The sequence below is a fragment of the Dermacentor andersoni genome, chromosome 8 (genome assembly GCF_023375885.2).
Source record: "Dermacentor andersoni chromosome 8, qqDerAnde1_hic_scaffold, whole genome shotgun sequence".
NCBI classification, from domain to species: Eukaryota; Metazoa; Arthropoda; class Arachnida; order Ixodida; family Ixodidae; genus Dermacentor; species Dermacentor andersoni.
The window spans coordinates 147,855,141-147,999,319 of NC_092821.1; the positions used below are offsets into that span (position 1 = coordinate 147,855,141).

General features: G+C 47.8%; 4 protein-coding genes across 12 annotated transcripts; 3 read left to right on the plus strand and 1 right to left on the minus strand.

Moving 5' to 3' along the window:
* Positions 1-4,666: 4,666 nt before the first annotated feature.
* On the plus strand, positions 4,667-8,479 carry LOC126529409 (uncharacterized). The gene is made up of 2 exons (XM_072290035.1): positions 4,667-6,522; positions 7,916-8,479. Exons 1-2 carry the CDS (start codon positions 4,682-4,684, stop codon positions 8,223-8,225), a joined length of 2,151 nt encoding a protein of 716 aa, XP_072146136.1. The 5' UTR covers positions 4,667-4,681; the 3' UTR covers positions 8,226-8,479.
* Positions 8,480-17,759: 9,280 nt separating this feature from the next.
* Positions 17,760-63,371, minus strand: LOC126528975 (uncharacterized). 8 transcript variants are annotated; one of them, XM_050176572.3, is made up of 5 exons: positions 62,519-63,371; positions 23,514-23,689; positions 21,098-21,205; positions 19,787-19,922; positions 17,760-18,142 (listed from the first exon to the last, which is right to left on the minus strand). In XM_050176572.3, the coding sequence occupies exons 1-5, from the start codon at positions 63,354-63,356 to the stop codon at positions 18,105-18,107; spliced, it is 1,296 nt and encodes a 431-aa protein (XP_050032529.2). In that variant the 5' UTR covers positions 63,357-63,371; the 3' UTR covers positions 17,760-18,104. The 8 variants fall into 8 exon arrangements, with proteins under 8 accessions (XP_050032529.2, XP_050032533.2, XP_050032530.2 ...); XM_050176576.3 differs by lacking the exon at positions 62,519-63,371 and adding an exon at positions 47,779-48,263; XM_050176573.3 differs by lacking the exon at positions 62,519-63,371 and adding an exon at positions 45,636-46,805.
* Positions 47,131-98,795, plus strand: TyrRS-m (Tyrosine--tRNA ligase, mitochondrial). 2 transcript variants are annotated; one of them, XM_055069526.2, is made up of 13 exons: positions 47,131-47,562; positions 65,281-65,394; positions 65,927-66,071; positions 66,915-67,099; positions 68,465-68,566; positions 69,256-69,370; positions 71,479-71,557; positions 74,812-74,921; positions 82,879-82,977; positions 85,490-85,556; positions 87,849-88,043; positions 91,898-92,023; positions 97,285-98,795. In XM_055069526.2, exons 1-13 carry the CDS (start codon positions 47,516-47,518, stop codon positions 97,320-97,322), a joined length of 1,422 nt encoding a protein of 473 aa, XP_054925501.2. In that variant the 5' UTR covers positions 47,131-47,515; the 3' UTR covers positions 97,323-98,795. The 2 variants fall into 2 exon arrangements, with proteins under 2 accessions (XP_054925501.2, XP_050032528.2); XM_050176571.3 differs by lacking the exon at positions 47,131-47,562 and adding an exon at positions 64,454-64,587.
* A 13,730-nt stretch (positions 98,796-112,525) lies between these two features.
* On the plus strand, positions 112,526-118,178 carry LOC129384215 (uncharacterized). The gene is made up of 2 exons (XM_055069436.2): positions 112,526-114,255; positions 116,660-118,178. Exons 1-2 carry the CDS (start codon positions 112,852-112,854, stop codon positions 116,882-116,884), a joined length of 1,629 nt encoding a protein of 542 aa, XP_054925411.2. The 5' UTR covers positions 112,526-112,851; the 3' UTR covers positions 116,885-118,178.
* Positions 118,179-144,179: the final 26,001 nt, after the last annotated feature.

Sequence of the window (144,179 nt, forward strand, 5' to 3'; positions counted from 1 at the left end):
CCACTCGACTAGACGACGCTTTTCTGTGCGTTGTATGCGTGATTACAATGTATACGCACTGTACGCCTCACTTTGCCGAGGGCTTGTAGCGTCTGCCTTACGAGAGGGATAAGACACTGTATTTTTTTGCTTGCTTAGGGGAGTATGAGCCATTGCTGAGGATGACAGGCTTTCTACCATTACACCGGACGACGCGTTCTATTCAAGCTCATCGTGGGTATGAACCAATTAATGCTTCCACCTTAAAAGAGAGTTTTAGAATAGGGTCCCCAAACGTTTGGGGCCCCAAAGAAATAGCGTCGAAGGCAGTACACATGCTCGAGACTCAAACTGCGTTTGGCTTTCGCGTCGGGCACGTTATTTCACTGATTTAGCTGAAGCCCCAAAAGCTGCCCCAAAGGCTTTCCGTCAACAAACGTGGTGGCACCCACCGAAGGGACGGCACCTAGCACCAAACTGGGCTCGATCCGTGGTAACGCGTGAAGTTCGCAAGCTAGGAGCAATGACTGCGGTTATCGCTTTCTCTCAACTAGCGTATCTTATGAAGACTTATTCATTATAGTCAGATACAACTTTAAAAAACAGCAGTTGGCAACCGAGGCACACGAACCGCGCGGCGTTGTGTTACTCAGCTAACCAATCACAGGAGCAAACAAAGTCGTCGTCATGTGACGTTTTCAAAATGGCGTCGTACTTGATACCCCCAGAGGGTCTGCTGTTCTTGAATAGTCTTTTCATCGGCGGAAGCGGTGAGCTGTGCTACAGACATCGACAAAGTGTGTGGAGTCTGAGCATTTTACTCTTCTAAAGTCCGGGGTACAATTAATTTCACTACTTGAGCCCGTTTTACTCATGAACCTTCAATGCCAACTGAACTGAAACTCCAGTTGGCATTGACTTCTGTTTATAGACGGCGTTGATGTTCAATTCAATTTCATGGTCATGGCTCGTAGGCCTTACACGGCTCAACTTGGCTGGTGAAGGCACGTAAACTTGGTTACTCAATACTATGCGCAACTAATTGCTTGCTGCTAATGCAATAACCTCTGAATTGGAATTAAATGCAGAAACACGAATGCTCAAAGTTACTCTTACAATAAAATGGTATATTTAATTATTTATAATAGCTTTTCTTTGACGCCGTAGTGGCACTGAAAGCGCAAGACGTTATTCTCTAGCGCAAAGCTACAGTGTACTATAGTCGGATACAATTTAAGTACAGTGAAGCCCCGCCCACGCCCTCATAACCGCCAGCCACTGTTCCTCGGCGAGACTGCAAATAGTTCGTGTTTCAAACTTTCCCCATTGCATAAATAAGGCGCTAGCCACAAAAATATATCAGCGCGTGAATTTGTACGTTTTCATTCGTGTAGTATAGTGGAACGGGTGAAAGCCTAATTCTTTACTGAAAAGAAATAAAACGTATGCTTTGCTGCAAGTATTCTCAAGTTTCACTTCAGTTGGCAGTGCAGTTTAATGAGCAAAACGGGGTCAGCAGTGAAATGAAACGCACCGCAGACTTTTGAAGATTAAAATGGTCAGACTCCATGCACTTTGTCCATGTCTGTTGCACACCTCCTCGCTTGCACCGATGAAAACTTTTCAATAGCAGACGCTCCAGAGGTTTCGAGTGCGACGCCATTTTGAAATGGTCTCATGACGATTTTATCTGCTTCTGTGATTGGCCAGATGCTGGAGCCGATCGGATAACGACTAGCCGATGCGCTGAGGCCACTCTGCTCGCATGTTCTGCTGCAGAGGGATACGATGCCGCAGCTTGACATGTCGCCACTCGCTTGATCTGCAGTCCACAACGTAGCCAGCAAAAACGTGCTCGAGAAAAAAAAAAGCTCGAAGTCAACATTGACCGGCGCAGCTCACGTCAACACGGAGAACGCTGTAACACAAGCAGACGACACTTGCTGCGTGCCGCAAGTGTTCGAGTGTAGCGATTAATTGTCGTTGTGTATGCTCTTTCTGTGACATTTTATAGAAAATGTTTACAAGCATTGCAACTATTACGAAGAATATTCGTTGATCGTAAAGCTGGAAAAATTATCGGTGACGCCACCTAGGGAGCCAATCGGGTAGCTCCCCAAACCAATGCTTTCCCTGAAGTGACATCAACTGGGCTGAAAACTCAGGAGAGTGGCATCGCTGCGATCGGTAGTGATTCACTTCTTTAAAACCTCATAATAAATTACACGCTTTACGCGGACTGTTTAAATGCGTTCCTTAATGATCAGAAGGACCTACCCTAATCACTCAGAACCATTGTCCAATATCGTCGACATCGTTCCAGGGTCCTTATAATTTTATTTTCATCAGCATTTGTTCTACTCTTGTCACTAATTATTTCAATTTTCTTATGCTTCGACTTTGTTAATAGACCGGTCTTCTATGCTTTGTTCTTTTATTGTCTATTCAATACCTTGGATTAAGTTTGTCTCACTTCTCAGTTATGCATTATTAGTGCATTTCTTGACGTCTCTATAACTGAATCGAGCCTTTTTTCTTTCATGTTGATCAGTCTTAGATCTCGCTTTATGTATCTGGAGTAGCCTACCACAGATTCGGCTAGCTTCCAACGCACGATAGTTATTCTGCCTCTTTACACCTCCCGCAAACAGGTTCTTCATCATTATCACCATCACTGCAACCATCATCATCATAATCATCACCATAGCACTTAATAAGCCAACATGCGTCTCCCCGCAGGCCGGCTGGATCCGAAGAATAGATGCTCTAACGTCACACTAGATTTTTTCTTCCCTACGTTGTCCCCAGAATTATGCGTTTATCATAAGTGTGATCCCTATGACGCTGCGAAGTACCTGGCGCGTCACGTGGGCATAAGAACATGGCCAGGCGTGCTTGATGAGAGATCGGGACGATCACACAAGAATTGAGATCTACGAGGAATTTGCGAATAGTTGAGATCAGCTCAGATGAGCGGGTCAACGTAAGTGCGCGAACCGCCCCTGCGTGTTTCAAAGTAAACACTTTACTCAAACCAAGAACATCTGAGATCACCACAAGAATCCTGTGGAGGGGTGACAAATGCGGCAGTGAAAGTCCGTCGTTCGAAAGTGGTTGGAGACCGAAAGAATCGCACTGTGACGATCCACAAATTCCTGAATACGTGTATTTGTCATCAGAAAACGCTAAAAGTAAAAATTATACTGTATAATGTTGTTCGTTAGTTTATTTTCGGATTTCATCCTCGTCGTCGCTGTAGTGATCATCAGAATACGTGAAGCTATACCAATGGAAATCCACGCGGTTTCCTCGGGCAGACAGCCTCGCTGTGAGCGAAAAAAAAATTGCTTTAGCGTGGAGATGGAATCCACGGCACCACCGCGTTTTTTTTAGGATAGTTGCACACTCTTTTCTCATCTGTACTTTCACGATTTAGGCTTCGTAACACTATTGATGCAGAAAATGAAAACAAGAGGCACGATTACTGATTCTCGTGCTAAGGTCGACGAAGAAGAAGTAATCCACAGGGTGTCGGTGGTGGAGTCTGAGCGTCAAGAACAACAACCACGTCAGAAGCGAGAACAAGACTCAACAAGTGCAAGAGTAAGCTAGAAACATCGGCTGGCGTCTCTGGTGAGTGCCAGGTCTGTGTGTGTTCGCGAAAGGCTCGAACCGCAGAACAAGGGGGAATGGCGAGTGTAAGCTAAATCCGATGGCATCTTCGGATGGTCTCTGTGATCCCCGCGAATGCGAGCCGGCCGATTTCTGAGGCCACTATGCCACCAAGTCTAGATCTCTTGCGTCAACCGAGCTGCGAGCTCATTTGCCTCACGTCACGAGGCAAATTAAACGTAAATTCTGAGCACTTGCACTAACAAGGCATATCATTTGACTTATGACATTCTACCTTATGGCACATTCGAATGCTCCATTTTCGGGCACTCCTGCGAACAATCAGTGGTAATTTAAAAATGGAAGTAAGCTTTATCGTAGCAATAATACTATCATGGCGCGTTACGATAGTGTTAACAAGTCCGGAGTAATGTGACTATAAAGTCATTTGTGTCCGTAGTTGAGCTTCATTGTCATTTTACGCGACCATGGAAACGCTTTGGAAGCGCCCTCAAAGGTCTGGTCTAATCTGCCATTAATGTGCACAATTGTCTGCTATACCCGTTTGCTGGCTGGTCGCAACGTCGTTTTAACAGCCGCACAAAAAGCTTACGCTATTCTTTCGCTCTGGGGGATCGCGTGGTGGCCATCGGAACCGAAACAAAGCAGAAGCTCTGAGCGCCCAGCTCTGTGTCCCCATTGTAACGCCAGCTACCCGCGGTGCAATCTGCAGTGAATCCCTGCCGATAGCCGGAGTACAACGCACGATGCAAGAGCGTAGAGTGAACGATGGCGAAATTGCATGGACCGCGATCTGGACGGGAATACGTGATGCGTACGTGAGAGCGTGAGGGAGAGAATGCTTGACGTCACGTTCAAACACCGCTTCCAAACAGCCTTTGCGGCTGTGACAAGCCGGACGGCTCAATAAGAAAATCTGGGGAACGATCCAGTTAATGCACCACTTTAAGGGCAAATAGTTGGTATTGCTTACATTTAATGCGTCAGCACGCATGATCGCTTTCGGAAGAGCTACCCATCTGTCCTTCCAGGTTCAATGGCAAGCGGTGAAGCCCCAAGAAACTTTCCCATGACAACTGGTCGGTCAGATTCGTTGAATCTTTGCGACGTCGGCTTGGCAGACATCGAAGGAATAAAAGGCTTCTTCTCGGGCCATGCCGTTGACCATGCGTCACCTTGCACTGCGACCGAGGACCGAGCGTGCCATATCGTTCGACATCTCACAGTGTGGAACGAAGTGCTTTCCCAGGCCAAGCTAGAACTGAGAGAAACCCCGCGAACGCGCAGCGGGCTGACCGTAGCGAGCATCGACTGCCCGTACATGAGGGACCACTCGCTGGACACACTCCACCGGGTCGCCACGCTGCTGCACTGCCTCGTCAAGAAGCATCACTGCGTGACGCATGTGGACGTCACGATGGGAAGGCTCAACGTGTACGACGAGCTCCTGTGCGACGCCCTCCGTGGAAACCAATTCGTCGAGTCGCTCAAGTTGCGAGACTCGTTCAGCCGGGGTCTCGGCCCCCACAGTAACTTCTGCGCGGTCGTCCCGACCCTGCCAAACTTGAAGCACTTCGAGTGCACCAGTGATGCGGAGTGCCGGCGATGTTTTCTGGACGCGCTGACGTCCCTCCTGTTGACGACAAGGTCGCTTACGTCTCTCCATGTTCCCAATGTAATCATGAAATTCAGGGCTGCAAAGGCGTTCTTGACGGCGATCATGGCGTGCTCAACCCTAAGGGAGCTATCGATAAACTTTGTATTCGAGTTCTACGCCGAGGAAGAAATTTGTGCTACTTTCGCGGAGTACCTGAAGAGTTCGACTGCCTTAACGATGCTGACATTTGTGGGAGCCTACCTTCACAGCACTTCTATGCAGTTGATACTACGAGGACTTGAGAAAAACAGGACGATCACCAGACTAGACTTCAGGGAAGCGTTAGTGTCGGAGGAATGTGGGGAAGCTGTAGCTAACATTTTTGCAAGAAATACGACGCTGCGCAGTATTCACATTACGGCCAGCCGTCAGAGGGGTGCCTTCATTTGGGATGTCTGGTTGACATCCATCACGGAGAATGAGACGCTTCAAGAACTTACACTACCATTCAAGATCTGGAGGCCACAGACGTGGGCTCTGTTCTTTAGAGCGCTTTCGACGAAGCACAGTCTAAAGCACGTGATCATAGACGGGGTCGCCACGAACGCCATCGCTTTGCAACAAGTCTGCGAGGCCCTACGAGAAAGTGGCGCAGAGGAGAAGGTCGTTTTTGGACCAGAGTTGGGGGCTTGCTTCTATCGGCACGATTTGCATTTACTCAGGTACCATTGTTTCCGCGACGTCATCGCCTCACAGGCTGATGACGGAGCCGATGCTCCGCCGCTTGGAAGTCTTCTGCACCAGCTGTGTTCGCTGAACCACGTGACATCGCTAACTGTGATTATTGATCCTGGTACGTACAGGGAGGACCTGTCGTCTGCTCTGGCAGACTATGTTGGAACCACCACCACACTCAAGAAACTGCGGCTGATCTCGGTGTCTGTTGCCGACCCGGCGAATGAAACTGACCTAGCTTGGACGGCCGTGGTTGAGTCGTTTTCAAGGAACAGCAGCTTAGCAGAGCTGTTCGTCAGCGCGACATGCATGCCTGGGGACGACTCTGAGCGCATGGCTGATTTCGTCAAGCGCAGTGAGAACATACGAAGGGTCTCCGTTTCGGTACAAAACAGCTGGCACTCGGCGTGGTTCGTGAGTCGCTTGTCCGACGGCATATTTCGCAACTACAGCCTCCTAAAGGTCGAATTTCCTGGCTACATGAACAAGGACTCATTTGCCATCTGGGACACGGCGCGGAGGAACTCCCGCCTGGTGGCCAGTGCTTCGCAATTCCTAGCAGGAGCTAATCCTGACAAGTAAGTACGAATAGTGAAACTGCAGCACTTCGACACAAATACTAGCAAGACTCGTGTCGGGAAGAATAACGCGTGCTGTTATTGGTTTGTTGAATCTTGATCATTTCTTTTAGACCTGCCGTTTAACCCTGCCATTGAGATGTCCGAATAATCCCGCCGTTCTTATTAAGACTGCTCGTTCGCTTATCCACTGTCGCTTATCATCATCATCATCAGCCTGGTTACGCCCACTGCAGGGCAAAGGCCTCTCCCATACTTCTCCAACTACCCGGGTCATGTACTAATTGTGGCCATGTTGTCCGTGCAAACTTCTTTATCTCATCCGCCCACCTAACTTTCTGCCGCCCCCTGCTACGCTTCCTTTCCCTTGGAATCCAGTCCGTAACCCTTAGTGACAATCGGATATCTTCCCTCCTCATTACATGTCCTGCCCATGCCCATTTTTTTTTCTTGATTTCAACTAAGATGTCATTAACTCGCGTGTGTTCCCTCACCCAATCTGCTCTTTTCTTATCCCTTAACGTTACACCCATCATTCTTCTTTCCATAGCCCGTTGCGTCGTCCTCAATTTAAGTAGAACCCCTTTCCTAAGTCTCCAAGTTTCTGCCCCGTACGTGAGTACTGGTACGAAACAGCTGTTATACATACACTTTTTTTCTTGGGGGATAATGGTAACCTGCTGTTCATGATTTGAGAATGCCTGCCAAACGCACCCCAGCCCATTCTTATTCTTCTGATTATTTCAGTCTCATGATCCTGATCCGCGGTCACTACCTGCCCTAAGTAGATGTATTCCCTTACCACTTCCAGTGTCTCGCTGCCTATCGTAAACTATTGTTCTCTTCCGAGACTGTTAAACATTACTTTAGTTTTCTGCAGATTAATTTTTAGATCCACCTTTCTGCTTTGCCTCTCCAGGTCAGTGAACATGCATCGTAACTGGTCCGCTTATAGCAATTGTCACTTATAGCATTCGCTATTACCCGGCGGAACAGCTGCTTAGAAACAAATGTGGACAACCTCTTGAAACAGCCCTAACGAGGTCGCCACCTAATCCTCGATTGGGCCAAAGGGAGCCGAGCGTAGCTAAGAAAGTGAAGTGCTTCAGGAAGTGATGAGTTTGCTCCTTTTTGAAACATAACGCCTCAATGTATCCACTAGACGAGGACACATACTTTTCTTTCGATTTTGAATTCTCTTTCTTATCCTGAGCACAGCATTTCATTACGAACCTTACAGAGGAGCTAGTCCAACAACTTCCTTCGTATGACTGCATCGGCTCGACCACGCTATAACACCTGTTATCACTGCTATTGTATCGCGGTGAAATCTTGAGTTTAGCGACATCGACATGATGTAAAACTGTCCCGGCACGTATCGCGTTTTCGACAGGACCACTGTGGCGGCGCTGGAGCGGGTCTTGCGGCACCGTGCTCTGCTGGCGGAACTTGCCGAAGTCCAGTCCATCAGCGAGGGCGAGGCAGCGGCCGCTCTCCGAGACGAAGTCAGGTCCTTCGAAGGCATGCACGAGTTCATGCGACTCGCAGGGGTCGTGAAGGAAAGGGTCACGTGTCATCGACGGGAAGACGGGTGCGTGCAGCTCGACGACCTCAACGAGTACTGCTGGATCGCGATCCGGCGCTGCCTCGCGCTTGATGACGTCGTGGACGAATGCTCCCAATCAGAGCCGAACCGCGTGTGACGTACGCGCGATGCTGTCCTTTGTTGTATTTTGTCTCACAGACACGCCATCTGCCCAGACGGACAGTCGAGAAAAAAAAAATAAGAAATCGCACATACTACGCGTGTTCGTCGTTACTTGCAGGAGCCATCCACCGCGAAATTCCGTAACCCAAAAGCAACAAAAAGAAAGCAGCCAAAAGGGAAGTTCATGATAGCAATTTAACAAAACACGTGAGCATGCGCTATTGTCGTTCTGGAACACTATTCTGGACATTCCGCCATTTTCTTCGATGCGTAACGTAGACGCGACGCGAATAAAATGGCGCTGATGGCCCCATTTTGCTTTCGTAACGTGACGCCAACTTGACGTTTTGCCTAAGAAACTGGAACGAAGGCACTGCACGTAAGGTTCTCGGTCAAGCAAAGCAGTTTTCCTCCGCAATAAAAATAAAGCAGCTAGCTCAAAGCGCATGATTATTCCGTCGAAAACGCTTCTCGCGTCCGTCGTCTGCTGCGTACAAGCCGTCGTCTGCTTCATTAGCTAGGATGCGTGTCCCCGGGAAATGAAATGAGTCGTATGTTAGCACCAACGCGCTTGTTTTCTTCCCTGAGAGAACATACGCGACCTACCAGTGGTGATGCGCGCACGTTCTAGGCCACGTTATCACTATCTCGTGAAACATGACTCGCGCTCTGCTTGCAAGCTCCACGGACCGCGTACGACAGCGTAACTTGGCCGAGATGTTCACAACAGCGTATGCTACCCGCGGACTACGTTATTTCACCAAGCCCGAGGGGCGGATCAGGGTCCCTTTAAGCGCACTGGTCATGCGACACTGGAGTTCGGCTATATATGTATGCGTGCGTGTGTGTGTGTGTGTGTGTGTGTGTGCGTGTGTGTGTAAACATGTCAGAATATTTCGGAGCACGGAAAATGAGCATAAGTGAAAATGCGTGTTTTGTGCTCCGACTATCGGGAGGCATTCACCGCAGTGTGAAATGTGTGTCAGGAATGCGATGATTGTACGACGAAGTATCAACGGTACCTTTCGGTTGAAGGACTTCTGCGTTTAGGCTGCGATGAAATTTAGATTTTACTCCGATCCCGTGCTCCGAAAGGCGCAAGTAGTTACCGCCAAAAGTGGTGGGTGCTTCGGCGGCAGACGCACACTGCATGTATTGATGCGCAGTCATAATATTGTGCCCCTATCACAAAAGGCACTGCTGAAAGACGATCTCGGTGCTAACAATGTAGGCAAACCACCGACAGGAATACCGGAAGGAAAAGAAATCACTGTGCGATTAGCCAAAACACGACCATCATAGAGTTTTTCGCTGCGACATTCTGATAGCATTTCATCAAGTCATTTCTCAAGCGGCGCAGAAGGGACAAAAGACACGGGAAAAAGCGATCAGTGCGGGGCGCGCGGACTGACAAAGTGACATTTTTATTAGAAAAAAACTGCGAATGGAAGCAAAAAGTTCGGCAGTATGTTACACTCCTGTAACATGCGACAGCGAAGGCCTGCTGCACGCTTGCTAAACTTGGCATCGTATATAGTGTTGCTGTTTTCTCAGTACGGCTTCGGCTCGTTTTCCGACGCTTCGCTACAGCTTCGCGCGCTCGGGGTCACACTCGCACCAACGACCTTTCTCTTCGACTTTACGCTGCATCCTCTCAGCAGGGGATTGAAACGTGCACTGTTCTGTGTTGTGCGGGTGATTTGAATGAATGTGTGCACTCTTCGCTTCACTTTTCTGAGCGCTTGTTGCCTCAGCCTTACAGGGGTATGAGCCATTGAGAAGGTCACGTGCTTTTTTTGTACCACTCGACTAGACGCCGTTCTGTACGTTGTATGCGTGATTCCAATGCATGCACTGTACGCTTCACTTTGCCGAGTGCTGGCAGCCTCTGCGTTACGAGCGGGATAAGACATGGCATTCTTTGCTTGCTTAGGAAGGTATGAGCCATTGCTGATGATAGTTTTTGTACCATTACACCGGACGACGCGTTTACTTCAACCTCATCGGGGTTATGAGCCAATTAAGGCTTCCACCTTAATAGAGAGATTTAGAATAGGGGTCCCAAAGAAATAGTGTGGAAGGCACTGTGCAAGCGCGAGACGCAAACTGCGTTTGGCTTTTGCATCGGGCACGTTATTTCACTGATTTAGCTGAAGCCCCAAAAGCTGCCCCAAAGGCTTTGCGTCAACAAACATGGCGGCACACGGGCACCCACTGATGGGACGGCTCTAACCTAGCACCGAACTGGGCTCGATTCGTGGTAACGCGTGAAGTTTGCAAGCTAGGAGAAATGACTGCGGCTATCGCTTTCTCTCAACTAGCGTGTGCTATGAAGATTGATACAATTAAAGAAAAAAACAGCAGTTGGCAACCGAGGCACACGGACCGCGCAGCTATGGTGGCCAGAAGTACTTCAAGCCACAGTAGCGCGGCGTTGGGTTACTCCGCTAGCCAATCACTGAAGCAAAGAAAGCTCTCGTGATGGAACGTTTTAAAAATGGCGTCGTACTTGATATGACCGGAGCATCTGCTGTTCTCAAATAGTCTTTTCATCGGCGGAAGCGATGAGCTGTGCGACAGACATGGACAAAGCGTATGTAGTCTGACCATTTCACTCTTCAAAAGTCCGCGGTACAATTCATTTCACTGCTGAGTACGTTTTGCTCGTGCAACTTCAATGCCAACTGAAGTGAAGCTTGCCAGTAAATAGTTGCAGCGAAGCAAGCAATTTATTTTGAGTTCAATGAAGAATGACACTTTCACCGTTCCACTGTAATAGACGACTGAAAACGTATAAAATTAAGCTTATAATTTCGATTTTGTGGTTACCGCCTTATTCAAGTAGGAGGGAAAGTCTGAAGTACGAACTATTAGCAGCCTCGCGGAGGAACAGTGGCTGGCGATCGTCGCCGACTGATCTTGCTCATGCAGAAGGGGCCTCAAAATTTTCCGAATCAGACAATGGTTTAAAAAAATTGATTCGAAAAACAATCTTGTTGAATTACAGGGTCGGTGACCAAGTATATGGTTTCATGCCGTGTCGACCTAACCTAAAATTATCTTGCATTATGTCCGGTTGTCCACCAGTGAATTAGTCAGAAAACAGTCGGCGCATACTTTCTAGACGACCTAAAAAAAGATGCAGGTACGCTAGCCAGGGTTTGTGCCTCTGCTTAGCCAAAATAGCACGGCTTAAATATTTACATGCTTCAATCAAGTTGTTTCACGTGTGACAGTAGCCTTCTGCATTTGTTATTATATCATTGTGCACTCAAACTCTTGTTTTGGTTATGCACAACAGTATAAGTGTTTTGGCGATGTCGCGCCATGGCTCAGTCCCTGCAAAGCATTATATACTCATTCATCTCCTACATGCTGTGTGCGACAAAAACAATGCAGGAAAAAAAAAAACTCGCGCAGGAACTCCTCTGGTAGTTGCCCAAGTACGCGTAAGCGTTGTGCCACACAGCGCGGCGTCATTATCAATGTTATGAAACTTGTTCGCACCAGTATAAACCTTTATCAACCCTCATCGGTAGTTTGCTTATCAAGGCAAGTTTAATTAAGAGAGTTCATTACGGCATTGGAACCCACAATTATTGGTTCTAAACTGAAGTCAGTTGGAAAGTGAAGTTCGTTAGCCACATTTAAGATACAGTTAAGGCACTTGACCGTTGGTGGGAGTCAAACCACCGACCTTTGGTGTTAAGCTGTGTTATCGTTAATTTAGCAAAGCTGTTGCAAAACCACCACTACATTTGCTGCGGGGGGGGGGGGGGGGGGGGGGGGGGAGATGCAATGCTTTATTGATGGTTCGGATGCTTGTTTTGAGCTTTTTCTTTATTGAAACGTATTCCGTTCTGTGTGGCGTATGGGTGATGAATGTATGCACTGTTCGCTTCATCTTGCTGAGCGCTTTAGCCTCTGCCTTACGCGAGTATGAGCTATTCATTGTCTACCGTGAATGACAAGTTTCTTGTTGGGAACGCATAGAAATGCTTACGCACTTAATACCCACGCGACAACGTCCACAGCAAACCAACGCAGCCCAGCAACATGGGCTAATATGCTCGGGTGCACTGGGGTGTAGCTCAGAGCGCTGTGCCGCAGCTGCTACGTTCCATTGAAGCAGACACCAGCGCCGCCGCTCTGACTATCGGAGAAGCACCCATTGTTTACGTTTGTGGAGCCACCGCACCGCATGGCCTACGCGTCCGAGTAAGCCCACTGCTCCCTTCTAGTACACTGTAGAAAAGCCATGTTGTAAAACACTTCACTCCTGCGTGCCCCAATGCGAACACCTGCAAAGCTCTTTGGGGCCCCTATTCTAAAACACTCCAATATTGTCAGTTTCGTTTAGGTTGCTATTTTCGTGCCACTGGACATTTCCAAAGCCTGCGACAGCCTAGAGCACGTGATTTTATTGCCCATATTACGGAATCTTGTTTCCAAATTATTTTGCAATTTGTATTTTGTTAAATGAGCGGGAATTTTGCTTCTCTCTAAATGGTTTTGCTTCGGGCATACACAGGCAATCATGTGGCATCCCTCCAAGAGCTCTCACTTCGCCGTTATTTAATATCTGCGTAGAAGACAGACGGACACAAGAACACAGAAACAGACAATATCCTGCTTAGTTCTACTCTACGTCAAGACGTGCAAACGCATGCACATGATATTGCTTTCTATGCTTCAGACATTGATATTCACGCCCTCTATTGTCGACAACAAAACTATCTATACACCATAGAAACCTGGTTAAACAAGATCTGCCTCTCTCTCAACGCTAGAAAAATCTCGATACTATTATTTCTTCATAATCTTGTTACAATATCACTATGGTGCCCTCTCGTGACTATACCTCAAGTTAATGAAGTAGTTGTGTAGTCGTACGACGGTTCCCTCAGCTGGCTTGGGCATTTTGATCATATAGCTAAACAAGGTGCAAGAGCAGTTTGAAGGCTACGTAAGCTATGCATGTCTGTCAGGGATGCGAAAGACCCACTTCTAATAATCTACAAATTGAGCATGCGCCCCATTTTGCAATTTGGATGTGTACGATTTTCCGGTGGACGGGCTTATAAATTGCGCCTCCTTGTTCTGCTCGAGCAGGAGGCCCTGCAATTGTGCTGCCGATTACTAAAATTTGTTGCCAGTAACAGGTTGTCCTCAGGTTGTAAATCAGGTTGTCCTCAATATTTTGTGGATGCTGTTTACGTATCTGTGATATCTGTTCTGAGTGCACAGCTACAAGTTTGTAAACTTTGTTGCTTCCATTTTCCTTCAAACTTACCCATTTTCAAAAGTTCCTTTAAAAAAAGGCCCTAAATGCAAATTCCTCATCCAACAGTCACTAGAATTTAACATCCTCGTTCTAATGCAACAAACTTCATTCAAATCTACCCAGAGGTTATCTTGGAAAAGCGTTCCTGCCTTCTAAATGTATATGAATGGGCGGCACCATAGTTCGGCCCGAGCTAAAGCTTCCTCTTAAAACATGACAACCGAAGCACTAGCAGAAACAGCACACTTTGTCCCGATTGTTTTTTATTCGCAACACTACCCCGCTGGTGATGGAGCGCCGTCCCGGAGCAAGCTAATGTGGCACAGGAACAGCTCGCACATAGGGCTTCAAGCAGGCAGGCTATGTGAATGACATAAGTTCTTGGTTGTGCATATGATGGGCCAGAGTCTCATAGATGACCTCTGAAAGCTGTTGTAGAATTCGATATAGACCTAAACAATGCGGCAGAAGCCTTTTTCCTGATAAGCCAATACAAGATGGTGACCACAAGAGTATGAAGGAGACAGGTAAAAACTTGACGGACCTGTGGTGCTTAATGCCTATTGTAACGAGACTTTTGGGAAGCTTGGGATGCAGTGAGATGAGCAAGAGCTATCGGACGGGCCCGTGCTGCCACTGTGCATCGCAAGCGTGCGCGGCAGGCGACTGTGTTCCACAAGGAATTATAGTGTCCAGGGCAGAAGAGGATCCTGGAAAAATAGCATGTAAAACGGCGAGTGGCCAGTGCAGTGTAATGACTGGATGATTAATATGCAAAGGATATACATGGCAGAACCCAGTTCCGATGGTCTGCAAAAACATACGTGGCTAGCATACGTAGGTAGGCATTCTGTTCAGTCATTGTAAAATGTCGTTTCTCTGTGGATGATGTACTTTGGCGACTTCATGTTCAGTAGAGCACGAGCAGAGGACGTTGTCAAGGACCCTAGACAAGAAACGTCTGTGATCCGTGAGGAGCTGCTGTGGAGCACTATGGTATAGGACGACGTTGTGCAGGAGAAACATCCGTAGCCGTTGACTCCGACCTTTGCGTCCAGAAGGTGCAGAGGATGTCGGCACAGGCATTCATCCTGATGTAAACGTTTGGAGTTGTACATGATAAAGAAGGTGTACTCTTGTACATGCAATGCCCAATGGCCGAGGTGCCCGGTAGGGTTTTTTGAGGAAGACAGCCAACAGAGTCTGCCGTGGCCACTAGCATCTGTGCAGACCTCGGTAGGTGCAGAAGGGTCAAAATTAGCTAAAATTGGGGGCATCCTCAGGAGTTTGATGAGTACTGACACAGCCCCTGGGTAAAAAAAAAAAAGGTGTGGCCTGCCGTGTGCATCAATAGGGCTGAGATTCACTACCGCACTACCAGTTGTCTGGGATCAGCACAAAAATGCATGAAGAAAGCACTTCGAACGCTGTCGCCCGTGCAAACTGACACATCCCGTCCTCAACAGCTAGCACCGTTTGGCCCAGCCAAGCAGCCGAAAATGCAACTACGGCTGAGACATTTGCTCCCATTGCAGCCTGCCTCACGTGGCAGGCCGCACCTTTTTTTAACCAGCGGCCGAGGTATTGAGAAGGCTTCAGCTTGCCATTGTTTGCATGAGAAAGCGATATCACTCTTCAAAAGCTCGGACAGGGCGAGTAATGTTAGCAAAATCCTGAACAAAGCGACGGTAATACGAACACAAGCCAATAAAGCTTCGAACTTCCTTAACCGAGCATTGAACCGTGAAGTCTAGCACAGTGTGAATTTTGTTCAGGTCAGGTCAAATACCCTCACGGTTGACAAGGTGCCCTAGAAGGGTAATTTCACGGCAAGCAAGGTGGCATTTCAACAAAATGGGCTAAGTTTGTCGTCTGTATTCGAAGCAGGAAGGCGCTCAGAGAAATGGCAAGGACCTATTGATTCTGCGTGATCACCAACTGACTCTTGAAGAGCAGCATGAACACGATGAGCGGATACGGACACTGGAACACCAATGTCAATATTCACGGCGGCCTCGTGCTCAGGCTAGGCAATTTTGTCTTGCCGTCAATCACTTCATGTACAGTGCACCACATATAATGATACCGCATATAACGATATATTGACTTCAGAGTATCAACTTATTCATTAGGGCTATGAGAAAAATCCAGTATTTAACGATGTTATTCACCACATATCGATAATAACGATCGAAATTCTGCCTTTTGAGTGGCATTTTCCATGCAAAATAATCATGAAATTTGCGTTGCTAAGTTCCTCTTAACCGACAGGGCAAAAAGTTTGCCTACGCAAGTTCGTATCTGCCACCATTACCGTGCAGCGCATCCTGCCAGTGGACGGATTGCAAAAGCCACGGAGAGCATCGCAAGTTGGCGCAGCGTCCCACAAGATGGCACCAGCTGCTTCGCGTCCAGAGAAAAAAAAATCTTTTAACGCAAAGCAAACCGTACTTGCGCTCCCTTTCTACAATCTATCTCAGCGAGTGCGGGAATGTGCTGCAGAAGCAGCGGTTGGTGCGCTAACAAAGCACAAAGCTTTGTCGTTTGGGGCAATGCAAAATACGAGCTCGCACAGTCGACGATATCAACGATTCTGAAAACCGTGAGCACCGCTACGATCATGAAGGCTAGTAGAAGCAGTGATCATTCCTATCAACGGAAACGGCAGACTTTGTGCACCAGGGGCGAAACCCCCATGTGTGTAACCAACACGGTGGCAGTCGCTGACATTAGCGAACTCTGGAAGCACGTCGCTACTGGCGATAAAATAGGTGGTGCTTCGACAGAGGAGTTTCTGAGTGCAGATAGTGCTTCTTTGTTCTGCAAAGAATCTCCGACGGGGTGATCGTTGTCGCAACACAGGCGGCGGCGCGGTGCGACAGAAGCCACAGTAGTGACGATGAGATTGACGGTGGCCAACCTTTGACACTGACCCCAACATTCATGCAAAGCGCACTGTCGTCGACAGAGTCGCTCACCGACTTCATGCATGCTAAACTATAGCCACCAGTGTTCGCACAGCCCCTGGACACGATGCACACCGTGATTGTGAACCTGCAACTTCCACGAAAGCAAATGCAGATTTCTATTTCAGCGAGCCTAACGCTTGACACGCTGCTTAGAGGCATAAATTAACGGTTCATTTTTCACAGCCTACTTTCTACAATGGCAATTTCTTATCATAAGTGGTAAATTTGGTGTCGGAGCTATGAAGGATGGTTCGGCATCTCTCTCTCTCTCCCTCTTAGGCAGCAATCCAGGTATAGCGATGATCAGTTATAGCGATCACAGTTTTCATTCTTCTTGATATCGTTGTAAGTGGACTGCACTGTAGTTCAAGGCTATGTTACATTGGTCTATCGGATCAAGTGATACCACAGCTTTGCTGGCCAACCCCCTTCACAGCATAGATTCAAGCCAGCACATTTTTTTCAGGGCCCAACTGTGCACCAAGGATACAACCATGAAGCTTCACTTCAGTCAGTGTCTTGCGGATAGAGATTAGGGGAGGCCAGTGGAGGAGCCTTTCTTCTGGTGTGTTGATAGACCTAGCAGCTTTCACTGTGCAAGGCAGGCAGTTGGTGAGAGCCTGTGGCGGGGAGAAGGCCTCAACTCTTGAACTGTTGTAAACATGTAACTCTTGCAACATTTAAAACAATCACACTGCTCTCCGCTTCACATCACACCTCTACTTCTCTCTTCAAGGCGTTCTCATCAAGCATGAAAGAGGCATACGATGGCGTGGGTCAGCTATGATTTCAGGAGATGCCCGACCAGACCTCTTATAGTATGCTATGGCCATCAGTATTCAAGTGCTTTGCAATACAAACTCACATTGTCAAAGGTACATTGCCCTCATTGTGGATAGTTTTGCGCACACTGAATGAAGAAAAGGACACAAAGACCAGTGGAGATTGACAACTCCTTTTGTCAGTCTGCGCTGGTCTTTGTGTCCTTTTCTTGTTTCGTTCAATGTACGCAAAACTTACCACAATGAAGTCAAACCAACTAGCCCGCCTTTAAGTCTTATTGCAGTATATTGCCCCTTTGCCTCTTCTATTATGGAGAGACATGTTTGTCAGCACACAAAATGTTTTGTTTGCAGACTTCATCGCAATCTCAAGTCACTTGCAAGTACTGCAGATGCTTGGATTATAGAAGCCCAAGTTACCTATGATACACGAACACAGGGAAGGCATGACAATGTGACTAGACGCGATTACTTGTGGACATAAGACAACAGTGTTTGATGCCTACTGCTGGTATTCTTGATTTATTTCCTGCTCAGGAAATGGTAACACCAGTTATAGACTCGACATCACCCTCAGCAGGTTCTGAGGAATTCAGAACGGTGATACCCAGATGGCACGTAAAAAGCACCGTAACACTCCAGCCATCGACAAGGTGCACTCAGATAGCTCGAGGACGGCTGGACAGCGGCTGACATTGATGGGTTGCAAGATGTCGTGTGCAAGCTCAAAGTGGTCCTTCAGCGAGTGCAGAGCAAACGCACACCTCAACCATAGTGCACTTGGTAAATGTACAGTTTTGTAAGCCATGGCAAGTCCTTAGTGCTTGAACTTGTAGGCTTCAGGTTTCACACAAGTCGACACCGATGGGCTGAATTCCTGAAATTAAGAGTACACAAAGATTTTTCAGAAAAAATACCGAGCAGATACGATTAGTGGCCGAATTTTCATGACAGTGACTGGGCCGCAAAAAATGTTCGAATGATTGGACAGTACAAAAAATGAATTTGGACAAATCAATTCCATTATGTTTTACATCGCACAGCGGAATATTCATTAACACAATTCTACTTTATGCTGCACTTCTTAAAGGTAATGTTTACTTGAAACTCCCTTAGTGTCGAAGCCACAGATGTGTGTCGCAATGACCCATCACGCAGCCCAACCCTGTATCACACATTTTCACCAAGCGCAGATATTGTGCACATGTCGTTCCCTACATGATGCTAAGGCTGCGTTGCACAAATTAAATTTTCAGTTTATATGCCTACACGAAGGTTTATGCCATTCTATCCAATAAACACAAACACTGTAGGTTCTTCACTGTAGTTGACAGCTTATAGCCTGTGGACCCGTACTCTGCTTCAAGCACAAGGGCTAAAGTGACAGCCATGCAAGTGATCTAGACTATGTCCGGAATAGTTGTCAGTATGAAAATATCAACAGCAAGTGTCTTGAATAGGGCTAACCAGTCTAACTTTGTCAGAAGCTGGTACACAAGGTTGTGGCTTTGTACCCAATCAATAAAACTCGCTTCACAGCAACCATATTCATTCTAGCCACTGTAGTGTGACATCTAAAAAGCCAAGAAATTTCCTCTCAAAAGAAAGCGAGGGCACCAAGTTAGTCTGAATAGTGCAACTTTGTCCAGAGCCACTATTTTTGCGACATCACATATGCAGATCTGTCTTGAAAGCTAAGTGAAAGCTACACCAGTGGCTTCTGAAATTTCAGTTACCATTATACATTGGTTCTCCAGCGAAGGTGGCGGTGCCATGTAGAAGTCCGAATATAATCAAGCAGGTCAAAAAAGAATTTGACACTCGGTAAAGCTGGTAGCAACTCTATGTCAACCACGCCGCTTTACAAGTGACTTCAGTTAATTATCCCTTCAACAATCAACGATTATGTATGCATAGTACATAAAGAACAACAAGCTCAACTCAATTTATACCAAACAGAACAGATCTTGCTGGCACCTAAATTACAGTGATTCCGTACAACAAGTGACAAATATCCCAATGGCAACCAGCCCTAGTTGCCATGTAAAATGGAAAAAGCAGCCACAGTGTTGCGATAGGAAGGTAATTCAAATTATCTCGCGCGGTGTTCATTAACGCTGGCACATCGCATTTGAAGGAGAGACACTTATATAAAATATTACAGTATCACAACTATATAATTACAATTGCATTACAATTACAAAATATTACAAATTCGTAAAGGTTGAGTTAAGATTTTACAGTATAAGAGATGGCATTAAGCTTTCTGGCCCTAGGGATCCATACCAGCCTTTACAAAGGGTAGAACAACACTATTTTCAAGCCAAAGCCTAGCCATGCGATACAATGAATAGCATGGAAGCACTGCCGCTCAATGCCCACAGTCTAATCATAGATGACGGACAACCTGATATACCAGTGTAGCGATACCGGTTTCAACAATAGTATATTGGATATAACAATAAACAGCCAATGCATCATAAACTATCAAACATGTGGTTATATAAACACGAACACTTACCACAATGATGCTGCCACCATGGGTCAGCCTGCACTTCGACGCTGCAAGTTGAAACTTGTGGCTTTGTGCACCGGACTAGGGTGATGTGATGCTCAGTCTGGCAAGACTGTTCTGCATGCTGGAGCAGGGCCTCGCACTGAAATTTCAAAAGTTGGGAGACTTGTCAGTTGTAAACATCATGTAACTGATAACACTGCCACGCATATGTGTTCCACTTTTGGCTGACAGCGACTTTCAATGGTTCATCACCATTACGAAGCTATCGCTCTGGGCGAGTCACACCATAGCAGTCGAAGTTTCATAATCGATACCACCCATTCCATAACGAAAGAGACATGCCTAATCAGATTGTGCACGCAATACGAATAGTGTACTGCATTCAGAAATTCACACGAGCACCGGCAATTACTCTGAAATGTACTATGACAACCGTGGACAGACTTGATCCACAAGAATATGTTCGATGTCTGACAACTGCATACTAACCACTATCGCTGTGATTTGAGTGTTGCTTTTATTTCTGAACATGGACCATTAACTCCCAATATCGGCAGTAAGCAATGACAGTAACACCCACACCAACGTGACAAGGTCACTGCCAAGGATAACAGAATAAATGCATTGATTCATGTGTCACGACATTTATGAAGGAGAAATTATTCAAGTGGAGACATCCTTTAGTCACACCATACATGTCTGTGTACGTGACTTGTTTTTGGCAGTTCCGCCCAATGCTGCTAGCGGGGTTTCTGATGAACTGAACGCATGGAAGTTTTGTATTTACCATTGAATGAAACAAATGGCAGTAGAGTTTCCGGCAAGTGCATATAACCCATATAACCTGCAGGGGAAGCAGCTCATAGCTTAGAGCACTTGGCTAAATCTCTTGGATCATTTCGGCCCCGTTATTAATCAGAAGTCCAGCCATTAAACAACTGTTTATACATATTCTTGAAGCTTTAGAAACTTTCCCACACGCTTCTTGCAAACAAAAGGATTGTACTTGTAGCGCACTAATACCAGCCACATGATTCGACCAAAAAGACAATGATGACACACCGAGCACGCTGACGGAGCGCGAGCAAGGAATCGGCGGTTGCAAGATCGAAGGCCAGCAGCGCTTTGCTCCGTTCCCACCTGACTGAGTGGGCCCTGTTAAAATATAATTTGTGGACGCCAGGCACCACCGTCTGTCTGGTTTTGTATAACACAGAACGAAAAAAAAAAAAGAATGAAACAAGCTTCGGCTGAGCAACTGCACTGAATAAGTTTCTCATCCGTTTCATCCCAGTAGGCACAAGAAAGCCTTACCTCGCCAACACACTTGTCTTGGAGGCCTCGCCACGGTTCTACCCGGCAGGTGGTACTCGCCAGGCTAGCCTCGATAAATGGTGCCTTGTCACATGCCGCCTCAACAGCCTGTCAAAGAAATGGGATTCGATTAAAGCACATGCAAAAACAAAGGGCTTGCACGTCACCAGAATTAACGGTGACGTGCATGCTTGGACTACCCTGCCAGAAAGCAAAGATCTCCCGTCATACCAAGACGCCTCCCCAAGCCTTCCTTCGCCCCGTCTGTCATTTCAACCGTGTTCGCCTAGACATTGTGGGCCCTCTATCCATGTCTCAAGGTCATTGTGGCATACTCACCATGGTCGACCGTTTCACACACTGGCCGGAGGCTGTTCTCATTCATGACGCCACAGCTGAGACTATTTTCTGCGCTTTCATTTCTGCGTGGGTATCTCGCTTGGTTGTCCTGGCACCGTAAAAAAAGACCATGGACACCAATTTGAGCCCTCCCTATTTGCTTGCCTTAATTGCATTCTCGGCGCCAGACACTGCCTCACCACTGCGTATCACCTGTGTGCCAACAGCATGGTGGAACGCCTTCACCAACAACTGAAGGCCACCCTGCCTCAATTACGCCACATGGGTTGACACCTTGCCCCTTGTGCTCCAGGGTTTAAGGGCCATCCTCCAGGCAAACCTACAGTGCTCAGCAGCAAAGCTGGTCTATGGTAGTTCTCTGCGTCTCCACAGAGACTTCTTCACATCAACACAGCTACCATCCCAGCCAAAAGAATTTCTACAATGCCTCCTGGACTGTGTTAAAGACCTCTGGCCCACTCTGCCCAGTCCTTCCCACCACAATACAATCTTCGTGCACCCCAACCTGGCCACTTCAACACAAGTTCTTGTGCGCCGCGACGCTGTCCGATCACCGCTAACCCCTGCCTACGATGGACCATTCCACATCCTCCGCCGCACACCGAAAACTCCACCCTACTACAGAACGACCGTAAATAGACAGTCAGCTGATGCCGCCTTAAGCCGGCTTACGTAGAGACCGCGATGAAAAGCCTCGCATTGCCACCTGACCTCGTGCTAGAGTGCCATAGCCGGCCCTCAGTCTGGTTTTGACTTTCAGTCTAGCTGGGGGGCCCTGTAGCACCTGGGAGGCGCCTAGTACCCGGATAGCGCACACCCGCATGAGAAGAAAGTAAAGACGGTGCCTGGTCGTGGCACGCGAAACTATGGCTCGCGCTTCTTTTCCGTAGTCGATTCAGGTCAGCTGTCTTTCTCCTTTGCTCCTGATGCATAAGCCTATAATAGGAAGGTAAGCTATAAGAACATCCACTATTTCATGTCTAGCATACTTGGAAAGCACCCATTCGGACACCTGGAATATATGCCTGATTTGAAACATTGTGAAAAACAATGAAAGAAGAGAACCCACCACATGAAGACAAGCTGACACCGAGGATCAAAACCCAGCCATGCAACTTTAAACTCATTTTACTAAAACACTTTATACTTACTGTTGAAACTTGCAGCACAAGTCCAATCAGAAGTGCTTGAAGATGTCTGACACATTTTAGATATAATTTTAATCAGAGTTTTTGATTTTGGTGCACTGTCTTCGTGGGTGTAATTGTGCACTTAGCACCTAGCTTAAGCTTGTTCCTTAAGGCCTCGTAAATTCTTATACCAATAACCTCCCTGAAAGTAATTTTTCATTGCAATTTCTTTTGTATGCAAACAATTACTTTCATTTTCCTCTTTACAATTTAGTTGGTTTTCAACATAACAATTGACGAACAACATTAATGGTTTAGGATATTAAAAATAATTCAGCCATGCCATAAATTACCAACCACTGCGTAGGTTTAGTGGCACACTCAAGACAGTTCCTCAATTTATTTATGCGTCAGAAATTACATGATGGAATGAATAAATCCTGATGGTGGAACACCAACTGCTACAGAGAAATTCAATTTGCCTAGAACACAATGTAATTGCACCACAAATAACAAGATCATTTGTACTGTAGTTTATCAACAAATACTTGCCAAATCATAGAAAAATATGTATGCAACCAATGATAACAATGGTGGTTAAATGACTAATGCACCAGGTTTTCCTCTCGTAATCTTAGTTTGAAGCTCCATTGTTTTAGCCCTTAGTGCAGCTCGCTCCCACTTGCAAGCTGCTACCTCCTTTAAGGGTCCGCAGACTGATGCTTTAATAGCATCTCACACTAAAAGGACGCCAAAGGAAAATATTTATATTAAGCAGAGTTCGATCAACAGCTTATTCAGTTTCCTCTCATATCCCTTTACCACAGCCAGTCTATGCAAGGTGGGAACGATGGGAATAGCACCGCCGCACACTCCGCAAAAGGTGGCATGACATCGTTTGAATGCAGAAGCAAGGATCGGCGTACCTGTTTGAAGTCGATGTCCGGAAACACAGCGCTGAAGTCGGCAGTTGCCACCCTAAGAGTTCCAGCTGCCGATGTGGAATGATGCGGACACGTGACAAGCGGCCATCTCCTTTCTGTCCTGTGTACTCGAGCTCTCCGTGCCTTGACTCCATCAGCTGCCGGCAAGGCCTCTCCCACTGTCAGATAAGAAAGGAGTATGTTTTTTATTTGTATACACATTTCACACCCATGCAGGAGGAGCACAAGTTGCATACAGAAACAAAAAGATGCATAAATGTAACACCTACAGGACAACAGGTTTGAAAGATGAGACAACTTGACAAGAAGGAATAATGCCCCCTCAAGTATAAACCCTCCAGTTACAGCGTATACATTTGTGTGTGCGACTGGTTCTTGCCACTCCCACCCAGAGGTGGCAAGAAAACTGGGCCAGAACTTGGCACAGCCAACTCTCTAAGTATGTGATAGCATACTTAGAACGTGAAGATTGTGACAATCTTGAGAGCTGCACGAGCATGCGTCACGGGTGAACTTGCACAATCTCATTTATCAGTGACATATATCTCATATATACCTCATATATATATACCTCATATCTCTTAGCAACTTGCGATTTTGTGCACTTTGTGATGCGCTCGTATACATTAAATGTATCTCGGGCGGGTGAAGTGCACCTATAATGCTACTAATAAGTTTCTCATCAATGCTGGGCATATGTGAATTGGTTATCTTGCTCTCTGAAGCTGTTGCCGAGATGGATTGCGAACTAGGCCAGCTACAAATTCTTCTAGCCGAGGACGGCATCAAGATATTGAGGAGTCCAGATCGGAGAAAGTGGACAGGACATTCGCACAGCATTCGTTACGAATCTCAAGCACAATGTATGCAATCTCGCAACACTTACAGCAGAGTTCCAAAATCTAAAGGAGGGAGAGACGAGATGGTGTCAACAGAAAGCGGTGGCTTCAGGTTCAAATCCCAGACAACAAGGCCACCTAATACTGCACACTTGAACCTTAATGTAATGTGCACAGATATCATGAATTATCGAACATTATGGGGAGTAAAATTAATTTGATTTTCATCAACAGCAGTGCATAACGAATGTCAGATATACATATAACGAATGTATTCTCTTGTTGGATGCGACTTGACTATAACGAGGTTTGGAAGTTATGGGAGTCCTGGAAAACACGGATGTAGCATGCACTAAACTGTGGTGTTTCCTACAAAAATTAGTAGAGGGAACTATGGCGGCTGTGGTCATTCACCTAAACCAAAGCAATGATGGGTAGTACCTGTGTTTGTCAAGCTCTTGTGTCTGTTAAGTGCACTTTCTTTTTCTGAATTTCCAAGAAATCTTATTGTTCCAAACATGTATAGGCAATGAGTTTCAGCACACATGAGTAATCCTTATGAATTGTTACAATTTCAATGCAATATTAACTATTATAATTTCAGCAGCCCCTTCCATCTACCTCGGCTGCACCATCCTGCAGGATATCAGTAACTGCACCTTCCAGCGACTCCCTTGGAGTAACTAAACCGATCTCCCATGCTTCCCACGCTATGGAAACTATGCTATGCCACGCTATCTAGGCCATGCCATTATATGTACGGCTAATGCTCAAAACATGTCTTTGCTGCCATATACACACAGCATAATAGTCACTTTTGTGATGGAAAAATATGCGCTAATGCGTAGCTCAAGCTTTCACAGTGCGTGCGTTTTCCCTCAGTTTTATACATCACATGCAACGCTGTGGAGGATAGAGATACTTTTAGCAGTTGCTGCGTTTGCACTTAGAAATAGTACAATATTTCCAGACAGGTTTTTTTTTAAAAGGCTTCAGTTTCAAGTGAAAAATCAGAGGGCACCTAAGCACTTCTTACGAGTTGCGAATGCAAAAGCATTTATGTCTGATTGAGTAATGTTTGATGCAGGGTATGCGATCGAATATAATCACAGACCACCATCGAAACTGATCTACCTAAATTTAAAGTACTTAAACACAGACAGATAGCGCCAGACCTTTCTTCTGACACGGCTTCTGTGAGACATCATAGTGTAATGATCACCGTTTTATTGTATTGTTTTGTCAGGTAATGCTCCAGATGTTTTCTCTTTTTCTGTGGTTCTTCTTTTGGCGTTAGAATTTAATGCTCCTCGTGAGTATTTTTTTTTTCTTTATTGTTATTTTGACATTACAATTTAACTCTGTGGCAGTTAACTCTGTGGCATCTAACTGCCACAGTTCTCTGTGGCAGTTAGATTTTTCTATGGGAGTGCTGTTCAACTCCCCCCTCTGTAATACCATCCTGTTGATGGCCTTTAGAGCTAAGTCAAGAAAATAAATACTGATTAGTACTCCAGAGTGTACAATATAGTAGCTGCTAAAATGCAAGTATATTTGACAGGATCCCTACATTATGTATATGTAGGTCCACTCGTTTGCTGCATTCGACAGCTCGCTATCACAACATGGCTTCAATTGTCAGTCGGTTGAGCCGGCTTTAGAATGCTTCATTTAGCTGCATGATTCTTTCCTGTGTTGATTATGTACAGGTATGCAAACGCCACTTCAAACCTGAATATCTGCGAATAATGTTGACGTGCGTGGACGCTGATGGACAGACCACTGAAGCGCCAATTTGACATGGTTGACGTCTTACGCTGTGTCAACTGTTATAGCTGTCCCAACTGTCCAGCATATGTGTATGATATGCAGAGTTGTATGTGGGCATGAACGCTTTTTCTTTTAATGAAAAATAAGTGCTTTTCAGTGAATCTGAAATAACAAATGAACATGAACGAAGCCTGTACATAGTATGCATACATGCTTATCTTTTGCTCTAAAGATAAAATTTTATTAAGTGACTTTGCAGTTGTGCGAGTGTGTGCAATAAGTGAAGTGAGCAACTACAAAACCCATGCATTTATAATAGCGAACATTTTAGTTTTGCCATCAATCAACCCTGTTGTAACTTTTTTCGGCAACAGTGCATGAGGCCAAACCTAGCGCTGTTTCAGAATAAAATCTCTTCTTGCTTTTTGTATTTTGCCATTTAAAGTTCCTCAACGATTTCACTAGCTACTATCAGAACAGTAGGTGGCATTGCTCAATACAATTCAGCCACAGTGCACGAAAACGTGCAGCTCCACCCGCAGCAGCTAGCTACGTCGGGCCAGGTGCGTGACGTCATGCAGGTAGTACGGAGGCCTGCAAGAGTCTAGGTGGTTTTGGCTTGCGACATCGTGTCGCAGCCAGTAAGAATTTAGGTCACGTTCCACTGCTGCAGATGCAGGCCTTTTTGCTCAATGGGCCATATGATGCTGCTTTCGCAACAAAAAAGATTTAACCCTTAGAAACAAACAAACTGTGTACTCAAACGGCTTCTAAGATGTTTTAGATCAGCCTGCTTTTTGTTGTTATTAATTTGCACACCGTTGCGGCAGCCTCATGCACATGCTCACACAAGTAAACACCACTGGTGCGCAGCGAAGCATACACGGAATGTGCAGAGTGCTGAATTTTGGTGACCGAACTTTTTGCAAAGCTTCCACAGAGTTGCACTTCCTGTATAGTTTTACCGACTAGCGTGGCTGTGACTACAGCATACTATTGTACCGTAACATACTACCACCTTTAAGCATGACCTTCTTGCACAGTCACCATATACCTGCATAAACTAGACTCTCGCACTCTATGACTGTGCGCCAATAATCAATCGCATTTCCAGTCACTCCTTGTTCATCTCGCGTATCCGTTCGCAAAGTGCAGCCGAATGCACTGATCGCTGCTGGAAGTCTCAGCCTCACGACGAGCCTTTGCCGCGTCAGTCAGAATCTCCCTCGGGCAAGCCATTTCAGGTGTTTCGGCCAGTGCATCGCCAAACAGCACCTTCCAACATGAATGCACCACTGGTTGTAGGCGTTCTGTGGCATCACGGGCAAGGTACCATTGAGACTCGTGCAAAAGCCGCACTTTTTACTTTTTACAAAGCTGTATACTTCTACTACTCAATGCATCTGTCGTGTCCGTCGTCCCATTCCCGGAGGTAAAGCAGGCTTCAAGCACTCTGCTCCCAATAATAATAAAGATAATACTAAATGAAATGAGTTGATCAAAATGCATTGTTTCAAATTAATGGGTAAACTGGAATCGCTTGTGAACAGCACATGGACTCTCAAGCAGGAGGCACTGCCATATATGCAAAGGACAAAACATGCAAACCATCACTGACCCTTGACTTGCAAGAGGACAATGCCACCGACTGTGAAGATGTCTGCACCATACTAACAAAAGACAGAGTTATGTTATCCACTGTGTATCTCCAGGAACACCCAAGTGAGTTTCCGAGAAGTTCATGACCACGCACTTTGCATGGGTTGGCTGTGATGACATTACACCTGTGATCATAGCTGGAGGCTTCAATGTGGACATTCCAAAGCAAGACAACAAATGGTTCACTCAATTTGTGCTCGAAGAGTTTGATGTTCCACCCCAATCCAAGTCACCCAACTACTCAACAACAGTCATGTATATTCCAGTGATCACAAAGCTATCGTCACTATCACTACCAGATAATGAAAATAAATACATGTATCCTTGTCTAACCCTGTGTGATGTGCTATAGCTTCGCTGGTCTTCCACCTTCACAGAGTGGAAAGGCTCTATATATATATATATATATAGGTGCGGCTTTTACACTGAACCTGGTTATTTGGTCTTGTTTTTTGACCGTGACTATGGTATCCGCTGTAATCCTCCGTGCTCGCCGACCACCACAAGCAGGAGCACTACCCTTATTATAACGAATTCACTCATTCATTCATGCATGCAGGGCATTTGGCACACTCGTCTTCGCTATCAATGCCACTGCTTGCACGCTTATTCACCACGGCACATCCGTCATCCATGGCGTTGGAGATCCCAATTATTTCTGAGCTCTCGGAAGCCTCCGACGACACGGTAGTCGAACTTAGCGTCACCTATTGCTCCCGCTCCTCCTCTGCCTTCTGGATTGGATTGCCGCAGCTCGCTACATGCTTGCGGGCACTTTTCCGAGTGCAGATTGGTGTGCGCATGTTTTCTGCACTGGGCTTTTATACAATCGATTGTCGCTGCTTTCCTTTCCTCTGGATTGATTCGGCGTGGCTTGGTGCAGGCGCACAGGCTTGGTGTGCGCCTGCTTTCTGCACTGGGCTTTGAACACATCGCTCACTGCTCGCACTTATATATAACGACAAAGTGGGCATCGCTGAGTGCGGAAGTGCTGTGCCGCGGGTGTACCGTGTATGTAAGCGCACAGCAATGCCAAATGTTGAACCGGGGACCACCATCCACAGTGATGAATGGGCCGCATACAACTACATCACAAACTTAGCAGATGCTAATGGAGTGAGCTTCAATCTGCAATGGGAAGCAGTAAACCACAGCGTGAACTTCGTGGACCCGATCACGGGCGTTCACAAGCAAAAAATATAATGTTATTGGCAGAAAGTGAAGCGCCACCTCATCTCCGCCGGCTACAGCGTAACTGCACCCCTGCTGGAGTCGCACCTCGCATGGCTGTGGCAGGTATCAATTAATGGCCACACGCTCTGCAAAGACTCATTTCTGCCTTTGTTAGAAACCCTTGCTCGGAGCTACCCTGTATGAAGACTTTCCTGCGCTTGTTAGAAGCCATTGCCCGGCGCTACCCAGTGTAAAGGTACATCACAAAGTGATGGAAAATAAAGCGCAGTTTTCTGACCCTTTGCTTTTGTATGAATGTTTCCCGGCATTGCTGCGCGCTTACATACATGGTACGCCCACGACACAGCACTTCTGCACTAAGTGACGCTCGCTGCGTCTTTATATATAAGTGCAAGCAGCGAGCGATGTGTTGAAAGCCCAGTGCAAAAAAATTGAATGACACTTTGTAAATTCCAAAGTGTGTTCGGCGAAAGCCTGTGCCCATTCGACAGACTCGGTGCTGAGTGCTGTCGAGGATCGTTGGCACTAGACGTACTGGGTATGTTGCTGTAGTCGGTGCTGGGACCCGGTTGTGAGGACAGCCACTGCTGCAGCTTTCGTTCCGCTTCCCTGGCCTTGGTGCCCGGTGAGGCGGCCACTCGCTGCTGCCGCTTCCTTCACCTTGGTCCCCGGTGACGCCGCCAGTCGCCGCTGCCGTCTAAGCTCGACTTCCCTGGCCTTGGTGCCCGGTGATGCTGCCACTCGCTGCTGCCGCTTTCTTTCCGCTTCCCTGGCCTTGATGCTCGGTGACGCTGCCAGTCGCTGCTGCCGCTTTCTTTCCGCTTCCCTGGCCTTGGTGTCCGGTGACGCGGCCAGTCGCTGTTGTCGCTTCCGTTCCGCTTCCCTGGCCTTGGCGCCCGGTGACATGTTAGCCCGCCGCATGCGCATTCGCTCATTCTTCTTCTGGCGTTTGATATCGGGGGAATCCACATTCTTGGGGCACTTTTCCGAACCGCTTGCAGTGGAATCATCACCGGGCCGCTTGGGAGCCATCCGACTAACTCGACTGCTGCAACGAGACGTCTGACGAAGGAGCGTTGCCGACGCGCGCGCGCCTCTGTGTCATCACGTCATTGCTGAGAGGGGAGAAGACAGCTGTGGCGGCGCAACTGTTGCTATGCGCCGCTGCGGCATCACGTGATTGCTGAGAGTGTGAGGGGGAGAGGCCACAGCTGGCACTGTTCCAGGGCACGGACGGACGGACGCCGCCAGCAGGAGCCATTAAAGGCTTCCGCCTTAAAAGCAGGCGCACACCAAGCCGCGCCGAATCAATGCAGAGGAAAGGAAAGCAGCGACAAGCGATCGTATAAAAAAGCCCAGAGCAGAAACCAGGCGCGCACCAATCTGCGCTCGGAAAAGCGCGCGCAAGCACGTGGCGAGCCACGCCAGTCCAATCCAGAATGCAGGGGTGGAGTAAAAAACAGAAGACACTTCCTTGAGACTGTGAAACGGTAGAAGCCTGACACCATTGCCAATGGCGATTTGTTGCGTCTGAAACACCACGGAGGCACATAACTCGTACTTGCTCGGCTTGCCGCGGCAAGACGGCGGTCACGGCGTTTCCGAGCTTCATTTGCTTTGGTACCCGGAGATGCAGCGCGTCGCTTCAAACGCATTGCCTCTCTTGCTTTGGCCCGTCGCGTCCCTGGACTCTGTGGTGCCGGACGCGCCTCGCTGCCCTGTTGCATGCGACGTATACGCGCAGCCTCTCTTGAGCGCCGCTTGCGTTCAGCGGCTGCCGCACGTCGCGTGTTGGGAGACACTGGTTTGCCAAGACGAGGCATTCTTCTCACACGATACCGCAAAGTAAGCTGCCGCCGCCACACCACACCCAAACAGACGGTCGCCGCGCGGGCCTCGCGACAGTGACGTCGGGCCACACAGGGCCCAATCGGACGGCCACCTCAAGTACCTGACGTGAGTGACGTCAGGGCGCACCGTCGAACACACGGCCGTCACGTAAGCCAATGTAATGAGTCATCCCGCGCGGTGGTGAACCACCCCGACACCCGCGCTTGATGACAGTGACGTCACGCCCACGAGCCAATCAGGAGGCGCACACCTGCGCCTAGCGACAGTGACGTCACGACACAGAGGAGACCAACCAGGAGGCTAGAAAGCTGTGACAATTTCTGCTAACGGCAGATGATCTTGACAATGAGCCATCAAAGGCTTCCGCCTTAATAGGTGACGCTAAGTTCAGGACTACCGACGACACCGCGCACTGCGCGCAATAGATTCGCGAACTAAACAAACCCGTGCCTCCACTCGCCTCGGGACGTTTACGAAGCGATCAAATCTTCACCACTTCGTACTCACGCGGTAGCACTTGGCAAGTCCGCCGGCGGAGGCGCAGCTCGTTTCGCTTCATAAATCGCTGAAGCCACCCCCTGCTAGCCTTGAATTCCGGCGGATCGATGCCTAGGAGGCGGGCGATCGCGAACGCCTTCACGCGGATCATCTCGGTCGACAGAGCGGAGCCGCTCTTCCTCGTCGCGACGACGTACTGCGCCAGCTCTCGCTCGAGTTCCGGGAACTTGCACGCCTTCCCGCGGAACGCCTCCCGCGACTTGTTCGTCGCCGCAAGCACCGCTTTCTGCTTCAGCCACCGGCGCACGCACTTGTCGTCGACGCCGAAGTTGCGGCCTGCAACCCGCTTGCCGTGCTCCTCGGCGTACGCGACAACCTTGAGTTTAAACGCGGCGTCGTACGCCGTCAAACGGACGCTCTCCATTGCGGACTCTCCCTCCCGGCAGCGGACAGACGCGCCGCGGGCGCAGGCAAGCCGAGCCGACTGCGAAAACCGACCGCACAAAGAAAAAGATGCGGCGCCGGCGACCCGCGCGTTGCCGCCATTGCCACGACGCCAGAGGTCAACGCGCAACTCCCGCCATCTAGTGGGAAGGGCGCCAAAAATCCGCTATAATGCGCGCGCTCGCGGCATTGGCGCACCGAACCCGATTGCTTCTCGATCGGAACCACATAGGAGTGGAAACACCGCTGATTGCGGCGACCAGAAAAGGTCACAAGCCCGCGGAGCCAGCATCATGCTGGCGGCCTGGAAAGAAATTACCGCCGTTTCGGTTGCCAGGGCAACCGGTCGACCGTGTTGCTCCCGTTCGGCCGCGCGCGCCCGACTGCTCTCGCCCGAAGAGCAACTGCTGCTACGCCTCACCCGCTGTGTCAACATCGCTGACGTTCCCCGCCGTTGATGTTCCCGGCTTGTCGCGTACACTCATTTTTGGTGCTTCGGTAGCATTACCTGACGTTTCGCGGGGAGTCCGCTTCCGGTGAGCCCGCTTCCTTTTCGGAGATGTCAGAGTTGTCGAAGACGGAGGAAAGATGCAGGGAACAGCCTCTGCACGCAGTCCACGTTTCTTCGGGTGGTCAAGGATTACCTCGCCACAAAGCTCACCGTAGTACTTATCACGTCTCATCATTTTGCTCGTGAAATGCTTCTCGCAGACGAAATCTCTCGATGTGAGCTGACGGCCGCCCCTAGGAATTGCCGCAGCCCATACTTGCAGACGCTCAGGATCATTCGGTGCCTTGAAGATGCTCACCTTCTCCTCGCAACACTTGTAACCGCTTTTGCAATTTTGAATAAAACACCTGCGTCCCATCTTAGCTGTATAGCAAATTCCGAAGGAAGTCGCACTGCGCGTGGCAGCGCTGTTAGTACTGCGGCCCTCGAACAGACACCGACAAGAACTGTTGCTGTTTGACTTAAGGGCGCACAAATACAACGTTACGGCGTGCCCGCTGAAGCAAACGCCCGCGCCCTCTGCTTTGAGCGGGCGCCGCCGGAGCCGCCCGCCCGGGCGCTGCATTTTTTCATTTTTTTTTTTCGCTGCGGCTTCTACGACGCGCCGCATGGCGCCGCCACTGCATACGGCCCCGTCGCATACAACAATCGTGACCTCATCTGGTCGCCCGCGCTCGCTCGCGCTGACGGGAGTTTCACCTCCTAAATGACCTTCCTCCGTGACCGGAACTTACTGACGCGTCTTGACACTTTAAAAGGGCACAAAAACGAGAAACGAAGAGCGTGGACAGGACGAAGCGCTTATCCATTCTGTTACTAACGCGATGTCGCAGAGAACAGTGTCGGCGTCCCGCGTCTGGTCTCGGACGTCGCTTCGGCGAAAATATTTCGCCGGACCACGCATACCCAGGCCTTCCATGTGACGCAAGGAATTGACTTAATTGAATTTCTCAAGCTAAAATACGTGGAAAAAATCGTAAACTACGACTTACACACAACCTACATACACGATAGCTCTCGGATTGCAATTTGAACACACGAGAAAACATAATTCCGTTACGCAATATGTTGTCTCGGCGGGCTTGACGCTGGAAGTTTTCCAGCAGTCGCAGGCCGGGGTCCCTTTCTCGGCGACGTCGAGCGTTCAGGCGCCGACTCTCGCGTTCCCTGGTCTGGAACTCTGGATCCTCGACTCGGCGCCGCCTCTTCGCAGCCGCAGCCTCGGCGCGGCGTTCCGGATCAGCTCGCCGGCGACGCATCGCTTCTCGCTTGGCAGTACGGCGCTTTTCCTTGTAAGCCGCTTCTTCTTCGGGCGTCCGGACTTTTTTCGGTCTCCCCATGGCTGCAGCACGTACGCACGGAGTAGAGGTGGCGAGAGGTGTGTCGCCGCGCCGGCTGTTCCGAGCGTTTTCGCTCGCCTCTGAGGTCACGACTCCGCCCTGCGCGCGTGGGGTGCGAGGAGGTTGCGTGCCTTCGTGCTCTCGCACCTGGTTGCTAGGCAACGCGAGGCGGCGCGCAGCTGGATTGAGTTTCCTGGTAACGCCCCACGGCGGAACTAAAAGCACGGGTAGCCACAACACAACAAATGGCCACAGAGGGCGGAAAAATGGACCGCGCGCCCCTGCTAATAAAACAAGCAGAGTGAAGCCACTTGAAGGATGCCTGCGTAAGTTCAATATTCCCCACCAGAGGCGCCGTAATAAGCGCAATTTTGTCTTCCAACCTTTCTCCCACATTAATTGAAGCATTTTTATTACATAAGAGTACTAAATTATCATTGCTAATTAGATATTACACCATTTATTAGTAACTTGTTTTTTGCCATTACAAACGGAAATAACGCTCAGAATCATTGATTTTCCATGTGACCTTTGGCCTGGATTTAACATATTTACCGGCGTGTTCGTGTGCACGGTAGGCACGGATTCATTCGTTCGTACACTTACGCTGGTTGCGTATTTTGTGTTAAAACCAATTTGCTGTGCTTCGATACCTTGTGCTATTTAACTCGGGGTGAAGAGACGTGTTGCGAGTGGAGATGCAAGTACGAAAGCAAGGTCGCAAGGTTTCCATCATGTGCCATGCGGTACACGCCTGCATCGAAACGGGACATGGATTCTGCTGGGACTGACGACAGCAATAACGGTGTCGTTTAACATCACTGCTTGAATCGTTATGTAATATTCATCCCGTTACCTTCCAGTCGGAGAGAAGTTAAACTACATCCTGCATTACATATGGGCAGTCAGGACCCTCCGTTGCTGTTTCCTAAATAAACATTTAGTTGCGAGGCCGTCGCTATACACACACAATCACGAAAGAGCAATATCGGAACGCATGTCACATTTTTCATCTTATTGTAGCCGTGGCCATAGGTGATTGAGTAGCCTTATCAATATATATATATATATACACGAGGTCAGTTAGAAAAGTATCTGACCTCTTTTTTTTTTTTTTTTTTGAACATCTGATGCATATGAAACAAGCACGCTTGCATCAGCCAACCTTGAACCTTCGTGCAAACGCATGAATTTTTTCCTCCCTGCCGATAGCGTCAGCCGCTGGGACGCAGCGTTTGAGTGAGGTAGTGCGCAATGCTCTCGTCGGATTTTATTGCAAGAAAAATGGCAGAGCGACTGGAGCAGCGCTACTGCATTAAATTTTGCTGGAAACTGGCCGACAGCCAAGTGGAAACCATTCAGAAGATTAACGGCTTTCGGTGACGATGCCGTGAGCAGCACACTGATTAAGAAGTGGTACAACCTATTTAATGACGGCCGCACATCAGTGGAGAGCGAGCCGTGCTCCGGTCGGGCATCAACCTGCCGAAATGACCAGGTCATTGCCGAAGTGAATACTGTGGCAATGCGGGGCCATCGTGTAACTACCCGAGAAATTGCGGAAGAGGTGGGCATCAGCACTTTTTCTGCATATTCCATTATGACCGAAGATTTGGCCATGAAGAGAGTTGCGACGAAATTTGTGCCAAAGTTGCTCACTGTGGAGCAAAAGCAACTTCGTGTTCAAGTCTCACAGGACATGCTGGATTCTACAAACAGTGGCCCTGATTTCATGAACGCCATAATAACTGGTGACGAGTCTTGTGCGTACGGGTACGACCTGGAAACCAAATCCCAGTCGTCACAATGGAAGCATTCCATGTCACCAAGACCAAAGAAGGCCCGCCAAGCGCACAGCAACATAAAGTGATGCTGATTGCTTTGTTTGACTCCCGCGGTGTAGTACACCACGAGTACGCACCACAGAGTCAAACAATCACCAAACAGTACTACAGGGATGTCCTCCGTCGCCTACGTGATGAGGTGCGACGCAAGAGACCAGAGTTGTGGTCAACAGGAAATTGGCGCATCCATTACGACAATGCTCCTGCACATTCCTCGCACTGGATTCAGACTTTTTTGGCGAAAAACCAGACTCCTGTAGTTCAACAGGCTCCTTACGATCCTAATGCGGCCCCCTGCGACTTCTGGCTGTTTCCCAAAATCAAGAGGCCATTGATAGGAGCGCGATTTCAGACAAGAGAGGACATTATGGCTGCAACGAGAGCTGAGCTTCATTCCAAAAGAGGCCTTCTCGGAATGCTTCCAATGATGGCAGCACCGCTGGGAGAAGTGTGTGGAGTCCCAAGGAGACTACTTTGAGGGTGATTAGGTTTCCAACGCTCCAGTTATGCCAGTTTTTTTTTTTTTTTTCTTCGGCCAAAGGTCGGATACTTTTCTAACAGACCTCGTATAAATTTTTTTTGAGTCTGCCGGCAACTTCTTTCGTCCACAAAACTAAATAACCCTTTGATAAAGCAAAGTGAAAGTACAGAATTTAATGTATTAAACAGTTGCAAGCGTGATACTTCACCCATATTTCATACTTCTTGGTTCCAAATGTTCTTGCTGTTCAGTTTGGTTTACCTTCGGGCATTTATTTTTGCAGTAGTGAAGCGGTGAATCACGTTCGTGCAGAAAAAGGATGCATCAGTTCATCTAGCTTCACGACTTCTATGCGTTTGTGGAACCAGCAATGGGATCTTTTCTAGTGTATAAAAGAGCCCACTGATGTTCTCATTTGTGACCTTAATAATAATTAAGCTGTTGACATGCGAAGTAGTTAGGCAGACATCAATTTTATGGACAGTAGAAGTATTTACCATGCTGCTTAAGCACCCTAGAACAATGTACATGTGCATGTGTTCTGTAGTCGCAAACAATTACAATATAGATGTTACATCTTTTTGTATTTCATGCTGCAAAATTGTGTTTTCTCAATTTCTGATGCAGTCAATATTTCTGTTCCAGGCATGCAGTAATGAGGATGACACCAGTTTAAAGCAACACACTCCATGCACTAACAAGAAGCTACTGCCTCCCTATGACAAGGTCATTGTGTGGACTTTGGCTGCTACTATAAAGTAAACAACAGCTGGTTCAGAAATAAATATGCTTGATACATGCTGTGTTTGCTTGCTAGTCTTGAGATGCATGTCATTTGTTTGTAGCAGATGATATAAATGTTTGTTCACATTTACCGTTTAGCATAAATGGTTCAAACATAATAGAAAACACTACATGAGTTCGGCTGATCTGTGCTGTATCTCATGTGCCACGGTACAGCCCCAACAGAGTCTGCACCAAGCACATCTTGGTCATCACAGGAGCCCCCATCTACACCAACAGGAAGGGGCTGGAGCTGAACTTGCAAGGCTTTTACACCACAAACAAAGAAGTGGACGCAGAAGTATTTGGATGAGATATCAGGTCTACGGAGGACTCTGTCAAGAGCTTCGGCCACCATTCCACCAGCACGGACATTGGCCGAGTCATCCAGGTACCTCAAAAAGGACTTTCTAGAAATGTTTCGTGTTCAGATGCACCTGCAACCTCTTGCCAAGCACAGACAATGCTGGACAAAATAATCCCATCAGTTTTCCCCTAATCAGCTTCCTGGCCATGTCGAATTCCATATGTGCCAAGTAAAATATTTTTTTTTCTATGAATGCAAGCTTTTATATTGCCCATGCATCATTCTTCCTCATTCAAACATAAAGATGAACCTATTCTTTGATCATGCTTAATACCAGTCACTGTCTAGTAGCATAACATATCTGCAGCAGTATCTTCTAGTGTATGTTTCCATGTATAATTCCTCTCCTGAAATAGGCGATGCAGCATCGGTATGTGTCCTGCATTAACCTATGCACGATGTGCTATACAGGTGCTATGCAGCGTTTTACTTTTCTTAATATTTTTAGCCTTCAGTGCTTGCAGAGCAGAGTGGCTTCTTTCTTGAATGCAAGCTTACTCGTTACTATATTCCTTCTCTCGTTGATTGCTCTTCTTCCTCGGTAGCCTGGGTCTTTGCACAAGCTACATTGAAATGATTGATTTCAGAATCTGGTTTCACTGCTGTCCTACTTGGTCCTGGTCGCCGTGTTATGTTTCTCGTATGTGGGACCCTGGTCAGTTGCATTGGGAAAAGGTCTATTGAGGTAAGCACCTGCTCTTGCAGTCTGCACAGTGTTACGGTTGGCGTGTAGCACCCCGTGCAAAAAGGATGCTCGACCACTATGCCTCATCGAATTCCCAATTTGTTATGGTTGTCTCGAGTGAATGCCGATCGGGCGGACATCCCGTAGTCTTCGCAGGCCTCTTTGCGTGTGTGCGGGAGAACCCTTTTTCACAAACGGTGTGACTCAAAGAGGGACCCCTTCCACGAACTGTCAACACTTTCCGAGAACCAACGTCGCCTAGAAGAAAGGCCCACTGAAAGTGGAACCTGCTGCAAAGCCACGACGAGGACTTACAACGTCGCCTGCTGAGGGCCACCTGCAGAGGCGAGCCCGTCTAGGCTCACCGGAGAAAGTGGGACCAGCCGCAAAACGTCACCAGAGAAAGTGGGACCAGCCCGTCAGGCTCACCGGAGAAAGTGGGAACAGCCACCCATCCACAACCACACACAGTACAGGTCACGTGACGTTGACGTGGGCAAGATCCCACCTACAATTTTCGGGGGCCTATTTAAGGGACGCCGCAATATACTTTTCACTTCATTCTCTTCTCATTTTTTCACCAACCATTGAATAAACCGTGCAAGTTATGCACTAGCCACCGTATCGTCCTTGCCTGGTTGCCAAGGTCTACCGGATGCCTGTAGCCCGCTAACAACACCACGCTACCCAATAGTAATGTCGGTCGAGCTTCGATAAACAGGCGTCGCAACAACTCGGCAGCGGTGGGATACAATACCCTAGAAAATGCAACACCAGCGACAGACTCCGAATTTACACATACCATGATTGGTGCTTTCCGTTCCGTCTTTCCTGCTGCAGCCATGGGCAAAGTGTACTTACGGCCTTTGTCGGCCGTGATTTGGCATGAACGGAGACTAGCATATGAGCATACATGGTCTTAAGTATATGAAGTTGATAACCACATCGGTGGACAGGCCTGCAAAAGTGGCTGCAAAATGGTGATGCCCACAAAACCGACCACGCCCATATTGAGAGAATGTGGGGCACCAAGCGCGAGTTACACATTAGCGGAATGCGAAGGAACAAAACGAAATGTGCAGGTTGGAAAGAAGGTAACACTAAAATGCCGGGTCGTCCACGTCGCTGTGTTGGCTGCGACAGCAGATGCTTGCATCACTTGAACACTTCACAATGCATGTTGCGCATCTTCAACGGTGACTGTTGGCGCAAACTGGTGGGACACTGTCCAATTTGTTTGCACTGCTGGTTCTCGCTCGTTACCAGACTGCCATGTGCGACGAAGACAAGCACTGTGCCCGAAGTCGTATGGCTGAATGTGCCGTAAATGATCCGTGGTGCATGAATGCTCACTGTTATGTGGATCATAGCCAATGTATAGTGTATTGTCTGAACCTTATGCGGTGACTGAATGCCGAGTCTCACTTGATCACTGACGCTGCTGGAACACACATCACCTCTCTTCCAGGAGAGCAGCTGCACATCAGAGCTTGCGTATCACCAGGCTCAGCCAACTTCATACGACGCACCTACTCTCCATGGCAGCTGCACCGCGCCACGCGCTCATACGCAGCTGTCCCTCTCCCCCACCTCACTTACGCCTCCCAATTCCGACTCTGCGAAAACAGGCGGATGGCCAGCAAAGCTCTTAGAAAACTACTCAAATGCCGTCAATGTGGATATGAAATCATAGTAATTATCACTTTGTGGTCACTGTGATAAACCGTGATTGGTTCAGCAACCACTTTCCCTACATTCTTGGCCAAGACCAAATCCAAACATGTTCTATTCCGCACAAAAGACAGAAACCAGTCCCTCTTGGCCAACTGATCCACTTGATCCTTGCACCGCTTGACAGCGTTCTCTGCTTGACGACACTCCTTGTCACGGCGGGCTTGTAGCTTGCGATTATTGGCCAATTGAGCCGCGCGTTACTTCTACACTTGGCGGTGTTCTCTGCTTGATGGCGCTCCTCGTTGGCTCGGCATATAGAGTTTCATACAATAATTACTAGAGGGAACGAGAGCTACAATGGGAGCGGTTGTACCAGCATGGGAATTATGGGGAGTACATGGATTTGCCTAAACTTCGTCATTCTGGCTTCAAACGGCCTTGTGACTGTAATCTCTTAATTTGCAACAATGCAATGCGTAAGAAATAATTAAACAGAGATTATTAAAATTGCCCGACGGCAGGATTCGAACACAGGACATCTAGCACAGAAGCCTGATATTGAAACGATTAAGCCACGGACGCATGCATCAGTAGACGATGTGAAACGCTCTTATTAATTTATTGCGGCCATGCCAGTGCCCCGAGACACCAGGGGGTATTCTGTAAGAGTCCACCTAGTGGACTGTCAATTTCGGCCGCTGCTGATTGTATGCAGCTGTACGAGAAAGGAAGATAGGAACGGACCTAGCCAATCAGCAGCGGCCAAAACGGGCAGTCCACTAGGTGGACTCTTACAGAATACCTCCTCTTCCCCCATGGCGCGTTTCGATTTGGCTACCTCGAAAAGCTCAATCGTTGCAGTTAGTAGCGATTGTGCATGTTCGCGGCGCCTTCTCCACTTTGAAGGGTATAGATTACTCTGACGTTTACGACAATGAAGGCATATAAAGCGTAATAAACAAATTCACAAGAACGTCTGAATCCACAAGCACAAAGATCAGACAAATCCATGTACTTCCCATCATTCCCATGGCAGGCCAACAACTGCAGCACCAAAGTTCCTTCTAGTACATTGTAGGAAACTATGGCTTGGTGGGCTTGTCGCTTGCGATTGTTTTCCATGGTGTGAACTGCTGGGTTCTGCCTCGTCTTAGCACAACACCATTGTGGAGCATCACGATTATGCTCTCTTCGACACTCGTCATATTCATGCTGCTCTTCGGGAGTCTGCGTGGTCTACCCACAGTGGTCTTGCAATGAACTGAGTTGCTAGGCAGGTTTCCCTTTTATGTACAAAGTTTGGTGACGTCACTCACCGATTAGTAGGCTGCTGTTGCCATTCCCCACCGGAGCAGCTTATGCAACCGTAAACTTTATCAGGAAACACACGTGGGGTAAAGGAACATGCCTACCATTGTTCACAGGTGGTTCATCATCCATCAAGCCGTTTTGACGCTTGTTTTGTGCTCTTCTTTACTGAAATTAATACTTAGCTGTGTGTTGTATACCTGATTCCAAAGGATATATGCACTTTTCGGTTCAATTTTGTTTTTCTTTCTTTTTTGTGACGGACATGAAACAGCTTCGCTGTAACATTTCGGGTCGACCCATTCATATCGTGGCGGATTGGCCAGCGAAGCCGTTCTGAGCAACTACGGCCAATCTCCGCGACCAGAAACATTCTCTTGAATTTCGGATTCGCCCCGGTGAAACTCGAAGGAGGTGGCAACTCACGCTTCTGCCGCTTGGCCGCAGACTCGAACGACCTAGCTTGACGCTTACGAGCGGCCTCCCGTGCGCGATCTTCATCGGTAGCTTGCGCTCGACGCCGGCGATTAGCCTCTCGCATCTGCTGTCGATGACGTTCTTCGGAGGCAAAGTCACTGGCCGCATTCTCCGCTTTCGCACGGGCACGTTGTCGTCGGTTATAGTCGCGTCTCTGCTGTCGCCGCCTCTCCTCGCACTCGGCTTGTTCTTCGGCCGTGCGCACAATGCGTGGTCTTCCCAGCTTTCCCATTTTTGTTGGAGCTGCAACTGTTGCAATGGTCTACCTCTGCAATGCACAATCCGGTTCTTACGCACCGCGGCGCACATCCCCGTGTTTTCACGCCACAACTGCCGCGCCGTTGTATTGAGGGCAGACGACAGCAGACGCATCCGGCAGCTACGGCTGCCAGCGCGGGCGCACTCCACCCCAACTCCGCAGGTGCGGCGCGCGGAGAAATAACGTGTGCTTTCTTCTCCACCGTACTATCGTTCGTTCTCCCCTATTCTGCGCTCGCACCGCCATCTTTTTGTTCACTTTACCAAAGCCTCCTTTCATGGAGGAAGGTCACGAAGGCTTCCTTCGCGGACTCGTTTACTAAATGCCCTTCGCGTCGCTCACTTTTACATTGTAGCCATATAGAGAAAGAAATGTTGTAGCGGCGGTTCTCAGTTCTCCATTGATTCCGGGAGGCGGCGCTCGTTGCTTTTTCCACTTGCCTTTCCACTTCCAGCGGCAACAGCCGAATGCTTCCGCCTGCGCGTCGAGCGCCTTTCAGCGAGCGTTCTAGCGGGCCTCCGAGACGGTAACAGATGCCGTGGCCGCAGCACGTGATGTAGGCTGCAGGTGTGCGCCGCGTTGCCTTTTCGCGGAGCGAGAAAAGGGAGAGGGCACAGAACCGGGTTTATCGGACCACGCGGCAGCCCGGAACCCCCCCCCCCCCCCCCCTCTAAGCGACCACGCATACGGCTCATTATACAGGTTCGTCAGGAAAACAGCTGCGCTGTAAAACGCTTCAAGCACACGCGCGCCGTGCGATTTCGGAGGCCATGCCACGGCTAGATACAGCTATGTGGCTAGCCGATTCGCCCGTCTGTCGCTCGTACGCCGAAAACTCCTCCAGCACAACCCCCAGCGCAAGCGAAAAAAAAAAAAAAAAAGGCGTAACCGTTAACGGTGCTTATGTTCGGTTAATTCCCGTTTATCAACGATTCCTTGCGCGTTCGACAGACCTTGAACTCACCGACGTCGGGAGCAGCCGGAAACCACCGCGTCAGAACCGACATGGCGTCATCGAGTTGTTGATGGGCCCGGCTACCATCGATGCTCGTTAAGTTGCTATCGAACCAGAGCCTGTCGTAGCTGGAGCCGACGTGCTGCTCTAGAAACTCCCGCCTCAAGCGGGCGTCGTTGGCTCTGGCGAAGGTGCTGTTGCCGTCATATTCCCGCCGCCGACGTTGCTCATGCTCGCGGGCCCGCCGTAGTCGCTTTCGTTCAACGTCGCGATTGAGTTCGGCTTCTCGGTTGGCGGCGTCCGCCCGCCATTGCCGCTTGCATTCCGCTTTGCGCTGAAGCACTGCTTGGAAGGCTGCTGGATCCTCGGCACGCAGTTGCTGCTTGCGCTCTGCTGCACGAGCCTGTTCTTGTGCCCGGGCTGCAGCATCGGCACGGCGTAGACGGGCTCGTTCCCGGTTCTGCTCGCGGCGTCGCTTATCGAAAGCTGCCTGCTCCTCAAGAGTACGTATAACGCGTGGCCTACCCATTGCGGGACCGGAGAGAAACTGCTGCGCGCGCGCTCGGCAGCGACGGAGAGCAAGGATCGACGTCACTACTGGCGCAGCCAATCGCGCGCCTCTTTTCGCGCATGTGGTTGCGTCGGAGTTTTCGACGTACAGGCGACAGACGGCAGGACGGACGATTCGGCTGGCTATATACAGCTTCGCTGTAAAAATCACCGGCCGAGCACTCAGTACAGATGGTTAACCAGCGAAGGTGAAACGTGCGGCCCCGGTGTTTATCACTGGGTTAATCCTGACGGTTCATTAAACGACGGCTTGGTACGCTACCGGATGCTCTCAGTACGCAGTTGCTGCTTGCGCTCGACCACACAAGCCTGTACTTGTGCCCTGGCTGCAGCATTGGCAAGACGTACAGCTCGCGGCATCGCCGATTGAAAGCTGCTTGCTCCTCAGGAGTACGTCCGACGCGTGGCCTACCCATTTCAAGCCGGACAGAAGCTGCTGCGCGCGCGTCAGGGTTACCCAGCGATAAACGCCGAGGCGCACGTGTCAGCTTCGCTGGTTAACCATCTGTACGGAGTGCTTGGGCGGTGATATCTTTTTTTTTTTTTTACTCAGAGTTTATAGAGAGAAACTCTATGCCTTTGCCTTTATTGCCCTGCCACCAGGGCTCCGTCTCCTTGGTCACCACCGCTTCTTCCTCCTTATGAAAGATCCCTGCTTTTTGCGTTACGTAACACTGACGGTGCGACAGGGCTGTTTACGCGAGAAATTCGAAAAGAAAAACACTGGTCCATTTTCTCGGACGGTAGCCAACTCTTCCCGTCAAGATAAAAAAATGGCTGTGGCTTACCTAAGGTTAAGCCCAGGATGCGAAGCATACTAGCACTGGTTAGAGTTTCTTCACCCCACTCTGGATATGCCTTAAGTATCGTAGGATACATAAGAGCAGTCACTGACGTAAGTTTGTCTCTGTGCCACAACCGGTCACACACAGAACACACGTAGCCGAAAGGATTGTTAGTGAAACGCTTGTTAAACTCACGAGTTGCACTCTCAAACTCCCGAACTCTTCTTGCATGTTCTTCACAACGTTCCGCCTCACGCTGTTCTATATTGGCATCGGTGAGGCATTCTTGCGTCTGTAGTAAAACCATCTCTTCTGCGAGCTGCTCCTTTCGTTTCTCGCTTTGCCTCTTCCTGTAAGCACGTTCCTTTTCGAGACGCTGTTGCCTCTGTTCCGGAGTTTCTTCGGCACGTATTCTCCGCTTGGTTGCATTGCGCCGCTCCGAGCGAGTAGAAGTACTCCCAGATACACTCGCAACTTCATCCTTTACCTCGGACTCTGTGGAGGAACGCTGCTGTTTAGCCGCGTACTGTGCACGTCGCTTGGCAAGCCGAACTTCTCGTTCTTCGGCCGTTTCCGTGGCTCTTTGTAACTTGCGCTTTGCGGTCTGACGAGCGGCCCTTTCCTTTCCCGCCATCGCGCTATACAACTGGCATCGACGAGAGCGCGCCGCTCTTTTCTACAGCTGTTATGACGCCAGTGCCCTAGCGGGAGGAACGGGAGTTAGGCCGCAGCACCGGCTGTGCGACCGCAGGCGAGCGCAAGAGTTGAGCCCGGCTTGCAGCTGTTGTGACGTCAGTGCCCTAGCGGGAGGAGCGGGAGTTAGGCCGCAGTACCATCTGTGCGACCGCAAGAGTTCCGCTTTTGCAGCTGTTATGACGTCATATGGTAGCTACGCGGCCGCGCGCGGCGCAGCAAGGAAGAGCGTGGTTGTGCGGCTAGTATGCTTCGCATAAAAGGTCTCGAAATAATGATTCTGAGCCGATTTCAGAAGTGTTGCAGTTTCGTTACTGCCTCGTCACTTCCCTTTTATGCGAAGCATACTAGCCGCACAACCACGCTCTTCCTTGCTGCGCCGCGCGCGGCCGCGTAGCTACCATATGACGTCATAACAGCTGCAAAAGCGGAGGCTCAACTCGTGCGCTCGCTTGCGGCCGCGTAGCTACATAGCCGGGTCTCAGCTCGTGCGCTCGCCTGCATGAGTTGTTTCTTCGTCTAGCCGAACCAAATATAGCCAAGCAACAGCAGTTCACCAGGCTAAACAGTGGTTCAACAACTAAAATAAAGGCTAGTATGCTTCGCATCCTGGGCTTAACCTTAGCTAAGCCATAGCCATTTTCTTCGTCTAGCCGAACCAAAAATGGCCAGGCTTAGCTTGGTTAAGCCAAGAATGCGTTGCATATTGCGCGAGTTGGGGCCCAGCTTTTCCTCCGGCTGTCGTGACGTCACGTCACGTGGTTGCGCTAAAGGTCAATGGTGGCTGCCCGGCCGCGCCCAAGGGCTGAACTGAGTGATTGCAATATGCAACGCATAATATAGCCAAGCAACAGCAGTTTACCAGGCTAAACAGTGGTTCAACAACTAAAATAAAGGCTAGTATGCTTCGCATCCTGGGCTTAACCTTAGCTAAGCCACAGCCATTTTTTCTAGCCAAATGTCGCCTCGGGGTCACTAAGCACTTCTTACGAGTTGTGAATGCGAAATCATTATCGTCCAATTGACCGCCGCTGCGCGGTCCTTCGAGACTTTTGACGCGGCAAGTAATGACACGCGAGGCATGCGCGACAAAGTTCGAATGCCGTGACTCTCTGACCTGGGAAGTGTTGTTCCAGGAGGGAATGCGTCTTTTCCGGTGCCTTGGTCCTATCGTCGGTAAACCACAATCTGTCGCACACACTACACGCGCTGCCGAACGGATTCTCGACGAACGCTTTGACGAATCGGTCTGTGGCTGCTCGGTGCGACCGCGACCTTGCTTCGGCTTCCCCTCCGCGCATCTGGCGCCTCGCCTCTGCCTGCTCCTGCCTCCTGCGACGCTTGGCTTCGGCTTCGCGTCGTCGAAAGGCCTCGTCTTGCCGCTTGAGACGCTTTGCCTGGCGATCCGCTTCCGCCTCACGCTTTCGGATGGCTTCGTGCTGTCTCCGAGCGCGCTGCGCTGCTGCTCGTTCTGCCCGGCGCGTGTTGGCGTCTGGAGGCTTGGTGGCGGTGGATCTCGCTGCACGCCTCTTCGCTCGTCTTGCCGCGTTCTTGCGCTCCCTCACTTCGTCTGCAGTGTACTGGCGCGGACGGCCGCGTTTCCGTGCGGCCGAAGTTGAGGCCGCCGGCGATCTAGGTGCTCGAGACTCCATAGCGGTACGTGCCGCCCGAGCCAGCGTCACGGCGATGCGCTCTCCCCTCACGCGACAGCTGGCGCGCAGCTGTTGCGTTTCGCCGTCTCGCCCGCCCGCTCGTGGCGACCACGTGACGTGACGTCTCAGCCAATGGGAATTCAGGTGCCGTTTTGCTGCTACAGACGCCGGCTTTTCGGCTCAATGTGCCATTTGACGCTTTCGTATCGAAAAACTAAGCGCATGCGAAATTATTCGTTCACTCACGAGCTTGTCGATCAACGGCAGCATGACCGGACGTGCGCGACACCCGGTGAAGTTGGACATTTCCGGCGTCCGGGTTCGCGTCTACCGGTCGCGACGTGAACGCCTCTCGAAGAAAGGGGGAGCCACTCTCGTCGAACTGCCTGCACGTTTCCACCCATCGTTTCCCTTACCCACAGATGCTGAGCCGTGAACCCTATGAGGGCTGCATAAACACGCATCTTTTCTCCACCACAATACCCCACTCCACAACACCACCACCTTGATCGACCGGAGCCGGTGACAGGCGTTGCAGTGGACACCGATAGCTCTCGTCCGAGATTAAACGTGCAGATGGTAGAACAGCGGAGCCGAGATGTGCGGCCCCGGTGTTTATCGCTGGCTTAATTCCGACGGCTCAATTAATGTTTACGGCGCGTTTCTCAGTGAAGTTACGCACACGTTTGGCCTGGGTTTACGGTGCGACCACGTTGACGTCGGCGTCGTCGCTGCTCCGCCTCGCGGGCCCGAAACGCCGGATCCTCGACCCGACGTCGGCGCTGACGATATTGCTCGGCCGCGGCGTCGGCGGCGTAGCGCTGCCGCTTTAGCTCCGCTTCGCGAGCTAGCTCGGCCGCGCGAGCCGCCGGGTCGGCCCGACATTGCCGCTTGCGCGCCGCATCGCGGGCCCGATCTTCTGCCGAGGCGTGTGCGCGACGCCGACGCGATCTCTCCCGCTCCTGCTCTCGGCGCTGTCGCTCGTAGGCCAGCTGCTCTTCGGGAGAACGAACGATGCGTGGCCGTCCCATTGCTGAGTCGCCTCGCAAGCCCGTACGTAGTACGTTTCTCCGAAACAGCGTCGTTGTTTGTATGCTACATCTACAGCGTGCGATCGCGGTACGCACGTTACGACTCCGCTTTCTCTCTAGTCACGGGCGGCAGAAGCAAGCAGCCCCTCTCAGAAAGTAGCAAAACGCGTATTTTTTTCTGGTTAAAAGCCTTCGTGAGACAGAAACCGCAGTGACCTCTCCCTCTCCCCCCCCCCCCCCTTTTGACTGAGACCAATCGCTGCGACCTCCCGTCGAAATTACGCGCAAAGCTATTTCGCGGTCTGTTTTGGGAAATGGCGTCTCTCAGCACAAGTGCTATGCGTGGAGATTGCCGAATCCGGTACGTACGCGAAGGGAGAATAGGCGGATGCGCGTACCCAGTCACGGCAGCAGAACGAGGCACTGTCTTTGCCTTTCGGCAACGCTTCACAGCGCGTCCCACACGCACGCGCTCCGATGACGCACACCGTCGCAAGGCTAGTCAGATCGCCCGCGAACCAGAGACGGGTCACACACACCCCACACGCAGAGCCGAACGGATCGTTCAGAAACTCACGCTCAAACCGCGCCGAAACACCGGGGAAACATTGCGGAGGGTTGTAGCACCGTCGCCGTTTCGCGTTTCCGGCCTCGCGGTATTCGGGGTCGTCGCGGGCTTGCCGTTTGCGAGCGGCTTCCGCCGCCCGCTTCTCGCCGGTGCTGCTCTGTCGCCGCCTCCGCTCGCGTTCCCGGTGCTGTTCGCGCGCCCGCTCGTCACGGGCCCGCAGCGGATCGTCACCGGGTCGGGGATCGCTGCGACGGGCCTTGGCGGCGTCCCGCCGCCGGCGCTGACATTCCCGGTTCTGCGCGCGCCGACGCTCTTGGCGGGCCAGACGGGCACGCAGCGGGTCGAGCTCGTCGACGGACGCACGAGCGGCCCTAGCGGCTGCGCGCCGCCGGCGCGCACATTCTCGCTGCTTCTCCCGTCGTCGTTGTAGGTGGACGCGTTGCTCCTCTTCGGTGCGCACGATACGCGGCCGCCCCATGGAACGACTCACGATAAGGTCGCTCCAGGCGACACTGAAGTCGCTCTACAGACGAACAGACATAAGACGATACACACGTGTATCAGTGTTGCCAGGTCGGACAACGCGGCGTAGCCCAAAGCTAGAGAAACTGTAGCCCAAATGTAGCCAAACACAAAAAAGAGCAAAACAAATTTGTAGCCAAATATAGCCATTATTATTTTCAGTTTTATCTGTATATAAATTTTTACATTATACCACGGTAATCTCTTTTTGTACAACCCGTCGTAAAAAAAATGTCCGTGATGCCGTGACGGTCGACGCTTTCAATTTGCAACAGCTACATGATGCTTGCACAAAAAAAATTAAATTATGGGGTTTTACGTGCCAAAACCACTTTCTGATTATGAGGCACGCCGTAGTGGGGGACTCCGGAAATTTCGACCACCTGGGGTGCTTTAACGTGCACCTAAATCTAAGTACACGGGTTTTTTCGCATTTCGCCCCATTGAAATGTGGCCGCCGTGGCCGGCAATCGATCCCGTGACCTCGTGCTCAGCAGCCCAACACCATAGCCACTGAGCAGATGCTTGCACACAGAAAACTTTTTTGTTGGCCCCGGAAACTCAAGTTCTAGCGAATCGCTGCTGAGGGAGAACCTATTGAGATGAATCTAAAATGTAAGCACGAACAAAAAAACTCCGAGGATGCTTGAGGACAACTGGCCAGAAAGTGTTGTGAGATGTTGATGGAAATGAACTGATCATGATTTATGGTGATAGAAATAGGCACGTTGTTCGGGATTGAAGTAGGCATTATAATTTTAAATTGGCAAAGAAAATCTCAAAAGCCAGTAAGTGGCGAGGCCTGGCAATGAAATCTTAATAGTTCGGATGTAGTCTATGAGATTACTGTAAGTCGGTTGTTATTAAGTACAAGAAAATTATTGCTTAAATTGCAGTTGCTATAATATTAGACACTTGCGCTTCATTCTATGCTTCGGAAATCAAAAGTACACGCATGGCTACGGCAACACGCTGAACTGCGTATCACGTGTAAAATCGTCGTTTCATTTTCAATCCGATTGGTTTCGATTCGACTGTTTAAATACCAAAGCAGTTGGACAGGAAACAATGAAAACACGTAGCTATTACCACAGAAGTACTTAACAATTCGGAAAACATGAATCGCAGGAACGTCGAATCGCTAGACAAAATACTTTGTCACATTTACGGCCGCACTTGTCTGCCTCCCACTAATGCTGGCGTAGAATAATTATCGCGCTCACCTATCACCGCATTTAGCAAACTGAGAGTGAAAGACTACATCCTCACTGCAGATAAAAACATTCTGATAAAAATGTTCCACGGCGTTTTCCACGTTACCACTTCTTGATAACACACTCTGACCGGTGAACTTTCCATTGTACTAAAAAATAGGCACCATGAAAATTGGTTCTCAGCTCTTTAACATTCACATTTAAGAGTGGAACGTGATAGCACTCAAAGATCCCTGACTGCTTCTGACGCTTCCCGGCAACTGCAGCTTATGCAACCATAATGTTTACCTGCAAACGCTGGAGGAGAACAATATGCACGAAGGCAAGCTTTCTGGTTCTTTTTTTTTCATTCCATTCGCACGGCAGGCGCCGTCGCTGCCACGGAGGCGAGTGCCATCTGGATGGTGTTGCATGGAACCGAGGGGGGCACGCCGCTCCTACTTGGCAGTAACCGCTTGTCCTCATTTTTTCCTGTGTCCCCTTTCCCGCTTCGCGCTGCACGACACATTCTCATGGAAAACCAACTAGCCCACATGATCGCCCTCCTACTAAGACGTCGAACGGCAGCTGGAAAAGGGGTTTGTGTTCGAGGTTCCGCGTAACAAAAATATGTTTTCTCGTATATTCAAATTACAATTCGACGCTACCATGTCTGTAGGTTGTACTTTACAAATTTTCTGACGCGTTTTACTTTGAGAAAATCAATTATTTCAGTAATGCATATGCGCCAGCCAAAGGCCTACGTAGTTCGGGATCATTTTTCTCACACGGACAACGGCGCCGACGCCAGATTTTTTGCGACACGGGGCCCTTAACGCTATCGCGTTAAAGTTCATTTCGCACGCAAAGGAAAATAGCAGTATAAAGCTTACCGTGAGATACGCGGACTAGGTCGGAAGCTGTGCCCAGCGCGATACTTCGACGAGACGCCTTCGCCATGGACACACTGGAGCGTGTCATCTACCCGTGCTTCTCTTCTTTCATGCCGGCGCTACGATCGCCCAACCTTATTGCTCTCCGTTTCTGAGCTTAACCATGTTAGTACAGTGTACTGTGGAACACCCTCCACTCCCAGGCTCATCCCGATGCCCGGTGATTGGGTGTCGGGATAAGACGAAGATGAAACGGCATTGCTGGCGAAAATGTTAGCATGGTGAAGTGCGCTGTAAATTTAAGTGCGTCAAGGATAGAACCATCGGCTCAGAGAACGATACACAAACGCAAGCGGCTGTTTTTCCAAGAAAACGCGCACCAGCGCCTCAGGGCATCGCGCGAACGCCGCTGTTGCCCGTGATTGCTCGGGGCCGCTGTGACGTCGTTGGCGGTAGTCGCCGGTCGGCGCCGCCGCATGTCTCCGTTTCAGAGCGTAGCACCATTCCTTTCTCTCTGGTAGCACGCGGTTCTGCTGTTCTGGCTTCACAGCTGAGTTGCAAGATGGAACGTTCTCGCTGTCTCCGACAGCTTGTATTGTCCCCGTACATGTTTGAACCCACAGCCGATACGGAAAACGATGGCGGCAACAGAGTCAACGACGATATTGAGTGTGCCAACAGCGAGAGCGATGTGTGCACCTTCTCGCGCGCTGGAAATCTTAGCTGGTACGCATGTTTTTTTTTTTTTCATGTAGCTGCACGTTGCAATGACGGGAGAAAAAATGCGCTAAAGTGTCACTGGGAACATGCTGCTGGAAGAATGCCGAAGCACTAACTTCTCATTAGATTTACACGGGTGCAATTCCGCGATGTCAAGCACCTTGCCGCTGCTTGTCTAAAGTCCCGTGGTTTTTTCAGCGTTGATACACGATCGCGAACATAAGTGCCGCGTTTCAAAGCGCGCACATGCAGTGCTGTGAGGTACAGTCATGGAAGTTGCTTATCATACACATCCAGAGATGACCAGAGGTATTATATGTGCAATATTCATACTATGGTTCGACGACTTTGCGAGTGTGGCTCGATCAAGAATCTGTATGCGTGCTCCATGCTAGTGTTGACATAAAGATATCAGGCAGTTTTAGCACCGCCGTGTGGTAAACACGATAACTGAACCGTACGTCGAATGTCACTAGGCAAGCCTACACTCCATTTGATACCTCAGGTGCATCGCTGTGGAAGCTACGCTCGAAGTCCGGTCACCAAAATTTATTACTGCGCGCGTTTCCGTCTATGCTTCGCAGCGTGCCAGCGGCGTTTGCTCGCGCGAGCATGCACGTGAAGCTGCCGCGACGGGCTGCAATTAAAAAATACCGAAAAGAAATTTTTTTTAAAAGAACGTGTTAGCAGCCGTATAAGTACACGGATGGTTTCTATGGGTAAATTCTTTTTTTTTTTTTCATTCCGAACTGAGCTTATATATGGAAAGCTTTCTGAAAAATTGGGTCAAGAAACACCAAACTTTTTCTAAGTGCGAACGCAGCCACTGCAAGAAGTATCTCAAGCCTCCACAGCGCTGTACCTGATGTATGAAACGGAGTATAGCAACGCTAGCAACAACGCGTTTTCGCATTTGTTGTAAGGCTATCCGGCTACGCTAAAACTGTGTTACCAGACGTTAATGGCTGCAAATGTTCGTATTTCTCCAGTGCATCAATGTGGGCCTAATCACGCTTTCATTAAACTAGGTGCACCTGCATGTGCTGCGTATTGATGGAAGATGAAGAGAACTGCTTGTGCTGCCAGGAGGTGCAAGAGATTAGGAAAAAACAGAAGCGCACGCAGTGCGTAACAAGTTCAAGACAATTCAGGACTGTGTGCCTCAGCAGGGCAGTACTGGAAGTGGCACTTGCCCAGAAAGGAGTCGAACCGGCTGGGCAAGGCAAGAAGTTTACACACAGGTGTGAAAATGATATGGCCAATGGAAAAAGAGTGATGCAAAAGCAATTTTTTCTTTACAGGCAGTTGAGGTATGCAGCATACCGCCAGTTTGTCTGGCTAGTATGGAAAAAGTTGGGAAAGAAGAACCGTCGAATTCTGCCAAGCTGTGTACTTGAAGTTGTTCGGGCTTCAGTTTGTGAATTTGTGAAACACCACATCGTCTCGCCCGCCTGTGTTCGCGCAGCCGAATGCTGCACAGAACGAGGGCATGTTGGGCGCCCTTGGCTGTAGGCACTCACGCAGCACAGAAGGAAAGAACAGTTTACGAAAATCGCAAAACAAACGTGAGCGGCGGCGGCGGCGGCAGATCTCTCGTAGCGTCGTTCAGTAAAGCGCAGGACGGAAAGAGGCATGCCAGCACATGTCAGCACGCCGGTCCGCAGCTCGGTTGGCTCGGTCTCCGCCCATGACGTCACTCTCGCCGGTTCTCTCCTCTGCCAACGTCCTCACCCGGCGCTCCGGGAAGCGATGGGGGCGTGTCCGCGCGGGTGATTTAGAAAGCGATTTCCGCCCGTTATATTAACAAAACGAAAAAAAAAATTCAGAACCGGAAATTATTAGGTCTGTTCTTCCCAATCCCAGCAATTCATAGAAATTGAAAACCGTTTCAGCTTCCCTTTAAGGCGCCACTCATAGCCCAAACAAAGCCAAGTCGCAGATTTTCAGTAGCCCAAATATAGCCACGTAGCCAACTCGCCCAAGTCGACGCCAAAATTTTTTTTCTGTAGCCCAATTTGGCTATATATAGCCAAACCTGGCAACACTGACGTGTATGTTTATTACGGCCTTTTCACCGATACGGTTGCCCCCTAGCGGCAATGCGCCGAGCTCAATCGGTCATCAATCACTCCAGACTTGCGACGAGCGCACCGGGACGAACAATGGGCCCATCCATCATACGTTTTGACACTTATGCTAATGAGCCTACGAGACTGGGCTCTTTTACACTAGCTCTGGAGACAAAATTTTGTTCTTTGTCGACGCGACGGTGTACACGCATGGACGTAGAAAAATTGCCGTGGCCGTATGCAGCTTGGCTGTAAGAACTTGTACCGCAGATTCCCTTCTCCCATTTCTGTGCATTCGTTGGCGGCCACGTGGCAAATGAAATGCATTTTCATGTTTGCTTCGTATTCTATAGACACGCACCTTTGTGAGTTGCCAGTGCTACGAGATATTCGATTCCCACGAGACAAAATGGCCTTTTGGGGTCATCACAATTTTCTTAATTGTTTAGTAGCATACAAAAATAGCCCGTACGGAGCAGTTCAAATAATTGCAGCCTCTGCAAGGACAAATGGCAAGACAGCAGAGTAGACGAAGTTTCAATGTTGCTCTGAATGCACGACTGTTTAGTTGCATTCTTTTCCTATTGGTTTTCCACACACGTAAATTTCCCAATGCATCTTGAAAGGTTATATTACCCCACTTGCTTATTAAATTTGACATGACAAGTGCGCAGGCTATCGTAATGAATTTTCTACGATAGCATATTTAACTCCGTGGCAAGAATAAACAGCATCGTCAATTTGTTTCAGAATATTTCACGTACACTGTATCTCTTCTCTGATGGAGTCTTTTTTTTTTTGCATGCAAGGAGACCAATATACCTTTATTATGTTGCAGACTTTGTATCCTTACTGCACCAGTATTAACCCTGGCTTTGAACGCTAATTAATTATACTGTTGCATAACATTGTTAGCTTGCACAGTGACAGCGCACCCTCCCGCAAAGTCATGTGAAACTTGTGCAGCAATTCAAAATGCAGGCACACAGCCTGTTCTTATGTAGATGAAACAGTAGAAGACAACATGTTAAAGAAAAGTAAACCAAACTGTGCAGTGAAGTCAGCCAGTTGCTCTTCGTGTGAATAATGAATGATTGTATCCTTCAAGTATAAACGGTTCTTGCAGGTCCACAGCTAATCAAGTGTGCGGAGGTATTCATGCATAACATGTTTCTAGTAACATTTTCTAATAAAGTTTGCGTTCACAGTTGTTACTGTGCAAACCCATATATATTCTCTGTCATTACTACCTTTAGAAGTAATGAAGTACAATGCTACTTGCAAGAACATTTCTCCCTGGGATTTTAAAAGAAATTGCTGCATTTCAAGTACACAATATGCAGTTTATATAATGAAGGGCTACAAACAGCATTTTTTTGCAATGACACACTCATTTCTCGCAATTTTTACATACATACAAGCAAGAAAAAAAAAACAAATACGTCTACAATGAAATTGTTTTCAATTTATTCACCTGCCACTGTGGCATTCTGCTGCTAACACAAGGTGAGGGGTTGAATTGCCAGCCGTGGCAGTCACATTTCTATGGCAATCGCTATTCAACATGCACTATTCAATGCGACGCAATCAAAGAAATCAACACAATGATCAGAAAGGCATATAAGCAGGCGATGGGCCTGCTGATCAGTATGTCCACAGCACACCTTGTACGACTAGGAGTGCACAACACAGCCGACAAGCTGATTAAGGCACATTTATCCAGCCAGCGAATTAGGTTGGCGGTTACGGAAATGGGGAAGTCCATCCTCTTGTGTCTGGGGCTCTCTGCACCACTCAGCCATCCGCCGCCTCAGATTGAGAGCTTGCCCCATGCCATCGGGAAAAACACCATATGTCCCCTACCTCATAACATGCACCCAGTGCACCATGCACAGCGAAAGGAGGCCCGCACCCAAGCCATACACAAGTAATATGGGAGTCAACCCTCTACAGCCTACATGGATGCAGGGTCTAATCCCAGGCGCACAGGCACAACAGGCACGATAATCAACAAAGAACATAGAAGCAGCATTTCACTCCCCCAAAACAATCCCCTACAAGCTGGAGAAGCGGCCATAGGTCTTGCGCTCTCCCAAACAGAGGTGGACATCACAGTGACTGACTCCCAACAGGCATGACGCAGCTTCGCTAGCGGCAGAATTCATGCCATTGCGCTCAAAATCATCAACCAAAGGCCACCAACGAGATCGCTCATGATCAGCAGGGTGCCAGCTCACGACGGCATTCCTGGCAACGAGATCTCGAACCACACGACTCGAGATTTGACCCACCGAGTCGACGCCGAGGAAATCGAACCCGAGCATGTCCACCCTCTAGTCTCGTACCAAGAGATCATGCAACATTACAAGCTGACCCGCAAAACATATGCAACCCCACGCAAGTCACTACCTAGAGAGCAGGAGCGATTTCGCTGAACTCTGCAAGTTATTACATTCCCCCACCCAACCAGAAATCACCTCATAGCCCCTACACAATAATTCTCTTCGCAATGCCACTTCTGCACGGAACCCGGGTCAGGCACATAGTAGAGGGTTGCAGGCAAGTAGCCATCATCCTCCAAACATTATCATCATTACATTACATGTTCCAAACCTTTGTCAAACCAACAAGCTTGGGGACAGAGCCTTGGCTAGCTTCGACCTCGAGGATCAGCAACAACTGATAGCGAGGGCCCAGGACGAGGCCTGAGCTCAAGGCATGCTGGAATGAGGACGCCTGTCCAAAGCTTCGTTTATGTAATAAACATGTTTATTTATTTATTTGTCTCTCGATGGGAGTCACAGGTAAAAAAAAAGCTCTTGCGCTCAAATTTAGTTCTTTATCATTTATTGAACCCTTAAACTTCCAAAGACTATTACATAAGCGGGGCATGCGTATGCAAAATCTAACAAGGAATACTAACACCAACCAAAAGCAATGTGCACAACTGTAAATCAAGCATATTTCTGATACTTCAAGTGTGGAAAACATTCCATCCATCCATCATCAACCCATTCTATGTCCACTGCAGGATGAAGGCCTTTCCCTGCGATCTCCAATTACCCCTGTCCTGCGCCAACTGATTCCAACTAGCGCCCATGAATTTCCTAATTTCATCGCCCCACTTAGTCTTCTGCCACCCTCGACTGCACTTCCCTTCTCTTGGTACCCATTCTGTAACCCTACTGGTCCAACGGTTATCTAACATGACCTGCCCAGCTTCATTTTTTTCTCATAATGTCAATTAGAATATCGGCTATACCCATTTGCTCTCTGATCCAAACTGCTCTCTTTCTGTCTCTTTATATTATGCCTAGTATTCTTCATTCCATCACTCTTTGTGCAGTCCTTAACTTGTTCTCGGGCTTCTTTGTCAGTCTCCAAGTCTCTGCCCCATATGTCAGCACCGGTAAAATGCACTGATTGTACACCTTCCTTTTTAATAATAATGGTAAGCTTCCAGTTTGGAGCTGACAATGTCTGCCCTATGGGATCCAAGCTGGTGAACAAGCAATTGGAAACTGTGGCGCTGATTCTAGGAATGCTAGACGAGAGATACTGGTAGAATTCGCAGAAAGGAATAAGCTGCGAGTAATGAACACCTCTTTCAGGAAGCATAGCAACAGAAAGTGGACCTGGAAAAGCCCTAATGGTGAAACGAGAAATGAAACTGATTTCATACTTTCAGCCGATCCCAGCATAGTGAAGGGTATAGAAGTGACAGGTAGGGTAAAGTACAGTGATCATAGGTTAGTGAGGGCTAGGATTCACCTCAATTTGAACGGAGAAAGACTAAAATTTGTCAAGAAGAAACAGGTCAACTTAGAGGCAGTAAGGGTAAAAGCAGACAAATTTAGGCTGGTACTTGCAAACAAATATGCAACCTTAGAACAGAAAGATGATGATGATGATGACATAGAGGTAATGAATGAAACCATAACGAGGCTTGCTTCAGAGGCAGCAATTGAAGTGGGAGGCAAGGCAACCAGTAGGCAGACTCTCCCAAGTAACAAAGGACCTAATAAATAAGCTACAAAGAATGAAAGTGTCCAACTCAAGAGATAACATAGAATTAGCGGAACTGTCAAAACTTATCAACAAGGAGAAAATAAGGGCTATTCGAAATTATAACGTGAGAAACACTGAAGAAGCCGTAAAAAATGGACGCAGCCCGACAGCCATTTTCATGCCATTTTTACTTTCATTCAGAAAGTAAGTAGCAGGTATATGTAGTTACATGGATGGTAAAATGAAAATACTATTGCTTTGTTAACATAAAGTGACACAAGCCATTTACTGCACCAGACTTGGATCAGTTGCAAGTCATACTGAAGTATGGAAACATCAGTGGAAGTAGTGAGAGGCCAGTGTATGCGACACTCGTCAGCGAAGCCTATGTTCATATAAGGAATTAATGGGATGTTAGTCCCTGAACAACAGAATGAGTACTTTTTAACAGAACACCGACAGCTGTAGTAGGGCATCGTGGAGCGATAGCACAAAGGAAGTGTCATTGTGACGGGACAGCGAACCCGCTGCGTTTCCAAGGGAGACAATACATTCGCTGGCCAGCATTTTAGCTGACATTTTTGCAACAATTAAGAACTCCTTAACCCCTAAAATCGCTAGGGCAGATTGAGGGAAGGAAAATAATATTTAATGACGAGAAAAGGCGAAAAGGTTGACCGAAGGAGTGCATCCTTGGCCTGCTGTTCCACACCGAGGTAAAGAAGGGTAAAAACGGGATTCCTGAATTATTTATGGTCTGGTTGCTCCAGGTTTCAATTAGCACATTTCTTTGTAGCCAAGAAATAAACCACACAAGGCTTGCAAATGTTATGTCAGCTCACAGGTACCATCAAAGTGCAAAGATGTCATGACATCATTATTTTTAATAATTTACTTGAATTTCCTATGTTTAACCTAGCCCATTCTTGGGCCACTGAGTATATCACCATGAAACATGGACAGATTTAAGCCTTTTTATGCTATTCATTGGAAAGCCTTGTTCGTTAGTTGATTTTTATTGTTAAGCTTTGTATAACTTTGTGCCCTGTTATCGTTTTTCTTTCATTCCGCTTGAGTTCTGTTTGCAAGAGCCTTTTTCATGTTTTTTCTGTTATTGTTTGTTAAGTGTTGTGTAATGTTGTGCCCTCCTTCCTTCTGTATCTACTTCTTTATTCCCCCTCACCTACTACTACAACCTTGCAGCCTGTGAAGTAAATAAATAAATAAATGAATGCTTCAGCATGTGTCATTCATTTCTCTGCATACACCTTTCACCAAACCTCCCTCGACAAATGTCACTGTGTTGATGTCCCACAGTGCACATCTATATTGACTGTCGTTCGCATTTTGGTATAGTTTGTGAACAGTCAAGTGTATAAAGATTATATGACGATAAGCTTGTGACCTATGCAGTGCCTAAAATAACCTTGCAAAAGATGACGTGTTGCATTGTTGCACATTAACCAAGATAATTTCCAATAGAATAAGGGCAACACTTGATTTAAGTCAACCTAGAGAACAGGCTGGCTTCAGGAAGGGATACTCTACCATGGATCACATCCATTTCATCAATCAGGTAATCTGAAGAGTACAATCAACCTCTCTACATGGCTTTCATGGATTATGAAAAGGCATTTGATCCAGTAGAGATACCAGCAGTCATAGAGGCATTACGTAATCAAGGAGTACAGGAGGCTTACGTGAATATCTTTGAAAATATCTACAAAGATTCCACAGCTACCTTGATTCTCCAGAAGAAAAGTAGAAACATAGCAGGCACATGAGACAACACAAAGTGCTGAACTACCAGCTGCGAACAACTGTGAACATCTGCTATGTCTCCTTGCACTGAAGTTCACAAGCTGCTGTTGTACACTTCAAAGCAAATATAAACTTCAAAACATTTTTAAATCACAGAACACGCATATTGTTTGCTCCAAATAGAGACAGGTCAATATTATTACAGAGGAACCCTATTATAAGAGGCATGGATATAACGGACAATCGGGTATAATGGACACTATTTGCCCACATGGTAGGCCACCTTATCTCTCCCATTAATTGGACCTCTTTTGTAAGAGACAAAGGATATAGAAGACAATTGGTTGTAAAGGACAAGTTGTCTGGGAATTCTGGTCAATAACCTCGCTTGTAACAGACATTCTTACCTTACATGCGGTGCTGTCGGCCAGTGACTGCAGTTACGGCCGTTATGGTAGCAAAAGGAAGTGACAGACGTTCACATAGTGGATCAGTCAGCAAAAGAACAACAATTAAAGCCACTGCAATGGAATGCTTCACAGAGAAGCACTCCAAGCTTACCGTCAAGGGTACGAGCGCGACCGCACTTGCAGGCACTTCAGTTAGCTAAGAATCAGCGGAAAGCGCAACAACAGACCAAGCTATAAATCTCAAAGGCTACATATTTAGAAATCATCTATTTTATCCATCATTTTCACCATTTATACATCCCTGTATATTTTTTTTTTATTTAGGTTCTTTATAATTTATTAGTTCTGCTTAGGCTGCAGGTGACCCTATCAACCCTATACACTGTGTATAGCCAAATCGCCATCACCCTACTGTTCCAATTTTCTTTCTCCATGTGCTGTTGTCTTTATTCACTGTCATTGCCTGGCTGTCACCACCTAAGTATGGCAGACAGCTCCTTCAAGCGCCGTACTTTCCCGACTGTTGCAAAAAAGTTGGACACCATTGCGGATATAAAGTGCAGAATGAAGCAAGCAGATGCCGCCAGGAAATTTGGGTTGTCTAGAAAGATGATCGGCAGGATTTGGACCCAACGAGAGAAGCTATTAAAAGAAGTGCCAACCGGAGCAAGCACATTGAAACTGCGTAAGTCATCCCATCCTGCCTTAGAAGCGCTTCTTCTGTTCGGATGCGCAGAGCAAGAACATACCACTCAGCGGACCCTTGGTTGAAGCCAGAGCCAGGCAGCTTACGTTTGGCCTTGACATCGAGTTTGAGGCCAGTCAAGGATGGTTCGACCGCTTCAGCCATAGGCATGGAATCAGCTACAAAGCTGCTTGCGACGAAAGTAAAGCTGCCGATAAAAATGACATACCGCAGTGGAAAGACGAGACATTGCCAGCATTGCTGAGAGGAAGGAAGGCTTGTGATGTCTTCAACCCGGATGAGTCGGGAATATTTTTGAAAATGCTCCCTGGAAAAACGTTTACCCTTGCTAAACAAGATTGCAGTGGAGGCAAAAAGTCCAAAGATCGTATTACAGCTATGTTCTATACTCATCATCGTCATCATCAGCATATTTATGTCAACTGCAGGACGGAGGCCTCTCCCTGCGATCTCCAATTACCCCTGTCCTATGCCAACCGATTCCAACTAGCAGCCGCAAATTTCCTGATTTCGTTGCACCATCTAGTCCTCTGCCGTCCTCTACTGCACTTCCCTTCTCTTGGTACCCATTCTGGCACCCTAATGGCCCAACAAGTTATCTAATCTGCGCATTACATGACCTGCCCAGCGCCAATTTTTTTCTCTTGATGCCTATTAGAATATCGTCTATACCCGTTTGCTCTCTGATCCAAACTGCTCTCTTTCTGTCTCTTAAAGTTATGCCTAGCATTCTTCGTTCCATCGCGCTTTGTGCAGTCCTTCACTTGTTCTGAAACTTTTTTGTACTAAATATGGATGGAACTGAAAAAGAAATAGTTCTAGTTATTGGCAAATCCAAAAATCCACACTGCCTAAAGAACTACTCTATGAATGTAGAGTAGTACTCGCAACTTACTTCTCTATTCGTCTCACAAACATTTTCAAACATTGATATTTTCCATGCACAGTCCAGGAGTGGAATGCCTTACCTGCCAGTGTCTTTTTATCGGATACTGTCACCGCATTTGAGCATGCTGTGTCCGCCCTTTAAATATGGTGTGGTGTCTGTTCTACCTTGTTATCATAATGTTATACCTTGTTATTGTAATGTGTTCATCCATTCTTGTTCTATGCTAGTGTCATTTTGTTTTTGTTATGTTTGGACAGTGAAAAAGGAATATTTTATTGTCTGTACAGAATCCCACCTGCTTGATCTTATTTAAGACTGCAGTATACTTGTAAATAAATAAAAATACACTGCAAACGAGGCCACATGGATGACAGCTGAGATTTTTAACAAATGGCTGTCCAGTTTTGATCAGAAGATGGCATCAAAAAACAGAAAAATGCTACTCTTTCTAGACAGCTGGTTGGCACACATGAAAACCCCGCTATTGAAAGCTGTTGAGCTGAGCTATTTCCCAACTGGCTGCAAGTCTTTGCTACAGCCTCTGGATCAAGGGATCATAAGAGCCGTTAAAGCAAAGTGCAGAGGAGGGCTTGTTCAACGGCTGCTGTTTTATATGCTGCAGAAGTGGGAAACAACAATCAGCTTGAGGACAGCAGTTGAAGTGCTAACTGGCTCCTGGAACGACATTAATAAGAGCACTGTGAGAGGGTACTTCCATAAAGTGGGTTTAATGTGTAGCAGGATGACACAGACAAGGACATTGCACAAGACTTCTGATTATGCAGATGAGGAGCCAGAATCTTGGCCAATCATTCAGAGGAACTTTAATGAATCGGGCACATTTCAGGGCTTTGTTGAAGAGGATGAAAATCTTACTGTCTTACTGTTACAGAAGACCTCTGTGATGAGAACATAATCAGGATGGTGCAGGAAACTGAGAAAAGTGAAGACAGTGTTACAGATGTGTCTGACAACGAAAGTGATTCTGCAGCACCAATGAGTTCTGGGGAGGTCATGACAGTACTTGGCTGAGTTTGTCACCGCATACAGCTTTGGACCAGTGACCATGAGGGAACTCTTTACCTTGTCACCAAGCTGGAAGAAGTTGTGCTGAAGAACACTGTCAATGCAGCCATGAAGCAAACCAAGCTTGAGAACTATTTCACCGGTAACGTCGTGTAACAACAAATGTCAAATAATAAACCTTTTTCAACAGCCTTCCTTTGTGCTCGTTTTCATTGTATGGTGCCAATATCGTAATAAGGGCTGGTTAGAAAATAAGAACTTGGTACCCTGCTTATAAGAGACCTCTCATATAAGAGACATAAACTGCTCCCTGGTACGTGTCACTTATAAAGGGGTTCAACTGTATAACTAACAGCTTTTTTTATCATTATACTGAATAATTATTGGCGTGTGCCACAGAACTTGGTAGCAATCAACGCTGAGCACCGCACCAGTTGCATCGTTCAAATCGCGGTCAGGTGACATTGGCCCTCTAAAAATCACATTGCGAGGCATGTGACTGCAGCGATTTTTGTCACTCCAGTCGCAGCATATGAAACGGCGTTCACTCACCGCATTGAGTTCTGGGAGGTGTGCTAGCTTCAGGGGGTATTTGCAACCGTTGGTCGTGGGAAGATGAGGTAACATCGCCCTTCCGCAAAGATTGCATGCACATCGAGCATAGCCTGAACTGGCACAGGTCTGAGTTGGGAAATTCCCGCTGCAGGGTCTTGTGGCACCTATCCGGTAGCAGTTTCAGGTCGTTTTGGAACCAAAGCCGGCCACACACTGAACACGCACCTTCAAACAGATTGTCTCTAAACTGCCGCTGGGACTTCTTTGTTGCACCCCGAGTTTTAGCAAGCTTTGCCTTGCGTCTGGTTTCGGCTTCAGCGGCGCGGACTGCAAGGTCTTCTCGGCGACGGCGGCGCCTAGCTTCCGCTTCGGCGGCGCGCACTTCCGGATCTTCTCGGCGACGGCGCTTGGCTTCTGCTTCGGCGGCGCGGACCTCTGCATTCTGACGTCGCCGGCGTCGAGCTTCGGCCTCGGCGGCGCGAAATTCAGGGTCTTCTCGGCGACGACGACTGCGCCTAGCTTCCGCTTCGGCGGCACGCACTTCCCCTTGGCGACGGCAGTTAGCTTCTGCTTCGACGGCACGGACCTCTGCATTCTCACGTCGGCGGCGTCGACTGTCTGCCTCGGCGGCGCGAAAGGCAGGGTCTTCTCGGCGGCGGCGACGCCTAGCTTCTGCTTCGGCGGCGCGCACTTCTTCGCGGCGACGGCGCTTGGCTTCTGCTTCGGCGGCGCGCACCTCTGGATTCTGACGTCTCCGGCGCTGAGCCTCTGCTCGGGCAGCTCGTTTGGCAGCTGCGGCAGCTGACGAAGCACTCCCACCGGTTGCGTCGCTCATCGTTCAGAAGGAACTGGCTGAGAAGAACGCTGCGATCGAGTGCGAGTAGCGCGGCTGGCGCGGACAATCTGCCTCGTGCGGCACATTGCAAACAGAGCCAAGTGTGGCGCGATCAACGCCTCGCGATCGCTAATGGATAGATCGCGAGAGGCAGCGCGCAGGTGACGCGTGGGCGCGGTTCACAGCCGACGCAGTAGACCTCAGCTAATGCATGCAGCGCTTTGTTTCCATATAGACGGGTTTCAGCAGCGGCGCGTGGGCGCGGCCATGCTTGATCATGTGATCGCGCCGGCATGACTGGCTTCCCAATGCAACTTGGCCAATGGTTAACGGTTTGTTACAAGCCAGGAAGTCGGTGGCCGAGCAGACAAGCGAGGGCCATGATCAGCTCATGCCTGCATGCCCTTAGATCACGTCGGAAGGTCGGGCCTTTTGCTTGGCAAATGGCTTGGTCCAACGTCTTGGGGTGACGTAGAGTCATGGGCTGCTCTCACAGGCCGGTAAGCAATCGTGGGCCAACCTCGTTGTGAGGTCGGGGCACAGAACACCACTTCAACCTCACTACTCACTGTACCACTGGTGCCGACTAAAATAAAATTACGTCTTCGGCCTCAAATATCCGCTTGTCCTCCACAAGACAGCGCGAATTAACGCCACATAATATGGTCACACTACTTTCCTCTTCCTCCAACGCCGAGTGGCAGGTCAGAACATCGATTCAGGCCGACCTCTCAGCTTTTCTATTGTAATAAATACCTCTTTCTCTCACACTACAGTAAACTTATTCAAAGACAGTGGTTGCGACTCATGTTAATTGCTACCATGATTGCGACTCTTGTGAGCTCGTGTGAGGAAGGGCTGAGGGCCGGTGCTTTCTCGCGCCACGCTCACTCTAGAGGGAACCGGCTTCGTCTCACGGCTCACTCAATCTTTAAAAAAGCGGCTCAAGAGATCCGGCTCGCTCCTGAGCGACCATTCTATACTTTGCGGCAAATTTGTTGTAATTATTTTGCATGCTAAATGGGCCCATTTAGCAGATTCTGCTATCGATAGCGTAATCTTCATCCTTGCTCTGCCAACATTGTGCACAACATAACCGCACGAAACCGCCGTGTTTTTCACGTGTGTCGCATGAACGCAAGGGCGGCTAGAGTTTGGGACAAGGCGATACATTTTGTTGTGTCTTCATGTTGTCTCGAAAAGTTGTGGTATCTTTCTCGAAATCAACAAGGTAAGTTTCTCGGCACGCGTCTCGAGCACATGGCAGCCCGTCAGTGCCTGTGCTTACCGGCAATTGTAGCCGCCAGGTAGAGGATGGGAGCTCTTGGGAACTCAACTCGGTCGGGAGCCGCTGTACGTTCGCCGTATTTTTATTATTATAATTATTATTTTATTACGTGTGCGTAATCTTGCTAATTCTACGCAAGTGCGATCTTGACGTTTGACGCAAGGGCGAAGAACGAACTTGGTATTTTTCTGGGATGCGCTGCCTCGCCTGTATTGTCGTTACAACAGGGGTGTCACTGTGCATTTTTGAGGTGGAGTCAGATCGGGATCAAGTTCCTCGATCGTGGTAGGTTCCTTGGCGCAAGCTGCTAAAGGAAATTGGTCGATGTCGAGAAATTCGATCTCGAAAGGGCTTGTCGCGATCGAAAATGGTCCGTGTTACAACGGCATTAGTGACACCCGCGAAGTTTCGGATCGCCTTGAACGAAGCAACACACGCGACAGGCATTTTGCCCTGGGTAGTTGACATACCGGCTGCCCGAACGCGTGATTTTACTGAAAGACGTCCTTGAGAAATCGAGTCGTGCTAAGCTCAACGAAAAAGAAAAAAAAATATTTTGCCTCAATCATCGGCTAACGTAGAATTCGTAAGTGTTGTCTGACCGTTTCCATTTTTTCTTGCTTTTTCTTTCTTTAGGCTATTCCGGCGTACTTTTCTGCCGCAATGTCTGGCACGAAAGCACAGTACGAAGGAAGCGCTCAAACAACTTCTTCAGCGGGCTGTCATCCGGGAAGTGCATCCACCTGAAATGTGAGTACCCGCGGGTGCTGTTCCCGCCATGTCTGCGTGTTGAGCCAATGAGCGCATGCGCGGCACCCGCGAAACGATCAATTGCCAAGATAACGAATTTGACACTATGGCGAGATATGTGGCAGTGAAAGAACCGAAACATAACTTTTTAAACAGAGCAGTCTGACATAACCCACATTTAACTGGGGTGCACAATGGCCGACAGATGTGCACATAAAGTGAAGTTTGGTTAGGTTAGGTTAGGTTAGATCGACTTTCAATGCAAATGGGTACTCTCTTTGGCTGGTACAATAGTCGCATCATATCGTGACAACCCTGTTGTTCTGGAAGACAAGTGGAGGGCGTTCACGTAATGTAGAAACATTGGGTGTTGGCCTTGCTCTCGTTTCCTACTGGCGAATCACATTGTTATTTGTACATTCCGCTGTCATCCTTGTGCGACAAGTAGCAGGTTTCTTTGCTCACACTGGCTGCCCTTCGGCCGGGATTGCTGACCGGAGTGTAACCGTCTTTGGTTCTTGTCATTCGACAGCGACAAGGTCACCGAGCTGTTGGCCACGAAGCAGTGCATCTACTGCGGTTTCGACCCCACAGCCGACTCTCTTCATGTCGGCAACCTCTTGGCCATCGTGCTGATGCTTCACATGCAGAGAATGGGGCACGATATCATTGCTGTGGTAAGTGCCGCAGCTGCTTACGCCCCCTGATGGCAACATGGTAGCAGTAACAGACATTTGGGGGTGCAACCCCCCCCCATAATGCATTCCCCCACCTAATGGCTACACCACTGTGTGGTAGGGTCGATTTACACACGTCATCTTGCAGCTCCACCAATCAGGACACCCCACATCCGCTAACAGAGGTCTTAGAAACATGGAAGCTGTGAAAAATATGTCTATCTTGCAATGTAGGCATATGGTTGCAGTAACTCTTTCATGCTTTAGTTAATTCTGACCATTAAATGTTTACTTTTACCGCATCTTGTGTGTTTTCAGAACCATTAATACCATTCAGCAGCGAAACAGGTTAATAATTTTAAATAAGGCAAGTTTTGTCACACTGAAGAGCGTAGAGTCCACACTGTAACACTTGAGAATATTTCGGCTATAGAAACTCTATCCACTGTGGCACGGGCAGTTTACTTCTTGGAAAATGCAGAGTCACTTGAGAAGTTTTGTTTCACGTAGATCTTTACTGTGAAAAGAAAGAGAGGCAAATGGAATTAATTACATGGTCACTAACTGGCGTTGTATACAAATCCTCAGCAGACATCTATGAACCAGCTCATTGCTCTAGCACGCTTTGCACACAATAATCAGTTTTTCGGCACAACAAGAAAAAAACAGTTTAGTGACCAGAAGTGTAAATCCTTCAGCGGTGCCCCAAGGACGCTGCAAGCCTCGTCTCAGCCTCCTTTCACTTTCTTTTCTTACTCATGTTGCAGCGCTGGAGCAAGGTAGAAATTGCGTAGATCCTCCCATTTTTCACTGCCACGTCTCCCAGTTACTACGTTTTTGCAGATTGGCGACTGCACGGCTCAAGTTGGAGATCCCAGTGGTCGCCTCACAGAGCGCGACAAAATTGCCGGAGATGTCATTGAGAAAAATGTTGCCGGCCTCCGTTACAACCTGGAGACAGTCTTTGCAAACCACGCGGCCCACTTCTGGAAGCCAACCAAACCTAACAAGACCCTGAGCCCCCTGAGGTGAGGTGTCACACAGGTTACGAATCGCTTCTTGCTTATTTCACTTCTTCCTAAACTAGGCGCGGGGTTCAGCCAAGTGGTGCGAGGGAACTGACAGAATATTTCAGCGGACGTAGAGGGAGTGCCGACCAGTGTCTTGGTGCGAAAGCAGAATTATACATTTGTAAGCAGACGTAACCAAGAGTCTGGCCAAACACTGTCTTGCTAGGCACAAGCACCTTTTGTAAATCAGATTGTCAACAATTGATGTTTCCTGGGTCTTTCCTTTTATTCACCCAGGTTGCCATGCATCATAACGTGTGTGTGTGGGGGGGAGGGGGGTTGGTGGAGGGGAGGGGGGTTGGTGGAGGGGGGGATCTGCACAGATAACCATGTTCTCAATCAGCTCATCATCACAAGATGCGATTAGCTTACTGTATATACTTTGGCATTGGTCCCAGACTTTGAAAACACTATGCGCTGTCCTAATTACCTTGCATTCTAGGTAGTGTGCTAGCTGGATTGCAGCAAGCATGGTTTGGCAGTGAAATTGGCCAAACTGTATTTATTGTAATGGAGCAGATGCGCCCCTATATGTTCAGAAGACAAAGATCCATGCCGTGATTGCTGAGAGCCTCTGTTGCTGGCTAACACTTGCAGTGGCTTTCAGGAGTGATCTTTCCAGCGAATGAACCTCCTTATATGTTCGGTAGAGGTGCAGGATGTCTATCGATCCCCATACCTCTCATGTCAATATGCCAAGTGATTGCCTATCTATTATCGCTTGCTGCCTACTGCAACCATCGGGGAGCTTGTTCTGTTACTTTTGCAGGGGTGGTGGTATGGATTCTGTCCTGTGTTTATGTAATTAGCTTTCTGATGAGAGCTCTTTTAATTTTTGGCATGGGAGGGGGCGGTGATTTACCATGCTGAAACTACACACAGGGTTATGAGGGACATCGTAGTGAAGAACTCTGGATTAATTTTTACCATCTGTGCTTCCTTAATGCGCACCCAAAGCACAGTAAACAAGCATTCTCGCATTCTGCCTCCATTGAAATGCTGCCTAGGATCAAACCCACCTCCTCGTGCTCGGCAGTGTAATGCCATGGCCACTGAGCCACTACAGCTGGTAAAGAGAGCTCTGTTTCTAATTAAAGTACTGCCACAATAATTTCACTGCACTAATTGGTCTGTCACATGCAGCTTTACTTAATTTGTTCTTCTGGTTTCCTTTTAAGGCTTCAAAGTTTTATCGTTACCTCAATTCGTTGAGAGTGCCATTTTTGCAAGAACTCGCTCAACACCTTTCTTTTGTACTTTGCCAACATAGCAGTATCTTCCTGAATGAAACGCGATAAAGGCTGGCTGTTTCGTGCCGTGCAGGATAGTCCGGAACTCGGAGTGGTACCTTGGCCACGATGTCATAGGCTTCCTCGGTACTGTCGGCCGAAACTTCAGGCTGGGGAAAATGATGTCACGAACGAGGTGAATCTTTTTTTTTTTTTTTTGTCCTTATCACTTCCTTCGACTTCAGTGGTTGACGATCATCGTCGCCGAACACCATCTGTTATAGCTTTTTAAGATGCACATGTTGTTGTATGAGAGCTTTCTGCGCTGATGAAGGGAAAGCTGCGGAGGCAAGGCATGCGCAAGTAAGAGCGCTTCTGTAGATAGTCTCACATATTCATCCGCATTAGCTTTATCTAAGGAAAAGGTAACATAAACATGTTAATTACACCAGGAGGACAAGGCAAAATACACCACTGGGTGTTAAATCTTACTTTTTTTGTTTTCTTTTCTCCACTGCCTTTGAGCAATACCAGTGCTCATGGAACTTAGGCTTATTCAGTATCTGTTCCAATTAACCAAAAGCGCTGTCAAGTGCTGCCAGAATGCTTCGCACAGTAACAAGCGCGCAGGGCCTTCATCCCTGTAGCTTCTCCTTCATTTCCACAGAAAGTTGTGAGTAGAAATATCCTCACTGCAACAAGTACACACCTTCAAGAATGTTAATTAATTAATTAAGCTATTGAGTGAATAGGTTTCTGGATGCGCGTGGCTAATTTGCTTACATTGGCAACCATCGTCGATAATTTATAACGCCATTCTTAATATATTTTTCTCATTTTCATTTCAGTTTCTTCCTTTCATTTTGTCTTCCTTTTTTTCCCCAGTGTACAGCAGCGGCTCAACTCTAGTGAGGGCATCAGCTTGGCTGAATTCTCCTACCAGGTCTTCCAGGCATACGACTGGCTGCACCTCTACGACAACTACAAGTGCCGCTTCCAGGTAACCGTGCGGTTTAATTGCACCTCTGTTGGTTACGCAGGCCGCAACAGTCTCGAGAGTACCGGCGACGGGCGGCCGCAGTTTGGATTGCCTCCCAGCTGTTAGCCAATTCTGGGAGCGATAAAAATAAACTGATTGTGGGTTTGCGCTAACCTGAGAACCGATTTGAGTAGCGTGCTTGAGAAGAGCGCACCATACTGGCCCATTGGTTGTGGCCTGGGGAGCACGAGGTTAGAGGTTCGGTTCCCAGTCACGGCAGCCACATTTAACTGCAGGTGGAATGCGAGAATGCTCATGTGCCTAGATTTAGGTACACGTTAAGAGGCCCCTAGAGCACTCTGAGCTCGAAAACTTGTTATTTATGCCAGCTGCGTACCAGTCTACACAGGCGGAGTACTTCTGTTTTAAATGTCACCATAATAGCAAAGTTGCAGGCGTTTTGTGAACAACCGTGTGGCCACTGTGGTGTCTCACTGCCCTTCGCACGATCCCTCTCTCCTCGCCGTGCGACACAATTCCTTGCAACATGGGAAAAGCTACAGGTACCATCAGCCAACTAGATGAAGAGCTTCTCCATTGTTCATCTCTGGTCGCCCTCTGTGCGACCCCGACTTAATGCAACCTTTGCAGCAGGATCAGTAGCACACTGTGGGTGAGCCTCCCCCCTCCCTTTCCTTCTCAAAACACACAGCTAGTTTGTCATGTCGACCTGTCAGTCGGCCAGTCGACAGATTTTACTTTGGTGACGTCACATGCATGACCTTGCTGGCATCACGATGTGCAAAGAAGGAACTGGAAAAGTTCAGGAAGTAGCACAGGATTGTTCTTTTTTTTTTTTTAATTTGTGGCTCTCAGGGTGCACATAAAGCTGCCACATTTGCCATAAATGTCATGGCATTGTCTACACTATGCATGTATTTATTTAAATCTGTTCAGGGTAGGGGAGGTGGTTAGGGGCCCTTGACAGAAAGCAAGGAGGCCGAGACTATTCCATTGCATTGGGGTCGGAAATTTTGGAATGTTAAACACCATAGTTATCTTTTTTTTCTTTTACCACTTTTGGTCTAGTGGGAAAAAAAATTAACGGGGAATTTGTCAAGGATGGCAGGAGGCTGTTTCAACGTCAAAAATCGTTTATCAAGGAACATCAGACTGTCACGTATGTACGGTACAAACTTATTTCGCAGTGAAACACCGAGACTGGCTTATTTGCTGTCAGTAACCTGAAGAGGTGCAAGCCATGCAGTTTACTACAAAAAGTTACCAGAGGGGAATTCATGTGGTAATGTCTGTGGGAGCTGTGAGTACGACAGTTCATCCAGCATGAGAAGGATATGTAGCAGTACACAGACTTGCCTAAACTTAGTCCTTTTGACTTCAAACGACTGTGAAGGTTTATCACATTCAACAAAATATGGCTTTGCCGATGCAGCAACTCGCCATTATTATGCATGTGTGCAGGACTTATTACTTGCTTTGTTTGATGATTGTCTTGAAGTTTAAAATGATAGCGCATAATAAATGATGCTACAAGAGCATCTGGAGCCACAAGCATAAAGATGGGACAAATCCATATATTGTATGTCGTTCACATGGTAGTGGGATGAGTGCAAGGCCCAAGTTTCCCGTAGTAATCTTCGTGGGAAACTGCTTATAGTTGAGACAATACCTAAGTCGTCTGCTGCACCATTCATCTAGACTAAACATGCAGGTTTCGAACATGCAAAATCACTCGGAGAGAGAGAGAGGAAAAATATTTTTTGATGATATGTGAAGTTAGCCTAGCAACAAGCCTGGCATCATACTTCAGGTGAGATGGTAAGCAATGGAAGAGAAGAAATGAGATTAACACAGAATGCAAAGCACACAAGTAGACAAACAGCCATGTACAGTAACATGAAAGAACTTACACAAAAGTTATTCACAGTGTTTCGTCGAAGATTGTATCCCATAGGAAAGCTATATTAGTGGGGCATTGGCGCGGTCCAAGAACATCCCGCAGCTAAAGACTCGTGTCGTGTTGCATTTTTAAACTGCCCTCGCAACATTTCAGGTTGCAGAGCAAAATCACTTTGCCAACGTAGTGACATTGGTCTTTGTCATTCCAGATAGGAGGTGGCGACCAGCTAGGCAACATTGATTCAGGCCATGACCTTATAAGAAAAACAAGGTCGGACGTGGGCTATGGTGAGATTTCTCTCTCTCCCTCTTTTTTACCCTGACTCATTGGGTACGACAAACTTAAAACGCAGTGTGACCTCCCAGCCGTATTATGTACCTCACTTGACTGTTGTAAACAATCCTTGCAAGTTAGAAATCTTGACGGCAATCCCATTGTTTCTTTTAAGGGACCTTGACCCCCTCAGCTCGTCGTTAGTGATGGTCCCTAACTGGCTCACGACAACACTTCCTTACAACGTAGATGGCAGTTGGCATTCTATCATCGCCACTTCTTTTTTTAACTTAGATTTCCAGTCATGCTTGCAGTCATATTTTTGTGTTCTAGCCATATTATTAGGTCATGCCAAGTTTTCAATATTAACATTATCATATCATGGTTGAAGGGTATAACTAAGGATTAATGACCACAGTGCTAAACATCCTTTCAACCTCAGGTGTCCTGCAACGTGTGAACATAGGAGCAGGCAGCTTGCCTATAAACCTGCGTATGGCACCTCAAGGCTACAAAGCTGTTGTTTTTAGTAACAATGGTAGCACTACTAGAATTTATGCAAAAAGGCCACGAATATTGTGCCTTGTCAAATGTAGGCCGGTACGTTTCATTAGAAAAAGTAATGCGGGAAAGTTGGGAGTCGTCTTAGATTCGAGGGTGTCCAACTCCACTCAACTCGAATTCTTTCTTTGTCGCTGTGGGTGGTTGACCAGAGCTGACACACGGTACCTACTGGTAAAACAGGTGCAAGTGCGTTCCCGCCCGGGGCCACGGCCACTAACAAACTCGGGGCTTGGAAAATTATCCTGCTGGATGGCATCGCAGCCTCACTAGAGCAGTTCCCCAGACGGCACGTAGGACAACCCTTGCTATGGACATTTCTCGAGAATTGTGTGGTGCCTTGTTCATCTTAGTTCTTGCGCAGCAATGACAGCAGTCTGTGCGCAATGCACCCCTGAGAAGCCAGATGCTCGGCTGGGGGTGCTGCTTGTACTATACGTCTTATACGCTACACATGGGTGTTTGGCAATGGGGATTGAGCAACGCCCCTCCCGCAGCCAGCTCCACTCTATCAACTCAACTCGCATTCGAGGAAAGCTCTAAAAATTTTCTGACCTTCATAGTTCTGGGCATTGACCCGGAATTGGAGGCGTGTCTAGATCCGAATAGATACGGTGAGTTTCTCCACACATCTTGCTCGACCCAGTCAGCAGCGAGAAATAAGGCAAGGATTGTGTGGATTGGTAATAAGATCCATGTCACCCTACCTTCCTTATTTCTGACATGCAACTTTCACCTTCAACCTCTGCACAGGGGTGTTGGAAAGCCTTCCTGCGGAATGTATTACATAAGGTGGTCACCTCATGCGAATAGTGTAGAGATTAGTCCATGTTAAGGGCAGCGTTTTGTTCTGATTTTATCGCTGGCTGTTTTGGCTCACTTTTTGCGCTGACAGCCACTTTAATGATTTATTTCACCTTTGCAGCTTTTAATTCTCGGATCAACGTAAGTTTCTGCATATCATGCACAGTTTTTATTGGCGGTCTTTGTGTGATGTATCTCTTAAAGAAGAATCGTATAAGCTCCGGCCCAACTCTATTGCGGCCTCTTCAAATAGTGCATGTAAAGCGCAGAAATGATTTTCCGGGATAACCCCTGGACCGATCCTAATGAAATTTATTGGATTTCAAAGAGAAAGGCAAATTCTAGTCACTGTTGCCAGCAGAATTTTGATTTAGGGCCTGAACTTCTTTTACGATAACTGACAAAAGTTGATAAAAAAGAAAGAAGGAAGAAGTTTACAAATACATAACTCTGCACCAAAACCGATATTTGCAGTTCTGTAAACTGTTTCCACTAGAGCATCCAATGCGGACAAATTTGATACTCTGTGAATTTTTATCTTGCTAAGTGAATTTGTCACAATATTTGCGGGGGTTTTGCATAAGTCATACTCACATATCAGTGCTGTATTTGATAGCCATGTATATTACATCAGTTTCGTTCGCTTTAGATGTGCTACTAGGTGCAACTTGCAGAATTGGGATATCATCTTTACTTGCCGAGTTACAGAGTTGTAAACTTGATAGTTTAGTTTCCTTTCCTGAAAGGTTGCAATGTTCAACAATTTTTATTAAAAGATTGACTACTCAAATAAAAAATCTGCTTCCTACGATAAATGGATATTGACTTTTTCTTTTAAATGCAGGAAACCTAATCAATTTCGGTGTAGTGGTTGCCGAAAGGAGTTCCTAAACTTTATGGCCTCGAGAATCCTCTTAATATTTTTTATGCTCGTCTTGCACCAGGCACCAGGCAGCGCTATGAAGGCTAGAGCGGCTTCTTTCACTGTTCCCGTCCACGACCAATAAGTAGCGCATCACATGCAAAAGAAAGATATTAAGCACAGGCCAAGTAATTCTATGAAAATTTATGTCTCTCACTTGCATGTCGCGAAATACGACATATTCATGACATTAGAGGCGTGGAAGGTCTGAAGCTACTGACCACCAAACAAGCAGAGCGGCACGTTTGTGCAACCATTGGCCATGGTGCCTCGTTTGCGCCTGCGACCAGAAGCACAGTATACTCCACAAACAGAAAGCTCAAAGGTACGCAAATAATACGTTAGACATAAATTGCTGTCCACAAGTAGTAGTTTTGATAGGTGCAGTAGTCCAGTCTTTACAAAGTGTCAGCAACGCACATCGATATCAAGAGCAAGTGCGCTGCGAAACAAGCGGAGTGAAACTTCTAACTGTCGCACTATACTTGCATGGTTTCTGCAGTGTTGCCTCGTAAGTATGAAATGGAGTATTCATATCCCCCCCCAACCCCTTCCCCTACTCCTTCCTCCATTAGCGCATGCAAGGTGTAAAAGATACACCTTATGCAGTGCAACTATAATATCCTCCCAGCCAAACATCCTTAGTTGGCTGTTCAAAAAAGCCAATTGGGTTCACTAGAGGCTTTGGCAAACACGATTTAGTTTTCCAAGCAGTGACCTCTTCATCACAATTGATAGTTGTGCGAGTTGGTGTAACTGCATTTTGTAGCGACAGCAAGTCGTGAGTCAGCGCATTTCCCGTGGCCTTCTTCATCATTGCGTGTTGTCTGTTTGCGATGTTCTTGCAAAAATGCAGTCAGCTCCGATTGTGGTAGCGCAGACCTTTCGTACGTGGTTTTCGTCGTCAAGTGGTCTTCCCTGCTTTTGCGAAACACATCCTGTTCACGTCTCTTCAGCCTCTCGTCTTCTCGTCCCTTGCAGGCCTCTTGGTTCCACTCATAACAGCAGAGTCCGGCGATAAGTATGGAAAGTCGTCTGGCAACGCCGTTTGGCTGGACCCAAGCAAGACGTCGCCATATGAGTTCTACCAGGTGCAGTGAACTGTGGTGCTAAAATATTAATTTTCGGTTGTGTTTGTGTCCCTGTCTCTCACCAAAATTTTAATAGACTTGAAGCCGGTTGAAAGAAACAGGCTTACTGCATTCACTCGTGTCTGGGCCAGCCCCGATTCTAAGCCAACCCCCGAAATTCCGAAGCCAGAAAAACTTGCTGCGAGTGTGGGCCGAACAAAAGAGCGAAGACAGCATTCACAAAATGAAAGCATAATTTATGGTAATATGAATGTGCCGAGCTCATTCTGCGTCACTATCTTTCTTATCGCTGTCATCTCATCGATGCCGAAGTCCCGCCCGGCTTAAACGTTTGATGATGCCTCTGCGGCTAGCACAGCTTTTTCGCTTGAAAGCGGCAGCATAGTGGTATCGCCTATTTGGTGCCATTACGATAACGCGATGCCACACACCGATACGACACGGGTCAAAATGGTGACGTCGCTCGTGTACTTCAGTTGGCTACTGGCATGGCTAGTAGCAGCTGCGATACTGACTTTTCTAGATGGCACTAGCTATGCACCATATTTATCAATTTCATTTAAAAGCTGGTGCTTTCTTTTTAATCCTCAAATCTAAGCCGACTTTAGAGTTTGGTATATGACTATTCGAAAAGAAACATCGGCCTAGATTCGAATAAATACGGTATGTGCTAAAAATAGTTTGTTATATCAGGTCATTTGATATACCGTATTTACTCGCATAATGATCGCACTCGCGTAATGATCGCACCCCTGAATTTTGTCATCAAAATTCGATTTTTTTTATTTTCCGTGTAATGATCGCACCCTGAACTTGCCGCAGCGATATGTTGTGTGCCAAGTCTAGCTAATAATGATCGCGCTTACCATCTGTCGAATGCTACGCGAACGACTCGTCTGCACGCACCAAACATTCTTAAGTAGATGCCTCATTTCATTACTTTCATCACTTTCCGCACTTCCATGGCAAAAAGACGTACAACCAAACTTGCCTTTATTATGGGTAGGCTTTATAATGGTTGTGGTCAACAAAAACAAAAAAGGCGCCTTTCGATTCTTTTCATCTGCACTTGTGAGCACGCAACAAATCGCGCGCGGCAATGATAGTAGCCACGTTTACTCTGATACGTTAAAAGTGTACCCTATTCATACGCCGATGCTTTTAACACAGCTAAGATATTCGCCTACCCTTAGCGGAAACGTGCCGTGTTAGGATAGTAGTGAAGACAGATGCCGCAGATGCCGCACGCCGGCCATGTGTTTCTATGTCACTGGCAGCTAAGCATGCCCATCTCTGTTTCTGTCCCCTCAAAGTGGACATGGCTACGTTATTGCCGCAAACTTGCCGATATTAACGATATTATTCATCACTGATACGGAAGAAACTGTTTCAATGCATGTAATGTACTCACGAGAAGAAAAAAAAAAGATCGCGTTCGGCTTGCTCCGCCGGCCGCCATTTTTGTTTTGGTGTCCCGCACCCGCATCCCGCAGCAAACGCGGGACGAAAAAAAAATGTTTTTTTCTCACGGGAAATTTAACCCGCGTAATGATCGCACCCCTGAATTTGCGTCAATTTTTCTGACAAAGAAGTGCGATCATTATGCGAGTAAATACGGTACTCAAACTTACCTATAACCAACTTAGGTAAACATCTTGGATGCATTCATTATATGTGGTTGTATTACTTTCAATGACGAAAAGAAGCAAGGAAGAAATCCATTCATTAAAAGCCAAACTAAATGTAGTAGGCAGTAATATCTTAAGTACCTAAGCACAACAAACGAAAACACTCCCATTTAGACTTGGTTCATGGCATGTAAGCGGCTTAATGATGCTGGCAGAGGACACCCAGAGTTCGACATATCCAGCGTTGACTTTGTTATCAGGGAGTTATTTGACGTGACCAGTGATCAGTAAATTTCGCATGTTCGATGTAGAAAATAGTTAGCATTATCCAGGTTCATTATATTTGGGTTTGACTGCACTGTTTAAGCTAGTCTAGCCACCATGTTAAGCTTTCCTTTTGCATGACACTCCACCTTGGCACACCTGTGACGGGCACTTCGCCCATCGCAGTTACTCTGTGACTGTGACGTTTAGCTCCTGAGCAAACGGTCGTGGTTTTGATACTCTGCCATTACTAAGGCGAGTTTAACAGCAGAAGTGAAGACGCAAGATAAAGGGGAGATAAGACAAAGATGTCACTGACAAACGCATTCTGGTGGGAGTGGAATGCGAATGTGTTCGCGTAATTGAGATTTAGGTGCTGTTAAAGGGACCCAAGGTGTGGTCTAAATAATCCAGAGACCCCTGTTGTGGCATCTCTATACACCTGTCTGTTTCTTTGCTATGCTTAAGTGCATTATTTGATTTGACTTGAGACTTCATGCAAATCATGTTCCATGACAGTCTGGATTTTTCACTAAATATTAGCATGTTAGCAAAGACATTTGTTTGTTAAAGGGAGACGTTCCTCAAAACAACTTTCTTTTTATTACTTGTATTAGAGGTTTCAAAATTCAGTCAAGTATGGAGTTTCCTATGCAGATTTCAAATATCTCACTACCTTTTGTGTAACTGTTATACTTTTAGAGTTATGCGATGCACAATGGCAAAATATAGTCATAATTATGTGCACTTTCTTATGTAATAGATTTTCATAAAAAGCATTGTGTTGTAGCTTGTTTAGCTCTTTGCAGATATTAAAGTGCCGATATCTAACCGAACAATGTGTACAATTACTGAAAATGTGCAAAAAAGTTAGAACATTTCAACTAATTTTTTTTTCTCAATTTTCTGAAATATAACCATGTACTTTTACAACTTACTGCTTTTGGATTAACAACACCTGCAAACGGGCTAGATGGTGCATTGCAGGTCGATGGAAAATACGCGCGCAGGAAGACACACACGAACAGCCGAGAAATAGCGCCTGTCCTGTGTCTTTCTAGGCTGTTCGTGCGTGTCTTCCTGTGCGCTTATTTTCTGTCGATCTGCTTTTAGGTATTGCAATTTCAAGTAGGTAATAGCACTATACATATTTTCAAGAATATGTATATCAAATTTTGTGACAATTGTAACTGTACAAGATTAATTTAATGTGATTGTGAAAAAAATTAGTTGAAGTGTCCTAATTTCTTTTTTTATAGTTCCACTAATTGTACATGCTCTTTGAATAGATATCGGCACTTAGCAGTCTACAAAGAGCTAGATGAGCTACAGGACAAAGTGTTTTGCCATTGTGTAGGACTTAACTCAAGAACTACAGCAGCTATACAGAAACTAATGACATAATTGAAGTCTGATTGAAATGCTCTATAAGTGGGTGGATTTTCCCATCTCTAGCACAAATATTAAACAAATGTTTTTGTGAGGGGCATCTCCCCTTAAGCAATACTGTCAGCCTGATCAGGGAGCGCTATCATAAGTGCGTCTTTGTGAGATAAGCGCTGGATGCAGTCAAAATACCAATTGTCAAAGTACAGTAGAATCTCTGTAAACGGAACAGTGGCCTCTAAGTTGGTTGGTTTTGTATTTGGGAAATTCATAAAGGAGAAAAGAAAATTAAGGTACTTTTGTTCATCGCAGCCAAAATTTTCAAAACTCTTTGTTGACAACCACAAAAGCAAGCTCTAAAGGATTTTTTCAAGCACAGACAGGATTTGAAATACATTGTCTTGCGACACCTTTCTTCTATATTCAGAAAACCATCCGACAAGTGGTGGCGAGGACTCAAACAGACAAAAATTTGATAGATTTTTAATGCATAGCATGTACAGGCCTGGGCAGCTTCGCGACACTGTCAATCCTCGTCCCACAGATTACCAAAATAAAAAAGACATAAATTTTGGACGTCTTACAGTGCACCGTTCAGTGATTTGGATTCCCACTGCACTACCGTGTGTTATTCTGCTGCCGACTAGAGCAGTAAGAGCTGTGTTTGTGTTCTGGTACATTACCGGTGCCACCTCAAAACCGAAACTTGCGAAGCCTAGTCAGTGCAGCAGCTGTCGACAAGGCCCGAACCACAGCACAAACTAGCTGCTGCATTCGCTTCTTTGTGCTTAACATATCTAACAACGTCAAGAGGGTGTATGACATATAACGCTGCACATCTGCACATCTTTCACAGTAAATGAACTCCTGTTAATGAGAAAGTATTTCTCAGGTCCCTTGAGGTTCCGTTTACAAGATTCTACTGTGTAATAGATATGCATAACATGAAACTTGATAGATTAAGCCATATGAAGCTAGAGTGAACAAGTTGGGTTAATAAAGGATGAGATCAGTGGGAAATCTACATGTGCGATAATACTAATGAGTATATTACAAAATAAAGATGGATTGTCGCTCAGTTGACTTTATGCCAACCGGTTTCTTCTTGTTCTTTTTTTTTAATTCATGTAAACTCATCCGCTGATAACGATGATAATGCGTTATATGTAGAGCGGGTGGCTCGTCGATGTAGGGTAATGGGGTTGTGGAAACAGGAGATGTCTGCAGGGCCTAAGGACCAGTTGATGCCGCATCTTACGTGGATACCCGAGCACTTTAGCAGCACGCTCAAAATTCGTATCTACAGTGAAGAGCACGCCTTGGCCATTTCAAATGGACTAAAGATTGATTGTCCAGAACACCCATAATTGCCTATAACCTTCCACCGTGCCCTGACTTGAGAGCATGTGCCGCCTGATCTTGTAGACACCTAACCGGTTCAAGATATCCTTATCTGCTCAGAATCATTGTCCTGCCAAGTTGTCCTGCATTGTTCTGCCAGTCCTGCCTAGTTGTGCACGAAGAACCTTAGTTTTAATTCATTTTTCTTGTGCTGAATACTGGATCTAAATAAGGATCTGCTATAATGATAGTTCACACAGTCGCAAAGCGTTGTTGTGTGCTTTATAAACTGTGGTGTGATCTGACAATAAACCAGTTGGTAATTTGTTCTCGCATATGTCACCCCATGTTCGCTTCGTATCCAGTGTTTCGTTTCATCCCCATTGCGTCTTACAGTACTTAGCGCAAGGAAAATGAACACACACCAACTAGCCCAATTCATAACTCTTCTTAGTTTTAAAGTCTCCTCTTCACACTTTTTGGGTGCTGACTGCTACTGTCTTGCCGATTAGACAGCTTGGGCCACTGTGTTTGTGCAACTGGGCACGTGCATCCGAGTATGTGTCTGAGTAGGTAACTTGTTGCCACTGGGTCTGTTCAACTGGGCATGTGCCTACTACAATGCTTGTAGTATCGCGAGACGTGCCATAGTGGGGGACTCTGGAACAATTTTAACCACTTGTGGTTCTTTAATGTGCACCCAATGCACAACAGATGGGCGCTTCTTCATTTCGCCCGCATCAGAATGTGGCAGCCGCAGTTGCATTCGGATGAAAAGTGGTCATCCCACAACAACGTTTACAGACGCTGTCGTGGCCTTCGATACATTGTGCGATTTGTACATTGACATACATGTCTGCACAGAAAGTGAAAAAGGGTGGTGAGTGCTCGATAAGAGATTGTTATTGTTGAACATTCAACCAAAGGACCGGATTAAAATCACAAGCGTCATTTAATGTAATTCGCAGCTACAACCACTACAAAAAGAAAAGAGCTTAACATTCCCGCGAACTGCCAGGCAGTGATAATGTGCTTTATTAGCTGTTTTTTTTTTGTTGGCTTTCTACTCAATTTCAAATAAAGGTTTGTGTGAGAATAACTTTTTGCTTCATCTGTAGTCCTGGCGGAACTGTTACCAGATGTAAATTCGGGAGTATTATGTGCCAAAACCACGATCTGACTATAAGGCATGCCATAGTGGGGGACATTGGATTCATTTTGGCCACCTGGAATTCTTCACCATGCACCCAATGCACGGTACGTGGGCCTTTTTGCATTTTGGCCACTTCGAAATGTGGCCGTTGGGATTTGATCCCACAACCTCGAGCTTAGCAGCACAACAGCGAAGCCACTAAGCAGCCACGGTGAGTAGGACAGTACTCACAACACGTTTCCGACATTTAACATTCTTTTTTTTTCCCCAGTAAATGAAGGGTTAAGCCCTCTACACCCCAGAGAAAATATCGGCGACTGTCAGAGTACCCTAATTATTTCAACTGTAATCCTTGTTTCTACAAACCTATTTTGGTTTCAGTACACTGGAGGCGTATGAGCCATGATGAATTGGCCTACTCCATTTTTTATTATCACCGTGGCTGCAGTGTACGAGCCCAGCCAGAAGAGATTGGCACAACACTCTTGTTTATTTTTTTTATGAGCAACGCTATCGTAACTAGCGTTATTGTGGTACAACATCAGCAAATCTTGCTCAGTGTAAGATGTCACGATAATATCGGTGACGACAGGTTTGGCATTTTGAGAACCATCTTTAGTAACAAACTAAAACATATTTCCCAACCTTCACACTTGCCAAATATGATCTTTCATGTGCAAGAAATGTGTGCTAGAGTTTCTATAAACTTGAAAATATTTGTAAGTCGGCCTTTAAGCATTTAGACTAGCTGACATAGTGTTTCTCGAGCAGCTTATGATCACAGGAATTGCTGAGGAGTATTTCTGAAGCTTAGTGCCAACTTTCATTGAGTATGATTGGCACTTGCTGCCCCCCCCCCCCCCCCCAAAAAAGAAAGAAGCTTCGAATCAAGGCTCAGTCTTGAATATAGAGATGATAAAAATATGTCTGTTATTGCCCCAATGGCAAAGCATTGACAGCAATAGCAAATTATTATATAGACTACATAAGAAAGAAAGGCTTGTAGTTTCATGGGCAGTGTAAATTGCTGTAAATTCTCGCTCGCTAACTAAAGAGGCGTGGTTTCGCCCAACCAATGCATTTACTCCCTTTTTCTGATGTTTCATTCGAATTAGGGAGCCCAGCCAACATCTGAAACCAGGTGGCTTCTTGAATGACATTTCTGAATCGCACATCTGGACTTTCTTGATAATCAACAGTATACTCAACTTGTCTCTTAACCCATTGTGCATCCCTCGTCCATGTCATCCTCATTGCACCTTTGTGTCCTCGTACCCCTCCCCCCGTGCAAAGTAGCAGGCCAGAGTGCGCCATCTCAAGCCGACCTCTCTGCCTTCTTTCAAATAAGTTCTCTCTCTCTCTCTTGTAAGCTAATGTTTACTGCAATTCGTACTGCCCATAAAACTCTGATTGTTACTCCCTGCAATAGTCTCATAATTTCCTGTTGCTGGCACTGCTTCGCAAAACTGCAGGCTTTTTTTCTTTTCTTTTTTTACGCTCTTCTTTGGAATTATTTTATCCCCCTCCCTCTCCCTATGAAAAGTAGCATGGCATTGGTCACTTGCACAGTTAAAAAAATATATCTCCCTGTAATAAAGAGATTCTCTCTTGCACCAGTATACTCGGTTCACTGTGCGCCTGGCAGGGCCAGTAATGATGTCATTACTGCAGACTCATTGTCTCAGTTCACATCACGGTTAGAATCCATATCAAGCAATCAGTAACGCAGTCTTAATCACATAATATGCTTTGGAACTCTTGTAAGCCACGCTGATTATCGTGAAGGTGTTTGCTGTTATTTTTGTTCCTGTCTGCTGTCCTTTTCATGATGTATTCTCTGTATTGCTGTGCATGTCTCCTAGATATGTGATATCTATATTTGTTTTGTTTTTTTATGTATTCTTACCTTGTTCCTTTGCATTCCTTGTTTGGCTTATTGACATGCAGTTTGTACGTGCATGTTTATTACCATGTATTTCATATTTGTATGTCCACCTGCTATGGCCCCTGATGGGACTGGCAGTATTGAAAAATAATAAATAAATAAATTACGGCAGCAGTTGGATCATAGCGGTACGCTAAAGCATTCTAATCACTATGGCAATTGTTTCCGAGCTCACAGCACGGGACCACAATCGATCAGGTTGTAACAGTGCTTTCTTATTTTTCTTCTTTCCTTCGCCAGTTCTTCATGCGCTTGACAGATGCCGAGGCGGTGCAACTTCTAAAGCTATTCGTCTTTGCCGATCTGCATGAGCTGGATGCCCTCATCGAAGTGCAGATGGTAAGCGTAGAACAATGTCTCATGAAACAAGGTCACTTCTACTACCTCGGCAGTATAATAAGAGACATTTCCCAGAACCGATACTTGACGCAGTTTGTAGCAAACACTTCAGCTTTAACTATACTGGCTTACTTCAGTTCTGCCTTTATACCATGTGACTCCTTAATGTCGACAATGAAGAAGTCAGCTAGTGAAAACAACCTAATAATGGCATTGGCAATTATTGCACATTTTGACGACCACCACTGCTGTGGAGCTTGGTCGGTAAAAATGGTCACTTAGTCTCGAATAAATTACATTTCTAAAGGCCAATTGCAATGAAATTTCGGCACACATGTTGACAGCTTAAATGTGTAGGGTTAAAGTGGCCTCCGTACGAAGCTTTGTGTTTGAAATATGAGTAGGTGCACCACGAAAAGCTCACAATAAGATGTTTTTGATACCAAAACTAAACAAACAAACAAATATGTGCTGCCATTACCACTTCCAGGAAACGACACAGAGGATAATCCGGAATATTGAGATTGAGAAAGAGCTTGGCGCTTGACCATGACCTCCGACGCTTGAAACTGCTTGTGGTGCGCTGAAAATTCTGGAAGGCCCTGTTTTGAATTTTGCATCATACCTGCTAATCATCAAGTGCTTGCGTCATCACCTAAAGGTGCTGTTTAAAGGCTGTTGATCAAAAAATTACGCAGCTAGCTACCCCTGCAGCTTTTCAAGGATTGCTCGATAGCCAAGGGGAAATTTTTTTGCTGTTGGCATTCATTAATCTGAGGTGGTCATCTAAGAAGCGCCCAGCATAGTGGTAGCAGGGGACTGAATTTTGCAGTCAAGGCTTGACCTCCTCAGGAAGGTCTTCTGAGGCTAAAGTTCGGTAATCATTAAAGCAAATAGGAACACTATTCTTATATTGTTTTAAGTCATGTCGTAAGAAAGATGCTAAGGCCAGATTCTAAATATTAGCTGGTAAGGCAGCTTGATGCACGATAACTACTGTTGCTATGCACTGCAAACACAATGGGGTCATTCCGCGCCAACTGATCCAGACTTGGTGCTCCAAGTTTATCTAAGTTTGTTTTTGGTGAAAAAACTTTTTTTTCGTGCAGTGGCCGCCATCTCAAGTTTACAAGTGGTAGCAAAACGTAGTCTAACAAAAAATTTGTACAAAATAGACATCTTTACCAATGACTATAAAACTTTTTTTATACATATAAAAGAGATAGTTTTTTATGTATATGAACTTGAACTGATCTTGTTTTACTTTATTTGAATATAAAACATGGAAGAAGGCACAGAAAGGTGGAGGAGGAGAAAATAACTTTATTGTGTATCCTGTGAGTTCCTGGGGAGGGACAAAGGCTCCACCAAGGTGACGGCCAGGAGTTCGTGGGTCCTGACGGCATCCTCGGCCCGCTGAACCGGCCGAAATTTTTTAATGAAATTTTATGTTCTGACAGTACTCGTTCCAGTTATTTCTCTAAATTGTCCGGAAGGCGAAGAAAACGGTAAAAATGTTTCAGAGGTAAAAAAACATAAGTTGAGAAAATTTGCTTTTTGAGGCATATTCAGCCGTCAATTGCATAGTGAGGTGGTCGTAGTAAAAATATGAAAAATAGTAAGTTGCACAGTACAATTGACATTTATTTCTCAAAGTTTAATCAGAACAATTTTTGTTTTAAGTGAGAAAGTAATTGTGGAAGTTGAGTCCTGACGCTAGACCGGTATGAAGCTGGACAGAGAGGAGGAGGTAAAGCATGCCTGCAGCCAGTTCAGGTCTAGGCTTGAGAAGGCCATGGCTGATCACGAAGATTGCATTGAACAGTTTCTTTTGAGGAGGCTTCTTTTTCTAACTCTGAGCAAGATTCTGTACGAACAAATAGATTTTCTCCTTCTGTTTTGGATGTTCTTTTTTGTATAGCAAATTTCTCTGATTTACTTCAATGAAACGAATAGTAACAATAGTAACAAGGAAAAATTAATTTAATGTTGGAGTCTATAAAGGGATAAAACGGATTAAACTTCGAGGAGGGTGTTTCAGCACTGTGTCAGTCTCCCCTTCTGCTAAAAGAAAAAAAAATTCATTTAGTATTATTGGTGCACATCTAGCTAAAGAATGGTAACTCTGATCGTTACACTCTGTCAATTCTACGGAATACTATTTGTTAAAGTGAGCACCCAAGTTTGTCCCACTCCTCCATTTTTCCTACTCCTTCTCTGTTTGTCCCCATTTGCAACATGCCTCATTTGTTTTACTGTTTGTGTTTACTATTGCAAACATCTGAAAAACTCTTGCTGGCAGGCAGATGCTCTGCTAGGGTCATGGGTTAAGCAGCAAACATGTTTTTTGCCCAACTGCCAATATGTGAAAGCATGAAAGACTAGTGCATTTTAAATTTCCATACCAGCGTTGGTATGTTTCAGTTCAAATGGCACCTGAATTTATTATGCATCCAATTTTTTTAAATTCTTTTTTTAAATCATTGGAATACTTTTGTGTTCAATGATGCAGAGAGCTCCCGAGAAGCGAGTGGCTCAGAAACGGCTTGCTGAAGATCTCACACTCCTTGTTCACGGGGGTGAGTGCATTTGTCATTTTTACGCTGAGCCATATCATAAGCTGGGATAGAGTTGTCGAACGTCACTATAACAAAGTTGTAGCCAATGCAAAAATAGCTTCGTTATATCCAATATTCGTTATAAGCATATGTTTCTTGTGTGCTCATGCCAGTGAGACAGGTTTTGGATTTACTTTGTCGTACAGTCGACTTCCGTTAATTCGACCCTGATAGGACCGAAGAAGTCGATCAAATCATCTGACTGGTCAAATTAAACAGGGTGCAGAAAAATAAACGCCTAGGCACGCCACTGATTCCATCGGCAGTATTTGCACGAGTTTAACATGCCCCCCGAATCAAGTGTGCGCCGCCAACTTTCTGTGTCCGAAGTAGAAAAACACGTCGAAATGACATAAACGCCTCTAAAGAAAGAAATGTAACGGACGCTGGATTTTTTTAGCAAGATTAATGAACAACGGTTATTGCTTGAAAATCTTCCTGGGCAGGCTGAAAAAGTAGCCATTTTCAACTAGAGCATTTTGAATGTGTGTTCAACGCATCCATTGTCCCCCCCCCCGAAAGCTCTGTCGAGACAGACACTCCTACTAAAGGGATCTCTACTGGGGTCACCATAGGGGTCAGGCACGTGCGTGTTGACTGGTCAAGCTTGAATTATCTGGCAAAGGCCAATTTTAAAATCGAAATAATGAAAGCACGGGTGCCATTCGGGACCTTCAGTCGAGATTGAATTAACAGAAGGCTACTCTACGTGATATTTTGTTGCATTTGCAATCATTATATTAAGGTTCAACTATATTAGAGCATGCTGCATTCTCATGGGGGCAGAATGCAAAGTTATTGTGTACCATGCGTTGGGTACGCATTAAAGAACACCAGGTGGATGAAACTGATTTGGAGCCCCTCCCTCCCCCCCTCCCCCACACACAAACACAATGGCATGTCTCATAATCAGATCGCAGTTTTGACATGTAAAATCCCAGAACTCAAGTTTCTGTTTTAGTTGTTCTAGATTGTATTTGCTGATGGGCTTTCAATTGCATGCAATACTACTAAGGTGCAGGCAGTGTTGGGTTCCTTTCTTCCTTCTCTCTCTCTCTCTCTCTCTCTATCAAAATTTTATAAAGAGAGAGCTTTACAACTTCACAACAAAAAAAAAAAAGCCATGTCAATGGAGTAGCACGAATTTAGGCTGTCTGAGAAAGCACACAGAAACAACACATTTTGCTTAGCAGCTTAAGCGAAACAGTTACGTTGTTACATTTTTTATTTTAAACTTAAATCTTGATTCTCAAATTAAGAGCTAGGTATATTTCAGTAGCTCCTATTGAAATGCACTTTTAAACACTGCTACACTGAATGCTGCATCGGCAGAATTATTGTTTCAGTTAATTTTCTTTTTGTCAATTTCCCAGAGTTTAAAAGAAGCTAACCCGTGAAAATTTTCACTTGTGCCACAAATGCACAAAAAATTACGTTTGAATGTTTGTGCCTAGGGTTCTCTAATGACAGTCTTCTTTTTTTTTGGGGGGGGGGTGGAGGGGGGTCTCTACCACACGTACAAATTTAGTGATATTTGACCTGATGGTGTCTATTACAGTGTCTTCTGAAGTGAGTAATTCTGGGGCTATAATTTATAAGTAGACATGCATTTACAAGTGCCTTTGTAAACAGTGCAATGTAAAGGTAAGCATACTATGATGCCATTTGCTTGAGTTTGTTGCTCACTTTTACAACTTTGCAAACAACCATAGTAAGTCCCTAAGTAAAATGGCACCCGTTACATCGAAGCCATTGTAACGTTGACCTGGATACGTTTGCCAGGTGCTACTGAAAAGTTATGTATAAATTGTTTTTTGCATGATAAGACACTGTTTCAAACACGCTTCAGTTATACTGCTCTGTTCAAGCTATGGCGTCGAGCGTATGCACTTCTCAGACGACTGAGTTCTTTTGAACACGTTAAATAGTGAATGGCGTTTACTGAAATTACATTAGGCATGTCAGTGCTGCATTGCACAAATTACATTAAAATTAAGGCAACTTAATGTCACTTTCTGTGCTTGTGTGGCTCGGGTACCAGTATAGCTTAGCGCCAAGTAAACGCCAGTCGTAGTTCAGTGTCCGTGTTGTCCGTGTACACCCATTGTGATTTTGCGCTGTGGTACATCTCGCACGTCGTCGCGGTGAGCTCGCTCACGTTTGCAACCCGTTGCGGTTGCTGCGACAGTTGTGCCATTGAAATGGGCTCGAGAAAGCGTCGACGATCCGAGGGTACCTCGTTTCCCTGCGCAGAGAAAGGGTTGGAGCTGGCGAAACGAGCCAGCGCGGTGCTTTTTGGCGGAGCAGCTGCGACTGAGGCGCTGCAACATCTCAAGGAGGAGGAGCTGCACCTGATTTTCGGCGACGCTGCTTTCGCGACGCTTGCGTCGGAGGCGGGGACGACCATACTGGACATGGCTATGAAGGCTCGCCTCTTCCCAACCATGAGTGAGTGCTTCAGTGGCTGTTTCCTTCTATACTGTGGCAGCAGATAAATTAGGGACGTAGTACCAAGCTACCAGAGGTATGGCCATCTCCTCTACTTCAGGTTAATCTTTTGTTAGCATAATTGCAGATGCCGACTTTTGTGTGTGGCATGCTCATAATGCATCACTCTAGGCCCTTAATTTCTATTCGCATTGTATAGTTAATGAAAACTATTTTTTTTTTTTCATATTGGTATCTTATGTTACCTTATTATGTTTCATTGTATTCTATGTTTACTTACTCATCACTCCTGCTTGGGTCCGACCACGGCCTGCAGTGTGCATGAATAAAAAGAAAAGAAAAGAAATATACCTAAAGTGAGTGCTTACTTTTGCTTGAAATGTGCAAAATACGCCGAGAATAAAGATACTATCCAAGGAAAACAAAAATAGATTTTGTAGAAACTTTTTCAGCAATGGGTTTGTTTGCTTGCAGTGTGCAAAACCAGGCAGTACACTGAAAGTGAGCTTCACCCCAAGCCACCTGTAGTTTCACGTAGAACAATAGTTTCACGTGCAGGTCTTGCCAAATGTTAAACAGAGGTGTGTGTTGCATTCCCTTTGCATCGCCTTGTGATATCACTGCAGATGGCGATTTTTTTCATCAGTCCTTTTCCTCTGACCGTGCTTTCACAAGAAAGCGAGTCGCGTGTCAACTTCTGCATTCCCCTCCTCAACTCCTGCTGCAGTCGAACGGATGACGCTTGCTGCCCGTCCAGTGTTCGCCGAAAACGTTTAACCGAAAACTCTTTACTCAAAAATGAAACTAAGCAAGAAAAACAGTTCAAAGCAGAAAACTAATCAACAAAATCTTGTTTGAGCTCCCAAACAAGGTAGAAATCGAACGTACCCAATTTTTTGAAGATGTAGCGTGCTTCCAGTTCTCGCAATCAGAAAAATATGAATCCAGTGAACTTTACCTTTAGAGGATGAAAATTTGCCTATATGAGCATCATCATCACTCTCAGACATCACTTCATCACTACCTGTGGACCGTAGGCTGACCTCCACGTGATTCATTGCACATTTGATGTTTTGCGCTTGTCAAATTTCCCTGGCAACAATTGCGCAAGGGGGTTGGTGACTCATGCCTGGAGTAACCGCTTCACCAGTTTGTCTTGCTACCCATACAATTCTCCGGAACGCCAGAAACATGTGACGTGACTTTTCGCTGCTAAAAAATAGTAGCATGTAAAATAACCTGCCCTTTGAATGACCATTCATAATAAAATTCAATGTGCGGCACTGCAATCGACATGCTACACAAGAACTTGTTCTGTCACCATCTTGTGATGGCAATCTCGGCGAGGCTGGCTGGACTGGCTCTGACAGCAGGCTCGCGAGTGCTGCAAACGAGGTTGTGGTATTGTACGCAGTTGCATTTCCAAGCAATTTTCTGACTTTCTGGAAAGAAAGGCAAATGATATAATTGAGTGAATATTGTAATCATTCAGTGTGAGCACTCAAGCATTTTCACTTGACAATCTTCCTAGGACAGGCAGAATATAGACATTTTCAGCAGGACAATACATGTGTTCATTGCATTCACTCTTACCTAAGCACCGCCAAGATGGAGGCTGGTGCTATTGGGACCACCCTTGAGGTCAGGCACATCTGTGCTGACCAGTCATGTTCGAATTATTTGACAGAGGTAAACTTCAGTAGCAAAATCGGCAGTTGGACAAGTTGGTTAACATCCATTTGCATAGCGTTTCCAAAGGGACGAAAGACACAGGAAGAGGCCCACTGGACAGGCATCAGTTTCAGAGTCAACATAACGAAACTTTGTGGGCCGCATAGAGATAGGTTGGCACTGGCCAGGACTTTCAGTCGAGTCGAATTATGCATAAAATTTTCATTAACTGGAGTCAAATTAACAGAACTCTACGGTATTTTGCTTTTGTGTCTCTTCTAGTTGCTTGCACATGCTAAATGTACTAGCAGCAACTCTACTGGTGTAGCAACAGAATAGGCAGAAAGGTTCATCACTTGAGGTCTCTTCACTAATATTGCCACTGTTGAAAGCCAGGCTGTCATCAGCACATTCGCTCTACGGCTTGCTTGTCGGGCTAAGCCAATGGTTGTGCTGTAATTTGCATCCTTGTAATGCTGTCACTTGCAACAGCAATGAGCAGCTGGTTGCCAATTCAGAATATACAACAGATTCTGCCTAGGTGTGCATTAAAGCCAAGGCGGAAAAGCCTTTATAGGTTGCAAAAAAATATGCGTGCACAATGAGGGGATGTCACTCTTTTGATTACCACTCCAAGCTCTGTTGTTATGTTGTGAAGCCCAATTCTGTTGTAGTAAACCGGTTGGTGACCATTGCCTGTCCTGTCTACCTTGCACTGTGTTCTGTCTTAAGCACTGCAAAGACTTGCAGCAGAACCCATCTCTTGATGAATGTCGATGTTAATCCGATTAGCATCGAAGAGATGCGGCACAGGGCTGCCAAAATCAGAATTTCCCTATTTCTGCTGAAATTTCCCTTGCTTGCCCATAAAGTTATATAATATTAAGTAGTCATTGTTTTATTAATCACTTCCATTTTTACATTGAGAAATATTATATAGCCTCTATGCCTCTTGTAAACATCTGATAAGTTAGCTATGGGGGCTAAAATTCTAGCCAAAGCACATCTGGCAAGGTGAAGCGTTACCAAAAGATCCAAGCTGACAAAGAAAACCCCATCTTTAGCTTAGATGTAATGCATTTCATCAGGATGTAGTACTTCTTTAATCATATTATTAGTGTCACGCTAGCAGACAGTCAAGTGTTCCTTTATGCTGCTTACCGAGCTGTCGGCGTGGTAAGCGGTAGCAGTGACGGTAGGTGTGCTTCTAGACTTATTTTGCCATTTTCGCTGAAAGAGGTTGTTCGAGTGCTTTAGTGTTGCCAGATAATCGCACAGCAAACTGTCGCACAGCTGAAAGCAACAACCTCAAATGCAGCCAAAGCTGCTGATATTGGATGTTATCTCTGAAAAAAATGTAAATGACCTTTAAAACCCCAGCTATATATGGAACCCAAGATTTCCCCAAAACTTGCAACATTTCCCCAAGATTCCCTCGTAGACCCGAAAATTACCTTGATATGGGAAATGTCCCTCGATTTGACAGCCCTGATATAGCGACACAATGTGTTCCCAAATCCTTTGCTTTCATCTGTAGCCGAGTTTATCCATGTTTCGTTACCAACTCCTTATTCACTTCTCTGTAGCTCAGCGTTCCTCACTTAATGCACGCTGCAGTCCCATTCCGTTCGCTCCGCCCCTTTCTCCACACTCGGCCGCTATTGATGCCAACTCATTGACTTCTCTTCTCTGCAGCTGTCTTCTTAGTTGCCGACTTCATTGCTTCCTTCCTCTTGTTATGCTTACCTACCCGGAGCCCTACCCTATGGCACATATCCGTTCCAGAGGATTGGCCAAGAATGTTTGTATGCTTAGTGTCACACACCCAGTTGCCTGTGCCCAGTGACCCGCTTTTATCTATTCGGGCACACAGCCAGTTGTACACATCCAGTGGCCCATGTTGTCTGTTCTTGTGCGTTCCCTATGGCCCAGGTTGTCTATTCGGGCATATGCCCAGCTACCCAGCTCGGCATGAAAGAGGTTAGAAATGTACATCATACCGAAAAGTGTGTGAAGCTCCCAAAAGGGGCAAATTGCATTAGTATGTCGCCCAGCCTAAGGAAAAGCCGTCACCACTTTCGTTACAAGTCGTGCCGCATACTAAATGTCTGTGATTCTCTCGGGTGTGAACAAGCCCTCCATGTTTTAAGGAACAAAAAAATGCTTCCTTCTGTTTCATGTAGATGATGCTGTCCGCATCATCACAGCCGGTGGGCTGTACATCAACCAGTGTCGTGTAAGCACACCTAGTCATGTGATCGTTCCCGGTGTCCACGTTCTTCCCAGCAACTACACGCTAGCAAGAGTTGGTGAGTGCGCATTTTCTGGTATTTGTATGACCGCAGCCTTCCGTGTGATGTTCTGCCTACCCTGTTGTTGTCGTTCTTTAAAAAAAAAACGGTCACAAAGTTAGTTTTCTAGTGAGTACGAGCCCATTTCACCAAAACGGTTGTACGTATTTAGCAGTTACAACGTACGGGGGAACGCTGGGAGGAGAGCACGTGAGATTTTAGTGGTGCATACTTGCAGCTTTCGGACATTTACTTTCGCACTGTGTCAGGCTGCAGCTTTTTCTGTCACTCTCTTTAAGTCTTGATGGCACAATATAGTCAGGATGTGAGAGGTGTAGTTCTTGGCGGTGGCTTCATGTTAACAAAACAGTGCGAGAAACACTACCCTGCCATCTTTTTGCATCCGGTTCCTTGCAGTTTTTGCAAACTGGCTTTAGGCATGCTCACCATGCCCCATTCCGGAAGATTGCACTCTCGTTTTTGTTCGCATTAGACTATGAAAGTGAAGTATTGAGGAACCACTTATGGGTGCCCCCGTAGGATATTTGCCATTCAACTGCTGCTAAAGAGGCTGCTGCCACTACGAGTAATTATGATGGCATAGTTAAAAATTGTTGTAAAAGTGTGGTTTTCAGTGTGTGGCCCTTGTTTCTTGTAACCACTGTAGCCAAATAAGCGGACACAAGATTTGAAGTCAAGTTATTGTTCTGCTTATATTAGAAAGATTATGTTACTTTCTCGAGAGTTAGCTAAGCAAGCATGTGACTTGCATACGTGTGTAGGTAATGCTGCACCCTTATGTCTTTTGGAATTGCCAGGTTGCCTGCCTTCAGGGAAAACTTGACAGACCTGAAATTTGGGGTGAATTTATCAGTTCTGGAAGATTCAGGGAAAAGACGGGAAAATTTCATCTCAATTTCTTTGAATAAGGGGAACTGGTACCTACAGTAGTTATGACGAAGCTGGTGGTGTGCCGGTAGGAAGCGAAGTTTTTAACTGAGCCTACGCAATTCACAAATAATGGTGTGTTTGACTTGTTCGGTCAGTGTGAGCCATGCCAGGCGGTCTGAATATCATGGCATGCATGATTCAATCAAATCAGATAGTGCATCCCACCTGATGTACAGCTTACTTGTTGAAAGTACTTGTTGAGTTGATGTACAGTAAAAGCTCGTTAATTCGAATTCCGCGGGGATGCTATGAAAATTCGAATTAAACAAAATTCGAACTAATGAAAGTCAGCGAAAAAAATCGCTCGGTTAAGGCGCGTATATAGTCTGATGTGGCGTGAGCACGCGCGCACACGCTACGTCACGTTGGCGTGAACAACGTCTATACTTCGAAGCTCTGGCGCAGCCAACGTAACCGGACGCGGCCAGCGCGGTCCGACGCGCCCGACGTCGAGATGGCTCTTGCTCCATCCGCGCGTTTGTCGCGCTGACTGGGGCGGAGAAAAAAAAAAAAGAAGTCTCCGTCTCGCGCGAAAACCGAAGCACCGATTGCGATAGAAAATTAGTAGATAGCTATACGAAGTAAGGATAATAGTTTTATCGGCCGTATAAACTTGTAAGCATTCGCTTACTAAATTAACAAGCACTGTGTCACGCGCGCACAGGTGAGCATGAACGCATCTCGCTCGATCACCGCGGAAACTCGCTGAAAAACGCTGGAGTGAGGGGACGCAGCAGTAGCAGCGAGCGATTTGACGTTCGTACAGCCCTCGCTTTAACGCGAAGGAAACGTAGAAAGCACATCGCATATGAAGCTAGCGGCAATACGCGCACTCTGCAAACATCGCAGATCGCTTTGAAGACGAGGCCCACGCGGGCGCGCACTTTGGCAACGTCGCAGATCGCTTTCAAGATGCAGCGACCGCATGGTCGCGCGGCCGCGCCGTAAGCAGCAGCCGCCGAAGATCGTCCCCCGGTCCCTCCCTCGCCTCACCCCTCTGCCTCGCGCGCGACAAGAGAGGGCGCGCTCCTCCAACATAAAGCCCCTTAAACTTCGTAAAGTAGTGCCACGCTTTGAAGAATGCCGCCTCCTCCTCCAGCGCTCTGGCCGAAGCCGACGCCGCGTCGCTATTGGCCTAATGGCATCACGTGGCCCCTTGCGCCGGCTTCGTTTGTTTACAGTCGCGCTTCAGTGCCATCTTTGCTCGAGACGCGGCGCTTGTTGGCGGCATTCCTTCCGTTCCTATTCCGTGTTTTGATCTTGCGAACGCCTTGAAGGATGTTTTGTGGCAAGTGCGACGTGGCTTCACGTAATTTTCTGTTACCATGACCTGCTGCGCGTTCGGATGCCAATATAGTTTTAGCAAAGGCAAGAATATGTTCGCGATACCGTCCGTTAAGCGCAACGGGTTAAGAAGAAAGACATGGCTTCACCAAATCGGGAGGGAGAACTTCCGACCAACTTCCTACGCGCGACTATGTGATGTAAGTTGTGGCTCTCTCAGAATATTGTATGTGCCAGGCTTGCGTATTGTGCTGCGGGCAATAACGTAGTAGATATTGCACAGTTCACTGTGCATGTTGTCATTTGGACGCACGCTTTAGCATGATTTTTATGCAACGTCTGCTTTGCTTATATGCGCACTACGTGGTCGTGTTAGTCATATTTGGTGCGCTTAATCGTTTTGAACGCCAACCGGCGTGAGTTCGCGGGCACGCGAGGTTGCGTGCGATAACGTGATTACGAAATTTTGAGATTCAGCGCAGTGCTTTTGATAAAATTTCAGTCTCGATCATGAAAGCGCCTCAGGAGAGGAACTCTCTGCGTTTTGTGGTTACTTACTAGCCTTCTTTAGATAGACTAGCTTTGTTTGCCACATTTGTTCGTGTTCCTCGTTGGCGGTCGCCCGGTGGATTTGCGATACAGAGGCACCGATGAAAAGCGTGCGTGCTCTCCCGAAACCGTGTTACGCGGTGCGTTCGTCGTCGAGCGACCGCATCATAGGTAATTGAGACGTATGTGCTAATTCGCGTGAGCTTTAAAGTGTGCGAAGCTTAAGATGCGGCGGTGGAGCACTCGCAAAGAAAACGTGCGGTCGCCCGCCCGTTCGCTGGCTGGATTAGTCGTCGTTCGTGCTTAGTCGTTTGCTCGTTCGTTCGCGCGCTCGTTTAGTCGTTTGCTCGCTCGTTTAGTTCGCGCGCTCATATAGTCGTTCGCTTGCTCGTCTATGCCACTATTAGTTTCTACAGTCACTATGCCTAATTGAGACGCGCTTGCTGTAGGACTCTTAGGCTGGTGCGTTTATTTACGCAATGAGACAATAAATGGTGCACACGGACTTGTGACTGCAAAGGCAAATCTGTAATGCATCTATGCTGAAAATAAGCTGTTAACTTGCAACTCGAATGCCGTTTCATATCATTTTAACCTATGGATAAAACATCATTTCACTTGTCGCAATTTCGGCCGCGTCATGGCGGGGTGATTTTTCGCGCGATCATGACTTCACTAATAAAGTCATGTCTCGCAAATGTTACTTCGAAGGGAGTGCAACCGTCCTCAATGCATGCACCTCAGTGCAACTCGGTTCGCGACACGTACGTCACTTAGTAAACGGACGAACCAACGCACGATGAAGTGTTATTCGTGATAAGTCATTAACCTGAAAAAATTACTTAAGGCCACAGTGGTCTTGTTTGAGATTTAGTCAAGCATTGTTATCGCGCTCCCGCTTCGCGCACGAATGCTAAAAACTCATTTTCTTGTGTACGCACAGTCCCGACTCGACGATCGGCACGCGGTATTTCTGTCGGCGTTGAGACACGAGAAACATAATAGCACCAGCGCCCACCTCTGAGGCTTTGCGCGCGCTTAGATTGGCAAGCACGCACGTTGGCGGCCCTGTAGCTTGTAATACACTTTCGAACCTCCAGAGCAGTGATCTCCGTCAGCCTTTGTACGTCATAGCTGATACGCGCCGCGAATTCACATGGTAAGGGCGGCGCGGATTGTTTAGGCTGAGGGCTTGCTGGAAGCCAAGAGGTTGTCATTCGATGGTAAACGTGTTATTTACAACCATTCGCAACAAGATCTTGCGACACGCCCTTGACAAATGCTGCGTACCTAATTGTAGGGCACGCGATACATTCGCAGTCGTCAACGCACAGCGTTAACACTCCTTTAGGTACTTTTTTAAGAAATAGTTATCAAAAATGAAACAAAAGCTGCCGTTACCGAATTTGTATAAGCATCCGACTAGAAATTCTATGCTGTACACGAAGTTACGCGGAGCTGGAAAGCCAACGTGAACGCCCAAAGAGCACTGCCTTGCTATGCGTACATTCACTCTGCGAAAGGTCGTCTGCTGCGCTCGAGCATCGTAGGCGGCGCCATGGTCGAGGAGGGACCGTGAAAGAGAGGAGAAACTAGGAGGAGTGAAGGCGGAGGAGGAGAGTGGCACTACTTTACGAAGTTTCAGGGGCTTTACTCCAACACCCTCTCCTCCCCACCTTCCCCTCTCGCACACGCGAGATTGAGCCGCGTTCGCCGGCTCACCCTCGCACGCTCGTACGCAAAGAACATGGCGCGCGGCGAGTGCGTTATCGTCCTTGCCGCTGATCGAAAAAGCAAAAGCTGCGCGACCCGCGCGGCGACGCCAGCGTGCTCCCGCGCACTAGCACTCTCCCCATCCACGATGATGCGGAGTTCGAATTATCGGTGGCGGTGCGGATTTCAGTGTGAATTAGCGGGATGTGTCACATATTGCTTTCAATACATTGTGGGACGGACCGCGGCAACTAATTCGAATTATCCGAAATTTCGAATTAACGAGTAGTGAATTAACGAGCTTTTACTGTAGTACTTGTTGAAAGTTACGAGCTGGCATAGTGACTTGGCGTGCTGGAAAACCATCCTTCCTTTAATTGCCTAAACCTCCAGTGACCATAGACTGCCACGGAATTTTCGTGAAACTAACCAGGGAAAACATCAGGAAGGATCAGGAAACTTGAAATGGCAACTGCTGTAGACACCCTGGTTAGTATTTGTGATGTGCCATTAAGTTTGTATTAGTTATAGCTAGTTGCTGTCCCATGCAAACTGCAAACAGGAGGCACGATGCCTCCTGTTTTGTCCACCTCTATCCATCCACTATAAATGCTCTAAATTTTTGTTCCAGAGTGTTTATGAAAAAGCCATGTCTTACGATTTGCCTTGTAGGTGCTTATGTTGGGCTTGTTTGTACCAGGCACTCATAAACTCGGGCGTCTGTAATTTGTAGACAGATGTTTGACGTGGTGCTCTTCTCTTTGCTGGTTTATTTGTTCCAGGCAAGAAAAACTACTACCTCATCAAATGGCTCGTTTGACAAAAGAAGCAGCCATTGTGAGCAACCTGAAATGGGACTGTGCTTCCAACCACCGCCTGTCGACTGCATGGCAAGTGGCGAGGCTCGAGTGACATCGAGATGCTCAGCTTCGTTGGGACCTTTGGAAGGAAAGGAATGAGCAGGCCTGGGATAGTGGTGCCCCTGTGTGTCAAACGCTAATTTTGCAAAAATGAGCTGGACAGTCACGCTGCACTGTTTTCTGCTTTAAAGAAGTAAGGGTCACGAAAAAAACCCGTAACGATTGGGGGTACAAAGCTTCCTTCTTTTTCAAAATGGAGAAAGTGGGAAAACAAAAACATTAAATTTCCACATACACTTACACTTGCGATCATCCGCCGTGTAGCGTACAATTCTAGAAGTGAATGCAAGAAGAAAGCGGCAGCACAGTTTTCAAGTTTCTGTGTTATATGACTTCAGTTTCATTTTGAAAACCTACCATGGCTTTCAAACGTGACAGAATACTAGATTACTTCTGAGTTTTGGCCCAGGACTGGCACCTGGTACTCCGCAAAGCACTTGGAACCGTGCTACTTGCCGCTGGCACGTATAGCTTCCCTATGGCTTCTAGGCTACTGCAGATACCTTCATCTACCAGTTGTGATGAAGCTGGTCTTCCTTTGGAAATGTTCCTAGCAAGCTTTGCAACAGGCTCACGAGTAAACATGTTCAAAAACTCGGTCTGCATACTATCAAATTTGTGAAAACAGCCACGATCTATTCTAATATGTGTTTGGCTGAAGCGACTTGGACACTGAGTGAACTTTTTCTCGGTTACCAGATTAGCAATCTTTCGTAGAAGATAACAAAGGGTACATTTCATTGTCTTTGCGATCACTGTCTAATTGTCACATGTATATTTATGAGGGAGCTTTAGCTCGGGTCCAACTTCAGTGCCGCCTATTGAAATACGGGTAAAACGCAGAAACGCTTTCCTGAGATAATTGCTTGGCTGATTTTAATGAAATTTGTTGCATTTAAAAGTGAAAGTTAAATTCTAGTGGCTGTTAGAACCGGAATATTGATGTAGGGCCTGAATGTTTCCAAAGGAATTTTTAAAAATTGCTTAGTGATAAAAATACAAGCACAAAATTTACAAGTTTGTAGCTCTGCACTAAGGACAGATATCACAGTTCTGTGAACTGAAGCTGTTAGTGTGTCAAAACCACACGAATTTGATAAATAAATTGATACCTTAAGTGAATTTGTTACAAAGATTACAAAGTTTTCGCAATGGTCCTATGCACATCTTAATGGTTGGTCTCTTTGAGAGCCATCTATAATACATCATGTGTCTGGTTTAGGTGCTATTGAGTGCAATTTAAAGAATTGTGATAGCTTTTCATTGCTAAGTTAGAGTTGTAAACTTGATAGTGTAATTTTCTGAATAATTTTATTTTGGACAATTATTATTTTAAAAATTGACTGCATAAATAAATTTCATACCAACAGTCACTAGATTGTTCCTTTTTCTTTTAAATGCAATAAACCTCATCAATTTTGGTGTAGTGGCTGCCGAGAAAAACGATTTTGCCTTTCCCACGTATTCAAAACAGCAGCCCCCGAGCTAAAGCTTCCTGTTAAGAATAATTATTTTATAATGATAATAAATTGAAGCTGTTTATGCTGCAATTTTAATTCTCTAAATTTCCTGAAAGAAATGAAAAAAAATTTTCTCACTCACTCAAAATTGTGCAAATTTTGCATCCATATTTGGTTTGCTTGTTGGATGCCAGTATTCCATTTTTGTTTATGTTTGCAGAATTATGAGTCGCTGGCAAATTGTGGCCGTTATTCACCATTTGTGGCAGCAAAAACGTAGATGCAGTCTAACTTTGCTATAGCAAAGTCTTGTCTGACACAAAAAATACCTTTGAGCAAATCCAATATTTGTTGCGTCAGGCATAAGAAAAGAAAAGGTCAGTGATTGCACCCGACATTTTTGCTTTCCGTACAGACAATTTGAGGCACATATAAACAAAAATTTGTTTCCCTACAACCGATATTGTATTGGACCCGCATTTTTTGTTTCGTTATAGCAAGAAATACATCAAGCATAGGCAGTAAGATTTTAGGTTTACATCATTAGAGAGCTTTAGCTTAGTGTTTACTGTTCAGTTTGCAAGGACCAGTGTATGCGAGCCTAGCTTACTGTCGACTCTGCTCACGTTTCACGTGGTCGGGCATTGCAGAGAATTTTGACGATTTTGCATTTTTGATAAGCACATTTCCCGGCCAAACAAGCAGCTCGCAGTTAGCTTTGTAGTAAACAACAAAGAATGACAGAGGTGCCAAGTCACACCATTTCATCAACTCTGCAGCAGAGTGAGGGCATTGTTTCGTCCTTCATGTGCCAGCATGAACATTGTGTTAATGCACACTGCCATATCCCAAGCAGCACCGTGCAATTTGTTAGTATGCACCACTCTTAAGAAGGTCTGTATGATAGCAACCAATTCATTACAGTAGACGTCTGGTAAATCGATTCCGGTTAATTTGATTTCTCGGTTAATTCGATATCGACCAAAGGTCCTGGTCGGCGCCCGTGCATTTATGTGGGCCCAAACTTCATCACAAAATTGGTCGGATTATTCGAACTTGATTGGTAAGCTTTGCCGCAATACAGCCGTGTGATGCGGTGTGCGCAAATTGTTGCGGCGAAGCATATTAAGAATAGAAAGGGGCCACTGTCACGGGGCGTAGTATGCGCTTCTTAATTACTATTGTAGTGAAGAAGAATGCCCGGCGCTGCAGACACATCGCCAGTCGTCCGGGAGGCGCGAGCTCGAGATGGCCTGAGCTGCTCTGGTCGAGACACGCTGCCTGCTGCTTTCTTGTGCCGTATTCATATTGGATCCATATTAAATTCATATTGGATTCATATTGGATTCATATTATACAGGTTGGGCACGCACCGTCTACCTATGCGCCTAGCGAGCGTACTGGCAGCCATTCAGAGCTGCTTCTGACGTTGCTGTGGTGATTTGAGCCCTCGCTTCGGCCGCCCATGCGCATCTTGTATAATAGACCGTCAACGGGGCCAGGTACGCGTCCATTAATTATATGCGCGCGCGCGCGCCGTGCATCATGAAGGGGAGGGAGAAAGCTCGTCTGTGTTTTCGAAAAGCTACCGAAAAGGAAGACGGATGAATGAAAAAAAGTAAAAGAAGTCGAGGGGACGTTTAGAGCCTGCATGAGCGTTGAAGCCCTGCCAGTTAACTTATTAGGCGTTTCGGTGCTCGTACTGCGACCGGAGAGGGCGCATGTGCGGGTGTCAGTTAAGGAACGCGTGCTTTGTCCTGTAACTGTGGCACTTTTTTTTTGTTTACTTGGCGTGCTCCGCCGCATAACATTGCTGTTGTGCGACGAAGCTAAACCTAAAGGCAAATCCTACCAAGTAATTGAACGTGCGTTTCGACGTTTTTTTTTTTTTCCCCCTTCTGCGTTTCATGTAATTCGACCCGCTGGTAAATTCGACCAGTTTCTTCGGTCCTGTCAGTATCGAATGAACGGAAATGGACTGCATATCCATTTTTGCTCTATTGAAGCTATATTGAAGCTCTGCTGAACTTTATTGCTTTAGCCCTGTTGGGGTCTCGGTGCTGACGCCCGTTATTGCCAATGGGTCGCAAGCCCCAAGGGTAGCGTTGGCCTGGCGGCCTGGGGCACTGGAAGCATCCGAAGGTCCCGGCAAAGCATGAGAAGACTGGTAACAGAACAACTTGTTTATTCTAACATTGCAAAAGAGCGGCCGGTCAGGTCGACCGAAGTGGAGAGACGGGAGAGCACGTAACTCAACAGTACAAATCGGAGCCTCCCTCCTGGCGTCCGGGGGCAGCTGCTCTTATACTCTCGGCGTCGCGGGCCAGAAGGAAGGTCACGGGATGAGCCCACGCGACGGCGGAGCATGAGCCCACGACGGCGCGCACGGTCGAGCCGAGAGACATGCTGAACCGAGTGTAGTGACGCATCGCCAACCCGCCGACGGACAGACCTGCTGGCTCCTCACTTGGGGAGCTCCGCTCCCCGGCTGCCGCGCTTTGACAAGCGTGGGCACACACACACACACGCACATATGAAGACACGTGGCACTGAAACACGCCTGGACACGCTTGGCGGGGAGGCGTTGCGGCGGCGTCGAACGGGCCAAAATGTCCGCCGCTTTGACAAAGCCCCGGCGTCCGTTGCATCCGCGCCGGCATTACCGCGCGTTGTAGGCGAAACGTAACAGACCGCCCCGCCGGGGGAAGGAGATCCCGATGGTCAGGGGACTGCATCCGCTGTCCGGAGGGATGTCGCTCGATGATGCTCATAACCGAAGTCGGGCGTCCTTTGGCGTTTCTTGAGCGCAGCGCACAGAGAAGGCCTCGTTCTCACGTTCAGGTGCACACAGGACACTGCAAAGTGACTTCGGGAGAGTTGACATTTTTGTTCTCGTTTCCGGCAAGCGTTAGAACTACGCCGAAAGTCAACCGCTCAGTCAGCAAGCACGGCACAACCCTCACTAAGCCCTGCCAGGCTCTTTCCCCTTTTATACTGCTGCCTAGTTCCTTACAGTAGTTTAGCAGCACTCAGAACGCGTCCACAAATCGGAAAATTGCACTAGAAAGCACATCATCACTTTGAAACACTACACGAAAGCAATAGGTTAAAAATCCTGCCTCAGGAAGAAAAACATCAGTAACAAGCAATTTTGAGGCTGATTCCCACGTTAGGGGCTTCGACTTAAGCCATCGGCGTTACCGTTGAGACTCCCCTTTTTGTAACGCACCTCAAAGGAATATTGTTGCAAAGCGAGGCTCCAGCGCAGGAGGCGGCCATTTTTGGGAGAGATGGTCTGCAGCCATTGGAGAGGGCAGTGATCCGTCTCAATGATAAACCTCGAGCCAGCTAGGTAACATGACAATTTCTGAACGGCCCACACGATACACGCACACTCTTTCTCGGTGGCGCTATACGCCTGCTCACGACTCGTCAGCTTACGACTAGCATACAGGACGGGGTGTTCTACTTCTCCATTTTCCCGTTGGCACAGTACAACGCCCATGCCTCGCTCACTAGCATCACACTGAACAACGAACCCTTTTGTGTAGTCGGGCGATCGTAGCACAGGCTGGCTTGTTAGGGCGCTCTTTAGGGCGCTAAAAGCTCTTTCCTTTGTCTCATCCCAGACGACTGTTTGCGGCTCTGTCTTTCTTAGAGCATCCGTCAAGGGAGCCGCGATATCCGAGTACCTGGGGATGTACCTCTGATAGTAGCCGGCGACACCTAAGAACGACCGAATATCGGTCTTCGTGCGCGGTTGCGGGAAGTCTCGCACAGCGGCCACCTTTATTTCAGAGGGGCGGCGACGACCCCGACCAATCACGTGTCCGAGGTAGACAACCTCGGCCTGTGCTAACTGGCACTTGGGAGCCTTGACTGTCAAGCCCGCATCGCGCAGGCGGGTTAGCACTGCCCGCAAGTGCGCCATATGCTCAGGCCAGGATGCGGAGAATATCGCTACGTCGTCTAGATACGGTAAAGCGAATTCTTGCTGTCCCCGCAACACTTTATCCATGAGGCTTGAAAAGCAGTATGGCGCGTTCTTCAAACCAAAACTCAAAACTTTAGGACGGAATGTCCCCATTGGTGAAATGAACGCCGCATACCTACTAGCCTCTTCTGTAAGTGGAACCTGCCAATAACCCCTGACAAGATCTAGGGTGGAAATAAACTGAGCGCTACTCACTCTCTCAAGGCGCTCCTCGATGTTAGGGATCGGATAAATTTGATCCTTAGTGATGGAATTAAGCTTGCGGTAGTCGACGCAAGGACGAGGTTCCTTGCCCGGTACCTCAACTAAAATCAAAGGGGAGGTATAATCACTCTCACCCGCTTCAATAACACCGAGCTGTAGCATTTTCGTTACCTCAGCCTCCATAATATCGCTCTGGCGGGGTGACACCCGGTACGCCTTGGATCGTACTGGCTCTGGGGAGGTAAGTTCTATGTCATGAGTAAGGACAGAAGTCCTACCAGGCCTCTCAGAGAACAGACCTTGAAACTCTTGTAAGAGCTGGTGTAGTTCGGTTTTCTGCTCAGGCGACAGCGATGCTTTACTTATTAAGTCACTAATGACTTGATCGGTGTCTTTCCTGTTCGTCACTGAGCCTAGTCCCGGAAGCTCGACCGGAAGCTCTTCGGGAACGTTTACCATCATGCACACCACTGCTTCCCGTTGCTTATAGGGTTTGAGCAGATTACAGTGGTAAACTTGCTGTGCTTTCCGCTTTCCTGGCAGACTCACCACGTAGTTAACGTCCGACAGTTTTTGAACAATCCGTGCTGGGCCCTCCCACTGCACGTCGAGTTTGTTCTTTAGCGATGTGCGCAATATCATGACCTCATCGCCCACCTCAAAACGACGGGCCCTGGCTGTCCGATCATAATAAACCTTGGCCCTCTGCTGGGCCTCTGCAATTGCTTCACCTGACAACTCCTGTGCCTTTCTTAAGCGTTCGAGGAGCTTAAGCACGTACTCTACCACGACTGGGTCGTCGCCCCTGCCTTCCCATGATTCTCGAAGCATGCGAAGCGGAGATCACAGCGAGCGACCGTACACCAGTTCAGCTGGCGAAAACCCCGTAGCCGCATGTGTCGCGGTCCTTAATGCAAACATCACTCCAGGCAGACACAGCTCCCAGTCAGTTTGATGTTCAAAACACAATGCTCTCAACACGCGCTTCATGACGGAGTGGAGCTTCTCAACGGAATTCGACTGGGGGTGGTGCACTGAGCTGTGTAACAGCCTTACCCCGCACCTTTCGAGAAAGGCTGTCGTCAAAGCGCTAGTAAACACTGTACCCTGATCTGACTGGATTTCTGCAGGAAACCCAACTCGCGCAAATATGGACAGTAGTGCATTGACTATCTCAACTGAGCTGAGTTCTTTAAGCGGCACTGCTTCAGGGAACTTTGTCGCTGGGCAGATCACAGTCAAAATGTGTCGGTACCCCGTGGCTGTTACCGGCAGAGGTCCCACTGTATCAATAACGAGCCGTCTAAAAGGCTCCGTAATGATAGGTACCAACTTCAACGGCGCCCTCGATTTGTCCCCTGGCTTGCCCACCCGCTGACAGGTGTCGCATGTCTTCACAAAGTGGTCTGCGTCCCGAAAACACCCTGGCCAATAGTACTCTTGCAAGAGACGGTCCTTAGTTTTCTTAACTCCTAGGTGTCCGGACCACGAACCCCCATGCGACAAGCGCAACAGATCCTGACGATAGCATTGAGGCACGATCAGCTGATCGAACTCCACTCCCCTGCGGTCTAGATACTTCCGGTACAGGACCCCACCTCTTTCCACAAAGCGAGCATTTTTTCTTGGCGATACCTTCCTTGACAATGCAGCGTATGTTTTCTAGGCTGCCATCCTTCTTTTGCTCGGCTATCAAAGCCGACCGGCTGACTTTTAGCAACCTGTTTAGTCCGTCTGACGTAGGCGCGATGAGCAAATCTGGAGACAGCTCTTCTAACCTTCCCGTGTCGGGATTTTCCTCTCCAGTATCTGGTGCCTTTAACGCTACAGGCTCAATTTTATTCAGTTCGGGCGTGCTCTGAATACCAGCTTGCTGCGCCTCTGACCCTTTCTCATCGTTCAACAACGTCGGTCCCGCAACTACCGCCTTTGCAGCGAGCTCCCGAACCTTTGATCTGGTTAAGGCCTGAACGCTAGCCTCACCAAACAAAAGCCCCTTCTCGCGCAGGAGGTGATCGGACCTGTTCGAAAATAGGTACGGGTACTGGGGGGGCAGCATAGATGACACTGCGGCCTCCGTCTCAAGTGCTCCGAAAGGTCCTTCAATAAGCACTTTTGCTACCGGCAGACACACGCTATGAGCTTCCACTGCTTGCTTGATCCATGCGCACTCGCCCGTGAACATATCGGGTTCTACGTAAGAGGGGTGAACTACATCCATTGTAGCTGCGGAATCGCGAAGCACTCGGCACTCTTTCCCGTTCACGAGGAGGTCTCGCATGTAAGGCTCGAGAAGCTTCATGTTCTCGTCAGTGCTGCATAAAGACAAAAACACGACTTTTGTTTTTGTTTCTGGACACTGCGCCGAAAAGTGACCCGGCTTCTGGCACGTATAACAAACGCGCGCTTGCCTCGTCTCGAACCGCTTTCTGCGTTCGGCTTCGGTTGCCGCCGTCTCCTTACGTTCGGTCGGACTGCTTTCACTCGCATCCGCACTACGTGTATCCCCCTTTGCTCTCATGGGTGTGAACTTCGGTCTCTCAAACTTGGAGCCAAATTCACCCTTTTGACCGTCCTTAGCTCCGCGAGCCCGACGCGTCACAAACTCCTCGGCTAACTCAGCGGCTCTAGCCACCGTACTAACGTCTGGCCTATCCAAGACCCAGTACCGCACGTTCTCAGGTAACCGACTATAAAACTGTTCTAGCCCGAAACACTGCAGAACTTTCTCGTGGTCACCAAACGCTTTCTCTTCTTTGAGCCACTCCTGCATGTTTGACATAAGCCTGTACGCAAACTCTGTATATGACTCACTTCTGCCTTTCTCGTTTTCCCGAAACTTCCGACGGAACGCCTCCGCTGACAGCCGGTACTTTTTTAGCAGACTCGATTTCACTTTGTCGAAATCCTCTGCCTCCTCTCTCTCCAAGCGAGCGACTACGTCGGCCGCCTCGCCGGGTAGCAAAGTGAGCAAGCGCTGTGGCCACGTTTCCCGAGAGAACCCCTGCTTCTCGCACGTTCGCTCAAAGTTAACCAGGAACAAACCAATGTCCTCTCCAAGCTTAAACGGCCGCATCAGGTCAGTCATTTTGAACAATACTCGTTCTCCTGCACCGTGTGCCTGACCTCCATTACGAGCGCGTTCCATCTCTACCTCGAGACGCTTCATTTCCAAAGCGTGTTCGCGCTCTTCTTTTTCTTTCTGTTCTTTTCGTTCACGCTCATCTCTCTCTTTCTGTTCTTTAAGTTCACGCTCATCTTTTTCTTTCTGTTCTTTAAGTTCACGCTCCCTCTCCTCAATGGTCTCAAGGCATTCCGACAGCTCGTCATCCTCAGCTTCTAACTCAAGAATAGCCCTTAGCAGTTCTGGTTTTCTGAGTTTGTCTGAGACATCCAGACCCAACTCTCTTGCAAGCTCCAGCAATATCGGTTTGCGCAACGACTTCAAATCCATGGCTGCTCTGAATGCTGCTTTCTCTACTGTCTACTATTGTCTTGCCGCAAACTAACCCGGCAGCAACGACAACCACAATTACCAGCTCTGTTTCTGACACTAACAAAAGCCTGGCAAAACTCAGAAGAAGAAAGTCCCGCACTCACCAAACCTCGCAGCCAAGAATTCCGCGCAGTCGTTCCGCTGCAGGCAACCAGTCATCACACAGGGCTCGTTGCACTGCTCCCGGATGGTCGTTGTGCTGCTCAGCATACAGTCAACCGCATCTCTTCGCTGCTGGCCTCCGTTGTCGCGATCTCACCGCTGGCAACCAGTTGTTGGGGTCTCGGTGCTGACGCCCGTTATTGCCAATGGGTCGCAAGCCCCAAGGGTAGCGTTGGCCTGGCGGCCTGGGGCACTGGAAGCATCCGAAGGTCCCGGCAAAGCATGAGAAGACTGGTAACAGAACAACTTGTTTATTCTAACATAGCAAAAGAGCGGCCGGTCAGGTCGACCGAAGTGGAGAGACGGGAGAGCACGTAACTCAACAGTACAAATCGGAGCCTCCCTCCTGGCGTCCGGGGGCAGCTGCTCTTATACTCTCGGCGTCGCGGGCCAGAAGGAAGGTCACGGGATGAGCCCACGCGACGGCGGAGCATGAGCCCACGACGGCGCGCACGGTCGAGCCGAGAGACATGCTGAACCGAGTGTAGTGACGCATCGCCAACCCGCCGACGGACAGACCTGCTGGCTCCTCACTTGGGGAGCTCCGCTCCCCGGCTGCCGCGCTTTGACAAGCGTGGGCACACACACACACACGCACATATGAAGACACGTGGCACTGAAACACGCCTGGACACGCTTGGCGGGGAGGCGTTGCGGCGGCGTCGAACGGGCCAAAATGTCCGCCGCTTTGACAAAGCCCCGGCGTCCGTTGCATCCGCGCCGGCATTACCGCGCGTTGTAGGCGAAACGTAACAGCCCCTTCAGTCACGAATAGCGGTCGACTGTCGATAAATTGTAAAATTTACATAATTTTATGCCAAGGTGCCGGAAACTCCATGGAAAGCAAGTCAAGGTGGTAGAATGATTCTGTGCATTTTATATAGTGACCCATCATAATTACATAGTAATTAAATAATAATTTATTGTAATGTCAGTCATGCTGCAGTTAATTAAAAATATTGAATCTCCCGCTCGAATTACATGCACAGGTTAATTATTGGGTGCAAGCATTACAATAAAGGGGGGAAAATTGAGTCCGCAACACTTCCATAGGCTACTGCAAAAGCAGTAGAGGGAAGACAATGGGGGATTACATTGGGAAACCATTACGATTCACTTTTGTTTCTTAATGTAGTTTCCCAAGGCATTCCCCAAATGTTTTACCTTCAGTGCTTTCGCAGCAGCAGCCGGAAGAGTCGCGGGTTTTCAATTTTTTAATGGAAACGCGCAATTAGAATCGTCACAATCTCTTGCTCATTTGCTCCGTTGACAAAAACGAGGTGACTGTGTCCTTTTTGGTAGTGGAGGTTCAACGCCAACGATCATGATCTTATGGTCCGTAAAGTGCGTAGATGCGTACTTTGGAAATGTGATTGCACTACAATTGCATTGCACGCCGAGCCGCGTTGCGCCGGGCCCGTACTTCGGATGCGTACTGTCGCGGTCTACCACGTGGCTTCGCAGGCGTCGCCGAGGCAGATGCTCCGAACCCTTGAGGATCCATTTTGCAACACGCACTGGAGACGAGCCAACGCGCGTCCTCACAAATGGCGAGCCCTCTCACGTGACGTCACGAACCGCTAGGCGCGGCCCCCTCTCCCCCCCCCCCCTTTACCCCGTGACGTCATGAACCGCTAGGCGCGCCGCGCGAACTGTGCGCACCTTCGTCTCGCCGGTTTTGCATGTGGTGGTGCTGCTGCTGGTGAAGAGGTAAGGCCTCTGGGCTCTCGCTGCAAAGCTTGCTCTTGGTGGCCTGGGCTCGAATCCGCTGTCAGGATTGGGGGCTCAATCCCATCGCTCGAGATCCGTTGCCAAGATTGGAGTCCGGCATGAATTCGAAGGTAAGCTGGCCCATGCCGTCGTCCAACTTAAGCACGCTGAGGACGTTGATGAAGGGAAGAACTGCTTCTCATCGAGAACGAGGAAAATGGGTTTATTCACAGAAATTAAATCAGTCTAACATGACTGCTTAAGAAAAAGAGTGTCAGTCCAACATGACTGCTCAAGAGAAAGTGTGTCAGTCCAACCTGACTGCACGAGAGAAGTGTCTCGAGCCTCCGCCCAACAGCCGTTTTTAAACACTCGGTCCTCCGGTGATACAAGGCAGCGAATGTTCGTTTCGTCATCGCAAAACTAGCCGCCTCCCGCGAGAGAAGGTCTGGAGCAGACGACAGAGGGGCGCTGTTCCGCAGTATCGTTTACACCCACACACACGCAAACACACAGGTGCGAAGGTCTGGAGCCGTCGTCGGAGGGGCGCCGTTCCGGGAAGCTCGGAGACATTCTGGGTAGCTCGTTGTCCCGCTGCGGCTTGCTCCCGCGTAGCAAAATCAGGTTCGCGCCGGGGACCTCGGGCACAATAGTTCGTCCGTCGAACCCGTTTCGTCACAACGGCGATGGGGCTGGTGGATGGAGGCGGTTTTCAGCACAAAGCCCGCTTCTTCGAACGCAGCCTAGCTGCAGCGACGGAGAGTGGGGGATGCGCGCCTTGTCCCCCAGTCGTAATTGGGTGGCAATTTTTCCTTGCAGCTCGCCATTCTTAACACCGCCTACTGGCGAACGGATTCTGAATTTTGGAATCTCTTAGTTTATTGCTAGTTTATTGCACCTGGATATGTGTACGTAACCACCTTCCATACCCATCATGAGCTTTTCCTATACTATACATCGATCTCATACGTACTATAGTTACCTTTTAGCGTTCCTACCATTAAATGAAACAGCGCCGTTGGACACCGCCGAAACGCCCCATGAGCCAAGTAGTGCTTCCGCACTAAAATATTTCTTACAGTAACTACCAAAACGCTCCGCCGAAAAGGTCCCATCAAACACGGCATGTGCTTTCGCCAAAGCGGCCGTCTGGAGTGATAAATTTCACTCACAAGTGAAGCGGGTGTACTGTAGGAAAGCATAGTGTTCAATTTACTCAAAGCTTTAATGTTTGTTGTCTATTCTTTGCAACCACTGCGCAGAAATGGCAAAAAAAAAAAGTCGCGTCCCCAAGCGAATACGCCGTGACCGAAAGGGTTAGCATAGAGTTTGTGGAAGTTCCTTCGGTCACCCGGGCGCATTCGTTGCTGTGCCTTCGAACGACTGCCCCTCGACCCCGCGCGGTTTTCCCCGGGCGCCGCGGCCTCGCCTCCCGAAGCGCCATGCCACGTGGCCCTCCGATTGGGTCGTGTGGGGTGTGACGTAGGGAAGAAGCCTTGACCCGTTTAAAGTGGTGATGCCGAAAATCTGAGACTCGCACTTTTGCGTTACGCTCACGATGAACCACTGGCTGGACATCTGAGTGGCTCAAAGGCCTTCGCAAGGCTCGGCCATACTGTCAACTGGCCCGGTATGAAGCGAGACGTTTTCCGAGATTGCCGGACTTCGCCACGTCTGTCAGACGGTGAAGTCTCGCGATGGCCGTCTGCCGGGTTTCGTGAAGCCGACCGACAGTCGGCGGCCTTGGCAGTTAATTTGCTACCTGCAACTTAAAGGGACCTTTTCCAAAGAGTATAAGCAAGGCCTTCGGCACTTGGTAGTGTTCGATCACTTTACAAAGTGGGTGGAACTTTCTCTTCTCCGCAAGGTGACGGCTCGGGCAGTCTATGTTGTCCTTGGTGTCAGTGTTTGTTGGCTTCTTAAGATTGTGTGTGTGTGTGTGTGTGTGTGTGTGTGTGTGTGTCATTGCAAAAAAAAGGAATTTCTACGTGCAAACATCAATACCCAGACGTTAATTCAGTGACCCTCTCGTCGAGATGGCACGCCGCCCTGCGCAGCTCCCATCTCGACGACCAACTCTGGGCGACCCAGCAGACCTACGAAGCGGCGAAGAGGCAAGACCTCGACGTCCCATCGTGGGAGACCTAGGCCCAGCCGACTAAACTGCTGGTGCTCATTAAAGTTCACTCTCTCTCTCTCTCTCTACGTATAACATACTGTTCGTCAATTCAATATTAATATTATACGACGAAGACCAGACTTCATATACACAAACACGTTTCATAGGCCAATCACACCGAGAAGGCTTTGTTTTACTTAGATGTTAACTGCAAGTTGAGCCTCTCTGTCAATGTTTTTCTTAAGGAAAGAGGGTACCTAAGACGTCTGTCCTCTGTGCTTGAACAACATCCTGAAGCGGAACACTCCGCCCGATAATGCTCGTCCTCACATTCAGCGACCATGTGAGAAATCGTATTTCATCTATTACTAGGGAGTTTTAGTGCTGCGCCATGACCACACAAGCGCAGCGCGCAAGCGTGTTGCGGAACATGGCAGTGCGTGTCCCGACAGGGCACTTGGGGCACGGCACTGCCCACCAACGTGGCATCAGAAGCTGATCAGCGGCTTGATGGCAGATGAGATCGCCGTGCTCGTACGTAGCCGCCGTGACCACGTTGTGCTCCAGGCAGTATGCAGTGCGCAGGAGGCAGAACTGCACAACAAAAAGCAGAGGGTTGGACTGCATTCTTTCGGTGCCACCGTGTCGCCGCCTCTGAAAAATTGAAAACAAAAGCGCTTGTCTGCCGCCAAGCCAGTCAATCCAAAAGTGCTAGCCGGATTGTGAACATGCGTCCTAAAAAAAATCGGCGCACAAGCACTCCGTACAGATGGTTAACCAGCGATGCTGAATCGTGCGGCGTCGATGTTTATCGCTGGGTTAATTCCGACGGTTCATTAATAAACGCAGTTGCTGCTTCCTCTCGGCTACACGAGCCTGTTCTTGTGCCCGAGCTGCAGCATCGGCGCGGCGTAGACGAGCTCGTTCGCGGTTCTGCTCGCGGCGTTGCTAATCGAAAGCTGCCTGCTCCTCAGGAGCACGTATGACGTGTTGCCTACCCATTTCGGAGTCTGAGAGAAACTGCTGCGCGCGCGCTCGGCTGCGGCGGAGAGCAACGACGTCATTACTGGCGCAGCCAATCACGCGCCTCTTGTTTTTCGCGCATGCGCATAGAGTTGCGCCGGAGGAGTTTTCGGCGTACAGGCGACAGGCGGACGGACGAATCGGCTAGCCATATACAGCGTCGTTGTAAAGAACGCCTCAGCGGAAATCTGCACCTGCAGAATCGATTCCCATGGCGCGGGATCCTTGAACTGGGTTCTCAGCGCCGGCTTCACGCATCAAAGCCAGATCGCAGGCCATCGACAGACAGAGCCTTGCGCTTGTCGCCATTTGTGCGAGAACGAAGAGTTTCGTGCTTTCCCGAACAGAACGAGAGTAGCGCGCCAGAGCCTCTGTCCAGGTACGCGCTCAAGAATCGTATGTGTACGCATCACGTAGTGTTTGCGCATGCGCACTAAGCAAAACGCATAGTGCTCTCACGTACCCAACACCGTTGCGTATACGAGCCGTATACGCTGTGGTAAAACTATTGTCAGCGACATCGAGCGATGTCGCGATCTTTCCTGCGCAGTAGATGCCAAGCGTTTCTTTATTCTATGAGCATACTTTGCTATGTGACGTTTCGGAAGCACAGCCACGTGTATTGATCTTGATTTCAGAAGAAATGTGGGCCACCACAATCGCAGACAAATTTGTGACTGAAAGGAAACCTACAAAACTGAACAGCGTACGCGAGTGCTTTTTAGAAAGAGACATCCGCGTAAGCGTATGCTGGGGAAAGGAGGAGGGGGCACAGAAACACGTAGTTTTACAGCGGTACAATTTGACAGAATACACCACTGAGTTTCAGATTCGACCTATTTCTCTCGACTTCCGCGATTTGGCAAATCCAGGATCGTCGCACGTGTGATGCTGCGAAGCCGATTCATTGATGTGCTCCCAGAAATCGAAAGCGCTGTAAGATCTGCCGGACTACCTTGCGCAGTAGCACATGCGCAGAAGCTCCACCCCCCGTGACTTACCATTCGTTGCCGCAGAAAGTTTTCCGCGGATATAGAGCGCGTGGAAACTATTTTTTTTTTACTCCGCATAAATAACGACGGCAGCGCGCCGTTGGCATGTACGTTATACGTTCCACAACGTTTCTGCATATCGTGGCCGTTGGAAACATCCGTCAGAGCCGTGAGTAAGGAATTCCCAGTATACTGCGACTTTTCGCGACTCGTTAGATCCTCTAATACCTGGAGAGCGAAGTGTTCGCCATACGAGAGTCGTTAATCAGATGAGCCTCCGAGACTTGCGTCTGCGCGTCCACCAAGAAGTGCAGGCCTTGGACGCGCAGCTGATCGACCACGATGTAGCGTCGAGCGCCACAGAGCTCGACCTCACAAACTGCATGCTCACCGACCCGGACGAACTGTACCGACGCATAAGCTCGCTCTCAAAGCTCCGTTCCTTATCGTGCGTCGCCTGCATGCTCAGGCCTTGCGATCTGCTCATACTGATGCTGACGAAGCTTCCGAGTCTCATGGAACTCGAGTTCTCGATCGTGGGCGAAACGGGAGTGGCCTGGCAGATCGACAGCATGCAAGAGATCGCGTCGCTGAATCCGGGCACCGCAGCCCGCAACCTGCGCTTCGTGTACGTGGAAATCGGCGGCAACGAAAACTTCGAGCTCCTCCGCGGGCTCCTGCATCACTGCCCGAACCTGACCACGTTGCACGTACACTTCGTACGCGGAATCTTCTGCGACGCGCTCACCCAGTACTGCTGCATCCTCGCAGGGCGCTCCCGTTTGAACGCGTTCGCCTTCACGTCCGAATTGACGCCGACTTCCGTCGAATATCGACCGACGGGGCCGCTCGAGTTCTCGAGTTACGCCAACTTCTGCGCCAACGTCGCGTACCAGAGGTACTCCGACTCCTGGAGCTGCGTCCGATTGGGCGACATGGCAAACGACTGGGCAAGCGGCCGCAACCTGCCGTCGCAGCTTGTCGTGGTCACCACTGACGACGAAGACCTAATGGCGGGATGGATCTATCTGGCCTGCTTCAGACACGTCTGGAGCTTCGTCCACCAGCTCTGTCTCCTGAAGCTCCCGAGCACGAACGGGCAGACGGCAGCCAGTGCCAGGTGCCGCGACTCTCTGCGCCACTTCTTCTCCACCGTCAGGAACATCGTCGAGCTTAACGTCAGCTCGTTTCACTTCGGCCCCGACCTCGACCTGACGGAACTTCTCCAGCGAGACGCGCTGAGGTTCCTGCAGGCTCTCTCCGCGTCACCCTGCGGTCTTAGACACCCACACGCGCTGCAGCGTTTGGCCGATAAGCGCCCCGGGATTGAAGACCTGGACTTGCGCGTGGACAGGCGGGGCGGCTTGGTCCGGTGTTCCGTCTGCGAGACCGAGTTCTGCCTCGAAGCCGAACAGATGCAGTCCTTTCGAGATGCCGGAAAGCATTCGCATTATCGCCGAAAACTGGCCAGACTGACCATTTGCGACGTGCCGAAGCTGGCCTCTCTGCTATTCCTCGAGGCCTGCAGTGTCGATACAGTGCGCCTTTGCAACTGTCCTGGTACGCTGCTTCCGGATTGCGTGCGCTTGGGCCAGCTGCTCGCCAAGAACGGCGCGCTGCGCTTCTTGTTGCTTCGGGACGACGCTCTGCCGCTCGGCGAGACGTCTCTGCTGGTGAGTGTGTTTTCACTACGCTTTCAGTGACGTCGGGGGCACGTCATGTGACCGCCGCGACGTGCTGTAGACAGCATAGAACTGGGCGCGCGCACGTATGTGGGTGGTGAGTGTGCACGTGTGTCTGATTTGCGTATTGATTCAAGGCGCCAGTAATTTACTCACCCGGGAAATTCCTCCACCCTTGATGGCGCAGGAAGCAGGCAAGAAGAAACTGCCATCCACTCATTGCGTCCCTTGAGTAACACGGAAGAACCGCTACTTGTACTCGTGACGTTGTTTTTATACAAGGTGTTTCAGCCAAGTGATGGTAATATTGGATAAAAAATACCCACTTGTGAAAGTTAGCAGAATGACGTCAAATTTGTGTTGTTCCTTGTCCGTTTTGAGCAACTCAAAGCATTTCTTATCATGAACTTGGGTAATTACCAAAAATTAACCTATTTTTAAACCATTGTTTTAAACGCAGCAAGCTCAACGCTATGTAAAAGTTTTATAGTTTCTATTGAGAAATATCGAAATTTCTTGCCCTGATGATAGCCGCTGTGGTTTTCATTTTCCAGGGCTGCAACGAAAACGCGCTCAATTGGAAAAAAAGTAACACGTGATCACCTTGACATTAGTGCCCTCTAACATGCTACCAATGAAGGATCGATGCTGCACACAGACCGAACGCACAAATATATGCCGCAAGGAAATACGATAGACGGCCACACCCGTCATCCCCAATACACCGCCGCCAAAACCTCTCCTTTCACGCTACCTGTGAAACAGCAAAAAACTCCGACAGAGCGGCAAAAATTGTCCCGCGTGATCTCTTGCACAACCCAGTGCCTCAACGGACGAAGTATCTCGGCGAAAGCGCAAGCTAGCCGAGGCCATTGTATTCGCTCCAATTAGTGCACGAACTACGCCGGGACATAGACGGGAAAGGTTGAAGACAAGCGCTGACCTCGAAGATAGCAATTATATGGACACCTCAGGCGCATTCCCGCCGTCGCCGTGACGTTCCCGATAAAGTCTAAGTGCGATAACATCGTGGCCGCGCGTCGCATGCTGTGTGTAAGAGTGAACGCGCGCGAAGGTGAGCCGAGGATGGTGGCTCGATCTCGAGCGCGCCAGGGAGTAAGGCGGAGAGAAAGTGCGCCATTCTCCATCGTGCGCAAGGTACCGGAGGGGGTGGGGGCGTTCTGCTCTGGTGGCGGCTACGTATGGTTCGGCCTCGCGGGCCATGCCTTCATAGCGATCTGCGATGGGCGCGGAGTCTAGGCCCGCCGAGAGCTGATAGCTTCGCGTGCGCTGTGTTCTCGCCGCTTCGTTCGCGTTGAAGCGAGAGGCAGCACGAAGGTGATTTCGCTCGCTGCCGCTGCCGCTCTTCCTCACCCCAGCGTTTTGACAGCGAGTGTCTGGGGTGATCGAGCGAAATGTGTTTGTTTGCCTGTGCGTGCGTGACACCGTGGCTGTTAAATTTGTGAGTGAGCGAATGTCTGCAAGTTTATACGGCCCATAAAACTACTATTCTTATTTCGTACAGCTGTCCAATCAACTTGCGCTTGCAATCGACGGTTCGCCTTTCGTGCGAAACTGCTACTTGTAAAACTGCACCGTCATTCCACTCAACGGACGTACAAGTGAGATATAAGTGTATCAGTTAAGTCAAGACCCCCCCTGAACTGTTCACACCGGATTTGTTCTGAAACGGGGTGAAAATAGCTGAGCATAGCTGAGAAATAGAAAAAGTGAGCGCTTGACTTTATCTTTTCTTGCCTTTGTCCAGGGGCGCACTGCAACTCGCCGTAATATGGAACGCGTACTAGCCCAGTCTCAAAACGCGCGTTGCTCAATGCCTGTTCGTGCGCGGCTGGGTCTGCGTACAGCATCGATCATTCTTTCATGGTATGTTAGAGGACACCAGTCTCGCTGCACGTAGTCGCGTGGTACTTTTTCAAATCTCGCACCCTTTCTTTGCATACTGAAAGAAAAAAGTGAATATTCGGATATATTTCGATAGGCTCTACAACCCCCAGATTCAAGGTTTTGCGTTTAAGTCGATACATTAATAGTTTACTCATTACTGTTTGCTTCAGCTCGAAGTAAAATATATTTTAACTGTCCCAAGAGGCCAGCAAACATTGCAAGTTGATCTCGTTCTCAACTCACGCAGGGATGTTTTTTTTTTTTTGATAGCTTGCCACGACTTAGCTGAAGCACCCTGCAGGTTTGGAATTCCTTCTTTGAGAGCACATGTCGAATTGAAATAGCGAACTAGTCTAAGCGTTGAAGAAAAGAAGCTCATAATCAAACTTCTTCGACTAAACCAGCATAGTGTGCATTGGCGCGTTCTCGGCTGCACCCTGCTGCATCGAGATACTCACACGATTGGAAATGCATCCTTCTATTCCAGGCTAGCCTGTCCCTCATCGCCAGCCTGGAGTACCTTTGCCTTCTCTCTGCGAAGCCAGTTTCGCATAACGTGGCCTGCACGTTTGTGCTAGAGCTCGCTGCCAAGCTGTCGCAGCTGAAGTGTCTGCACGTCCACTACCGGGTCACCGACGACGGAGCCGAGCAGCGAGTCACGTGGGTTCGACGAGAGGCGCTGCGAGCGGTGGCGATGCCGGTACTGTCTTGATTCGAAACGGCGCCTGCGTCCTGTGCTCCACCGCCACATTTATAGGGCTCGTCAAGCCGCGTAACCGTGCTTTACGGGTAGGCCTGTAAAGAGAGAGCGCGCAGACACTGCGTTATTCGAAGTTTCTCCCCTTTTCTATCTTATCGTACCACCGCCCGATTCTTGGCCCGTCGACCTTTGTGGATCACGTGTGCCAAAGTTCAAAGGAGCGTCATCATCCCCGTCATCGTCAACAAGCGATCCCTGTAAGGTTCGCTGTTTGCTTTATTATAGTGTTCTCTTGATCTATTCAAAACGTATCGTTGGTGAGTCTGTTTAGATTTGCCTATTTTGCTCACTTTGACCACATTTGACCACGCCGGTGTGCGTACACGGGCACAATGCGTCACTCGGATGCCGGTTAGGCAATCAAATTCCTTAATTCGTGGAAGGAATTAGTCCATGCGGGCTCCACATTGTCCAGCGAAGAGGCAAGAAGTGAAGCATGCGTTTTCCCCGTGTGTACACTATAGGCGCGTGCCACAGAAACCAGTTCTGTCGGCACTCCTTGCTTTATTTATTATCTTTCTCCTTGCTTTATTTTTTATCTTTCTCCAAGCTAGCCAGAATGTCAAACTGCACATTGATGCCGATGAGCAGTCTCTTTTTCGCCTGATCGCGGTACCGTGCACCGAACTTGACAATCTTACTTGTGTGACCTCGAGTTATGGCTTGACGGGCTGTCTTTTTCTCGTGAATATTGCATAATCGGAGGTTGTTTCTCTCGCATATTCGTGTTCGATTTAATAACGCTCCTGCTGTTTTCTATACTTGCGTCGTAACCTCTCATCCACTTCCCTTTGTCCCGGCGTCGAGTGTACCAGCCCAGAGGAGTCAACCTCAGGCCGACTTCTCTGCCATTTATGAGTTGATTTTTTTACGTATGACTGTTGCCTACGGGAAACAAACCAGAAAACTATTTTTAGTTACCGAGTTTTAGCTAATAGCGCGGTGTGTGGCTAAAAAAATGTAGTCGGCCAACACTACAGCTTGTGGGCAGCAGCGTCATTTGCTGTATTAGGGTGGGAACAGAGGACGACGAAGAAGTTTTGGCACGCGCTCGTTCTTTCCGCTACCTAAATCTTATATTACCACTACAGTTGCCAACCGTCGTCTCGAATTCAGCGGGACAATCCAGGCGCTTTTGATGACATGTCCCATGTCCCCACTTTACCCGGTCGGGAGGGCAAAATGTCCCGACTTTTGCTGCTTTTTTGTGTGTGCTGGATGAAGAATAAATGAACCAGATTTTATCTTTAGAATGCCTGACACGCTCGTATGCACACTGCTTTTACATCAAAGCTGCATGTGGCTAGCCGATTCGTCCGTCCCTCTGTCACCTGTACGCTGAAAACTTCTCCGGCGCAAACCCATGCGCATGTGCGAAAAGAGAAAGAAGGGCATGACTGGCTGCGCCAGCAGTGACGTCGTCGCTCTCCGTCGCAACCGAGGGCGCGTGCAGCAGCTTCACTCCGGCTCCGAAATGGGTAGGCCACGCGTCATACGTACCCCTGAGGAGCAGGCAGCTTTCGATGAGCAGCGCCGTGAGCAGAACCGGGAACGAGCTCGTCTACGCCGTGCCGATGCTACAGCCCGGGTACAAGAACAGGTTCGTGCAGCCGAGCGCAAGCAGCAACTGCGTAACGAGGATCCGGCAGCCTACCGAGGCGTCGTTTAAAGAACCGCCGGGATTAACCCCAGTGATAAACACCCGGGCCGCACATTTCAGCTTCTGTGGTTAACCATCTGTACCGAGTGCTTGGGCGTGACTCTCTTTATTTTTGATGTGTGTGTTCTGTTGCTTCGTCATAAGCACAAACGCGGTATCGTCTTTGTCGTTCTAGTTCTGTCGTAGGCCCTAACCGTTCAAAGCACTTTTATCCGTATTCGAAACCGTGCTGTATTCAGGTAACTGTACTACACATATTTTTTTTGTTGACTGCGACGGGGTACTAAAAAATTGTGCAACTTCTTTTTGCACGAACGGACTGGCGGCTCCTGCCACTGAATGGGTCCGTTATGCATCGCCTCTGCCCTCTTCCCCCCCCCCCCCCCCCCCCCCCCGTATCCCGAATTTATTCACGCGAGGGTCGGCAATCCTATTTACCGTCCGGTTCGTGGCTTATTGCCCGCAGTGGGTTTGTGTCTATTAAACAAGTGATGATCATCATCATTAAATCGCCCGCAGCGGAAGCGGTTGCCGGCAGTCTTGGAGGCAACGAAGTACCGCCACAACAACTTTGAGAGCCTCAAACACGAAGACTGTACAAATACGTTTGCTACCCATAATTCTCTTTGTGTCTGAACGATCGCAGCGCCAGAGTTCTAAGCAATTTTTATAGAAAGCTCTGTGGGTCGTCGTAGAAGGCGTCGCAAGCAGGCGTGTTCGATCGATTGCCGACAGCGACGCCCTCATTCCGACGGTGCCCAAAATGCAAAACAGCTCGTGCGGGTTTAAAATTTTCTTCACAAAGTTAACGTACTGACTCGGCACCAACATCCATAAGCACTTACACGTGCAAGGACTACCTCAGAATTCAAGTGCAGCTTCTGAACTAAGGAAAATCTATCCAGCGAGCCATCGCAGGTCCTAGGAGAAGTTGCATGTTATACAAGTCGGTATGGGCCGCCCGACCGAGCTATTATTCCTTATGTCTTCGTCATACGGTTCTCGTGTTACGTCACGGGGGAAATATGAGCCTTGTACCAGACTGTCGGCTCCTGTACAGAACCGAGATTTGGCGAAGAATTCTATTTCCATAGGTCGAGAGCTGCTGCTATCCGCTTGAGATGGATGATTCCTCGTGTAAAAAAGAAGCAGAGATAGCGCGGCACCCGACCCGATCTCGAAGGTCTCCGAGTGAAGCATAGATGGAACAACAACAAGAAAAAAAAATATATTTCGACCTCCCAGGAGATAATCGCGAAATTGCCATCGTCTGCTTCCTAGTGCCGAAATCGAAATTCGATCTGCGTCTTTCAAAAGAACGGCGAGGGACGCGCATTCTGTTCCTTGATTGTTTTTTTCTTTTCTTTTTTCTGTCTTTTCACCGCGCAAGCAAACAATCTCTTCCGTGCAACCGGAACAACATCGCAGACGGCACGGACGTCGATCGTCTAGTGGACGGGCCGCGAACAATACGAGAACTGACTGAGAACTCGTTCATCCTACGGCTTGGCCAATCTTTCTGCTTGCCTATTTCCATTCTTCCATTCTTTGTCGGCTTCCTTTCAAGTTTGCATCCCGGAACTAGTTTCGATACCACCTCATGCGTGATCCGCCCTCGGCGTTTGTTGCAGTTGTTAAGGCTGAGCGTTCCGCGAACGTCCGGTAACGTCCTCGCGCTCTCGTGACCGCAGAGTTCGCTTTCTCACGGAGTTCGCGGCGCGGACAGACGATGCCGCCGCCCGCCTGACCAGATCCAGAAGACAAACAAAGGAGAGAGCAGACGACATCCTCGGGGGGTCGAGGTAATCTCCAACGATGAAAGTGTTTTTTTTTCCGAGGTGTTATGCAAACATCGCTGCTGCAGTCCACGAAGAAGCCGGGCGTTTCGTTAAGGAGCTCTGCCAGGACGTTTAGCGCGTATCTGCTATATCTGTACGGCGTCCGGAAAAATGTATTCCTGTATTTATGGACTCCGGAATTGTCGAATGCGCCGTTCAGCGTTACTTGGCGCTTGCTTTCACTCGTCTGCACCGGGGCCTTCTGCATCTTTTGAGGGAACCGCGACCGGACGGTATCCGGAGACGACAAACAACGTCAACATTCGTACGGTTGTTGCTATAGGTTAAACTTTATATTTCCCGTAGATTTGAACCGGGGTGCACTCATTAGGCCTGCCTTGCCTATAGTACATGTCGCCAAGCGTGTGTAACGCAGCGGCAGGTGTGAGGTATAGCGTCAGCTAACAAGAAAAGAGAACCAGCAGTAGAAGGGCTCCTCCCATTGTCCGCCTCTGGTTACCTTTAACGCAAGGCTTACTGAATGTTAGCTTAACGGAATACTTGTAGCGGTGAGTCGGTTAGCCTTCGTCTCTTCTCTGGAACGCCCAGGCGTTGCTGATTGGCTGGCGTGAGCCCTAGCTATCCGTCGCTACATTTCACGGAGTTGGTTTTTATGCATGAGTCTATGGTCGATCGTCACTGAATGCATCGTCCGTGCCGGTTTTCTGTGCTTATTACTCGCTCGAAGGTGAACATTCCGCTAAAATCAACCTGGCTATCATGCGTTGATATTGATGTCGCCGTCGTCCTAAAGACTGAGAAGAATCTATACCGAAGTGGCTCTACCTGAATTCGCGCATATCCAAGCCACCCACGGGGGCAATGAACCACTTGTTGGGAGCGTTGCCGCCAACCTACATGCGGGACGTACGCAGTGTCACCTCCCGAGGAAACCACCGACAGGGCTGCAAGACTATAGTATAATATGAAATGCTGTTGCAAGTTCACGAAGCCGCATTTGATGGAGTCGGAATGACTGCGGAACGTTGGGTTAATCTTTCATAAACATTCATTACTGGCAATTCCTTAGTTCGTCTAATTACTACTCTCTGTGTCGTTAGCGGGAGATGTGACAACACTGGTCAGCCTTCTACACCTGAGTAAGCAATGCGAAAAACAGATACGATGATCAGGCGACCCTGACCAGACGACCAGCGCTCGTGTTCGATAGCCTGGCGGTAGATAATAATAATAATATAATTATTTATTTCCATCACCATTACATTGATGGAGGGGATGAGAATAAAAGCGATTGACGCTTGACTAAGTTCCCACCCCCCGTACAGCAGGTGAGCAGTGGCATGCGACGGCACCTCTGTCACGACAGCAAATACAAAGTCAAAGAAAGCATTAGTATGAAAACAAGTATGCAAAATACACAATCACCTGTGTGTGTGAACAAAAATATAAACCGATTCAAAAGAAATACAAGTACAGCAACTGAGAGCAATAACGCTTACGAAACAGCGAAAGAACAGCAACCAAGAATGCGCTTATAACACAATTAGACACAAAAACGTTCACAGATGTCTAAATGTTGTACAATCAAAGGGACGCGTTAATGAGAAAGTAGTTGCGAAGGTTAGAGCAGCTAATACTTCCCAAGTCTATATTTTCATCAATTAATTTGTTAAGTAAGGATGGAAGTTGAAATGCTACCATTTGGCGCCCATAGTTTGTTCTTACTTTTGGTAATACCCAGTGTGGTTTATGCCGGCGTGGATATGTGCAATGAAATAATTCAATCGGGGCTAAGTCAGATATATTACTTATGCATCTTCTTTGTTCTAGTTTGTAGGTGCGTAGTAGTCTATAGGCATAGAGGCTGAAAACATTAATGATCTTGTTCTTGAAAAATAAGTTTTTTGTTGAGTGTCTACTTGGCAGGTTATGAACTAATCTGAGGGCCCGCTTTTCGAGAGTTCTTAGTTTTTTCAGACCGGTTTGTGTAGCAGTACCCCATACTAATGAGCAGTAGTTTAGATGTGAGCGAAATAGTGCATGATATAGAGAGAGCTTTACCTTTTGTGGGAGATAATTTTTGGAACGCGTTATAAATCCTATGGCTCTAGATGCCTTTAATGCTACATCGTCTATGTGGTCGTCCCACAGCATGTTTTCGGTGAATGTTACGCCAAGTGATTTGAATGACCTTACTAACTCAATCTGGTCTCTGTTATAAAATAACTCACCGAAATCACCGCATTTTTTATTTTTGGGACGAAAAAGTACTGCCTTTGACTTTGCAGTATTAACAGACAAAAGATTTTTATCGGACCATAGATGTATTTTTTCCAGGAGCACATTTGCATTTGTCCTTAGCTTACTACTATAAGAAACACATTTGCGTCTTTTGGGAATATATGCCTGTAGGCGAATGGCTGTCATTTTATTGCTATAGCAATTATATGCATGGACACTCCAGGCGGTTTTCTGCCGTCGCCGTAGCCGTGAGGTTCCGTATGAGGGAAAGCGTGTGAGGGTATGCCGGCGAACGCGGGTCAATCTCGCGTGCGCGAGCGAGGAACGCCGCCCATATCACTAGAACAAAAATCACACATTAATGAGATGCAACGGGCTACAACTTTCAGTAACGTTCGCAAAATTCGCGAGTCCTTAAGTGTCGGAGCAGCAATTTCAAGGCCTTAAGTACGGATACCGATCCGGGTCAATGTCCTGGGACCTTTTTTTCCTCCGTTAAAGGGGGGGTAATCGTTTACTTTGCCAAGCGGGTCGCCAGCAATTGCCACGCTAACGGGGGAGAGTCAAAGTGGTGATTCTTTATCGTCTCCGCGCAGCCGTAGTTGTCGCAATCGGGGCTGTCGGCCACTCCAACGCGAAACGGGTAGGCGTTCGTGAATTCCACGCCGAGCCACGGGAGGCACAGAAACGTTTTAAAGCGAACGCTTTACTGGCCGCGAAATTGCGATTTCGCGGTGGCGGTGCTCCGAGCAGGCACATGTCGTCACAACGCGCGCTACGCCGCGGATGTTTCTCTCTCTCTGTCGCTCCCTAGTCACTACTGCGCGTGCGCCGCTAGTAGCACCGAGCCACAGGTGTTCCGCCGCTGCGCGGCGCCGCGCCTTTTCGCCGCCGTCGTTTGGTATGACGTCACACCGCGATCCTCGTCGTTGCGTTCGCCTCCGCTCGCTTCGCCAGCTGCGTCGCATGCCTGATAACATGTCGGAGGATCGAACAGGAGAGCTCGCGTGCGCCGCATGCCTGATAACATGTCGGAGGATCGAACAGGAGAGCTCGCGTGCGCCGCAACCACAGTTGAGGCGGCAGTATGGACGGTGACAATTCTGATAAGCAGGAGTAGGCCTAGAATCGACATCGGAACGAGATGACGAGGAAACGAATCGCCCAGGAAACAGACGAACAGCGCGCCGAACGACTGGCTAAATGCCGCAGCATAGCTAGACAACCAGACTAACCTGGACTTGCAATCAAGATTAACCAAGGCTAACCCTGCTTTGCCTTAGCTTTCGCTACGTATATCCTGGCATAGCCGAGCTAAGCCACTGGCAATTTTTCTTCCCCTCGCGGTATCGCCCGGCGGAAGATGGAGCTGCAGACGTGGAAATCCAAGCTGTGCAGACGTGCGTTTGGTGAATTCATTTCAGTTTTATACCGTGCCCGTGTAAGCTCGCGCACGAGCGAGCGAAGCCTTGTAGCTGTATCTGTTCCCCACACTACTATCGGTACACAGTGGATACTGTTGTGCACGTTTCTATATAGGAAGTATTCATTAATTTAATTATGGGATTTTACGTGCCAAGACCACTTTATGATTTTGAGGCACGCCGTAGTGGAGGACTCCGGAAATTTCGGCCACCTGGGTTTCTTTAACGTGCGCCTAAATCTAAGTACACGGGTGTTTTCGCATTTCACCCCCGTCGAAATGCGGCCGCCGTGGCCGGGATTCGATCCCGCGACCTCGTGCTCAGCAGCCCAACACCATAGCCACTGAGCAACCACGGCGGGTTATAGGAAGTATTAAACAATCAGATGGTTAAATAAGTGAGCAAGGACGAGTGCTTTTGTTCGTCCTCGCGTTATTAGCGTCTACTTGGTCGTCTTAATTACATGCCTTCCCCGCACGTGAAGTAACTAAACCAGCAAACTTGAGGGGCTTCTAAAGCACACCATGTTCACGTAATGCCGACAGGCCCATCTTTCGTTCACGCTAAGCGACAGAAGCCCCCGACTATCGACGTTTCTCAGAAGCGGTGGGTTCTAAACAAGAAACACACTTACTTACTTACTTATTTACTTACTGACTGACTTACTTACCTACATCCTATCAATAAATTCTATTCTATTAATATTATTACTTACCTACAGCATGACCACAGATGAAAGATACCAACCGTGACGTTACAGGACCTTTTGCACGCTACACTCAAACATGAGAGGTCGCCCAGCATTTCTTTCTTTTTTTTTCACTTTTGCGCCTTCAAAATGAGAACGAAGTTTTCAAACTGTAACTCACGAAAGCGACTTATCAATTCTCAACAAGTGGATAAGCAAGAATGACAGATAATAAACATGATTTAAATGTGGATGGCGAAAGTGATAAGGAGCACGTGTAATGAGATCAAATAGTTGTCTGCACTCTTCCGTCACAGGTGACAGAAGGGATCGAACAGCCAAGCGTGGATAGAAAAGAGCAAAATAGCGCGTCGACCTTGTATCACTTCGATGACGACGCTTACAAATTGGTGAAGAAAGGCGTCAATGGCGTCATTCCTACGCCATGTGCACTTTCCCCTCCCACGTCGCGCACTTCGCGTGACTGTGTCACTCCTTTTCACTCCTCGCTTTGTTCGGTTTTCCATCTTTTTTCCCATCTTTCTTGCTGACGTTCGCAAACCGCCCGAACCGCGTAACACACGCAGCCGAATCATCCATCAATCAAGTGAACACCAAAGCAATATAGTGGGCACGGTTCTTAACGTCATTCCCAGACAAATTGCAGTCATCCCCCTCCGGCGTAGACAGCGCCGGGCGGGAGTGGATTCCTGGAAATCTCGATGCATCCGCATCGCCGAAGCGAGCGTGCGCCAGAAGCAGACGACGACGTGTACAAACAGACGACCTGCAGACGACGCCCGCTTTAGCCGCCGTAACGTGATGGCGTCGAAGAGAACATGAGAGAGCGAAAGCTGGCGAGGGTGATTTCATTCTTGAAGTCGCAATTTTTGCATTCTGCTCTGGCAGTGGCCTCCTCACGATCGCCGGAGCGTGACGTGCGGTGTAGCGTGCGCTGGGTTTCCTAGCGCGGCAACGCAAGCCGAATAGCGGTCGTGCGCGGGAGCTCGGTTTTCGGAGGGAGCGCGCCCGTGCATCCCTGGAAGCGCCGTCGTCTGCTGCTTTCGTCTGCCGCCTCCGATGATATCGTCTGCTTCCTCCATTACGATGCCGTTCTGCTCTGCACTTTCCAGTCCTCCTCGCATCTCTCTCTCGCTCTGCTCCCTCATCGCTCCCCTAAACGCGCATGCGCCGCTCAGCGCGCGCGTTCTGTTCGTAAGTCTAGGAAGAGAAAAGTGAGGCAGACGCATCAGTGGAGGTTAGACGCGCCGCCAGGAGCGCCGCAGTTTGTATGGAGCGAGTTTATACGGAGTGAATTTGGTAAGCAGCAATGACGCCAGAACTAACGTTCGAAAACGCCATTCTGTGCTTAAAATCAGAAGCCCCGTCGGCGTTGGAAGTTAACCACACGTCGGCGGGCAGATTGTAATTGAGGGCGGCCGGTAAAACCCCAAAGGAGACAGGGTAGGGTAACATGTGTTGAGCCATTTTTGAAGCCAAAGAAACACAAAGCAAAATTAGTTTCGAAGAAAGGATCGGGAACATCGAAGAAAAGAAACGGGTGGCTAAAGTGCACACATATCTACACTCTTAAAAAATATGATTGCACCCTTTGGGGCTTGTCTCACAACGATAATCGTCATCTGCCTTGCTTGCGTTTCCTTTCTTGAAAAAGGAAGGAAGGAAGCAAAAAGTATGTGGAGGTGTACAACTACGGCAAGAAAGAAATCAGCAGGCGAAATCTGCACGATAACAGAAGTTGCAGCTGCTTGGCTATTTGAGGCGCGAGCTGGCTACCTGAGGAAAAAAATATCCCGGAGTAAACATTCGCAGCAGGATGAGGCGTGTGCCTGCTGCAGCAAAAGTCCTGAGACGTCTCGGCAAATTGTAATGGAATTCCAACATATTCAAGCATGGAAAACGGTAGGGAACGCTCACTTTCTACATGCGCTGGGACACAAAGTAGATGGAATTATTAAGGAGGTATGGTAGGGTAAATGGTATGTGTTAGTTTTAACGAAACATTTTAGAAACGGCTGCAGATATGCTCATCAAGTTTCGCGCGATTACAAAAGATGCTCTTGGGTACAACACGAGACACTTTGTGTCTAGATGGTTTGCCTTTTCTGTGGCCCAGTCCCAAAATTTCAGGTATGTTTAATTATTTGATGTACCTTTTCTCTGCAACCACGCAGAGGAATGTGATGAATTTACAGTGTTATTCTAAATACCCATAGGCTATATCTGAACTAAAGAGATATCATATCCGCATTGGGGTTCGCACCTAAAATAAAATTATCTCTACTCGCACAAAACCACAAGGGGGTTTCTTGCAGCGTAACTTTTTTTAGGGTTATCATTCATATCAGATTTCTTTTTAGTTCAGAATATTTATGACTGGTTGTAGTACATGTGTACAAAGTTTCACTGGAATGGGATGAATACTTTCTGAGAAAAGGTACATTGAATTTGAAAATTTCATAAAAAATTCAATTTGAGAAAAATGAAGTTTTATGTTCGAATACTGCTCGTGGACGCTCAAAATGCCCCAGGAGAATACATTTTACTGCTGACTTTCTTGCAAGTGTCTCCAAAACCCTGCTTAGTGTTCCTTTTTATCCGTCGTCCTTCCTTGCTATCGGCAGAGTCATAGAATTCTGCCCTCTTTACACGCTCTTTGTCCATCCTATCGAGGACGATATTACAAAACAGACCTGGAACGGACCAAGGGCCTTCAGAACAGTTTCTCATGCAGAATTACCGTCATTGTAGTGGGCTACAGCATTGTTAGTTGCTGTCTTCAATGTGTAAGCACTGAAAAAGTTTTCTTGGGGCAGTGGCACCAGATGAGTTGGTTAAGCGACTCATTGGTGTTCTGTGTTTGTCCATGAGTACATTTGCTCAGAAGACCGATTACCTTTGAAAGTTCTTTTTCTGCTCCATTTGCTGGACAATCGTGCCATCTTCCTGGGCAAGTAATACGTTTGAAACTCGAAACAGAGGTGACCACGACCACGTAAGCAAAAGCAAAAGTTTGACGTAATAGTTCTTTTCTACAAAGGGCTATTACGTCAACTCTTGCTTCGAGTTGTTAGCAAATTTGACTTCTCTCTGCCATCCGCTAACCTCCTGGTTAGCTCAGATGGTGGAGCGGCTGGCCCAGAAAGGCGGTGGTCCCGGGTTCGAGCTCCGAACCAGGAGGAATTTTTCATCAAGTGCGATGCTTTTCTTTCGAGGAAACTGTATGGGATTCCTTTGTCGCAATTGCTATGATTGGGTGGATATCTCATTTTGTTTTAATTAATATATGATATTTTAGTACAATTCATTTATTTACCACCCACACACAAGCAAGCAAAAAAAAAAAAAAAAAAAACCACCCATAACGAAGAAAACCGCGAACGACAACGATAGACAAAGCGGCCTCCGCCCGCCATCTTTAAACGCCAGGGAGCGTGGCACACGTCGGCGAAACATTTGAACCGCTTTGAGCGGGCGCTCGAGGTCGCGCTTCCACAGGTTTGTTCCTCATAGTGCAGTCGATCTTCCTGTGCCGTAATTGCAAATCCGATTTTTTGGGTTGTTTACCCTACCATACCCCCTTAACTGGTCAGCGGTCGAGATAAGCAGGAGACGTTTAGATTATTGATAGAAAAAAAAAATGCTGGGAAGAGATAAGGAGAGCCAGCGTAGAGGCATGTATAGCTAACTGAACGATATAGAGGTACACGCTTTGAGTTTTTGCTGACGATAGAAACATAAAAAAAAGTGATTGGCAAAATTGCTAGACGGCAATTTGTGTAGTAAAACCTGATTAGCTCAAGCAGGGTAGGTGACTCTTTGTCACCGTACCATTTTGAAGGACATTCCAATAGAACTTATTATCATGATCATCATCAGAAGCAGCAGCAGCTCGCGCTCTTTCGTTTCCACAAATAGTGGAAGTGCTGTTCTAGTATAAAAAAAATTGTTGAGATTTGACGTCGCCAACATACAAGACGGCCGCCTTGCATGTTTTGTGACGGCATACTTCGGAGCCAAGGGACTCGGAATTTTTTTCTAACACGTTCAGTCTTTTTACATGTACAGCACAGCCCACTATTAAAGGGAGCGCCCAGTTTGGATTCCAGGACTTGCACAGCTCAGTTCTGGCACGAAAGCTGTGGCGCTAACGTTTTTACCGAAATAGGGCGCAACCACCACATCACGTATTAAGAACTTTCTTTTCCTGTGAAGTCAGTGACACGTTTTCGTTGTGTTGGTTTCAATACCGATGTAATGTTAGCTTCAAGAGAGGACCACACTGTATTTGCCCACACACGTTTAAATTATGGGGTTTTCCGTGCCAGAACCACTTTCTGAACATGAGGCACGCCGCAGTGGGGGACTCCGGAAATTTGGACCACCTGGGGTTCTTTAACGTGCACCTAAGCCTAAGTACACGGGTGTTTTCGATTTTCGATTACTTGTCTTAGGAGAGTTTGACTCTCCTTAGACAAGTAATTACGACGTTATGTGTAATATAATTAACTAATTGAATATTGTGATTGTGCAACGAAGTAATACCATACTTTTCAAGTAACCTGCAAGCGTAATATTAGAGTACTCTCCTAACACCGAAACTTTCGCTCAATGTTTCTTTTTGGGGCTAAGGTTGATACTTTTCTTGTTTATGTATGTTTTATTTCTGTGTGCTACACTCGTATATACGATCTTTGCAGAGTGGCACAAATACAGTAAGCATTGACAACCATAATCAAGCACAATGTAGGGGGCGGGGCAGGTGTCAATTGAGAAAAACGAGGACACAAGTACATGTAGGAGAAGGTCATGACAGAATCTGCGCTAAAAAAAAAGAAAAAAAATGTTAGCTTGTTTCAGTTTATAACTGTGCTTGGAAAATAAAAATAATTAAAGCAATTGTTATGCGGTGTAAATGATAGCGAGTGTTTACTTCTTTTAGGGTAGCCTGCTTGAAAAGTAAATATACGCGATGCAGTAATGCTTCAATGGCTTCATTTGCGCGATGACTCTCCTAAGACAAGTAATTACGAAGTTATGTGTAATATAATTAACTAATTGAATATTGTGATTGCGCAACGAAGCAATACCATACATAATTTTAGGGGCTTCGTTCGAATTCTATTTGCCACAGAAGAAACCCACTTTGCCTTAACAGTCCGGTGATTGAAGTGCGACCATAAGAATTGTACATAAATATAATGGCGTCTTTTGGATGCTTTCTAATTTGTTAATATTCCTTTTCGTGAAGGGATCCCAACTGATTACCGCATATTAATAAGTACGATAAATTGTCCATCGTGAATCCGCTGTGAACTGCGAGCACAATTAGTAAATTCCTTCAGTGCGATAAGGGATAATGGAACGATAACGAACATAAGAATGATGAGGGAACCCAGAACGATAAGAGAACATCAGTGTAGAAAATGCTCAGTTCTGTCTATATTATGAGCAGCCACGTGATTCTTAATTCTGAAACTGCCACATACGCGAAATGTGACCCACAGAAACGTATTCCAAGCTCGCTTTTTGGGCTTGTGAGCGCGTCGTAGCTTTCGCAAGCATAAAAGCTATCACTATCGACGAAAAAGAAATGTTTGGGCTCGTTAGCACATAACGACAGAGTAATAGCACAAGAAACTAGAGTGGCTGCAGCAGCCTAGGTACTGCCTCTTTGCCCGTCGCTCATTCTTAGCGCGTCATCACAATCACTCAAGTGCGGCGCGGAAGCTACCGCAGCGCCAAGCAACGCGTAGCGGGCTTCTTCAGCGCTACACCTTCTCGCCTGGTCGCGCGTGGCGCTACTGAACTTTCTCACACGCCAATAGGCTACCGCTCGCTCAACTCATCGCGCCGTCGTCCGCGGCGGCGGTGCTTGTGGCTGCCTCTCCAGCCGTTCTCTTGGATCCTCCCGTTTCTCTTTTTTTGTGCGTGCTTGGCAAACGCGGGCAGCTCGGGCCCTGTTTGTAATTTGGCTTCCCGAGGGCTCGCGGGCCGCTGCTTCTGCTGCCATTAAATTATGACTCACGCCGGGTACGGAAGAGCCGGCCGAAGCAGCCGCGGCTCGGACTGCAAGCGGCTGCTGCTGGTTTCGACTTCCACGGCGCGCTATTCGCGTTGGCATCACTGCCGTCCCTCGTAGTAGTTCACAGTGACGACGAAGAAAGGACAAGAAAGTTACTCCGTTACTACAGTTCCGGAATTCGGCTGGTCGTTGTCCTGTTTGTTGTCGGTTGAGCGCGTGTGTGTGTGCGTGTGGTCCCACTACCTCGGAGGTCTTCGCCAGCTGCCTGTCGCCGGAGAGCTCGTCGAATTGCCGAGGTTGATCGAAGCGGCGAGGATACGCTGTGTCAGAATCCGCGTGGAGCCTGGCTGGCATCGTCGTGGTGTGGAGAGCCGACGAGGACCGGGATGCCATCGATTGCGCAAGCGGGATGTTGACGGAAGAAGGCGGTTTGAGCGGTAAGTGGTGAGAAAGGCCTGGGTTTTTTTTGTTTTTTTTGGCGTAATGTGCTGTGACGCCGCGCCGCGTCTTTCCCGCCTTTCGCTTCGTTCGATTCTCTCCTCGTTCTCTCTACTTGCCACTTCCTGCGAGCAGCAGCTTTTTTCTCCTGGGAAGCAGAAGATTGGGGGATTTGTTGTATCTCTCGCGAACTCGAATGCGCGAAGCGTTGGCGTGCGCTCGAAACCTTCAGTTGCGTAACAACCAGTGGCATGTTCTGAGGGCGGTGACTCGTGGGCTATCGTTAATAATGGCAATGCTATTTGCAGTCAGAGCTAATTGGAGTCTATTTTGGCGGTTTGGGACTGTTCAGTTCTGCTGTTGAATAACTTGCTGAAAAAGTAGAAAGCCTTTTTTTTTTCTTAGTATACGTCATTGAAATGTAGCGTGTGGTCCCGTCTATGTAAGACCCATCTAGCACAGCATTTGGAATCGTCAAAATCGAAACGAACCTGGGTCACCTGATGGTTATTGGTGTAGAGCGTAATTAAAGGAACCTATTTTAACCGTAGCGTTATCTTCTAGTCATATGCAGTTCCACTGTCATTTTATAGCAGTGCACGCCTTCGAACTATGGTAGATCTCCGGAGACCTTTCCAATGCAGGTTATTATGCGATTAGCATTCTTTGCCTACTTCAGGCGTTATTAATCTATCTGGTTACGCCAACAACGCGGTACTGGGAAGTACCGGGCTCGCCGCGTTAAAGAAAGGAAATGCGGACAATACAGATGACGATTATCGTTGTGTGGCAAAAGGGTGTAGTTTTGCTTAAGATTGAAGTTGTCAAATAGCTTGGGCCACCAAGTGTGTGACCGTGGTTGTGACGCTGTCGAGGTCGGTCGATCCATCGCAGTCTTTCCAGCTTCTTCAACTGACTCTCGTCATCAGGCCGTCGTCACGCCTTTTACGTAGTAGTAGCAAAGTTGTCTAATAGTTTGGGCCACTAGGTAAGTGCTCGCAGTCGGGATACCGTCGTGGTCATTGCGTCGTCGTCGTTCAGACTTTGTCATCCCGCTCTCGCCATGCCGTCGCGCCATTGTCGTCACACAGTAGTCATGCATAAGTTTTCATACCGTCGTCGTGGTCGTTCCGATGTCACCGCACCAGCTTCGTCATTTGACTTTTGCCATGCCGTCGTCCTCACACCATCGCCACCATACAGTCCTTGTGATCCGGTCGACCAGCCATCTTCGTAACACACTCTGCGTCATACCCTTGTCCACACCCTTGTAATGCTATCTTCGTCGTGTGGTCGTTTATCGCCATGCGTTCGGTGTACCGTCATGGTGAGGCCATACGTTCCATCGTCGTATGACGCCTTTGTCGTTCCATCGACGTCATTCCTTCTCCGTCATTCAACCGTGATTATGGAGGCGTTGTCGTGCAGTCGAGGTCATTGCGTCGTCATCAAACAGTCGCTGTCATTTATCCGTTCTCACTCCGTCATCTTCGTGCCGTCGTGTTCGTGCCATCGGTGTCAGTCCACAGTCGTCGTCCGGTTGTCGTCATGTACCGCCGTCACGCGAATCGTTGTCACAGGCTTCGTCGTCATCAAATTCTTATCGTGCCGTCGTCGCCCAGACTGTCGTCGTTTGTCATGCATAATCGTTTCAGAATTGTCATCTCATTGTCGTCGTGCCGTCCATCGTCGTACCGCCTTTGTCGTTCCATCGACGTCATTCCTTCGTTGCCACCCCATCGTCATCACTGCGTTGTCGTACAGTCATCTTCATGCCGTCATGCTTATGGGCGACCCTGGCGAGCGAGAGCCATAGCTAATTGTGCCGATACCGAAAGTATGGCGGATCTGTAGCCGAACTGCAATGGAAGCAAGCGTCACTACAGATGGTAAACCGTCGTGACTCAGCAAGAGGCTCTGTCGCTGCACAGAGTGACTGCCAATAGCGTTACCGTTGAGTCATCGTGAGATGTTGATACGTCAGAAAAAAAAAAAAAAACGTCCACGTTGGCTCTGTGGCGATGATGTTACACAGCTGAGCGTGATATCACAGGTGCCATTGCCGGGCCGCATTCCAACGGGGGTGCTACGAAAAAAAAGGAACAAAAAGCGCTCGTGCACGCACTTTGATTTGGGTGCAAGTTGAAGGACCCCCAGGCGGTCAAAATCGATATTGAGTCCCCCATTATTCGACGTGCCTCGCGTAACACCGACTGCGCGGTGTCCAGACTTGAATTGAAGCGTCGCGATTTAGGTAAATGTTTTTAAGCGTTCAGTGCCTGCCGTCGTGTCCCACCGTCATATAGTTCGTTCGAAGGAGAGTTGAGCTATAGTACTGTATACGGTGGCCGCGCAACGTGCTCATTCGGCCAGAGCGATAAGATTAGATATGGCCAACGCGCCGAGCTCTACCAGCGCCTCCTATAGATAGCGGGCCCGTGCGCTCCGCTTTACGACGTCACGCTATACTTGGGCCGAAATTTGCGTTGCCAAGCCCGGTGTTTACGAAAGCGGCGAGTCTAAAGATCACCGCGGCTTCCTATAGGGAAGCGTCCCCACTAGATTCTATGTGACAGTCGGTCAAGGTAGCGTGACGTCACGGATCGAAGTGCACCGGCCTTGTGCTGTCTATGGGAGACGTTGGCTATAGTTACACGCTGAGACACAGCAGCAGGTGGTACGTGCTTCCCGGTAGCGTTGTACTGCGATTCAGTGGGAGATTAGCCGGGTGCGCGTAGTATCGCGTTTTGCTGGACCCAGTAAAAGTGCATTTGCTTACTCACTTGCTCACTCTCACATTCACTCTCCCAGACACTCACTCTCTCTCACCCACTCACTCGCTCTGTCTCGCACACTTACGCGCTCTCTCTTCCACACACTCACTCACTCCCTCACTCACCTGCCACGTGTGAGAGGGTATTGCGTGTTAGAGGGCTGCATGCTATTGGAGGGTATTGCTGCGAGCGTGCACTATATTGTAGAGCACGTACCTCCCTTTGCTGCAATGATGCGCGGGAGCATCGGCGACGTCGCCACGAAATCTGGACGATTCCGACGCGCCTGCGTGTTATTTATAGAAACTTCCGGAGTCTACACATGCAGGAAGAGGGAAACATTCGTTACTGGATGATGGAGATCTAATATGCCTGTGCGCACGCGTGCCATGTTGTAATTTTAGACCGCGAGGGTGACACGCGAAGTGACGCGTGCATGCGTCATACTATACCCACGCACGCAACATATATACGCAAGCGCATGCGCACTGACAATTAACTATAGAGCGTGCGGGGTCGTGGCCGGCGTTTCTGGAGAAAGGACGCCAGACCACCTTTGTGGCGAGCCCGAAGTCCAAGTATACGTCAAAAGCGTGACAGTTTGGGCGAGTTGGTATGTCATGACTTTTTTGGGCCTGTAGCGCAGCCCAGAAAAAACAGAAAGGAAGGTGGAAGGGGTAATGAAAAGGGTATTTCTTGACACAGGTATAAATAGCTGCTGTCAAGGATCAAAACAAGAAGAAGAAACAGGGCCGTCATCTGCATCGCACAAGGAAACCGCGATACAGAATAACTTCTATGTGTCGCTCCCAAGATACGCCAGTCCCTTCGTCGAAAGAAACTGAGGCTTCACTGACACAGTCATCACCACGCTTCTTGATCTCAAGCGCTTCCAATATCTCCCTTGTCAGTTGATCATCAGCTCTGTTCAAAACACAGGTTCTATCAAGATCCTTGACAGCAGCTATATATTCCTGTGTCAAGAAATAAAACGCTCAGTTGTTAGTGCGCCTACGTGGTTGTCTCGTGTCTCCTTCCTTCGTCTGTTGTTTTATTTGGCGCCTTGTTTGTAATTCCTTTTTCCGTCGTTTTATTTGGCGCCTTCGTTGTAAACATGTTGACTCCTCCCAGTGACTGCAGATCAGGCTTGCTATCGGGAGGCTTTGTTTTTTAAGTGTCTCCGTTAGCTCTGGACGGGTGTCCGGCTAAGAACAGAGCTTAATATCTCTGCAAAGCATGATGGGCATTGCTGGCCCGTCGTAAACTCAATTACGGGTAAACGCCAGGTGAGCGAGGGACTTGTTGTTTCTCTCTCTCTCTCTCTGAGAAAAAAAGATTTGGGACAAGCTCGCGGTTTTAACTGTTTCGTTTATTGCTGCTTTATTTTTTAGATATCTTTTTCATTTTTCGACAATTATTCTAAAGAAATTGGAGGTCTCGATAAAAAAAAAAGCGATCCCCGCATTCAGTAGATTCGAAATTTCTTTTATGCGACAAAGCTTCCATTCGTATATTCGTGCATCAGTTTCCGAGGCAAAAGCCTGTACCGCTTTAACCGTTCCTTCCAGCTCTATTTCTCTATCCGAGACTCTCGAACGATGCGGTGTGTACGGATCGGAATACAGCGTCGCACAATGAAGAAGCATCGGCGCTGACCCCCGCTGTGTAATGTGCGTCGACGGCGCCTTTACGCCATGACGTGCGCATCGCGTGGCTTCCGCGTTGGCGGCGAACGCCATTGTCTGGCCGAGCTTCCGGGCATCGCCGCGTCTTCGCCGTAAGAGCAACGAGTGAGAGCAACGAGAGAAAGAGGGAAATAGAGATACTAGAAGGGAAGGGTCACGTGACAGTCTTGAAGCCTACTATCGAGAAGAATTGGGGGTGGGTGGGGGGCGGATCGAGGGACTCGTAACGTTTTTGTTGGGCGCAGTCGTATACGAAATGCCGCGTCTTCGCCGTAAGAGCAACGAGAGAGAGAGAGAGAGAATAGAAGGGAATGATCACGTGACAGTCTTAAAGCCTACGATCTAGAAGAATAGGGGGTGGGAAGGGGGGGGGGGGGTTCGCCGAGGGACTCGGGTCATTTGTGTTGGTCGCAGTCGTATACGAAATGACAGACAAATGATGCCGGAGAAAGCATAGGCCAAGATACAATCGTTAGGCTTAATTTAAAAAAAAAAAAATGTTGGAACAATCGAGTAAAGGGACATGGAAGTGGATGAAAAGGAGAAGTTGCCTCGGGAGGGGACCGAACCCACGACCTCCGCATTACGCGCGCAGTCCGCTTTCTTCTACCTGACTATTTCTACGTTTTGAATTAAACAGCAACTATAACTTCCCCAATTGCTTTCTTAGGCTTCATTGTCTGTCATATCGTGTTTCGTGCCATTGCTGGAAGTAATGGGGCGTACGTATACCAGGCGACATGGCGGCGTCAGGTTGCACGTAAGTGTAGCAATCGCTTCAAATTGCCGGTATCTTATTATTCGCGTGGCATATTGTATTACGCGTAGACACTGTGCACTTTATTGAACCTGGCTTTTCAAGAAAACTACATCATGTCATCAAAACAGGCGTCGAGCTTGTACTTTGCCTATGTGTATGTACGTATGCATTTTTTGCGGAGGATGAACGCTACGCAAATCCACAGCAAGGCGTCGACAGAGTAAACGAATCCAGAATACCACAACGGAAAAGTCATACGAAAAAAAAAAAAAACGCCAACAAATCGCGAGGGAAATTCAGTGGACTTGGCGTGCCGAGCATGCGGTACTCACATATGAGAAACAAGCAAGACGTATTAAAAAAAAAAGAAAAGAAACCCCGGGCAGAGTATACCAAACCAAAGTGCACTGAATGCGCACAGCCAAGAACACGTTCCGTTATTGCACTCCGACGCATTATCGAAAATGGGTCACGTATCTCCCCACGAGAAACAAAACCCAACGCAGACACAGCACATATAAAGATGCCGGGCGGGGATGTTTCTGTATCATTACAATTCGACAGGAGCTCGACGTACTCTTCGGTCACTTCGAACGCCTTCGTACATATACCCGTTCCTGCCGCAGACTTGAAGCCACTCCTACAAGAGAGAAACAAGAAAAAGGAACTTAGGAGCTATTGGCACCACTTGTGGGATGCGCAAACGTTAAATAAGCTCCACGGAATTAAAACACTTCTAGGGAACCGGCCATCGTTAATGCAGCCGCGACGATCTGACGTCCTCTTTTGCCGCCTCATAATAGGGCACACACTTGTTACCCATTCATACCTTTTCGACTCGGCGCTGAACAAATCTGTGGCATATGTGGCGAAAGGCCTACCGCGTATTCCACGTTTTGCATGGAGTGCCGGGAAGCAGAAGCAGAACGGGGAAAAAAAAAAAACAACTTTCCACTGATATGCAAACTGCACATTTCCTTAGATCCGTCACTTTTTCTTGGCCTATAGAGCCTATGTTTGAGACCAAGGCAGCGCTTAAATTTTTACACGATGTTGTGCTGTATGTTATTAGAGCATATTGCTGCGAGCCTGTACTATTTTGTAGAGCACGTGTCTGCAGACCTTTGTGCCCAGGTGTCTTAGTGAAGCGTTAGTGCTAGTGGAGGCGACACATCTTTTTTTTTTTCGTGTTATTTCACTTTACAGTTGGATACAACTAAAAAAAAAACAGCAGTTGGCAACCAAGGAGAACGGACCGCGCGGAGTTGTGTTGCTCCGCCACCCAATCACAGAAGCAAACAAAATTGTAGTAATGCGACCTCTTCAAAATGGCGTCATTTTTGATTCCTCCGGAACGTCTGCTGTTCAAGAGTCTTTCCATCGGCGGAAGCGATGAGGTGTGCAACAGACATGGACAAAGTGTATGGAGTCCGAGCATTTCACCCTTCAAAAGTCCGCGGTACGGCTCATTTCACTGCTGAGCCTGTTTTACTCATGAAACTTCACTGCCAACTGAAGCGAAACTTGACAATAAATAGTTGCAGCGAAGCAAGCGTTTTATCTCAGTTCAGGAATGAATTCGGCTTTCACCGTTCCACTGTAATAGACGAGTGAAAACGTACAAAATTACGCACTTATAATTTAATTTTTGTGCTTACCACCTTAGTGATGCAACAGGGAAAGTTTGAAGTATGAACTATTAATGGTACGCCTGGATAATGACCGCCCCCCCCCCCCCCCCCCGCCAGAAAGAAAAAAAGAGTTCTTCCCGAGTTTCTTGTTTTTCGCCGTTGCAGAAGCGTGATTTCTAGTACAGCTTCCATACCAGAAATACTAGTGTTACTAATACTAGTATTACCAGTACAACTAACAGTATATTCTTCCTTTGTATCTCCTCTTAAGGCTAAGCAGTGTACAGAATGTATGCAGCAAACTGCAGCAGCAATGTAGGACTTTGTTAGCCAGTTCATTGTGCAGTACAGTGCCTACAACACAGCGCTCTATACCGACGCGTACACAGCAGTCGGGAAGCTCCGCTCCGAACAAATGCTCGTAGCGCTGGAGAAGCGGACATCGGCCGTTTATCACCGAGCAGAATCGCATTTATTTTCGCACCTTCCTCTTATGTTCTTTCTCTCTAACTTCTTTTCTTTATTTTTTTCGTCGGTGTTAACGTTTTTTGTTCTTGCGGTCGCTGTGACTTTTGTACAATAGATGCATTACGCTCGAATATACAGCGCAACACCATGTGATTTGCTTTCTGTTGCTTCGCAAAAGCTTTCTTTCTTTTTTCTTTCTTTCTTGCTTGCTACCTCTTTCTTATGGCGCTGCATCGCGGATGGTGCGCGGGGCTTTGATTAAAGTCGCGGAAGAAAAAGCGTAGCCAGTTGTTGTAGATCCTTTCTCTCAATGCGAATCTTTTGTGGCTCGTTTGAGTTGGTAAGGAAAGCTCCTCGTCGGACTACAAACGAAAAAAAAAGACAAGCAAGAAGGAAAGATCGCCTGCTCGATGCGTTTGGTTTTGTTTCGTTGGTTTGTTTTTCTTTTTTCTCCAGCACGAAGAGAACAAGGGGCGCTATATTGCTCTTGTTTACCGAGACTGGCTTTAAAGTCGCAGAAGAAGAAGAAGAAGAAAGAAAAATAGAACTAGAGGGCATATGTTTCATGTTGGAGTCATTTTTCTTGATTTAGGGCCAGTGTGCAAAAGGGTGATTTGCTTTCAGTACTACAAGATTTAGTGCATGGGGTTCAACAACACAATGCGGCTAAACTATACTAGAAGAAGGAAAAGAAGAAAAGCAATTCCGAAGACTATATGAGCAGTCTAGAGGCGGAATGAACGCGCCTTTCGCATTGTGCAGTGAAAAAAGAAACAAGCTCTTCCCACTGCGTTTGAATCCGTGCAGATTAGCCCGAAGCTGTTTGCAGGATCCCTTCCCTTCCCTCCTTCCTGCTTTATTGCTTCATGCCTTTTTATTAAAAGCACACACAAAATGCGCAGTTTTCGACGTTGGGCCCATTTTGTGCTTATATACGCCTCATGGGCGCAGCTGATTTTGTCTTGGGCTTGTACACGCGCACTCCATCACTTAACTCTGAATTGCTCCTTCCGTCAACGCTACTTTTATCGTTGTACTCGCATGCCTCGTGCAATGCCCCAATCTGGGATCTTTGAGATCAATAAATTGGAATCAAGATGAAATGAGCTTTACGAACCGAACACAAAGCAGATAGTTCGCGAACTCCGGGCTCTTAGCAGGATACGCGGTCATGAATTATCATATAAAGCTGATAAAACTAATCTTGTGGGGCCAATTAATATTTGCGTTCCTTCGCGACCAGATCAGACGGCTCTGTCGTCTGCTGCGGCGACAGTTCATATATGTTTGTCCCTTCGCGATCAAAGCAGACGTGTCTATCGTCTGCTGCGACAGCAGAGCGCCAAAGAAAAAAAGAAAAGGAACTTTATTGTGTAGTTCGAATGGTCGAAGCTAATGGTGCCAGCATTGTGTAAGATATGACCAACGAAACGTATCTTGATCTAGTTCGATGAGAGGATACAATTGCATGCAACCATAAATAGCACTAAACAATTCCCAGTACCGGAATTCCGTGTTTAAACAACACTTTGTTGCGAGTGATCTTGTTTAACCGGAAAAGCACCGCTGTCTGAGGGATGCACCGTGCTCTAGTGCGTTATGTCCAGTGTGCATGGGATATAAATTATCGTTTCTTTATTGGTTCAATTTCGTGTTCGATTGTGTACAGTCGGCGACGAAAGACACTCCAAAAATATTCAGTTTTTGGAATAGTGACTGTTCGATTCGGAGACCTAATTGAACATTGCCCGTTCGAGTCGAGAAACCGCATCGAATGCGTTATTCGAGTTTCGTATATGTGCAAGCCCCCCTTCCCTCTTCTATAGCAAACTCGTTGGTTATTTACCATAAATAAGTTTTTCGCTCGAATGACATTTCATGCTCTCCTCGTATAACGTTATGCACTCTGAATTGAAGGCGGAAAAAGTTCTAAAATTTTCTTGATGTGGAACTGTGTGTGGGTTTTACGTAGTCACACATACGTATACACACACACACACGCGCGCACACTCTAGAAGAAAAGAAAGAACAGGTGGTAGATAGACTTCCTCGGGGACCTTAACTAAAATTTTGTTAGCAAGGTGCCAGGTTCATTCCGTCTTCCTTACTTTTCCTCCCCGTCTGCTAGTTGCTGCCGTTAGGCCTCGTTCGCGGGTGGTTGGCCGTTGCGCGTAGCGCATATATACGCAGTAAAACGTGGCGAAACTATCTGTGCCTGTGCGCGCGACTTTCTTTTCCGTCTCACCTGTGCGTGCATCTGGAGCAACCGGCAACCCCTCCCTCCCACTTATTTAACCGCACCCAACCTTCCTCCTGCGGTGCTTTTTTTACACGCACGGATGCCTCGCACGGTGGCGTTCACCTCGAACTTGCAAGCTGCAGCGCCAGCGGGAAAGTGTACACACTCGCGGAGCTGTCGTCTGCACCGTCTGCACCTGCCGCCATCGCCGCTGGCCGGCCGGGTGTGCGTAAGAGCAAGTAAGAAAAGAAGCCAACGTCGGGTCAGAATGGGGTCACACGGCGAGCCTTGCGCCTTCCTGTCTCTGCACGCGTCACCGCTTGCCGCTCCGCGGTCGTCCGCTCTTTTTTTTTCTCTGTGTTTTTTTTCTTTTTTACCGGGCTGTGCCGGCGTCGCTGTGGCGCAACGTTAATGACTTGGCCTTTCTCGAACGAGTTTTGTCTCTTTGTCAAATTGAGGCATAGAAGTGGTTAGGGAATGGCGAAATCGATTAGGCAGGTCGGTTTGTTCGGCTAATTTATTGATTTATTTATGTACTTAACCCTGCAATGACCGTACGGAGTTTTTCGCGTTAAGAAAAACACTACAGCAATTTGGTCACGTTTATTGAGATTAAGAATATATCTTTACGAAAAAAAATTACTAAGGATAATCAGTATACTAATCAATCCATAATTGTATAATAATTGCTTTGCAGAACTCGCTCCATGCAGCGTGTGACAGACACTACTCTATAGGCGACGCGTTAATTTTTGCATCCTGAAATGGGAATATTGAGGTGTGTCAAACTCGGCGCGCAGCAAAGGTGACGCGTCGGGCATAACGGTGTTAAAGTGCCCTCAAGGTCAGCATACATTTCAGAAGAGAGTGCTTACGCAAAATAATAATAATAATAATAATAATAATAATAATAATAATAATAATCTGATGTTAATAGTCTTATTTATCACATACTGTTTATCCCATACTGCGGACAGAATACATAGGACAAAAATATTCGACCTTGAAAGAAAGCACGTGTATTGACAAACAGACACCAAAAATGGACGATGCATGCTTAAACAAAACTGAACGAGATATTGCACGCATAAGAAAAAGCCACATAAGAAGAGAAGCAACGTTAACATATCACAATACGGACAATGCTTTCTGACGGTCCAAGTCACTCATCAGGGGAAGGAGAGAATCATGCGGCAGTGTATTCCATTCTGTGATCGTATTGGGGAAACTGAATACTTGTAAACATTCGCACGAGCAAAAATAGGTTTGATAAAGTGTTGATGCCTATATGACAATATTTTTCAAATGCTTGTTTAGTTATCTATTCTTGGTGGTAAATGCCTAGTTTCGAAAAATATAAGCGTTTAAGCATTACAGATTTGCTTCCTGCAACATAGCAGACGGAGAGTCCCGGCGTTTATAGCAGTTATATATGAAACGAGCCGCTAAACCTAGATGTTTTTCCATTTTTTCTATATCTACCGTTGTGTGAGGGTCCCACACAATACTTGCGTACTCTAGAGAAGGTCTTACTGTGGCTTTGTACGCCTTGTTTCGTGGTTGCTTTTATGATCTTCTTAATTTGTGTTTTAGGTAGCGCAATCCTTTACGAGCTGCAGGAAGAGCACATGCTATCAATGTGCAATAATTATAACGAAATAAAGACCGAACGAACGAACGAACGAACGAACGAACGAACGAACGAACGACCGACCGACCGAACGAACGACCGAACGAACGAACGAACGAACGAACGAACGAACGAACGAACGAACGAACGAACGAACGAACGAACGAACGACCGACCGACCGAACGACCGACCGAACGACCGACCGACCGACCGACCGACCGACCGACCGACCGACCGACCGACCGACCGACCGAACGACCGACCGAACGACCGACCGACCGACCGACCGACCGACCGACCGAACGACCGACCGACCGACCGAACGAAAGAACGAACGAACGAACTTTTTTCTTGCCGACTCCGACCATCGCTCTCGGACCGCCGACCAAACACGAAAACGGGCGAAAGCGGCAAAGAATGCTATTCGCTTTATTATTGCGCAACGTGAAAAAGCGCATTATTGCGAGTTATAAGGAATTGTTTGCTCGTCTTACAATGTTCGCCGACACACTGTCATAAATGCGTCGGGGTTTTCAATAGCGGCTTGTGATATGCACGTTAACTTCCGTATGTAGCCGGTGTCGTTTCTACCGCATGCGTGTTCGGTTTTCCGATGAACGTCTGTGCATAATTATTTAGCCGCACTCAGTAGCTCACCGAGCTGGCCGCGGTGGTGCGGAGCTGATGAGCCCGAGGTGGCCGGTTTCATTTCCGTGCCACATTGATTGGGTACGGAGTGTAGGGGCGGTCTTTCTCCAGGTGGTCAAAAGTGAATCCGGAGCCCTCCGCCTATAAGCACCTTCGGGGTGCACCACCGGACTCTTCTTCTGTAAACGGACCAATTGCAGCGCCTCCTTTATAGTATACGGACTACTCTGACTATAGAGTTGTTGTCGATATACGTTTTCTCTCCCTCCCACTCTCTCTCTCTCTCTCTCTCTCTCTCTCTCATAAAGCCAGTGTTTTTCCTAGGGACCTAAAATGGTCTGCTACCCACTTTGTTCGTCTGTCTGTCTGTCTGTCTGTCTGTCTGTCTGTCTGTCTGTCGGTGTCTTTTTCTGGGGATGTATATACCGGCGTCCTTTGACATTGCAGCGCCCCGAGGCTTGTCAGTGACAGAACTGCTTGTTGGCCTAGTTGGTGCTTGCTAAAAGACATGTTTCCGAACCCGTTTCCCAGCGTCGACACAATCGCCAGTTATATCGTCGCCGCCTGTGTTGTCTCTATGTGTCTTCCTTTTGTGAGTGTTCAATTGCGGCAAAAAACATGTCTTGTCGGTGAACTCCAGTGTCGTTTAACGGTAACAGTTGACAAACAGTAAACGTGTTTTTTGCAGACCGGGCACGCGAGAAGGCAGCCTCGCTCGCGCCTTCGCTTCTGTCCAGGATGTGTCATCCTTGCGGACAAAAAGAAAAGTGCTTTGCGCGTGCGTGACAAGGTCCATCTAAATAGGTCGCGAAGCTTGAAACGAAAAGCGTGCCAAAACCTATCGCCACAGATATCAGTTAGTGGTGCACGACTGAAGCGCGACTAGGCGAGAGGGGGCAAACACTGAAACTAGGAAACCTATGTGAAAAACAAATAAATGTTCGGAAATATTTAATCAGAATACTGTCATACGAGTCAATATTCCGTTTCACATATTTTTGATGTACTAATACAACAAATCTTTTTTTTTTCCTTCTATTTCACAATTTATTATTTCGCTCTTGGTGACCCCTACCAACCAGTGATTCCAGCGCAAGACTTGGCAAGACTGCAAA

Excerpts from the sequence above, each read along its gene's own strand:
- LOC126529409 (XM_072290035.1), top strand. The coding sequence starts at position 4,682 with ATGACAACTGGTCGGTCAGATTCGTTGAATCTTTGCGACGTCGGCTTG. Across the intron at positions 6,523-7,915 it reads GCAGGAGCTAATCCTGACAA|GACCACTGTGGCGGCGCTGG; the intron begins GTAAGTACGAAT and ends CGTTTTCGACAG.
- TyrRS-m (XM_055069526.2), top strand. The coding sequence starts at position 47,516 with ATGGCGTCTCTCAGCACAAGTGCTATGCGTGGAGATTGCCGAATCCG. Across the intron at positions 68,567-69,255 it reads AAAATGATGTCACGAACGAG|TGTACAGCAGCGGCTCAACT; the intron begins GTGAATCTTTTT and ends TTTTTTCCCCAG. Across the intron at positions 85,557-87,848 it reads CACACTCCTTGTTCACGGGG|AGAAAGGGTTGGAGCTGGCG; the intron begins GTGAGTGCATTT and ends TTCCCTGCGCAG.
- LOC126528975 (XM_050176572.3), bottom strand. The coding sequence starts at position 63,356 with ATGAGCGACGCAACCGGTGGGAGTGCTTCGTCAGCTGCCGCAGCTGCC. Across the intron at positions 23,690-62,518 it reads ACCTCCCAGAACTCAATGCG|TGGGAGAGGCCTTGCCGGCA; the intron begins GTGAGTGAACGC and ends CTTATCTGACAG. Across the intron at positions 19,923-21,097 it reads AAGACAAGTGTGTTGGCGAG|TGCGAGGCCCTGCTCCAGCA; the intron begins GTAAGGCTTTCT and ends TTGAAATTTCAG.
- LOC129384215 (XM_055069436.2), top strand. The coding sequence starts at position 112,852 with ATGAGCCTCCGAGACTTGCGTCTGCGCGTCCACCAAGAAGTGCAGGCC. Across the intron at positions 114,256-116,659 it reads TCGGCGAGACGTCTCTGCTG|GCTAGCCTGTCCCTCATCGC; the intron begins GTGAGTGTGTTT and ends CTTCTATTCCAG.